Raw genomic sequence first — 119,376 nt, 5'->3', positions numbered from 1 at the left:
CGTTGTAAAACTGCCATTGTCTGCCCAAAGCTCCTTAGACACACGCTCCTTGAATACTGATTGAAAGGCATTCCGCACGGTCACACCTTCTTGTTTTTGAGTGGTATAAGCCACTCATATTTGGAGAAGACATCGATGATGCTCCAGATGAACTTATTTCCCTTGTTTTCCCTGGAAATGGCAATCATATCAACAAGGTCGGTCGCCCAGGTCTCATCCACACCACCCACTACCACACAGCGTTTCTGAAACCTACGTCAAACTATTTGTGCAACTCCTCAGCTGAATCACCGGTCCAGCGAACATTTTTTTTGATACCCAGACCGAATCGAGCTTCGGTACCGATGATGGGTCCGACGATGCTGCGGGTCCATGCGTTCACGAGTAGTAGAGTTGGAAATGGTGTTAAGCGAGGCTATCATTGCTTTGTCACATGTGGGGAAATATGGGAATGGTTTCTACATAAGCGGTAATGGTAACATTTTCTTCTGTTGTTCAGCCCTTATCATAAACTTGTATAATGGCTTGTTTCGAGGCTGAGACATTTTTACATATATGTGGTTAAATTTTCGGGATACGAAGTGTGATTCATTTTTCCGTAATTAGCAAACCCCGAGTATTCTTTTGCGATGTTGCTCCTCATGGTAAAAAATCACATTTTTTGACACAATCAGTTCTTTAAAAATTTGATTTTTTGAACACATTTAATAACTTCATAGTTTTTACACATTTATTCTGTGTTTCCTTACTTTCTTAATTAACAGAAATGGTTCAGCTCAGTCATTTATTTATCATAGATATATGTCAAATATCACTACACAGAGATTTTTGAGTTCCTCATTTCAAGGCGCATTAAGGATACTGTCCCAGATAGAGTTGCGTGAAGCGGTATCCTTATGCTGGGAATAACAGAAAACTCGAAAAATGGGTTTTGACCAAGCCTTTGGGTGCCATCAGGGAGTAGTCGCTTGCTAGGTTTAGTCCCTGGCTCGGTAAAGTTGTGTCCGGGTAGATGCATTTCCATGGGTAATCCGTTGATTACCTTGTTCCTGAACACTGCACCGGTTGTAGCAACAAACTGAGACTTCTTGGCACCGCACACCTTGCAGTTGCCAACTTCCTCCGTCACCCGTTGTTGGTAATTATTTCGCCTGGGTTAACTGTGTCCGTCTTCCTACGACCTTTCACGCAGAAGATCATCGTTATTTTATTTAAATAAATGAACGTCGAAGACATTTCCTACAGTGCCAACGCTCCCAAGGGGAGAAATCACTACCTCCTACCGCAGCGGTCGATCAGATGGGTTGATCTTTTGGAAGTCGGACTGTGGTAAAGCAACGCTATGGAACAATCTACTCCTGAGCGATAGATGGGTCGCCCTGATCGATTACACGTCTTCTGAAAATCGCTTCGCCTGCCTATCTACCAGCTGTTGCAGCAATCGCTGGGAAAAGGCTTCCCTTAGGAAGAAATCCGAGACCTCCTATAGGGTAGGGGTAAGTCACCCTACTCGTTGATCGATGTGGTCAACGCCTTACCACCACCACGACACCCGAGTGGTATCAACACTTTTTTCCTCAAGCAAGGGAGCAATGTACTAGACCCCCTGGGAACTCGACCCCAGTCGCAAGATCCTCATGGTGTTCGACGATTTGATGCTGAGCAAGCAGAACACGTGTGAAGGCTTCTACGTGCGCGGTCGCCACTACAACGTGGATAGTTTCTACCTGTGTCAGAACTACTTTAAACTACCCCGACAGTCTATTCGAGAAAATGAAAACTTTATCTGTCTTTTTCAGCAAGGTGCAAAGAATCTCGACTACATCCGACGCGATCACTGTAACGATTTCACCAAGGAACAGTTTGTCGCTCTGTGTAAGCATTGCTGGTCCTAATCCTATGGAATTGTTACCATCGATCTCACAAGCCCCAAGGCAAATGGAAAATATCGATGCAAATTAGATGAGTTCTATGAAGAATAAGATAAAGAATGGATACGTTCGAAAAAATTCTTCCTGGAATTGGAGAATGAAGAATATCTGAATACAGAGGAACCCCAGCCCTGACCCTGTAAATGCAAGTTCGAGTGGGATCCGGTCGATATGAGAAGTATATGTTGGAAGTGTAGTCATCCATCCGATATATCACGGTGGAGGTGATTTCGACGCATGGAACCCCGGTCGTCAGTATGGGCCTGTGCAGCGTCCCCCACAACCACAATGCCCCGTCAAGACAATGCGTGGCCACCAGTGCACAAAACCATGGCAACGGCGTAAAGACCTATGCATCAAACACTGGAATCTCGCAAAGCAAAACAAGAGGCTGCAACGGTTACAGACGATACCCCTAGCGATTGGGAAAGGCGTCAGAACCTTCCCCAAGGCTCTTGGGATCGTTTCACCTAACGCTATAGGGCGTTCTATCGAACGCTTAGGGACGTTCGCACCAACGCTTAGGGGTGTTTAACAGCGTTCGCTCCTATAAATAAGTGACGTTTATCAAGATTACCGATCCTAAGCAGCGTGAGGCGCTCGCAAAGGAGTTGCCTGAAACTAAGCGGATCATTCAAGCCAGCGAGATGCAACACCACCTTGACACCTTTACAGGGTGTTCAAGCCTGTGGTTGAGGTTCAGCGGGAAGCAGTTTAAAAAATCACCAAAACAATCAAAGATTTACCTCCAGCATTACCCACCCTCCTCCAACGCCCCAGTTTGCCGACCCACTACCCATCGCACCACCTACAGACGCTGTCTTCGGACCTCAAGCACAGCAGTACTTGCAGCTCAGTATGACTCCTGCAGCCGACCACACCTTTGGAATGCGATCTGAAATTGATGGTATCTTCATCGGAAGTTCACCAGTTACTTTTGATGATGATGATATTTTCGTAGAAAGGTGTGAGATACAAAGAAATCCTTGGCCTATGGGAACTCATGTTGAAAAAGAATCCAGAATCATTCGAGCCCGAAGACCTGGACGACTATGCAGAGATCCTGAAAAGTTCCTGTGCCATGTATCAAGGCAATTCGACCCTCTTGAGAACCACGAAGGCGAATAAGAGTTAATAGTGGAAGGAAATCGTATCCCAAATCTACAAGGATAAGTTTGGCAATGGGCTGTAAACCGTGTTTCTTCCTTTCAATTTCAAACAGCTTCTCGATCTCTTGGAACTGTGTGCTGCAGCAAACCGAGCAGGAAACAATGGTGTGCGCAACGAAATTGTGTCGATTATCGATGCTTTGACAAGGGGTAGACATATCAGCATCGAGGAATATAAGGCACTGCATCGTAGCACCCTATAAATAAATGCTGCAAATCAAGAAAGGTTATGCTCGAAAGTACGCCTACGGTGGTGAAGGACTATTTGACACAATCGTCAGTTTGGCTGGACGCATGTTTACTTCGAAAAATTCCTCTGCCACTCAAACCCTAGGAAGTAAGGCCATGAATGATGTGACACCAATGCAGCCTTGAAAGGTGTTGAAAAAGGGGCTTCCAAAGCCGTCGACCATCATGTGGTTGGTAAAGTGACCCGCCCCAGAAAACGTATCAACACTCCTCAACAGCCTAGTGTTCAACGCAAGAAGCCAGAGCAAGTTCGCTTAAACAATCTAAGCTCTGGCTCTGGTATCAAAACCAACCACGACTTCGTCCAACGCTATGAATAAAAACATTATGTCTAACATTCTTACAATCACCGAAGGGTTGACCTTCGACGAAAGTCTCTAGGAGTATCAGGTTCGAGAATACGAACCACAAGCCGGTGCCCAGTTGAACACTACCGGTGCTGAAATCCGAATAACAATCGAAACCTAGAATTTGTTCCTACATCTCGCCGCGAGTTATCTCGTGGTGGAAGATCGACTTCTCAAGAATTATAACACAGCATATGCCGATGGCGATCTTGCGTCGCTCACCCACAATGGTATCATGTATCTATTCCGGTCAGCAGATCGAACATATTAACAACCCTGGCATTGCCACCACTATGCTGGGAATATTAACCTACCCCAACGACTTCTCCAAATCGCAGGGTCTTAACCAACTGTGGTATAAGGATTCTTCCACCGATGATGAGGCTGAGAACACTGGATATGCAGCCAGCCATGGATACATTATCACCAAGCCCACCAACAAAGGATAGTTTTCGTTGCCATCCCCCTAAAACATATTTTTGGATTTGCAGATGATTACAAAACAATAGTGTACGGGTTAAGGCACGAACGCTCATTCAAATGTTTATGCCATTCTGAGAGCAGCTGCCGTCAACAATCCGGCAAAGATCGTCCTAAGTAAACTTTCGTGGTTCGTCCCTCATATCAACCTCTCAGACGAAAATAAGATGCAACTTTACAAAACCTTCCGATATATCAATGTCACCTTCAAAGCTGAACGTTATCCAGCAGTCGATTATAATGCGTTTTTCAGCGAAAATAGGATAGCCAGAGTGTTCAAAGAGGCCTCCGACTTCAGAAAGAAATTCCATAACATGGACAGTCTCCTTAGTAATGGTGATATTAATCCCTCTGATTTCATTGACTTGTACCCCTGGTTTGTGATTGATGTGAGTCATCACTCTGAGCGTCTCAAAGAATCTACAGTTGATATTCCAATCCGAGTAGAATTCGCCCGCATTGTTCCAGCCAACACCGAAGCGTTTGCACTTCAGATAGAATCCTACAGTTTGAATCAGATAGTCAGAAAATGAACGTCGTGTACTAAAAGTAAATGGATAAAATTCACCTACAACTCCTCTTTGCCAGGTATCGAAGAGTGGAAGCAAAAATATGTGACAATGGTCTACCATAAATAAATGGACAACACATTGTTGCAGCAAATTGCTAATAACACCGACCCCAAGCATGGGTTTTCCTTCATCGTCTCTGGAAACGATAGCCCAATCCTTACCCGATTCAATCCCACACTACAACTCGAGGAATCCAATGCCTACGAGATAGCCTTGTTAACCCTGGAAACCTAAAACTCCATTCCCAACATTTACGCAGGTAACAATTTCTTCCGCTACTACACCGACTATGGCGCCAACTGGTATCCCATCGCACTGAGTATAAGTTCCTATGACATCGAAAACTTTAACAATGAGATCCAGCGCCGTAACAAACGCCGTAACTGGTTGCCTTCGGCTGTTATCTGCTCTATGGTCGGGTGGTTGTCGCTTTGACATATTCACCATTTCCTTTCTCAATTTTACAAAACGAAGATCATCATCGATGCCAACCGGGCGATCCTAAGAGCAACGCTGACCCTCGCCAGACACTAGAAGTCTACCATCTGACAATAGCTTTTTTCCCGCAGACGGTCCTGGTATGAAGATCATTCAAACCCCCAGAAATCTAGTATACTTGCGAGTGACCTTGCGAACCTTCAAACGCTTGAAAACGTATCTCACCGATGAAAACGGTAGGCCCATCGATTTCAGGAGTGAACATCTCACCATCCGCTTTCATCTTCATGAAGTATAAATAAATGACTTATCACGAACAAGGTTTGAACTTGACAAAAGGTCAAGCTGATAAACTACTTCGGGCTCCCAAAAAAGGTTGTCCGGTCTCCTTTCGTTTCTCTCACGCAAACCTGCAAGGCAATCACAAAAGGTGGCTCACCACCCGCCAGGTTCAAAAGATCGCCAAGCTTCTACAAAAGGGTACTGGTGGCATGGTCCTAGAGTTGAGTGCGATCCAATTAAGGAAAACATGACGGGTGGCTTCCTCTCCATGCTTGCGGGGCTGGCAATGAGGGCACTCCCCATGTTAGCAAAAACCATTCTACCCGCCTTGGGAGTTGGAGCCTTGAGAGGTCTGGGTTGTGTAGCCGTCAACAAGGCCTTAGGGTCTGGATTGTACCTGAAACGTGGTGGTAGCGTTTGCACAGTGAAACCTAGTAGCAATGGTCTCTACCTTAAACCTTCAAACGCTCCGATCACCTATTGTGATGGACTCTACTTGAAGCGTGGTCAGCAATTCCACGACGGAGCTGGTCTGATCTTAGGTGCTTTAGGCCCTTCAAAAATATTCCCCTCCTCGGTATGCTCCTATAAATAAATGGATGATTTAGATTCTGGATACCGACAGACCAAAGTGGAATGTATGGAAGACCAACTCAACGCGGATATTCATAAGTGTCAACGTACCTTGAAGATCGAAAAACGTCTGGACAAATTTTTATCTGCAGCACAGGGTGCTTGTTCTGTAGGCAGTTTGGTGTTAACCAGCTGCACCATCCGTTCAGCTTTGACCAGTATAGGTGCTCCCATAGGACCCCTTGCTTGCATGAGTGCCAATGGCGTGATGGTACTCACACTGATCTCAAGTCGTATCATGAAAAAGAAGAAAAACACCGCGACATCTTGCGATTATCGCAGTCCACGAAATTTGTGGTCGAACAATGTACAAGTACTGCTTTGGTTGATGATGAACAAATTGTTGATGCGGAGTTTTGGAAGATTATAACCTGCCTCAAGAAGTACTATGATGAGATACATTTAGATCAGCTGCGACAACCTTCCACTACTTTTAGTGAGGACTTTAATGCGCATGCGCCGTAAAAAACGTCACCCATCATTCCATTACACATCACTCCACACATGGTTTCACGATGTGCTCCGGAACAAGCATAAAATAAAACTTTCCAATCCGGCAGAAATGTCGGATCGGAAAATTTTATGTACCCCAACCGTCCCATCATTGTTTTTGGACTTACTTTCTCACATGGTTGCAAGTAAAGTACTCCTGTTTGGTCTATTGCTGACTTCTGAGCCTGTACTTCTCACAAAGGCTCTTTCCAAGTCAACGAGTTTTGAACTTCTGAGTTCCTCAATCTTTTGAACGAAAGCCATACTTGTATTTACCCTAGGATTACATCCTTCTAAGGTGTTTGGGTTTTGTGTAAAAGACATAATTGTATTTACCCTTAGGCTAATTAAAACCCATTGTGTTTGCATTTGATGTTTGGGGTTGGGGTCCCTAGGCAGGATTTGTCCTTAAAATGGCAAGTGCGGCAGAATTCACTATGAATGGACGTCTAACGGATAACAAGAGACATGTAACGGACATGAACGGATTGAAAAATAAGTTATCCGTTAGGCGTCTGACCGACCTATCCGGCAAGGTGTGACCGAGGCTTTAAGAATAAAGAAAAGAGCATTAATCTTTATACGAACTTTGGTTGCAGAGTTGGAGCTAATTTTCTCTTTTCAAATACCGTTAACGCGGGTTATGCCCCTTACAATCTCTACGGTCAAAAAAATGTAAAAAAAAATGCGCCTCAGTCACGTTAACATATTTCACTATTTACTATTTCTGTGAGTTAACCGGTTTTTTTTACATGAAGGAAGAAAAGGGGAAGGTAGGGTCACCTTAACCCAACTTAACCTCAATTAAAAAGTTCCGTAACTTTACCCACCGGGGTCTTTGGGTCCAGGCAACCTTTGGCCGGTGTCTATCATTTGAACTAGTTTTGAAAAAGCTTTGCCGTAGCAAAATTTTATGAAGAAAAAAAAGGGGATGGTAGAGTCACCCTATCCCAACTTTGGACCTCCATCAAAAAAGTTCCGTAACTTTACACACCATGGTCTTTGGGCTCAGGAAATCTTTGACGAGTGTCTATTATTTGTGCCTATTGGGAAAAAAGTTTTGCGGAATGGCAAATTTTACGAAGGAAAGAAAGGGGATGGTACGGTCACCATTCCCCAACTATGAACCTCCATAAAAAAGTTCCGTAACTTTAATTCACAACAAAGTCCCTACGGCAAAGCTTTTGTCAACACTAGGTACACTCGATAGGCAATTGCCTAAGGTTGCCCGGTCTCAAAGGATCAGGAGTGTAAAGTTACGAAACTTATTTTAAGGTCCAAAGTTGGGGTCGGGTGTCCCTACCACCTCCCTTCTTTTATTCACCGCAAAGTCCCTACGGCAAGGCTTTTGTCAACAATAGGTACACTCGATATGCAATTGCCTAAGGTTGCCTTGACTCAAAGGCTCCGGAGGGTAAAGTTACGAAAGTTATTTTAAGGTCCAAAGTTGTTGGGGTCGGGTGACCTTACCACCTCCCTTCTTTAATTCATAGCAAAGTCCTAACGGCAAAGCTTTTGTCAACACTAGGTACACTCGATAGGCAGACGCCAAAAGGCCCAGTAGCGGAATTTTTTTTTAGGTTGAATTTTGTAGTAAGTTTAAAAACGGAGTTGCACACACTACATTTATAAAAACATATAGTTCTCAGTCATTTAACCAAAAGAAATCCCACACGGATCTGTTGGTCCAGGCAACCTTAGGCAAGTGTCTATCATTTGTACTTAGAAAAAGAAAAAGCCTTGCCGTAGGGAATTTTTTATGAATTAAAGAAGGGGGATAGTAGGGTCACCCTACCCCAACTTTGGACCTGAATTAAAAAAGTTACGTAACTTCATCCACCTGAGTCTCCGTATCCAGGCATCCTTAAGCAACTGTTTATCATTTGTATGTTGTGGGTACAAAATCTTTACCGTAGGGAATTGTTTATGAATAAAAGAAGGGGGATAGTAGGGTCACCCTACCCCAACTTTGAACCTTTAAGAAAAATAATTGTAACTTTACCCACCTGGGTCTTTAGGTACATGCAACATTAGAAAATTGCTTATCGTATGTACCTTGTGTGGACAAAAGCTTTGTCGTATGGAATTTTCTATGAATTTAATAAGGGGTATGGTAGGATCACCTTACCCCAACTTTGAAACTCCAAAAAAAAGTTCCCTTACTTTACCCACCTTGGTCTTTTGGATCAGGCAACCTTAGGCAATTGCATATAGATTTATTACGGATTATTGTCAGTTTACATAAGCTTGGATCTAAATAAATTGATGTTTAAATTAACGAAAGTTCTTATGACAAATCGTTTTTAGTTCTATATGTTTTCTATATATGTATATACTCTTACACTGATCACTCTTATCGAAATGTAGTAAATACATTACTACAGTGACTATTTACTTTTAAATAATTAGATGAACTAGGTACATCTTTGACGAAAAGTGCATATAATGGGTTTGAGCTATTATTGATTTCTTTTCAATCGTATATATAAGCTTGAAGATATAATTGTATCACTAGCAATAAACCCATCTTTAATCATAGTGAAAAGAGAAAGGGTTAATTAAAAAGAATTTTAAATGCAGTTTAAAAATAAAAGTTGCATTAAATACACTAATAAATAATTAACTTTGTCTGTGTTAAAATGGAATTGCATTTCATCTCCCTACTGCAGATTATTTGACATCAGATTTATAAGTACGTGCCGTTTTATTGTAGGTCTTCGGTTTAAGGTCATGATCAAATTGGCGCGGTTTTTTTCATTGTTCGCTGGCTTATTATTCACTTGACTTATTGTTCGCTAGCTTGCATCTTATTGTTCGTTAGCTTGAGTCTATACCATTATTTTCTATAAGTATATAATTATAAACTATAATACGTCCAGTAAAAACAATAAATAAGAATTAGAATATTTATTATTCATATCAAGAGCCCTAAGTGATGGGCAACATTTCATGTTCCTTGCGTCGTAACTACAAACCTCTTCCTGTTTCACGATTGTTACCTATTGAATTAGACTATTTACCAGACTTTAGTAATGACTTGAACCACACGACGGGTGGCACATGTGGAGCCGAGTCTGCTAACACTCCCGTATCACTTGCGATCATCCCTAGTTTTTGGTGGAGTTCGTGTTGCTTAGTCTTTATTTTTCTGTGTTGTGCGTTGTGTGCTGATACAAAAAGTATTTGTCTGTTTGTCTTTTTCATTTGTAGCCAGGGCGTTGTCAGTTTTTTTCAATTTATGAGTTTGACTGTCCCTTTGGTATCTTTCATCCTTCTTCTATAATATTATGAGATGCAATTAATGTAATTAAATAATTCCTTCAAAGCCAATAAAAGCATTTGTTAATATAAAGAGGAAATGAATGTTTGTATTATGGAAAATAAAACAAATAGTGTGAGTGCTGCAACCATAGTTCACTATTTTATTAGCTAAACCATATGGCAAGCCGTTGTGCTATTAATTCGTACTTAAAGATATCTCATAAACTTTATAAGATATCTTATATAGTTTATAAGATATCTCATATAGTTTATAAGATATCTTATATAATTGTCTTTATAAGATATCTCATAAACTATATAAGATAACTTATTAACTATATGAGATATCTTATTAACAATATAAAATATCTTATATAAAAATTGTTTATAAGAAATCTCATATACTTTATAAGATATTTTATAAACTTTAGAAGATGTCTTGTAAATTATATAAGATATCTTTTAAATTTTAGGAGATATCTTATATAACATTGAAGATATCTTATATATATATAATATAAGATATCTCATATATTATAGGAGATATCTTATTTAGTTTTAAAGATATCTCATAAACTTTATAAGATTTTTTATATAGTTTATTAGATATCTTATATAACTTATAAGATATCTCATATAATTTATCAGATATCTTATATAATTGTCTTTATAAGATATCTCATAATCTATATAAGATATCTTATAAACTATATGAGAAATCTTATAAACTATAAACGATTTTATAACCTTTATAAGATATCTTATAAATTATAGAAGATTGCTTATATAAAAATTGTTTATGAGATGTCTCATATACTTTATAAGATATCATATAAACTTTAGAAGATATCTTATAAAGTTTATAAGATATCTTATAAAGTGTATACGATATCTTATATCACATTAAAGATATATAATATAATATATGAGATATCTTATAAAAATGAAATTATATTAAGATATCTTATATATTAAAGGAGATATCTTATACATTATATAAGATATCTTATATATTGTAGGAGATATCTTGAAATTCGAATAGATAGTAAAACGGCTTGCCATAAAACCATGATATTAATGTTACGACCGGTCAACAAATTCTTGAAGGAACAGATAAGAGTACCTATAAGGATCTTGTATCTTCCTTCTTCTGGGGGTCTTATGCTATTTCCTGTAGTACCACCATTGCATATATCAAAAAATCTGAAAGAAAATAGTCATGTCGAGATCATTTAGAGTGATTAAACAGTGTATGTGTTAGGGTGAATTATTGAAGTTATGCATTTGCCAACCTTATTTTAAGAGGTTCGTTATACATGAAAGGCAAGCCAGCAATACCTTGTTTTGTTTAAAGGACATATAGAGAAATATGCTAGACCTACGAGTATCAAGCTACATGTACCCAGCAATTATCATCCTTCAATTCTCTTAATATCAAAAAGCTATCCTGCAATTCTCCATCATGCAATTTCGTTATGAAATATACCTGAGCGACATTTTGTATGGTTGTTTTTGACATTTTATTCTAAATAAAAACATAAGTAGAAACCAAACCTTTTCATATCCCATCAACACATTTTCAACTTATGTTGGTAGATTTCTGACACACACACACACACACACACATGTATTAACGATTTTGTTACAAAAAATTAACAATAAAAATGTTTCGGACTAAATTATTCGGATTTTATAAATCCATACACTAGAAGTAAAGCAAAATATATCTTAGTCATAAAGAACTGCCAAAACAATCAGTTCGAACGGTACCCCAAATGCGTATTTCATAGAATTTGACTTGTTATCAATGTTTCGGACGATATTTTACGTCCTTCAAGAATTCATACACCAAAAATGCGAAATCATCCCGTTGTAGTACTTTCCCATAGCTATTCATTAAGAAAGGGGCTATACATGCAAGTCCCGGTTTTAAAGAAAGTCCGATACAAATGCAAAAAAAATAATTTTCCGTTGTCGTTAATTATGTGTTGAAATTAATTCAGACTTCGAATCTTTATTTGTTTCAGGTGAAAAAACTAAACATGAAAAAGCAGCCAATTATTTTATGTCTAAAAACGATAAAATCACATAAGACTCAAACGTTCAAAAAAAAAAATTAGAAACAAATTAATAAATATAATTAGACAGCGGCATTCGACAATCCAGGGCTTGTAATTACAGAAACAATGCCGGAATTGATAATGAAAAAAAAAATATCAAAGTTCGACTATCATTGTTTAAAAAAGATTTAAGTAAGTTGAGCCTCTGTGGTGGCTAGATGGGCATTGATTCTAAAAAAGATATATTTTAGTGGCGAATAGCCTCGATTAACATTTTTCAATGAGCTGGGTCTGAGTTTTAACTTTGCCGTATGGATATACCGATGAGTACCGAATGAATGGAAAATATTGAAAATTCGCTATGAAGTCAACTTTAAACCTCTGTGGTGGCCAGGCGGGCTATGTGGAATAGCATGGGATAATAACTTACAAATGATCAATATGCGGTTCGTGTGAAAAAAAACTGTAAAGGTGGAACTTTGAACATCTGTGGTGGCCAGACGGCACTGGATCCCTGAAAAGATCTTATTTACGGCAAAGTTCCGAATCGTACCTAGTTCATTTCAAAGGTGTTGACCGAGGCTATTCGCCACTTAAATGTTTTTTTTTTCTGAAATCGGGGTCCTTCTGGTCTCGACAGAAGTTATAAGTTGACGTTGGCTTATTTTCAATTCAAATCAAAATTCGGTACTCATCGGCATACATGTATCTCTATGACAGAGTACCGAACGGGACCTAGCTAATTCTAAAGGTGTTGACCGAGTCTAAATGCCACATTAATATTTTTGGGTATTCATTAGTATACGGTAAAAGGATATATATATATATATGTGTCACGATATCACAGTAGCATGGGTTCGAATCCCGGCGAGGGAAGAACCAAAAATTTGCGAAAGCAAATTTACAGATCTAACATTGTTGGGCTGATGTTTAGACGAGTTATATATATATATATATTTATATAATGGTCCGTGTTGGAAGGCCGTACCGGTTGACCTATAATGGTTTACTGTTATGGAGAGTTGTCGCATTGGCACTCATACCACATTATATATAAATGTGTGTTTGTATATTAGGGGGATAAAAGGGGTATAAAGACGTCCTCGAAGCTGACAGTTTTATCAGCTTTCAATGGATTTAGTAGTTTATCACTCTTTTAATGTCTTCTTTTGTATAGGGGTTAGAAATAATAACTTGACAATGGATTTAGTAGTTTACATTAACTTCGTGGTATTATGACTTTAAGAAATGGAACTGGGTATGTGGAAATGGGGGTGGGGGTTCATTGTAATGTCAAGATGTAAACATATATCTCAAGCTTATTTATCCTTATGACAGACTAAACGTTCTATCAAAATGTCTTTATAATACAATAACGACTATAGCTGATATAGCATTACCAATATACACACTATTGTTTTATTAAATGAAAAAAAAAATGGTGAAAAAAGGGGGAGGGAAGTTTCGTCATTTAAGGCGTTCTATGGATTCTTGTAAATGCAACTGTTGGTATGTTACAAGTGTGCAGACTTTATATTTTTTGGTGGAATACCAACCCTATCCATAGCAATGAACAAAACAGAAGAGTTTTCAACATTTTAGAAATTCGTCTGCTAAGCGGAAATACGAGTTGAATATAAAAGGCTCAACAAAAATGATACGGATACGTAAATACGCATATATATATATAAATATATATTTACTAGAACAAACCTGTGATTCGCGGGTCTGTGACTGAATTAAAGAATACAACTATGCGTAAGCCTTATAAGTATTGTCATCTGATAAAGTCATGTCGATTATAAGATACACAGTTTTTTCTGCTTTCAACATCTTTCTGTTTGGACCCGTCGACCTGGAACTGATCAATTATTGGTATTAATAATTTTATTTGGAAAACAAAAGGGCCTGGAAAGGAGTATGTTTTTATCAACAACATTGTCCTTTATGAGTTATAAATAAAGTTGAGTTCTTTGATTCGCTTTTTTACGTCATTTCAACAAATTGAAAATTGTACATGCTGTACTTATACGCCTTATTTTAAGTCCAGATTTTTTATTGTTCGTATTGTCATCTTAGAAAGTCATGCTGATAAAAGTACTACAAGTTATACAAGTACTACAATGGGGAACAGTAGTAGTGTCAACCCTGTGATTACGACCCGTGTATATAGCAAAATCCTAAATACAGCGTTTGGTGGTGCGCCTGTCTGATGCAGAACGTACAGATAAGTTAATAGGTAACAGGTGAATATACTATTGGTATCGGTATCGGATTCGACCCGGAACTTCTTAATTATTGGCAATATTAATTATGTGGAAAACAAAAAAAAGGGTCTGGAGTGGTGTAATTTTTAATCAACAGCATTGTACTATATTAGTAATATATAAAGTTGAATTCTTTGATTCATCGTGTTTACGTGATGACGGCTGAGAAAATGGACCTCGTAATTTTAGTATTATAGATATATATTTAATATACTAGAACATACCCGTGATATTACGGGTCCGTGACTGAGTTAAAGTATATAACTTTGCGCAAGCCTTATTTTAGTATTAGTATTGTCATCTGATAAAGTCATGCCGATTATAAGATACACAGTTTTTTCTCTGCTTTCAAATCTTTTTGTTTGAACCCGTCGAACTGGAAATTATCAATTATTGGTAATATTAATTATTTAGAAAACAAAAGGTCCTAGAATGGAGTACTTTTTAATCAACAGCATTGTCCTATATTAGTTATAAAAAAGTTGAATTCTTTGATTCGCTGTTTTACGTCATGCCCTCTAACAAATTGAAATGTATATAGCATATTAATCCCGAATACACCGTTTGGTGGTGCGCCTGGCAGATGCGGAACGTACAGATAAGGTAATAGGTAACAGGTGAATATACTATTGGTATCGGTATCGGACTCGACCCGGAACTTCTTAATTATTGGCAATATTAATTACGTGGAATTAAACAAAAGGGCCTGCATGGAGTGGTGTTATTTTTAATCTACACCTTTGTACTATATTAGTTATATATAAAGTTGAATTCTGTGATTCGTCGTTTTTACGTGATGACGGCTGACAAATTGGACCTCGTAATTTTAGTATTATAGATATATATAACGTTATGTACAATTATCCCATTATACCAGCCCAATACTATAGTACAGACTAGACTACCCTTTAATAATGAGAAATCTGGAAGCTAAAGTATCCCGATGAACTCATCGGTCGCCAAATATGACCGAAATGGTTAACATAGAATACGATTGAAACTTATTTGTATATAGAAAGACCTTAAAATTAGACATTTTGATTAAGAGTATCTGACGTGCGCTTACATACTAGGAATTTGAAGGACGTCTCATTTTAACAATTGAAGGACTCCTTATTAGCGATATTATTTAGCTATTCAACATATATGTATCCTGGCAGATTTTTTATTTCATTATTTTGGTCTCTAACATCACTGAAGAGATATATAACTGCGGATATGGCTGGTGCGATAAATTGGTACCGCTAATGCTTACCCTTCCTTAAAACCATAAATCATCACAGTTTTTACAGGATTCTTGTTTCTTTTATTTTTTAAAGTTGTAGTTTGAGGACTGTTGTGTGTATTTTTTTTATTTTGACTGTGGCTTTGTTGATTGGTTTCAACCTGTTTTAGTGTTATAACCTCTTTGGGAAATTCCTCCTCTCTCTTATATATGATACCATAATGAGTATATATTAAAATATTAGCGTTCATATGTACATTTATGTGGATACAATGTTAAATCAAAATAAACATAATTAGTAGATGAGTAAAAAAAAATGAAGAAATAGAAAAAGTAATTTAGGAGATATAAACAGGAAAAGTATAGAAGGCAATATATAAGGATATTTGTACGTGTGCGAGGTTGGAATTATTAAGTGTTGTACTTTTTTTACACAACAGACAACATTATAGATAGTGTTATATAGACAACACGTTTATTCATTCTTACTACTAGTTGTAAGTTAGGCTGTCATCCTCAAATGTGTTAGTAATGGTGTACCTTCTGCAATTTGTTGAATACAAAGGATATTCAAAGATTCAGACGAACATCATCGAAACAGCATAATGGTTTGGAAATTGATCAAATCAAATAATATTGAAAATCTAAAAATGTTTACCGCGCTAAATATCATATATGACTATCATACAAATAAGTCAGAAACTCCACTGTTGTTTAGTAGTTTTTTTTCTCTGTACATCATTTGTTTGTCGTTTACAGTTTTGTATAAAATCAATCATGTCATTGGGTGTTCTCCTTTGAATTGTTTTATTATTTTGGCAAATGGTGTCGACGTGTGTTGCATGTGTTTATAGTAAGCTTACACACACAATTTCTTCTTTCCGATTGTGACATATAGTCACAATTTGCATTAATTTTGTAGCTAGTTTTTTAGATAACACTTATTAATCTTTAAATTTCGGAATGTCTACAGCAACTATTTCCAAATGGCGTACACCTTTACTTTAAAAAAAAAAAAAAAAAAAAAAAAAACGTTTGAGGCTATTCAAGTAATGAAGATACTTCGGGAAACACAACAGCATTGACAGTCAAAAAGTTACATACTCGAAAATAGGGGGAGAGTGATTAAAGAGATACTTAGCATTTACTTGATTTTCCTAACGAAATAGATATGTACAATATTTTAAATGTAGAAAGAGCCATTTCCAAGAAAACGTTTTCATTGATTATTTTTTTTAAATCAGGATTGTTTTACCAGGTAAATAATTAAGAAAATTCATGCTATGTAGGAATTTACACATTTTGCACATAAATCAGACCGTTAGTTTTCTCGTTTGAATTGTTTTACATTTGTCATTTCGGGGCTTTTCATAGCTGACTATAAGGTAAGGGTTTTGCTCATTGTTGTTTGCATATATAGAAATTATTAATTGGTCTTATACGGCCGCATCTTCTACTTTATTGTGAAAATGAGAACCGTGATTCTGTATTGTTTGTTTTTGCTTTCGGAAACATATTTTGCTTTTTCACAAACTCAAGCTTCAAAAAAGGGTCGGCAATCAATACTTTTTTTTTTTTAAATATTTGAAGTTATAGAATTTGGCAAAGTATGGAAAACTTTTACACAGACCAATACCTACATCACAGATAACCAGCAGGTCGAAATCCGATGTTGAATAATACAACTTTTTTTTTACTAGATGTGATTTTTTAAGTAACTGCTATATGTGCATGTTTACATAGTTCAGTGTTTCTCAAGCGAACAACTATGGACCGTCAGGAATGCATTTCATGCATTTTTTAACTATACAATATTTTTGGTTCCGCGCTTCCATTTTCAACATATAACTGAGTATCGGTTTACACAAAATCTCCTTTGACATTCATCTGATTATTTTTATGTTTTCGGTTTCAATATTTTTGGTTTCGTTTTTACATTGTTTTAAAAGTATAATCAAAGTACTGAAGTACTGAACCTCGGATGACCGCAAGTTCTTGTGGATGGTCACAAGCACTTGTCTCCGAAAAAAAATCACATTTCTATACCGGAAAACTGAGGTTTATGTACAGAGATATATTTTTTCTGAGACAAGTTCGTGCGTGGATGATGAATAAATGACAAGGAATTCAACTTCACTGCTTTAATATCTATTATATTGTGGTGATACAAATACGTATACTCTGGTTTGTTGTTATATATTATATTAATAATTGTATATATAGCAGTTACATGTATGTATAATTTTCATCCAATTTTATATCATTCTATTCTACGATTCTAATAAAAGTGCAGTACAAGTGCATGGTGGACACTCTTCTATAACAATTCGATTTTTTCAATAGATTGGATTTGAGTAGACATTCATATTTTCCCAAAAAAACTTTCTTGTGATATTCTTCCGCATGCGTTAACACAATTTTTCTGTACGTTTGCATTTTTTAATGCATATGAATATTTGTAACGACATACTATTTTCGTATTATAAATTTCTGTTCTTATGAGTATTCATTGAAGAAGTGAATTTATAACAAGCGATAAGAAATGTTATTTTGCACTCGATGATATCCGCGTATTTATACGATCGGTTACCAGTCAAAACGAAAGTAAAATCTCTATGGCAACAATACATCGGAATGCCCTCACGGTCATCGCGATGTAAAAATTAAAATTCAAGCTATGTTTTGTGGCGTTCTGCGAAGATGAAAAAAAGATATACTTTACACCGCATTGATTGGTTGATTTTTTTTTCTAGAATGAGTTGGGAGTGTCTGTAAATTAATACCTTGAAGCTAGCTGCTACATGTTTGTGTGCCATCCATCATATATGTACTCTCTCACTCTCTCTCTCTTTCGTTCTTTCTCAAGTTATGGTAAAAGAAAAGTTTCAATTTCAATATACTAGTTTCATCACATGCTCATGTACCAGGCAATTCTGTTGGAGATTCGAGAAAATAATCTTTATTCTGCCACACTACTTCTAAATGTAATAACCTTATTTTTCAAACACATATTGCTAGGTAGATGACTAGGAATTGTTCTACTCACAGTAGATAAAAAATCATCGTTAGCTATACTGAAATGTTTATGACATACAAGTATTTCTCTGATAAAACGTTTTGTTAAATGAGTCGATGCGACAAAAAAAATGATTGCACGTTTTACTGAAATGTTCACGACTAAGGTGTACTTTTTCTCATAAATATTTTGTGAGAATTTTCATTCATGTGTATAGCTTCGAATCTTTTAATAGCAACGCTAGGAATTACAGATACTATCTGGCTTAGGAGGATAACTAAGAAGATCTCACTTTTGATCGCATTTTCTTATTCAATGTATCTTGCTTTTATAAAGTGGGAGTGTGGTTATTAGTAAGTTATCTCTTTGTTATACCTCCGGGGCCTTGTCTTTATGAAATATCCGAGTTAAATATTTCGACATCTTATATGCATGAATTAATGCAGATCTGTATTTTAATGCATATTAAACGAGAACTTTATTTTATAGAGATCAGACCATAACATGAAATTATGTTATGCCAAATATGCAAGAAAATTCGTATACAGTTTAACGTTATTACAACGCGAACGTCAAATTACGGTTACGGGGACATTTCATTGGACATCTTAGATCGTTTCGGATTTTCTAACTGTAACTCAAACAAAAGTACATATCATATCATTTTAAAGGAAATTAAATATATTTTCCATTCATATCAGTTAACAGGTGTTAAAAAATCGAGATATAGTAGAATTTCTGAATTATTCTTTGTGTTATTTTGTCCATCGGGACATTTTATTGGACACGGGAAAAATTACGATGTTTTTAAAATAAGACCGCAGTTACTTAATGATGACTTCAGATAGCTTCTTCGGGACATGTATAATATTTCTGATATTATTAAAATCCATTTTCGTCCGTTATATCTTATGAAAGTGAAGACAGAAAAAAAATTACGGGTTGAGCAGCTAATTGGGACATTTTTTCTCTTTTTTATTTAAACTCTTTTGACGATCTTCCTTCTCTTAAAGTTAAAAACGTCTGTTACTTCATTTTAAGTTAAATGTATACAAAACAATTGCAAAATTTTTAACCATTCTACTTACTAATGAATCCGCACTGGGATTTTAAAGACTCACATAAAACAAAATTGTAACAGCGGGACACCCTTAAAATGACGTTATAGGCATCGAAATGAGCAAAGTTTTTCATTAAAAAATAGACAAAGCACAAAATCATCTATGTTATTGATTTCTGTGGTTTATTTCCTTTCGAATGATATGCATAACATGGATATTTATTGTATAGGATAAGAGCTTGAATTTGAATAACCCACCTTCTAACCCATATTTCAAAAGTGACACCAATATCTTGCGCAACGTCTATATAGATCTCGTAGAGAAGAAATAGGCACTTCCTTTGTGCAAGGTATCGAAAGGCGCTATGTTCAAAAATCTGAAACTCGAGCTCAAAATTTGAAAAAAATGGAAAAAAAAACAGGAGGTCGGCCTATTCTAGGGCTACTGGTAAAACAAATGAGGGGTGTCACGGGGTATGACTATATAGGTCTTGAGGAGGAGAATCAGGCGCTTCTTTTGCGCCAGGTGATCAAAGGCGCTATGTTCAAAAATCTGAAACTAGAACTCAAAATTTGAAAAAAAATGGCAAAAACTAGGGGGGTCGGCCTATTCCAGGGCTTCTAGTGAAAAAAATGAGGGGTGTCACGAGGTTTGACTATAAAGGTCTTGAAGAGGAGAAACAGGCACTTCTTTTGCTTCAGGTATGGAAGGGTGCTATGTTCAAAAATATGACACTAGAGCTCAAAATTTGAAAAAATGGCAAAAAAACAAGGGGTCGGTCCATTCTAGGGCTACTAGTGAAAAATAATGAGGAGTGTCACGGGGTATAACTATAAAGGTCTTGGAGAGCAGAAACAGGCGATTTTTTGGCTTCAGGTATCGAATGGCGCTATGTTAAAAAATCTGAAACTAGAGCTCAAAATTTGAAAAAAATGGCAAAAAATAGGGGTCGGCCTATTTTAGGGCTTCTTGTGAAAAATAATGAGGGGTGTCACTGGGTTTGACTATAAAGGTCTTAAAGAGGAGAAACAGCCGATTCTTTTGCTTCAGTTATTGAAGTGTGCAATGTTCAAAAATATGAAACCAGAGCTCAAAATTTGAAAAAAATGGCAAAAAAACAAGGGGTCGGTCCATTCTAGGGCTACTAGTGAAAAATAATGAGGGGTGTCCCGAGTATGACTATAAAGGTCTTGAAGAGCAGAAACAGGCGATTTTTTGGCTTCAGGTATCGAATGGCGCTATGTTAAAAAATCTGAAACTAGAGCTCAAAATTTGAAAAAAAATGGCAAAAAATAGGGGTCGACCTATTCTAGGGCTTCTTGTGAAAAATAATGAGGGGTGTCACTGGGTTTGACTATAAAGGTCTTAAAGAGGAGAAACAGCCGATTCTTTTGCTTCAGTTATTGAAGTGTGCAATGTTCAAAAATATGAAACCAGAGCTCAAAATTTGAAAAAAATGGCAAAAAAACAAGGGGTCGGTCCATTCTAGGGCTACTAGTGAAAAATAATGAGGGGTGTCCCGAGTATGACTATAAAGGTCTTGAAGAGCAGAAACAGGCAATTTTTTTGGCTTCAGGTATCGAATGGCGCTATGTTCAAAAATCTGAAACTAGAGCTCAAGATTTGAAAAAAATGGCAAAAAACAGGAGGTCGGCCTCTTCTAGGGCTACTAGTGAAAAATAATGAGGGGTGTCACGGGGTAAGACTATATAGGTTTTGAAAAGGCGAATCAGGTGCTTCTTTTGCGCAAGGTATCGAAGGGCGCTATGTTCAAAAATCTGAAACTAGAGCTAAAAGTTTGAAAAAAAATGGAAAAAAGGGGGGTCGGCCTATTCCAGGGCTTCTAGAGAAAAATAATGAGGGGTGTCACGGGGTATGACTATATAGGTCTTGTAGAGGAGAAACGGGCACTTCTTTTGCGCAAGGTATCGAAAGGCGCTATGTTCAAAAATCTGAAATTAGAGCTCAAAGTTTGAAAAAAATGGCAAAGAAACAGGAGGTCGGCCTATTCCAGGGCTTCTAGAGAAAAATAATGAGGGGTGTCACAGGGTATGACTATATATGTCTTGTAGAGGAAAAACAGGGGTCGGTCCTTTCTAGGGCTACTAGTGAAAAATAATGTGGGGTGTCATGGGGTATGACTATAAAGGTCTTGAAAAGGAGAAACAGGCGATTTTTTGGCTTCAGGTATCGAAAGGCGCTCTAATCTGAAACTAGAGCTCAAAATTTGAAAAAAATGGCAAAAAGCCAGGGGTCGGCCTATTCTAGGGCTACTAGTGAAAAATAATGAGGGTGTCACGGGGTACAAAATGTATGACAATAAATGTTATAAATTGGTCAGACAATACATGTTCATGTTTTATGAAGATTTAAGCCCTCGGCTTCGCCAAGGGCTTTAATCTTCATAAAACATGACCAAGTATTGTTTAACATATAAGTAAAATACACGTAACTTTTGAAAAGCGTAAAGTACAATAAACTAATAAATTATTAAAACGCAATTAGAACTCGGAATAATAATAAAAAGCTAATATTATAAAAATATACAAAATCCTAAATGTGAACTTTGAACGAACAATTGTCGGGTCATAATAACTTTAATAAGTATCCACAAGGATTTTATAGTGCTACTATATCTTTTTAAAAAGAAATCATAATTTTATAGAAAATATATTGAACGCATTGTGATGTAGGCATGACATGGAGTTTAAAAGTTTAACACCAACAGCCTAAGGCGGAATTAGTTGAGGGGGGGTCTATATCATATCTGGTTGTATATCGGACTATCGGACTATCGGACCGTCGGACTATAGAACTGTCGGAATATTAAATCGTCGGACCATTGAACGGTCGGACTATAGAACTGTCGGAATATTAAATCGTCGGACCATTGAACGGTCGGACTATAGAACTGTCGGACTGTCGAGTGGACCCCATCATGATAGCTGCAACGTTTGGAGATATATGTAGTTAATTGTGTTCATTTTACCGTTTCAGTGGCATTGAACCGCTAAATCAATGACGCAGACCATTTCATCACAACTTTCCAGTTATATAATGTCGTGACTAACATTTTGGTCAGTTACTTTTGATACGGCTTACGGTTTATGTGTTTCAAAAACATTACGACAAATTTATTTGCTGAAGGCAGATAACTCCTATAAAATTTCATCGAATCGCTTCGAATCAAATTAGGCAAATAAAAATAAATCCTGGGGATGTAACGAACAATTAAGAAAAAGAATTTTGTCGATTTCTTTTTTGTTTTTTTTTTTTTTTTTTGTTACGGAGGAGATGCACACATTTGATAAACAGTGAATAAGATTGTTCGGCTTAGAATGGGTGAAAATAAAAAGCGCATAAACTGTATGATACTATATAAGAAATATCTTAGCGACATATTGCGAACCAAAATTTTACGCGAGAACAAAATTTGGCGGAAGAAAAAAAAAATAATAATAATCAGAACAAATACAATAGGTCTTTCCACAGAAAAATTGGAAAGACCTAATTAAAGAAGTAAGTATAAGTAAACTTTGGGTACTACTTTGATATACGAATAATTACATTAGATGTATGTTTCGTTATAATACTGTATTCTGATAGGCTAACTGCACATCACGTGTTATTCCGTAAGCAGTTGCATTGCTCAATACAACTTTTCATTCATGATAACACGTGGTTCAACAATAAAGTGCACAGGTGAATTAAATAAAAAAAAAATATAAAATTCGTGTTTTCATGATCATAGCTAAAAAATGTAATTATAAGTATTGAATGCTTCTTTTTGTAACTTTATAGGGGTGTAAAAGCGTTGACCGTGCGCACATTTTTAGAATGAAGCGCTTCCGCGCTTCATACAAAATGTACTTCGGTCAACGCTTTTACACCCAAATAAATTTACAAAAAGAAACATTCAAATTGATTCAATTCGTAAATGCAACAAAAGATGCCGAAAGTGTGTAAGTTTATGAATTTTCTGTTGCCACATCAACATCCTTCCTATTATCATTACTATTATCATTACCATCATTATTATCATTACCATCATTATTATCATTACATTTACTATTATCATTCCCATTTTGCAAATGTTTAGGTTTGATTGTTGTACTTGGCAATGCTGTTACATGTTTATCTGTATTGTTGACTTTTTGACAGCAAAGATGTCCTATTTTCTTGAAGATATTTCTGAACGCTGGAGAAAGTATTGCATGAAGGATGAAAGTCACAGGAATACTACATATGTATAAGGTATTTAACAACAGTGAAAACATGTTCATTACTTTCGGATTTACTTGTACATAGAAAATAGTACACAACCTTATAGTCATACACGGAAACAAAGTTACTACAAAAAACACAGTTGATACCACTGTAGCTATTCGTAATCTATTCATAGCAATTTCCGACGCCGATATAGGATTACCATGCAGTCTTCTAAAGTTGCTTTGTTCTTTTATCATCAGCGCTGTTTTTGCGGCACACATTGTCATTAATATGAATGGTACGAAAGCAGTAAAAATGGTATCAGATATTGTGACAATGTGAAGCAATACCTGATGAGGATTTTGTTGTTTTTTTAAATTAAAAAAATCTGATCTACGACATATATTTACCAACTCAAATGTGTACTTATCGATGATCGTTACCTTATCGAATGTAATGTCAATCACATAGAAAACTGATATTGCAATAGAACAGGTCGTGGTTATCATTACAAAGACTATAACAGTTTTCTTGTTTAGGAATTTTCTGAATGTGAATGGCTTGTACATGATAATGAATCTTTCAAAAGCCTGAGCGGTTTTCATCCACTGCGAGAACGAAAACAAAAGATTGGGTAAAATTCCCACTGTTATTTCAAATACGTAGCATAATTCGTATTCCACGTAATATTTCGATACTGTAAGAAAATATACGAAGGATGCAGACTGGGTACCAAAGGACATAAGATCAGTAGTTGTGTAAACAACTAAAAAATTACACTTCTTTAGGTAACCTTTCGTATGTAACTGGCGAAATAAGATAATTTGCCATATGACAAAAAGTAATATTAACGGTGGCTGAATGTAAACACTATACATTCGTGTTTGTTCTTTAAATTCTGTCTTTGGTAAAAAGTAGCTTTTTTCAATAAACTTCAGTAAGTCTTTTCCAAACTCTACATTGCTTTGGCGATTTTCCATAGGTGGCTGTTACAGCTTATCTGTAATGGATAAATAAAGTGAGCACACAAAAACAAAGTCGTGTAATAGTAAAAAGTATAAGTTAGTATGAATTTGTGTGTATTATATATATTTTTTTAGTAGATTGATATTGAAATACCATATTACAATGTATAACAAAAAGACTATATGTCCTCAATTTTAAAATTCATTCATAGATTTTATTAAATGTGTTATAATCAAGGATCTCCATTCCTTCACTTTTCATTTGATACTTTTATTACAAAAATATATTCTACATAGTTTGACATTTACACCAATGCGTATGAACTATTTTGTTTAAATACGTACTAGTACGTTTTTTTTGCAACCGCGCTCGATTTGGTGGTGTTACATCTTATAAAATCTATCCGAATTAGTTTTGCAAAGAACTCCGCTCAAGCAAATTTAATCTTTCCAGAAAGGTAAGGAGGGCTTCGCAGTATCATAAATTAACGTTTGCTTTTGTTTTGTTTTGCGATTTATGTAGAAAAAAAAACGACATACAAGACTGTGGTGGCGAACAAACATATTTGTGAACACGAGATCCTCCGCTTACCTTGGGTAGTGGTGTAAATGACATTACATCAGAATAAACTGTAATAATCAGTTTCAAGTGCAAATGACTTATTTCAAAAGATCGGTACGAAAACACCGATATAAGAGTAGTCTTATTATTTTCATTAAATGATTTAACTTTAGGAATTTGAGAAATATAAAATTTTGACATGATTGCATGCCAATGGGATAACTATCCACCAAAAACCAAATGACAGAGATGTAGACAACAACATGTAACCATACAGTTACGCCTTCAACAATGAGCAAATATAAAAAAAGAAGATGTGGTATGATTGCCAATGAGACAACTATCCACAAAAGACCAAAATGACACAGACATTAACAACTATAGGTCACCGTACGGCCTTCACCAATGAGCAAAGCACATACCGCATAGTCAGCTAAAAAAGGCCCCGATAAGACAATGTAAACCAATTCAAACGAGAAAACTAACGGCCTTATTTAGGTAAAAAAAATGAACGAAAAACAAATATGTAACACATAAACAAACGACAACCACTGAATTACAGGCTCCTGACTTGGGACAGGCACATACAAAAAAGCCATTCCAAAAATTAATTATTGAAAAGAAAAAGAAAACAAATACCGAACTCCAAGGAAAACTGAAAACGGAAATTCCCTTATCAAATGTCAAGCTCAAAAGCTCAAACATATCAAACGAATGACAAACAACTGTCATATTCCTGATTTTAGAAAACTAGTAAGGTATTAAAGATTCCTTTTATCTCGCTTATGCATTTTATTATTTCATATTAAGACAATAACTGAAATATAAGTGAACTTAATATGAATTGCTTACTTCTTTTTAAATGGAAATTGTCTTTTAAATCTTGCCAAAATCGTGTTTACATCATTACCTTTCCATGATAACCAAATTATTGATACATTGTATAATATTATATGACTGCAAAATTGCTCTTGGCTAAGAACTTACCTTTTACACTTAACAACAATGTATATAGACTAAGTGATGTCGATAGAATGTATTCTGGTCAAACTACCCTTGATACTTTACAATTTCGTGATAATTCATGAGGATTTAGGTGATCTTAACAAATGAGAGATTAGAAATTCGAAACTGGTTAAAAATATTTGTTACTTTGGTATAAAATGAAAGATAGATAATTTGAAACCGTGAACAAGTGGGTTTTCTTTCTCTCGTTATACTGGTACTAAATAATTAAATCCTAATTGGAAATTGATCTAGTTGATATCATTAACGGTACCATTTTTCCTGCACCAGATGCGCATTTTGACAATAAATGTCTCTTCAGTGATGGTCGGGGACAAAATATTTGAAAATCCAAAGCATGTTAAAAATATGAAAAGCTTATAAACTAAACATTTCAAAAAAGTATAAACAAATTCTGGTAAGGAATCAGAGCTTTGCGCGAGAGACGTATATTCCTAAATTTAATTTAATCTAAAAAGGCAACATCAACGTGTTCATGCCTAAGACGTGTTTCTTAACAACTTTCTTCAGATACCATCTACGCCAAAAGTTTGGGAATCCAGAAATATTGAACGTTTGAAAATACAGGTTGACATTTGTTCGACAAGTTCGTTTAAAATTGTTTATGCTGTCACACTCGTAAGTCTAAATAACGTAAATTAGCAATATATCAAAATACACGATTTGGCAAAATAATTGGCTTTTAATTCTGCGCATACTCTTGCATTAAAAGCTATCTTTCGTATTAAGGTACATTATTGTGTCTTGATCTCGTCTTCTTTTCGATTAGAGAACTGAAATCGCAATGAACGAATAAAATGTTTAGTTCCGACTTTTATTATTTATAAGGTATGATTACTTAATAGTATATATTCTTATTATTCATTCACAAGTTTTTTTCTGTGACATCGATGCAGATGCTTGATTTCACTTATTACATATAAATAAATGGGTTTGGGTACCAGTGATGTTTTATCAAATTAGTTAAGCTCCAACTAAGTTGTATACAGTGTCGGGTTACAATTCACACATATTGTCATGCCAGACTGACAAAAAAAATCAGGAATTCGAAACTGCTAAATAATTAATCTGATTTACAAAATTTCAGATATTAAAGAGTACATCCAATACGGAGAATTTGAGACTGTGAACAAATTAATTTGTTTTATTTTTTAGTTTATATGATTGACATAAGTCTGGTCAGATCAAGTTTGAGAGAAAACAATTGTATAATTATCGCGAAAATTTGTGTCTCAGGAATCAAATTAAATTAAATGTAGACTGGTACCTAGACATTATATGTAAAGTTTGATAATACTACCGACCGTTAATATTTGTGTATTCCGAAGGCGTAATAAATATTCAAGTTTTTTAGCGACTATATAAGTGGCTTAAATCAAAATTGGGATCAATTTAAATCTGTCTTAAAATCTGTATGGCAAACTGTTCAAGAACAAACATGACACCTTTAGAACATTTTCTGACAGACGCAATCCTACAATAGAATAGTTTTTGACGGAAGCAGTCCTACCATAGAATAGTTTCTGACGTAAGCAGTCCTACCATAGAATAGTTTTGGACAGAAGCAGTCCTACCATAGAATAGTTTTGGACAGAAGCAGTTCTACCATAGAATAGTTTTGAATAGTTCTAACCTTGAACAGTTATACCCTAGAACTGATTCTGAGAGTTCTACAATAAAACAGATCCTGATAGTAACATTTCTAGATATTTACGACAGCTCTAGTTTTTAAGGATGTTCGTTACTCTGTTACAAAATAACTGGCAAGCTTTTTAAAAGACTGTTACAAATGAATAGTAAATAAATAACAGAACTTAAAAAGCAGATAAAAATAAAAGGTCCGTGTCCTTCTTTTTGAGATATAATCAATTGAAAATTTGGCTGGGAACAGACTCTCTAGATTTTCCATACGTTTAACATTGGTACCTCTTGAAAAGTTTTGTACAGTTGTATATTAGAATGGATCCGGACAATTCTACCCTAGAAGGTCCGAGACCATAATTGTCGTCCCTTGATTTTCGTCCTTGACTTGATTTTCGTCAAATATAGTCCCTAGTGGTGACAGTGGGTTACTTTCCATTAATTTTAATACCTCTTCCAAATTTATTTCTCCATGTTTAATGCCTTAAATTGCAAGAAGGGAGTGAAATTACATTGTAAAAAAAATGGGTTCAGAATTTTAAAGGAAAGTAGTGATTTGGTCCAGCTGAAAAAAGTTGCAAATTAGCACTTCGGAAGCGGTCAAAAGATTTCAAGACGCCCTAAACATAAAATTGTCCATATTTTGAGTTAGAGCCGATGAAGTTTTCCATAATTTTGATATAATTTGTCCCAAAAGTAGTACAACACATTGTAAAAATTTCATTGAGGAAGCGCAGGTGGGATTTTTTAAATTTTCATTTATCTTCTAAAAGAAATGCACTACGGAATAATTGTGGTCTGGGACCAGAACTAATTCTACTCGTAAACAGATATTGCACTTGCGCTGTGTGATTGTCGAATGCTATGCAAACGGAAAAACTGGCGACGAATTAGAGTACGGGAGACACTCATTATAAAAAGCAGAACATTTCTTAAGATTGAATAAACAAAATCAAGTAAATAAACTTACTTATGGAAAAACTTAACCATTCAAATATATAAAATATACTTATCTTGTTTGTATAGAATCACATTACTTAAGTCTAGGCAAGTGATAAATTTTTTTCATGTTGTTTAATTGTTGTTTACATTGTAAATTTCTAGAATTAAAAACCTTTATTGGTAAAGTAGTCGAAACAAGTTTACTTTATGTAGAAACGTTGTTGATACTTTTGATACGATTGGTGTTCCATATATCATTGTGAGGTTATTATAATAGACTCGAGGGGGTGGGGGGGGGAGGCAATATGTGAATAGGTCGGGAAAACTATCAGAAATATATGATAAGGTCATAACTTCTACATGTTCTACGTCTGTCATCTTTCTTAGTGTTCCCGGCTGTGGTTTTATCAACCAATTTTTCTCTTCTGACACTTTGATATTCCACTCTTACATTACACACCACATGAAACCCAAACAATATGGGAAAATAGATAGAGGAAGATGTGATGTGAGTGCCAATGAGACAACTCTCCATCCAAATAACAATTTAAAACAGGTAAACCATTATAGGTCAATGTACGGCCTTCAACACGGAGCCTTGGCCCACACCGAACAACAAGCTATAAAGGGCCCAAAATTACTAGTGTAAAACCATTCAAACGGGAAAACCAACGGTCTAATCTATATAAAATTAAAAATAAAAACGAAAAAGGTTACATTTTCACCTACGCAATATATGAAAAGATATACATTTTTAAAATCTAATTTATATGAAAAGGATGGGGTAACAGAAACCTAGGGGCACCTCCTATCATTAAGTATTCAACATGTTGAAGTAGCCCTCCCCAATAGAATGGGGTTATGTGTTAAGTATGTTAACTGTATAATATTGTGAAGTTATTTATTCAAAAGGTAATATTATTCATATTATGTGTGTCACAATATTACAAATGATCGCAATATGAATTACATGTCAATATTGTATTTCATTTGACATTTTATTTACAAACCTTTTGCATTTCTAGTTAAATTTGTTCAACTTAATGTTTCAAGTTACCATTCACTTACGAGTACACACATAATTATACACATATAAAAAAGAAGATGTGGTATGATTACCAATGAGACATGCGACTCTCCTCAAGAGACCAAAATAACACAGAAATTAACAGCTATAGGTCACCGTACGGCCTTCAATAATGAGCAAAGCCCATAACGCATAGCTAGTTTAAATGATGATTAATAATTATGACGTCTAGCAAGGCTATTTTATTTTCCTTTGACGCCTTTCTACGACGTCGTCCCAGAAAAAAATTAAAAAAGCCTTGCCAGACGTCATAATTATTTGGACTACTGCATAGTCAGCTATAAAACATGTATACTAGAACACACCCGCAATATCGCGGGTCCGTGACTGATATTAAAGTACCTAGCTACGCCTTATTTAAATTTCGCCTTGATCATCATAAATTTGTTTCCATCTATTGTCCGGACGAAACGTTTCAGGTTTTTTTTCTCATCGTCGTGTTGTTTTTATGCCCCACCTACGATAGTAGAGGGGCATTATGTTTTCTGGTCTGTGCCTCCGTTCGTCCGTCCGGTTAAAGTTTTTGGTCGAGGTAGTTTTTGATGAAGCTGAAGTCCAATCAACTTGAAACTTAATACACATGTTCCCCATGATATGATCTTTCTAATTTTAATGCCAAATTATAGTTTTGATCCCAATTACATGGTCCACTGAACATAGAAAATGATAGTGGGAGTGGGGCATCCGTGTACTATGGACACATTCTTGTTATAAAGGGACGTAACTCCACTACTTAACATATATTAAAATAAAACACTTCCACTAACCCAATACAAAATAGACGGGGTCTCCACGTGTTCGCTTTTAACCAATGCAATTCCTACAAGTAAATAGGAGGTCATATAATAAGATTTCTGTGTAGTGTATATTAACAGGTGTATATCTTTTCATCTGTTTCTTTTGATCAGGGCGTGTGTAGTTTCTCTTCTATTCATGGTTCCAATTTTGTGTATTCTTTCTTTTTTACTGTTTATTTTGGCAAACACGGGTACATGTCATTGAATTCGGATCACGACATTAATTATGATTAATATTACCAAATTGAATGTTATTTCAACTGAGCGGGCGGTGTCACATACCGTAATATTGACATATCTTAACCGGATACGATCCGGACATTATTGTTATGCATTATGATACTCTCCTGTATAGAAGGTTAATAAATATCTTGTTATTGTCAACATGTCTTCCTCCTACTTATTTAACAAGCCATCCGTAGATGGAAGCAATCTTAAAAGTTGCATGAATAATCCAGCTACCTAAATTATCATAATCATGGATGCACTATCAGGATCTCACCCCAAAATGGACTGGGAAGCGACAGACCTAGTGACCGCTTGGAAATCTTTCCAACAACATACAGAATTCTGGTTCGCGGGACCTCTAGCCAAAACTGCTGAAGCACAAATATGTAACTATCTAATGATATGGATTGGCAACAAAGGCAGGGACATATATTCAACCTGGGATCTTTCGGAGGATGATAAAAAGAAACTTGATGTGTACTATCAGAACTTTGAAAAACACGTACGCCCTAATTCGAACAAGATTTAGTCACGATACAAATGTTTAAGCCGTGTACAAAAAGAAATTGACACTTTCGAAGAATTTCTCACAGACCTCAAAATATTGGTAAAAGATTGTGGATATGCGACGCCGGAGGAAATGGTACGTGATGCCATTGTTTTTGGAACTAAAGACCACAAAGTTCGAGAGAAATGTATTAATGAAGGGTCCGAACTCTCGTTAGAAAAGGCTATAAATTTCGCTAGAACTTATGAACTTTCAAACGCTCAACTTAAAACTATGGAAAGCGAAGATAAAACAATTAACATGTTAAACAAACAAGGATCAAGATCATCAGGTAAAAGGTATGGCAAGCAATACACACCACAAAGGGGACCACCTCAAAATAACAAGGGGCAATCACCCAATTTTACAAACAAATGTAAAAACTGTGGAGGTAAACACGAGCGTAGAAAATGTCCTGCATTCGGGAAACAGTGCAACAAATGCCATAAATACAACCACTTTGCGTACGTCTGTCTGTCATCAAACAAATCATCAAAGAAAATGAACACTTTAGACATATGCAGTGAATCTGATGACGATGAACTTTTTGTAGCAACAATTGATAATCAAGAATTAAATACCGACGAATGGACCGAAACAATCAACGTCAACGACGTACCAGTTAACTTTCAGCTAGACACAGGTGCAAAGTGCAACGTACTTTCCCTAAACAAACTGAAAACCATTTGTTCGCATCCTATCATCACTAAACAAGTATCACCACTGTTACGGCCAGAAATCGCCTCTAAATTGTAGCCAACAAAAGACACAAATCAATAGTAAAATTGAACAATATTTATTATACAAAAGTTTACAAGAAATATTACACAAATATTACTGTCAACTTAACTGTCAAAATATGAGTCCAATCTTTTATCTTTATCTGTATCAGGAAATCTTCTAGAAATCCAATCTGAATATTACGTTCACTACTAAGGTCAAAATCCAGTATGATGTTGTTTGTAGAATTAAAGTTTCAATCCAAATTGCTGTGAATACTAAAGTCTATCGATGTCTAAGTCTAAGTCCAATAGTGTCTGTTTAACTTTAGTGTCTGTATATATATAGTTGTCATGGGATATTCTAGAACAGTCTATAATGGAACATTCTAGAAAGTTACAACAGAAGTTTCTAGTAAAATGTAGAAGTTTATATAACGCATCTTTTATTAGGATCATTCTGGAAAGTTCCAATCATTCTGTAATTGTTCCAGTGATTTCTAAACTGCACAGTTCTAAGATTATTCTGTAAACAACTATCAGGCCATACAACACAAATTAGGCCAACATAAATATAATAATTACAATATCATAACACCTCCCCCCTTAAAAGAAGTTTTAGTGTAACAAAAACTTATCATGAATAATATGAACAAAAATACATAGTATATATACAAAGTGTTTTAATAAGCTCTAGATAAAGCATCTGCTATTACATTATCTTTACCCTTAATATGTTTTACAATTACATCATATTCCTGTAACAATAAACTCCACCTAGTCAACCTCTGATTCTTGTTTCTCATTTTATGTATGAAGGTGAGAGGATTATGATCAGTACAAACATGAATAGGATATACAGTGGGATTCAAATTACATCAAAATGTCGAAGTGCTGACAACATTGCAAAACACTCTTTTTCGATAGTTGAATAATTTTTCTGATGTTTATCTAATTTCTTGGGAAAATATGATATAGGTTTCTCAACATTATCATCTGTCTCTTGATATAAAACAGCTCCAATTCCTACATCGCTTGCATCAACGGCAAGTTTAAATTGTTTTTCAAAGTCTGGAGTAATCAGAACTGGACTATTAATTAAAAGTGATTTGCTATTTTAAAAAGCGTTTTGACAATTTTCAGTCCAGATAAATTTAGAATCTTTTCGTAAAAGATGAGTCAATGGTTGAACCACAGTAGCAAAATTTGAACAAAATTTTCTGTAAAATCCAATCATGCCTAAATATCTCATAAGTTGTTTTCTATTTGTAGGAGGAGGAAATTTGGAAATGGTTTTTACTTTAGCCATAATAGGTTTCACTTGACCTTGGCCAACTGTATGCCCTAAATAATCAACAGTGGCCTGACAAAATTCACTTTTACCAAGATTAACAGTCAAATTTGATTGTGACAATCTATCAAAAGTATCATACAAATGTGTTAAATGCTGTTCCCAGCTATCACTAGATACAATTAGATCATCAATATAAGTATAACAACAGTTTAAATCTTTTATAACATTATTGATCATTCTTTGAAATGTAGCTGGTGCACTTTTCATGCCAAACGGCATTACAGTATATTGAAATAAACCATCTGGTGTAACAAAAGCTGATATTTCACGAGCTCTCTGTGTCAGTGGAACTTGCCAATAACCTTTCAACAAATCAAATTTGCTCACAAATTTTGCTTGACTAATGTTGTCAATACAATCGTCTATCCTTGGAATCGGATAGGAATCAGATTTTGAGACTGAATTTACTTTTCTGAAATCAGTCACGAAACGAAAGGTTTTACCTGGTTTTGGCACAAGGAGACAAGGAGAGCTCCATTCACTGTTACTCGGCTCAGTAATATCATTGTCAAGCATATATTTAATTTCTTTTCTCATAACTTCAAGTTTGAGTGGATTGAGCCGGTAAGGATGTTGCTTAATTGGAGAAGCATCTCCTACATCAACATCATGACAAACAGCAGTGGTTTTGTTTGGCACATCTGGAAAAAGATTTTTAAAAGATAATACCAAAGTTTTTACTTCTTCTCTACGATCAAAAGACAGATGTGCAAGTTTTGAGTCTAAAATTGACAAAATTTCTGAATTCTATCCAGCTTGTGTTGTCACTAGAGCGATGGCTAGAAAATAACAAGATGAGGATTTACAAGAAAACCAGTTTGATTACATGGACCTTTCTTCCATAGTTTTAGAACTAAAAGGTGGTTGAATTACATCTGTTTTGTCATGATTGTTCTCCAATTTAACCATGCCTAAAGTGGCAACTGGTTTACTCTCACATTCATTAGTACGCTCAAAATATGGTTTTAACATATTAATATGACACACTCTGTTTTGTTTACGCCGACCTGGAGTTTTTACAATATAATTCAAATTATTGATTTTACTCTCTATTGTATAAGGACCACAATATTTAGCCTGTAAAGGATGTCCAGGGACTGGCAAAAATACAAGTACCCTATCACCAGGCTCAAAAACTCTGTCCCTGGCATCTTTATCATACCATTATTTCATCTTTTTCTGTACATTTTTTAAAGCTTTTCTGAGCAATTTGACAAGCAGTATACAATTTTTCTTTAAATCTAGATACATAGTCTAAAAGATTCAAGTCAGTATGTTCAGTAAGCCACTTTTCCTTAATCAATTTTAACGGTCCCCTTACAGTATGGCCAAATACCAACTCAAAGGGACTAAATCCAAGGGATTCTTGAACAGCCTCTCGGACTGCAAAAAGTAGAAAGTGAACTCCATCATCCCAGTCTCTGTCAAATTGAAGACAAAAAGTTCTAATCATGTTCTTCAATGTTTGAAGAAAACGTTCTAAGGCACCTTGAGATTCTGGATGGTACGCACTTGATCTATACTGAGCAATCCCTAACTGGTACAAGACTTGCAGAAATAACCCTGACATGAAATTTGATCCCTGGTCGGACTGTATAGACTTAGGAAGTCCTACTAATGTGAAAAATTTTATAAGTGCTTTGACAATAGTAGGTGTCTTGATATTTCTTAGAGGAATAGCCTCAGGAAAGCGAGTGGATGTACACATGATTGTCAATAAATACGCATTTCCAGTTTTGGTCTTTGGTAAAGGTCCAACGCAGTCAATTAGAACTCTGCTGAAAGGTTCGTCAAAGGCTGGAATAGGCAGAAGTGGTGCTGGTGGTATTTTCTGGTTAGGCTTACCAACAACCTGGCATATATGACATGATTTGCAGTATTCTGCAACATCATTTCGAAGTCTTGGCCAGTAGAAATGCTGCAAGATCTTAAGGTAAGTCTTCCTTATATCTAAGTGTCCAGCCAAGGGTGTGTCATGGGCAAGACCAATAATTTCTTGCCTATAAACTCTAGGCACCACCACTTGGTATACCACTCTTCATTCCTCTTCTGGGGTAGCATCAGGAGGCCTCCACTTCCTCATTAAATTGCCGTCCTGATGGAAATAGCATTCAGCCACTTTGTCTGCTTCCTCCTGTGGTTGAGCCCTCTTGCAGAGCTGAAGAACTTCAGGGTCTTTATTTTGTTCTTCGAAAAGGTTCTTTCTGTTTAATGAATGGCTGTTTACGTCTGGCCATGGCATAATTACATTCTTGTTAACATTAGGTAGTCTTATTATGGCCTTTTCTGAGCTTCCAGGACCTTCAATGTCGGCTAGGAAAGTGTCAGAAAGGTCCATGTAATCAAACTGGTTTTCTTGTAAATCCTCATCTTGTTGTTTTCTAGCCATCGCTCTAGTGACAACACAAGCTGGATAGAATTCAGCATCCTCTTCAGATGATTTAACATCCACCACCGGTTCACTGGTAACAATTGGTTCTGCAACCACTTTGTTCCTAGCTAGATCATTTCCTAGCAATAATGTAACACCCTCAACAGGGAGGTTAGGACGAACACCCACAATAACTGGTCCAGTTATCAAATCTGACTTCAGATAAATACGATGGAGAGGAACATCTATACAACCTAACTCTACACCTTGTAACAAAACGGAGGCACCAACAGAAGTCTTCTCGGACAAAGGCAACTCACCTTCTAACAATAAAGACTGAGAAGCTCCAGTGTCCCGTAAAATCTTAATAGGCTGAAGAGTGGTATCATCAACAATAGAAACAAACCCATCAGACATAAAGGGTTTATATTCCTCCATGTAATCACAAAAACTGGACTTAAAAGCCTGACTCTCAGGACATTCCAACGTACTGGTAATATAAGGTGTCGTACAAGCACTGGACTTCGGCTTATTATCTCGTTCATTCTTCTTCTGGAGTCTAAAACAATCAGCCATCAGGTGACCATTTGTCTTACAATAGGCACAAATCAGTGACTTCTTCTCAAAAGTATCAAATTTTGGACTAGACATATTATAACTGGACTGACTCTTATTCTGTGCAACAGGCTTACTATCAGTACGCTCAGTGCTTTGATTTTTGTAATTTCCACTTGAAGTATTAACATTTTGACCCTTGAAACTTCTTTTATGTGAAAGAGTATAATTATCTGAAATTACAGCTGCATCATGTATTGTCCCAACAGTTTTGTCGTCTAAATGTGTTTTTAAGTCTAAATGAACACATTGTTTGAACTCTTCTAATAACACCAATTGTCTTAGGTTATCAAAATTGTTATCTGTTTTCTTTGAAGTAAGCCATTTATCAAATAGATCTTCTTTTTCCCGAGCAAATTCCACATAGGTTTGTGAATCAAACTTTTTATAAGATCTAAATTTCTGCCTATATGCTTCTGGTACTAGCTCATAAGCTTTCAAAACTTCCTGTTTTACCGTGTCATAATCGGAACTTTTTTCTGATGGAAGTGCGGAGTATATTTCAGCGGCCTTACCCTCAAAAACACTTTGTAGCATTGTAGTTCAATATGGCTTTGGCCAATTCAAATTATGAGCAATTTTCTCAAACTGTGGAAAATATTTATCGACTGTTTTTTTCACAAAATCAGGGAACCAAACGTATATTTTTCGCTGCATCAAAATATTCTGATTTCGGCTGGACTTTAGTGTTGCTTTCTTCCTTGACCATTTCAATTTTCATTTTCTCCATCTCTAGTCTTTCCTTTATTTCAAGTTCTTTTAACTTCATTTCAAGTTCTTTTAATTTAAATTCACCTTCTTTTTCTTTTTTATCCATTTCCAACCTTTCCTTCATTTCCAGTTCTGCCTGTTTTAATTTAAGTTCATCTTCTTTTCTTTTAATTTGAGTTCATGTTCTAATTCAAGCTGTTTTAATTTAAACACGTCAACAGTTTCGACCTTAAGTTCAAGAGCCTCTTCACCTAAAATTTCTGCGTCAACTAATTTGTCTATAACCAGATTTTTTATAATTTGTTTTCTCATAGATACTTTAAAATCTAATTTCAGATGTTTAGCAAGCAGCACTAATTCCTCTTTCTTTAAATTATCAAACCCCTCCAGGTCTGGCGTTTTCAAAAATTAACCGGCATCAAATGCCATTTTGTAGAATTTTGTTGGCTAGTTATAATAAAAATTACTAAACAAATTTTGAATAAGATATTTTCAGTCTCCCGGACGAGCCCCCAATTTCTGTTACGGCCTGAAATCGCCTTTAAATTGTAGCCGACAAAAGACACAAATCAAATTTAACAATATTTATTATACAAAAGTTTACAAGAAGTATTACACAAATATTACTGTCAACTTAACTGTCAAAATATGAGTCCAATCTTTTATCTTTATCTGTATCAGGAAATCTTCTAGGAATCCAATCTGAATATTACGTTCACTACTAAGGTCAAAATCCAGTATGATGTTGTTTGTAGAATTAAAGTTTCAATCCAAATTGCTGTGAATACTAAAGTCTGTCGATGTCTAAGTCTAAGTCCAATAGTGTCTGTTTAACTTTAGTGTCTGTATATATATAGTTGTCATGGAATATTCTAGAACAGTCTATAATGGAACATCCTAGAAACTTACAACAGACGTTTCTAGTAAAATGTAGAAGTTTATATAACGCATCTTTTATTAGGATCATTCTGGAAAGTTCCAATCATTCTGTAATTGTTCCAGTGATTTCTAAACTGCACAGTTCTAAGATTGTTCTGTAAACAACTATCAGGCTATACAACACAAATTAGGCCAACATAAATAAATATAATAATTACAATACCATAACACCACTCCGTTCATACTCAGGACACATCATTGACACTGTTAGAGTAATTAATCTTAGGTGTAGCTATAAATGCCGAGATCACGCCGTGAAATTTCACATTGTATACCGTAATGTACAATCTGTTATAGGTGCAAAAACATGCGAAGCGATGAAACTCCTAAAGCGCATACATTCAATCACTCGTACAAACAATCCGCAAGAAGCGACAAAACAATTTTTACCAGAAAATATGGAACACCAATATAGAGATTTATTCACAGGCCTAGGATGTCTACCAGGAACACATAAGATACGTATCAACAAAACTGTAGCACCAGTTGTACACGCACCGCGTAAGATACCCATAGCTATCAAAGACAAAGTCAAAGCTGAACCTGATCGTATGGAGGACATTGGTGTAATCTTCAAACAGCAAGAACCTACACAATGGGTCAACTCAATGGTTACTGTCATTAAACCAAACGGCAAAATTAGAATATGCATTGATCCACGTGATTGAACAAGGCAATTTTACGTGAACATTATCCGTTAAAAACCGTAGAAGAAGTTATCTCGCAAATGCCGAACGTTAAAGTCTTTAGTAAACTGGATGCCACCAGTGGATTTTGGCATATTCAACTAGACGAACCTAGCTCAAAGCTAATCACATTTAATACACCATTTGGACGTTATAGATTTGCTCGCTTACCTTTTGGGATAAATTCAGCATCGGAAGTATTCCAGAAAATTGTGTCTGAAATGGTCTCTGACATAGAAGGAGCAGAAGCGATTATCGACGACATTCTTATTTGGGGATCAGACCAAAAAGAACATGATATGCGTCTTAAACAGGTTCTAGACAGAGCGCGAGAATACAACTTGAAACTCAGTGCCGGAAAATGCGAAATCAGCAAACCGGAAGTAACATACGTTGGACACCGTCTAACAAGTGAAGGCGTGAAACCAGACCCAGAAAAAATTCGTGCAGTCAATAAAATGTCAAAACCGGAGTGCGTCAAGGATCTACAAACCTTCATGGGTTTTATTCAGTATCTTGGCAAGTTTATGCCAAACATGTCAACAGTCAGTGCATCGTTAAGAACACTCTTAGAGAAAAACACAGCATGGCACTGGGATGAAAAACTAGCTTTCAGAAGTTGAAAGAAATGGCAACAAATGCACCTCTGCTGCAATACTATAATCCGAACAAACCGCTTACACTCAGTGTTGATGCTAGTTCAAAAGGACTTGGAGCTGTACTGATACAAAATCAGAAACCAGTTGCGTATGCCTCACGTGCTCTTACTCAAACACAACAACGATATCCGCAGATCGAGAAAGAAACTCTTGCAATTGTTTATGGATGTAATAAATTCCATGAGTACGTATATGGTCGCCGAGTTCAAATAGAGACAGACCATAAACCGCTACAATCAATTTTCCTGAAACCGCTTCACCAAACACCGCCTAGATTACAGAGACTTTTAATAGCATTAGAAAAGTATGATCTTAAAGTTGACTATAAACCAGGCAAAGAGATGTATCTAGCAGATCATCTCAGTAGATCGTTCCTAAAAGAAACAAAGGAAGTATTAGTACCTGACTTACACGTGAATGACATTCATTTGATATCATACTTGCCAATACTTCAGAAATGTATGCTAAATTTCAGAAGGAAACTGCAAATGATGAACACCTTCAGGAATTACCAGATGTCATATTTAATGGATGGCCAAATGAAAAAGCTGAACTTATACACTCTTTGAGGCCATATTGGACTTACCGTGATGAACTTTCAGTCATCGATGGACTATTGTACAAGTCAAATAAAACTATTGTACCAAAAGCGCTACAAAATGAAATGTTGGACAAAATACACGAATCACATCTTGGAATCGTAAAGTGCAAAAGCCGTGCACGCGATGTTCTATTCTGTATCGGCATGGGACAAGACATCGAGGACAAAGTTAAAGCATGTGGACTTTGCGCTCAACATCAGTCTATAAATGCAAAGGAACCGATGTATATGCCAGAAATACCTGAAAGACCCTGGTCAAAAGTTGCTACCGACTTATTTGAATACCAAAAACAACATTATCTATTAGTAGTAGACTACTACTCAAAGTGGCCAGAAGTTATGAAGCTAGACAATGAAACTAGCAAAAACACCATTGATTACTTAAAAGGACTAATGTCAAGATTTGCATATATTGACGAATTAGTGTCTGACAATGGTCCTCAGTTTTCTTCATTAGAATTTAAAAAATTTGCTACTGAATATGGATTTAAACATACCACGAGCAGCCCACACTATGCTCAGTCGAATGGACAAGCAGAAAGAAGTGTTCAAACCATCAAGAAGCTAATTATGAAATCGAAGAATCCACACAAAGCTCTATTAGACTATCGAAACACACCTTTGGACATTGATGTTTCGTCAGCACAATTGTTCCTAAATAGGAGATTAAAAACATCACTACCTACTTCATTACCGCTATTGATGCCACAAAACGTCAACAACAGCGAAATTATCAAAAAACTCGAAATTCGCCAAAGGAAAGCTAAAACCAACTATGATAAACATTGTGGACCTGAATTGAAACAGCTTAAACAAGGAGACTCTATTGTAATGTACACAGATGGTAAATTGAAAGCAGGGAAAATAATTCAAAAACACCACACTCCTCGCTCCTATGTAGTACAAACATCAGATGGCAGGCGTTACAGAAGAAACCGTAGGCATATAAGACCAATAGCTTACAATGGAAACACAGTTGATAATGAACATTTCAAGAACAATAACAATTCAACCGTCCGTAAAACTTCAACTGTCTGTAACACGTCACACACATTAGACCGCAGTGAAACCGTTGCGTCCGAGGAAAATGAAAGTATTGAACCATCTAAGTCACCCGTGACAAGATCTGGAAGAACAGTCAATGTGCCAACCAAATTAAATGACTATGTAAAATAATTTGTTGAACTGTCATGTAGATTTTAGAAAGCATTTATCTAGTTTTAGTTAGTTATCAGAAAAGACAATATATATAGACTTTCAAATTAAATTCGAAAAGAGACATTAATCTAGTCAGTATTAATTTCTAGTCAAAATCATTCAGTATTAATTTTAACTGGGTAATACTCAAATTCATTTATTCATTTAATCATTTCATTTTCATTTCATCTTTTAGAAAAAGGGGGATGTCACATACCGTAATATTGACATATCTTAACCAGATACGATCCGGACATTATTGTTATGTATTATGATACTCTCCTGTATAGAAGGTTAATAAATATCTTGTTATTGTCAACATGTCTTCCTCCTACTTATTTAACAGGCGGAGCTTACGTTTTAAGTTGCATGAGGACAGTCCATTTGAAAATGTGTGTGATTACGATGATTGCCGTTATAGTTATTACTGATTTCTAATCACCTATCAGTGACCTCAAAGGAATTTACAAAAGAATGACTAGACAATGCATTGAAGAGTGTATCCTAAAACACCTGTCTATAGATGGACTATGTATTTATCAATGTTATAAAGAACACTTGTATTTGTTGTGACATTTGTCACATGACTAGATATACCGGTTTATGGCATACTCTAGAGTAATGAGTATTTCACGAGCTTATATAAGCGGGAAGAATTGTAACGGTAAATCTGTGTGTAATTATGTGTCATTCGACGCTTGCATTTCGGACAGTTCAGTCTGGTCATTTTCTTCAATATGACCGAACATACAGAAGAAAGTTTACTTCTACAAGACGACTCGTTACCTGATAAAAGCAGTGATGGTGCAAACAGATCATCTTCTGATAGGGACTTACACGACACGTTCTCTCTATTCAAGTTGTACATGGACGGGAAAATGGATAGCCTTGAATCCAAGTTGGTACGTGAGCAAGACGCGATGTCCAAGAAGATAAAAGAGGAAGTCTCTATCAAGTTTAAGCACGAAGGAAACCGAATTCAATTTAAGTTTAACGAAGAAATTGTGAATGATCTCAATAAGTTCTACAAGTCAATACCGTCAACAGAGGCACAGAGTATTCGTGTTGTTCTGGATTTGCTGGATAAAGTTAAAGGCCGTAATAAGCTTATACGGATTGCTGATTCTTCACCGGCAGGATGGTCAACCGTCCGTGAGTATGAGTCCAATGATATTGCTTCTGACAGTGAAGATGAGAAGAAAATTCGCCAGGCGGGGAGTCGAGCTATGCGCACGATGAAAGACAAGACAAAAGGGCGTCCCGCATCGTATTCCAACAAACCCAGATTGCCACCAGCCGAAACCTATGCTAATCCTACCTACAATCAACAGTTTCAGATGCAGCCCTTTCGTAACAGCGTCGCACGGCGTGAACCGTGCCAGTGGAACATGTGCTTCTTTTGTAAGCAGTTCGGGCATTGGAGAAAAATTTGCCCCCTCAAATCTGGATCCGTTGGTGTCGGATCGTCTGGAGTTGCCAATCACAAGTAAATCTGCAGATGCACACAGAAATGTAAATGATAAGTATAATTTTACTGATATAGATTGTTTGAATGTGAATTTAGTTTAAACATATTTTATTTGTTTAAATGCAAATTGGATAAGACACAAGTCAAACAGACTTATGAAGTCTTCTATAACAATATAATACAAAAATATATGTATGAGCATGTATATCTATTTAGTATATATATATAAAAATGGATCAAAAGACGGAAAATTGAAGAAAAAAGAAAATAATAATGATACAGAAAAAAAGATAAATAAATAAATTAATATTTAGAAAACAGAAACATAAAAAAATAAAAAGGACAAAAAAAAAGGGGAAATAATTTTACTTAGATGATGATGTGTGTGTGTGATCATGGTTTGCTAACTAGACAACTTGAAATCTTTCCGAACTTTTAATAAACTCGAAGACATTTTTGAAAATGGTTTGGTTTTGCTCTAGAGAAAGAAGACAACTACCCGAGGTTAGTAGTTCTGTGTTAATTTTACAATCATTTGGAAGCCAGCGCAGACTTTCAAACATTTTATTTCGTATGTCTGAATATAATATACATTTAAAAAAGAAATGATAGGAATCTTCACGATTAACACCACAGCGACAAGAAGGGTCAGAAATAACATTGACCCTATATAGATCATAGTTTAAGGATGATGCAAAACATCGAAGTTGGGTGAGAATTATATTCAATTTTCGATTTCCATTTTCCGATTTGCTTCGGTACAAATATATTACTCTGAGGATAACGATTTTTTAGTTCAGTTTTAAATTGATTAATTGATTCTACATCACGAGTTAAATCATCAAGATTATTCCAAAGACGTATGGTTGATGGAATAAAAGAATCATTAGTTACTGCTAGTCTGCAGAATGGAATAATGATGTCATTTCCATTGCGTAGAGGATAGACCGTCATACTTTGTATTTTTGGGTGAATTAAATTTGATAAATATTCTGGAACATTATTATTTTGAATATTATAAAACATTTGAATTTTTCTTCTCTCTCTTCTTTCAGCTAATGTTTCCCATCCAAGTTCTTCATAAATTACCCTTGAGCTTGTGAATATATGTAACCCCGTAACTATCCTAGCAGCTTGGAGCTGTAATTGCTCCAGTTTATTGACATAACCTACCCCAATATTATCCCAAACCTCACTTGCATACTCAAATAAAGGTCTTATAAAAACTAAATAGAGTTTTTCTAAATTTTTCCTGCTCAATTTATATTTCAATTTCCTTAGCATATTTATATGTTTAGACGTGCTTAAGATAATATTATCAACGTGAGCATTCCATTTAGCATCATTGCTAAATGTAACCCCTAAATGTTTATGAATATTTGTAATAGGTATATTTTTATCATTGAATATAAAGTCCAGTTCTGGGGTTTCAACATTAGAAAATAACATAATTTCTGTTTTATCTGGATTAAAAGACACTAACCATTTTTTGGACCATTCGTTGAGCTTTTCTAGATCATGGTTTATCACGGTTTCTATCTGAAAAGCATCACGATCCGCACAGCTGAACGATTTGTCATCTGCGAAGAGTCTGCACAGAGAAATAAGTCTTTCTGCAATATCATTAATATATATTATAAAAAGTAATGGTCCAAGGACCGACCCTTGGGGAACTCCAGCTGAAATGTGAATATTTGAATGTGAATGAGTCACAGTATGAATTAGATAATTTTTTAACGCAAATTCATTAAATTGAAGAAATTAGTCATAATTTCATGTCATTTACGGGTGTTAAAGGAAGGTGAGCCAAGCATGTAAAATTTTGGGAAAGTATTGGAGCAAATTCCTTTGTTATTGACACAATAAGTAGCGGTTATGTCATTCCATTTATTGACCCGCCGGTAAAAAGTTTCTTAAGAATAACAAATCGGCACTGATGAACGAATCATTTGTCAATCAGACTATTTCTGAGTTTCTACAGGTTGTGTTGTTGAAGTACCATTTCAACCTAATGTTGTCAATCCCATAAGCGTAGCGATTCAAAAATCTTACAAAAAAACGGCTTATTCTTGACTTATCTGTTTTAAATAAATCAATCAAAAAAGAAAAAAAGAAAATTGGAAGATTGGAAGATAGCAGTGCAGTATTTTCAGAGAGATTCGTACATGTATAAATTTGATTTAAGTTCTGGATATTTTCATTTGGACATTTGTTCGCAGCAACAAATCGTAGGTTTCAGATGGAACAATAGATTTTATTGTTTTTTAGTTTTAGTATTTGGTATATGTACGGGCCCATATATATTTACAAAATGTCTGCGACCTATGGTAAAATATTGGCGTGAAAACGGTATAGATGTTGTATTGTACCTTAATGATGGTTTTGGTATGTGTACTGATAAATCTAAGTGTATAGGATATTCAATATTTGTTAAGAAATCTTTAGAAGACACCGGTTTTCTTATAAATGAAGGAAAGTCAATTTTTTCCCCTGTACAGTCATTAGAATGGCTTGGTATTGTTTGGAATGCTAGCGAATTTAGTCTCGTTATCCCAGACAGACGTGTAAATGATTTTTCGTGTATCGCTTTTATCAGTTATTGGAAGATTTCCTAATATAACTGCTAGGACCTTAGCTCAGGTTGTAGGTAAAATTGTTTCCATGGCTCCAGTCATTGGCAATGTAGCTAGAATTATTCAACTCCTTCCATGTCCGTACAAAGACTTATCAGAACTGCATTTTTGGTTAAAAAAACATAAATAGTTTAAGCATTAAGTTGTTGGGTCATTACTCAAAGTCACATGTTGTAATTCACTCTGACGCCAGTGGGAAAGGGGCAGGTGCATATTCAGTGGAACTTGACAAGAAAATTTTTCATGAAACGTGGGATTTTTCTGAAGCTCAAGAAAGTTCGACATTGCGGGAGTTGAAGTCTATAGAGCTAGCCTTGATATCTTTCAAAAATGTTTTTGAAGGCAAAACGCTAAAATGGTACACAGATAATCAGAACTGTGTTAAAATTGTAAAAGCTGGTAGTATGAATGAGAAACTACAAATTTTAGCTTTGTCGATATTTTCGGTCTGTATTCAAAAATGCATTTCCATTGACATTCAATGGATTCCTAGATCACAAAACTCTCAAGCTGATTATATCAGTAGAATGGTTGATTACGAGGACTGGGGTGTATCAAATGAGTGTTTTCAATTTAGGAATGATTTATGGGGTCCTTACACAATAGACAGGTTTGCTAATTCACAGAATGCAAAAGTGTGTAGATACAATTCTCTGTTTTGGAACCCGTGTGCAATAGCTGTAGATGCTTTTACACAAGATTGGTCAAATGAGAATAATTGGTTGGTACCACCTGTTTATTCGGTTATTCGGTGCATCAAACACTTGATTTACTGTAAGGCTAAAGGAACCTTGATTGTTCCTAAATGGAAATCGGCAGCCTATTGGACTAAGATTTTTGATAAAAACTTAGAATACCAGGTACATGTTACAGATGTAATTGAATTTATAGATACAGAAGGTATCTTTGTAAGAGGGTCGAACCCAAGTTCTATATTTGCTCAAGAACAATTCATAACACCAGTTCTGGCGGTTATGTTAGATGCTACTGGATAGCAGTGACACGGTCATATAGAAAATAGTTGACATGGTCACGTGTATTAATGTTTTTACTAATAATATATAGGTGGTGACAAGGTCAAGTATAGAAAAATTATAGTTGACAAGGTCAAATGTATGTGACAAGACTTCTGGTTTAATGTGAAGTATGGTCATGCTAATTTTAAAATATATTTTATGTTTGAGCTTATTAATTTTTATAACGTTAACACATTTTACAGACATTTTCAACGTTGGGATATGGCAATCATTGTCCAGCGATATTCATCCTAGTATGCCTGATTATCTTGTACAGAAGCTTCCAGATTATGTTCTATCGTCGAGGGCGGACAGCACTAGAAAGAAGTTCACATCTGGATTCAACTCATGGTGTAAGTGGTCAAAATTACATTGGATTTCTTCATTACCAGCTTCTAATGTACATATTGCATTATACTTAGTTCATATATCAGAAACATTCAACTCTAAAAAAGATGAGGCTGTATATGCGATTTCTTGGACACACAAGCTGGCCGGTTTTCCGAGCCCTTGCAATTCTGACTTGGTTACTTCTGTTCGTGAAGGGTCATACAGAAAAATTGGGCACAAAATTAACAAAAAGGAACCTATTACAGCAAACATTTTATCAAACATTGTTCATTTATATGGTCAAAATTGTAATAATCTTAAAGATGTACGCATTCCAAGCATGTGCTTATTAAGTAATGCAGGATTTTTACGATTTTCTGAATTAGCTAAGTTGAAAAGATCTAATGTAACCTTTTTTCCTACTCATGTTAAGTTGTTTTTAGAACAGAGCAAAACTGATGTTTACAGGGAAGGTCGTGATGTAGTTATTTCTAAAACTGGAAATAATACTTGTCCAGTGGCTATGTTAGAACATTATATGAAGTTAGCTAAAATGTCAGAAAATTCGGACGAATTTGTATTCAGGCCATTTTAGTTATTGTAGTAAAAGTGATACTTAAAAGTTAAGGAGAAATTCACCATTTTCATACACTAGAGCTAGAGAATTATTGTTGAATGCATTAGTAACCATCGGTTTAGATAAAAAACAGTTTGGTCTTCACAGTTTACGTTCAGGTGGAGCAACCGCTGCAGCAGCAGCAGGAGTTGAAGATCGCCTATTTAAAAAGCATGGGCGATGAAAAAGCGAAAATGCTAAAGATGGTTATATAAAAGAAAGTATAGATAATAGATTGTCAGTATCTAACAAATTGGGTATATAAGACTATTTAAGACTATTTTGTATATATAATTATTGCTGTAATATAACTAGTATCTGTTCCCTTTCTTTGTTTTCATTCGATGCTTAACTGTACTATCCAGGCGAGCTGATATCCCAAATAGTGTTTTGGATTTTTATTTATAAATATTTTATGTTCGTTTGAGTTGATGAACAAGAACATAAATGTATTTATCAATGTTATAAAGAACACGTGTATTTGTTGTGACATTTATCACATGACTAGATATACCGGTCTATGATATACTCTAGAGTAATGAGTATTTCACGAGGTAATAAAAGCGGGAAGAATTGTAACGGTAAATCTGTGTGTAATTATGTGTCATTCGACGCTTGCATTTCGGACAGTTCAGTCTGGTCATTTGACCCCACCCACCCACCCACTTTTATTTTGTCAATATTAAATTGATGTATTCATGCTTATGATTGATGAGGATATTTTTTAAGATAATACATGCTTGTAAAGATTGTTAACAAAGATATTTCTTTTTGTAGATTGTGTATAATTGGACAATGATATGTTGAAGCAGCGGCTACGGGCGTGCAGACAAATATTCATATATTGTAAATAAAATGAATAAACATGCTTAACTGTACTGTCCACGTGAGCTGATATCCCAAATAGTGTTTTGGTTTTTTATTTATAAATATTTTATGTTCGTTTGAGTTGACGAACAAGAACATAAGGTTTATTATGAACGAACTGGATAAACTCCGACCAGTCAAGTTAAATAAATTGAGTTTAATATATATCAAATATAAGTTCGGATATTAGCACGGTTTTTAGATTTAGGATAATAGTATATCGGTGTTTATATCGTGTAAATCTGATATTATGCCCTACGTTTTTAACTCTGAATTCGATTCTGTTACGTTAGATATTTGCAAAACCAAATACCTAATCAATGGCTCACATTACCTCATTTCATTTGGACTGAGATAATTCAAACTCAGGTAATGTTTGCTCCTTTGAATTCGAAAATTACAGTTTTTTAATAACATCATTCTAATTTAACGACATAGTTCCCGTCCGCAAGGTATAAACACATAGCAAATTGAGTTTTATTAGGAATGTTTCTTTTCTAGCCCTCATAATAAGTGTTAGTAATGTTAATAAAGTGAAAACGCTGTTAAATTTCCTGACTACCGATCACTACCAATTCGTACTAAAATGTTTTTATCAAACGTTTGAATCATGTGCATGTTGTTGTCATTCAGTGACCAAAACGGGAGTAAGACACTAATGAGGAAATAAAAAACTACAAAGCAAAGGTTCATTTGTAGATACTACCATTGCCAAAAGTAAAATACAAACCGTCAAACAAAAAATACGTCAATTCATTGCACAAATCACTTATTTATTTATATAGACTAGTTTGAAGCAGTTCTACATATGCTCTAACCAACAACAATTTTGACAATTCTGGCTTAGAATAGATTTTTACTGTACTACACTAAATTATTTTTCTGATTACCAAAATTTGTTTGACTAAAATATGACAAACTGGAAAAATCAAGTTAATTTAATAAATGTCCCTATTCTAACTGACAATCAGAGAACTGATCTAATTAACGGTTTTTTAAGAATTGTCCCACTTGATAACAGACTCTGACAGTTCTACCCTTAAACAAATTTGGATAGTTTTATCCTCGAATGGATCAGGACAGTTCTACCCTAGAACTAATTCTGACAGTTTTACTGGAAAACAGACCTGGAGAATTGTATCCTGGAACGGATTATGACAGTTATACTCTTGATACCGACAGTGTTATAAGGTAGAATTGGTTAGTACATTTTCCCATTCACACATGCGTTGTACTGTTCGTGTAATTGCCAAATTTTAACAAGAGCTGTCATGCTTAGGGTCACTGCATTATCAAATCTAGAAGATCCTAGGTTCACACTACACTTCACAGAAAATCAAATATAGAGAAACATCAACTCCAACCCGACCTCCAAAACAAATTTAACAATAAATCAAAAACCAATTGTTCAAAGAACAATGGAAGGTCTTTCCACAAGTAAAGATCTATTTTATTATCAAAATATTAAAAATCAATTTAAAATGTCAGTTCCTATGGCTTTATAATGTATAAATATGAATTTAAAGCAAAGGTCAAAATCTAGAACGTGCAAATTACCTATGACCTTGACCTCAATTTCAAGGTCATAAACGAAGGATCTCAAATCAAACGACCCTAGGTCTTTATTATGTATGGTTAATGAGTTATATCACTTTACACATAATTTTAAATATAAGATGGACGAAAACTCCTATTTAATGTTTACACACCTTTTCAACCAAAGAGTAACGACATGTCGCAACTAACAATTTAGTGAAAATAAGATGTTGATATGTTATAAGGTTTTGGAAATTAGTAAAATTGAGCCAAAATTAAAATTTAGAATATGACCTTGACCTTTGACCTTGACCTAATTTTAATTTTTTTGGACCAAGGATTTCAAATCAAAATACCCTAGGTCTCTATCACTTATGGTTTACAAGTTAGAAATGCAAATCACTTATATCAAATACATAAGGGGAAATAACTCTCATATGGAGTCTCCGAATAGCTTCGGTCAAAACAAAACTCCTAATCCTGAAGAATGGAAGATGTAACGAACAATTTGGTAAAATAAATTTGTCGTAATTTTTACGGTTGCAAAGGAGTAGTGACCACAAGAAAAGCAGTGTTAGGGGAGATAACTCTTACAATGGAAAGTATTTAGTTACGCGGTTGTCAGTTTAAAAGCGTATTAACTATACGATATCATATTCCAAATATCTAAGCGACATCTTTTGAAACAACAAAATTACGCAAAAAAAAATTAGGTGGAAGAAAAAAAAAATAATAATCAGAACAAAATCAAAAGGTCTTTCCATGGAAAGGTGGAAAGACCTACTAGTAATAAATAAAACAAAAACGAACATTCATGTGTTGAAGGACATTCTTGTGTAAAAATTCTTTACTCTGTATGTTCCCTACATATTTTATATTTTATATACTAGTCAACAAAAGAAACGATACAAGACTTTTTTCAAATTAAAGATAAAGTTTTCCGTTCATTGGACCAATATTGAAGGAAGTAATACTTAATCATTATGGAAATATAAATCCGTTTAAAAAAAAAATATTTTTTTGCTTTTGTGACGTTTTTTCGCGATTTTTTTTTTAACAATTTACATAAAACGACAATTTTAAAAACAGAAGTTCCAACTAATGATGCCAACCTCTCATTTAAAGGTAAAGACAGTGTTTGCCATCAATTTGCTTTTTTAAATCATACAGTTTATTCGTTCATTAGTAAAGCAAAGTTCGGCCCCACGAGAAATCGTTAAAATGTATACATTATCAACTGATTTACCATAGACTGTATGTGTAAAGTGATATTCAAAAATCGGTAACAATCTTAAAACTAATCCGAGAGGTTCCAAATTTACTGTGTATTGTTTTCATATCTAAAGCATTGATTTGAGACGAAAATAAAAAAAAAAATTGCAATTTTTGAGATTTCAAAAAACACTTTTTTTCCCAAAAATTAAAAAAAAACAATATTTCAACCCATTAGTTACAACATGTACATAACTTGATTAGCATATTGAATATTTTAAACAAATTTGAAATTTTATTTAGTATTTAGAAAATTATGTGTCGATTTTTTATTCAACTTTCAAAACTAATTTACACCCTATGATCGTTTACACGGAATTTAGATACTTTCCGAAAAGTTTTTATTTTTCATTATCACATGTGCATACATTGCAAATGAAAGCTTATTTCAAAATAGTGTATATCATTTTGTTTTATATGTAACACTTTTTGATAAATTTTATTTCAAATTCGTGTATCGTTTCTTTTGTTGACTAATATATTATTTTAGTAATTACGACATTTTAAGACGTTTCGACCACTGGTTATTTCTTCTTCTCTATTATTATTCTAACCTGCATATGGTAGACAGTTCAATATTTGTTTTGTATATAGATAAAAGATAAGGAAAAACAAATACGTTCAATAAATATTTGTTCATATATTGCTAAATTGTACATTGCTAGATTTAAAAAAAACTTAATAGTAAAGTTGTCGAAACATATATCCCTTATGTGCTGGGAAACGTTGTAGATAAATTTGATACGATTGGTGTTCCATATATCATTGTGAGGCTATTAATAATGGGGTTATGTGTAATCTATGCTAACTGTATGGTCTATATAATTGTGAAAGGTAATGTTATTTATATTATAATTTGTTTCACACACTATTACAAATGATCGTTGTATGAATTATATGTCAATATTGTGATAAAACATTTTATTTACAAACTATTCGCATTTCTAGTTTAATTTGTTCAAATTGACATTTTACGAGTTCATATATACATGTGTATATGGGTCATTCCACACAGGTGATGACACTTTGGTTAACCTTAAACTTTGTGAGTTTATTTGTTGGATTTTTTTTATCGATCTTTTTTTTTGAATTACTTATGTATTAAAGAAATAAGAATTAAAATATATGAAAATAATGTTATATGTTATTGATATTGAATGTTATTGCATAAAACAATCAATTTTGCAAGCAAAATAGTGGCCTAAAAATGGGACACGACAAGGCAGTTAAGGTTCATCATAACAAATGGACAAATATGGCCGTATTTTCACCTCAAAAACTACACTGTGTACAGACTTACCTGTGCTGTTTTGAAAGTTTTAATGCCTAGCATCCACTAGATATATAAAAGTTAAATGCATTTTGTGTTAAAGAAAGATAAAATCTTTTTTGGTTTTTGCTGGGCATTTTTTTTTCCTTTCTGCAGAAGGTGTAAACATAAACAAACACCTGAATTACTTTGATACTGTCCACCCACTGACTCAGATGAACTCTTAAACTCACCTGTAGTTGTGAAGATACCTCTTGTCCATGTCAATTAAGGACAATCAAAACAGTACAAACCGGTTTTTAAAGGCAGTGCTTTAAGGCCTGACTTTCAAGTCATGAGGTACATCTTTTCATACGCAACGTCAAACAAATCTATATAGGGGGTCTTTTGGCCAGAAATAGATCCGGAAATGTTCAATTTTCTCTTCTCCTTTTTATGGTATGATATGGTTTTTGTTTCTTTCATTTACACTGGGAAATAAAGAAACGATCAGTGTGTGTTGTTCGTTTTAAAAAGAACTTGTTATTAATGTGTATTTTGCATTATAAGCAGTCAACCTGATTACAAACTATCATTATTTGTATTCCGTGTGGAAAGAAGTTGGGTCAATTTCGAGTGTTATCTGACATCTAAAGATTTTTTAATCAGTTCAAACGTTGATATAACAATGAAAGGTCGACTGAACATGATTAATATTGCATTTTCTATAATTCAAAGCGGAATTCGGTTTATGAACGAGAAACCGTAAGCGTTTTCAATTTCGTTAGTTATGTATGTTGTCTACGTATTATCCTGGTTCCCGCTACTACGTTCCCGGCATTAGCTATTTGATATATGTGTTACATTACGATCGGGTACCAGTCAATCTACACGTGTATGTGTATATGACTCTACGTTCTATGTTGATGTTGGGAGAATTTTGATTAAACTCTAAATGCTCATAGAATAAGAAATATAATCTAAACAGAATTTACCTCCTTCTGAATAATTTATTGCAATATAAATATAAAGAGAATTCTGACTTTTGTCAGAAATATTTTGTTCACGTGTGCAAAGGTAATCTTCTTCTTCTCTGGATCTTTACACCCTTTACACATAATCACGTGTGGCGGCCATATTGGTTTGTTTACATAATTGTGAAGAAGCCTCTAGAACTATGAGATAAACATAAATAGTCTTCCGAAAACGTAAACTTTATGCAATACTATTTTATCAATCATGATTATTTTCATAAATTTGAATTTGATTAATTAAAGAAATAAAATTATAACAATTACGATTTCAGATTAGAGATTCTACACAGACATGCTTTGATCTATTTATAGCCAAATTAGTTTACCTGTGTGAAAATGTAAAAATCGATATTAATTTGTTTTATACTAAACAAGTAAAGACAAACTATGGATGGAAGATAATAATTCACATAAATATTTCAGAATATTTGATTTATTAAGTCTCCCAAACAAAGTTTGGAGACTTATTGTTTTTGCTCAGTTCTTATTATTTTTCTTCTTCTTCTTCTTCTTCTTCTTCTTCTTCTTCTTCTTCTTCTTCTTCTTCTTCTTCTTCTTCTTCTTCCGCCACTTTAAAAATGAACTTGTCTGCAGCGTTTCTCAAAAACCGCTTGTCAGATTTACTTTGGGTTTCACAGAATGGTAGACTAATATGTCTAGGTGAGACATCAATCTTTTGTTTGTGCATTGGGTCTATTAAGGGATATTTTACGGGGTAGAAAGGAGGGAGGGGTTTACTATAGAACCCTATGGGATTTTATTTTCTAAACTTTTCAAACGAATATAACTGGAAAACTGTATGTGATAGATACATGCAATCTTCAGAAATGATTAAAGGACAATAAAACAAATCACATGAAATATAGGGGGATTCCCTGGAGGGTCATCCCCACCCCCTTTAATTTGAGAATATGCTTTTATCTTGTAAACAATCCAGATCCGAACCACTTAACCATATATATTCTAGAATGAGACGATAAAACAAATCAAATGAAATCAAAGGGAAGTCCCCGGTGGTCATCCCCACCCTGTTCAATTTGATAATGTGCTATTATCTTGTAAACGGTCCAGATCACCACCCCTAAACCATATATATTCTTGTAGGGGACAATAAAACAAATGAAATGAAATAAAAGGGAGGTCCCTAGGGGTCACCCCACCCCTCTTGTTTGAAAACTTATAAACCGTCAACATCCCCAACCCTTAACCATATATATTCTTGTATGGGACAATATAACTTATCAAATGAAATTAAAGTGAAGTTCCCGGGGGTCACCCCACCCTGTTCAATTTGAGAATGTACTATTATCTTGTAAACGGTTCAGATCCCCACCCCCTAAACCATATACATTCTTGTAGGGGACATTAAAACAATTGAAATGAAATAAAAGGGAAGTCCTCAGGGGGTCACCCCACCCCCTCTTGTTTGGAAACTTGTAAACCGTCAACATCCCCACCCCTAAACCATATATATTCTTGTAGGGGACAAGAAAACAATTGAAATGAAATAAAAGGGAAGTCCCGAGGGGGTCATCCCCATCCCCTCTTGTTTGAAAACTTTGTAAACGGTCAACATCCCCACCCCTTAACCATATATATTCTTGTGCGGGACAATAAAACTAATCAAATGAAATTAAAGGGAAGTTCTTGGGGGTCACCCCACCCCGTTCAATTTGAGAATGTGCTATTATCTTGTAAACAATCCAAATCCCCACCCCTAAACCATATATATTCTTGTAGAGGACAATAAAACAAATGAAATGAAATAAAATAAAAGGGAAGTCCCGAGGGGGTCACCCCACCCCCTCTTGTTAGAAAACTTGTAAACGGTCAAATCACCAACCCTAAATCATATATATTCTTGTATGGGACAATAAAACAAATCAAATGAAATGTAGGTAAAGACCCTTGGGGTCACCACCACCCCTCCTGTTTAAAAACTTGTAAATGGTGGAGATCCCCACCCCTAAGCCATATATATTCTTGTATGGGACAAAAAATCAAATCAAATTAATATGGAACCATATGAATGGCGAGTTATGGGAGCTTTGTTTGGGAGACTTCGTAACAGCATCCTGTTACAATTACTTCTTGTTTTAATAAATATAAGATTTAAAAACTGCAAGTGCAAACAAATTTAATCATAACATAATCAGCTGATAATTTTTTACCAAACATCGTGGTGATGTAACTGATAAAAATCACTCCATCAATCCTCCAGCCCTTTCACATATTAAGCAATAGATCTACTTATTATTGTAGAATATTCAATGAATATACATTCATCGTCTAATTAAATATATCGGGTAATCGGATATTTTTGCTGACATTTTGGGTATCCTATTGGCCGGAGTCTACTGTCATGATTGTACTACCATCAAGATAATAAATAGTATTTTTTTCCACTTATTTATTGACATAATACTTGTTGTAACATATTATATTTCTGTATGCTATTAAATCATTTAAAGGACAATGTACTATTTTTTTCACAAAGACCAACAAACAGGTTGTCCCCTCACTCCCCCCCCCCCCCCCCCATTATGAGTGATGTCCCTTAAATGAGGGACTGTGCCTAAAACAAGGGGTCATTTTAATGTTGAAAAAAAAGAAAGAAAATTTTAAAGATATTTAACTCAAAAGTGTGAAAATTCATTATATTTGGAACAACTTTTCTAAATAAGGGGTCAAATTAATAAAGAAGATTATATCTAAGTTTAGAAACATCACAAAATTCTTTTGACATGTTTAAATTTTTGACCATTTAATACTTAATAGATGCATAGTTCTTGGGGAAACATTTCATCAAATAATATGAATATAAAGGTGCTCATTTTTTACAGTAGGTTGTAATGTTCTTCCTATGAGGGTTACCCCTCATTTGGAATGTTGTTCCCAACCTGTTAAAGGTCCATCTCTGTGCATAATTCAAAATTGAAAATTTGAACAAGCATCTAATATTCTTCCACAAATAAATAAACCCTGGACTCCTAGCTACATGTTCGTCTTTTCTACCGATTTAATTACTAGAATCATGCAAAAAGACTTAAGAAAAAGGCATGTAAGTTTATTATACAAATATGACACTTTTTCTAGACAATCCAGATCGTGCAAAATGCTTAGCTAAAAATTGTAATGTTTAAAATTGTTGTTGTGCACTAAAAAAAACATGGGAACTTTCAAAAGTTGGCGGGTATCTATGTAACAAGTCTTACTATCTTTATGTCCCATTTATGGGCATTATGTTTTCTGGTCTGTCCGTCCGTCCTGCTTCAGGTTAAAGTTTATGGTCGAGCTAGTTTTTATGAAGTTGAAATCCAATCAACTTGAAACTTAGTACACGTGTGTTCCTTATGATATGATCTTTCTAATTTTACTGCCAAATTAAAGATTTTACCTAATTTTCACAGTCCATTGAACATAAAAAATGATTGTACACATGGCAAATCCATATATTTATGACACATTCTTGTTTGAAGAAAAAATAATACATCATAACGATAATGGAACAAAGCAGCCTGTGTTAGTGGTGCTTCTTTTATGGTAATTCAAGTTACCTTTTATTCACCTTCTTCCATATCAGAGCTATCAGCTCTTGGATTTGTACCTGTTAAGAGTCGTATACTAAATTTTATTTTTATATAAATAAATTTGTATTAGATTGGCGTTGCATCATTTTCTTCTATTGTCATAATTGTCTTAATTGCAAATATGGGAAGTGGTTAAAATGCTTATGAGACAGCTATTATAAATGACCACCAGATGTCATTGTTTTCTTAATTAAAAACTCCTCTTTCATTCATACCAGTACATTACTTTGTCATGTTTATACTGAAAAATAATTTTGTTTGGAGTTAGAAAAAATATGGTCATCAAAAGAGTTGACATGTTACTATGTACATTTACCATTATGTTACTTGATGTTCTTGCAATACACACAGTACGGTGACTAGTCAATCTTTGTGAACTACTTTTCATAGGATGGGAGTCATTGAATATGTGTATATAATCAATAATTAGAATAGTCTACTTATGTTAATAAGGAAAAGTTCTTTTATGTCTTAAAAATGCATTTCATGGCAAGGTACAGAAAATATACTGAAACAGTAGACTATGGGTGACTATAGGTGAACTAGGTACAAGAGAACTCTTAATCTTAAATACTACAAACCACCTCTGTATTATGGAAGATAATGATATAACTGGACTAGAAATACACACAACCTGTAATTAACTGCCTTTACAGCGCTTTCGCGCTTTGATTTACCTAAGGGAGCATCTCATAGTTATACCACAACTTAGTTAATTTTCAGACCTTTTGCATGAAGGAAAAAAAAATGCCCATCAAAATCCAAAATAGATTTTATATTTCTGAAACACAAAATGCATCATTTAACTTTATTATATCTAGTGGATGCCAGCCATTTAAACTTTTACAACTTCACAGGTAAGTTTGTACTCAAAGTAATTTTTGGTATGTTAAGTGAAAATGACTAATATTATGTTAATTACTTTATGGTAAAATTCAAAGACAGAGATGCTTCCAATGTGTTTCAGAAAGATTTTGTATGTCTTTTGCAGTCCAGAATTTTTATGCATTTTTTTCTAAAGGCAGTTTCGCTTGTTACAATCTTGTTTAAACACACTGTTGACATATATCATTTATTACTCCAAGTGTTTTTACTTTAACATACTGACATCATGCTTAATAGAAATATTATAATATTATTATACCAAATCATGTTAACTCTTTAACTCATATGAATAATGTGTGTACAGAGACATTTTAACGCCCGGTCCACAGAAGTTTAAACTTGTTTGGTATTTTCGTGTTCACATTGTAACGAATATTATCATGACATATACAATGATTTATTCAGATTGATTTTCAAACTGGAAATATGAAACCTTTTTCATACTTAGAGAAAAAAAATCACCCGTCCCTGAAGAATGATGAATGGTTGGTTCTATGGTCAAATGCAACTTCATAAGTACAACAAATCATTCTTCATAGATCGATTGATTGCTTCTTCCGTAACTCATATGGTTAAATTTGGGCTACTTTGCTAATTTGCATAGCGGCCATTTTTTCCTTATCATGACGAAATCCATAACAATAGGATTATACATGCCCCTTAAATATAAATACAAATATGCCAATGTCCATGTAGAATCAACAATTTGTCCTCATATGGCTTAATTGTACATGTTTTTTGGCTTTTGTCCGAGAACAAATGAACATTGTCTACCTTGAAAACTTTCGACCTTTTCAGTTTAAAAAATCGGAAACGTAACTGTAGTATAATTGCTATATAAAATAACGAAAAATCGTAAAAATGCAAAATTCAAAATAGAAATAAGGATACAAGAAGAGGTTTTTCATGATTTGTTTGCATGTAGGAAAACGACTTGCAGGTTGATGTTTCAGTTTAACATCTTATATCTTATCTGCTTTCTTAAGTTTTCAGCCAAATTAACTTAAAAACATGATGATTCATCCTGCCCTTTTCGTTAATAGTCTTATTTATAGCATTTTCCTTTAGAATATACACATATGCTATGTGTATATATCCGCCAAAAGAAGTTTTCAAAGACATGGTAATTTAATATCTAAGACGAGAAAAGAATGGATTATCCGTAAGTTTGATGTACAGTGAAACCTGCTCAAGAGACACCTGTATTAGGCAATCACCTCTGTCAAGAGACCACTATTTATAAATCCCCTAGTAGTGCATTTCATTTAAATGAACCTGTATTAAAAGACCACCTGTGTTAAAAGACCACTTATTTCCTCTCCCTTAGGTGGACTCTTACTACAGGTTTCACTCAATTTACAACTAGGGGAAGTAATTTAGCCAAAAGGGCCCAGGTCACATGGTGCAAATTATATGCATACAGTACCTAGGATTTAGCCATATGATCCTGTTGGAATTATTCAGGACGAGAAAAAATTTACATTTCATACGGTAGATAGGTTTCAAAGGTAGACCAGACCGTTTGTTTTTTCTCGTTTGAATTGTTTTACATTTTGTTATTTCGTGTCCTTTTATAGCTTACTATTTGGCATGGGTTCTGCACATTGTTGAAGGCCATACGGTGATCTATATTTATTAACTTAAGTTTTTTGTATCTTAGGAGAGTTGTCTTCTTGGCAATCACAACACATCTCATTATATAAACCTTATCGTTGCCATGACTCTCGCCAAATGTAATTAGACTTAAGATACATCGTTGTAATTACTGTAATTATTCATATTTTATAGAATGTTAAAAACTTTTGTTGCGAATGGTGAGTTACCTGGATCCATAACTGTAAAAGAATATCACGGACGTTATTTTCCAGCAAGTATTCCAGATATAGCTTCACAGTGGAAACTCATGCAGTCATTTGAAGCCGATTCCAATGATGTCATTATTTGTTCATATCCGAAATCAGGTATTTCGTTTAACGAGACGATTAAAAGATTTCTTACATGCAAAGGCAGTGTTTCAACAAATCTGTGAATTAACTGTTTTGTATAACCACTTTGATAAGAGGTATTAATTTACATGAAAATCGCAGAAGGCAAACACAATGACGTTTGTTCAGCAGTGCTTTTGTATCAAGTTTCATATCGTAGAGTGTAGACGAGCTACATACATGTATAATCCATATCTGGTACATAGATGTTATGATTGAAAAGATTCCGTCTAGAATATACACGTTGTCCTTGACTTATTTTCACGGTTCATTCGCATATACATGTATAAAAAATGTGGTATTTTTGCTAATGAGACCATAAACACAAAAAGACAAATATTATCCGTTACCTTCAACAGTGCGTTGAAAGCAAAATATTGTAAGTTGTAATAGGTCCCGTCATGAAAGATTTCTTAAACGCAAAAATTTTTTGTACATAAATTAGGCCTTTAGTTTTCTCGTTTGAATTGTTTTACATTTGTCATTTCGGGGCCTTTTAAAGTCATAAGAAACGAGTGACTGGTGAAAAATAATGTTCATCCAATTCTTGAACCAATGCATGTATATATCATAAACTTAGTCCTCTGTGCACGATTTTATCATTGTTTACGCAAATATGTGACCCGCCATGACATTTGGAGGCTTATGGAGGTAGAACGTCATTGTTAGAAAAATTATAAACATGATAAATATCGAGATTCAATGAAATACGTATTTGTGAAGAAGAGATAAACACTTTCCTTGGCTTCTTGTTTGCTGACGCCGAACTATACATCATATATAGTTTTAAAGAAGTCTTACTTCATCGTTGAAGTGAAAAATATTTGAATCTACCATTTTAAATTGATACAAAAAAACAAAATCAAATTTATGCTCTATAGATTTCCTTTCATAAATGAAATCTGAAATATATCCATAACGAATGTACCGTATCCACGATCTCATATAAGATAATATCTACTTATAAACTGTTACGCGTCGCATACTAAGTATAGAGACGTGCATAATAAATCTAAATTAAAAAAAAAGGAATTCTTAAAACTTACTTTGACAAATTTTAAACTAACTTCATTTCAATAAGTTTAAATTACATGTTTTAAAATAGAGCTACAAAAAAAAATGCTCTGCTTTATAAATCTTCTTTCATAAATGGAGTCTGAAATATATCCATAATAAATGCACCGTATCAAATGCATATATGAGAACACCTACTTATAAACTGTTACGCGTCGGATACTATGTTTAGAGACATGCATGATAAATCTAAATTAAAAGACGAATTTAAAAAAAAGAAATTCTTAAAGCTTACTTTGACAAATTTTAAACTAACTTCATTTCAACAATTTTAATTACATGTTCTAAAATAGAGCTAAGAATTGTTTGTATTGTAGTAAATTTAAGTCTTTGAAATTTTATTCAAATAAGTTATTGAACATTACTAAGAGCCAATAAATACAATAATTTTATATTTTATAAATTAGTTCCTTCAATAAATTAAAGCCGTCATAGAACAGTCTCATTTTCATACCGATATTCGAAATGACTCGTTGCATTGCCATTAAAATAAATATGTCATAACAACATGACAGAGAGTTTTGTTTTGGAATATTCAAAATAAATATACAAAAAGCAAATTTTAGACAATGTACTCTCCTAAGCCTGGAAGTGGCTAGTCACATATAGTTAACGGCGTTTTTCTTACAATGACGTTCTACCTCCATAAGCCTGGATATGTCGTGGCTGGTCACATATATCGTATAATCGTCAATTTTTTTTCTATCTGTCTGTTATGATTTAACAAATATGACTACTCATTAAATGCCGTGTTTTGAAGCCGAGGTTTATCGATTGTCACCTTATAGTAAATAATCAACAAAAAGCATGGGTACGTAGCACGTGTTTAACATATACAATCAGGTAATTGTTTATTTTAATGACAGATTCATGCATATTGCTATCATCGGATTTTTACGAAAAGGGTCACGCTTAGGTCACTATGCATACGGAAAATATGTCGGCGGATTGCTTTCTGGCAGCAAGCAATTAAAAATAAGAAAACTTCTTCTTAATGTGGACAAATTAAAAAATTTTCCTCAGAAAAAAGTATATGTACATAAGTTGTATAATGAAAACTATCAATTTAATTTAAAAAAAAACCATATGCATATTTTTTTTTATTTGAGGTTTCAGCTGACTATGCGGTATGGGCTTTGCTCATTGTTGAAGGTCGTACAATGAGCTATAGTTGTTAAATTTCTGTGTCATTTTGTCCTATTTAAAGAGTTGTCCGTCTCATTGGCAATCCGGCGTACCACATCTACTTTTTTTATATGACAAAGGACAAGGTTCACTTATGGCACAATATGGCCTAAATATCAACTTTATCATAAAAACCCCAAAAGGTCACAATTTGATTGCGTAAATGGGTCTATTTCAAAAGACTTAATGCTAAATAAATCAGTTCTTTTCATAAAAGTACATAATATTCTCCAAAGTAGGCCCATTTTGGGACATTTTTGTCAAAATATGGTAAATTTGTTCAATTTTTAGACCTAACAGCTTTAGGAAAACATTGGCCGCCACCTATGATCCAAAATGTTTTGAAGCCAAAAGATTCGAATTTTAATATAGAATTCATCAATATAAAGACTTTTTGGATCGTGGATGGAGGCCAAGGTTAATTATTCCAATAACAATTAAAATTGTGGAAAAATTTGACCAAAATTGACCAAAAATATAAATAATGTATATTTCAGGGGTCATAGCTTTATAAGTTTAAAAGGAAGTTGCCAATAAAATATATTTTTATATTGATAGTATTGTCACAAGTATTTCTATGCAAAATTTGTAATTTATTGGCCCGATTTTAAAAACGTCAAAAATTTAGGGCCAATTTTAACCCTTCGTGAATCTTCTCCTTTGATTTATCTGACCTTGACCTTAATTTGATGATTCAATGGTTAAAATCAAATTGCATTTTGAATAATAGTTTTGTTTCTTACTAGATACTGTAAATTGTATACCAACTAAATTTGGGTATAATACCGTTGTATCTTTTAAGCAGCTTGATATATTGACCACTGTGTATTGATAGAAGATTTCATACAGATAAGTTTGTACAAAGCCCAAAAGTAAATTATACAGAAATAATAGAAACATTTAAGAATGACCGATTCCCACATTATTTAATGAATGGCTATTATTCATTTTGAATTTGTTGAACCATAAAATTAATTTTTGACTCTTCACATTGAATAATCCGCGAAGCGGATTTTGTAAAATGTGAAGAGTCAAAAATTAATTTTATGGGTCAATAAATTCAAAATAAATTTTTGCCATTCATTATAAATAAATTTCTATCAAAATTAAGGCTCAAAGAATTTTTTATATTATTTATATTAACAATAACAACGTACGTACACAAATGTTGGCGTATGAATCGAAACGTCAGAGTGGGCGTGTCGCCATAAAAATTGACAACATTGAAAATATAACTAATACTTTTAAACAATCAGAAGACAGTAAATACACCAAATTTATTTATTTTGTTTTGATACCCTTATGCTCGTTATTTGATATACATGTAGTCTTCGGCATGGATGAAGCGTATTTAAGCAAACACCAATCTGTGAGTAATGATCATGATTTCAGGTTTTCATTGGATATGGGAAGTAGTGACGATGCTATTTAATAACACATCGAATATTTCAAAGGAACTACCAGCGAAATATGTTTTAGAATTTGGCGCTGTTAGTAAAGTGCAACAGTCACCACCACCAAGAGTTCTAGGAAGCCATTTGTATTACGAGGAACTTCCGGTTTCAATCAGACAAAAGAAATGCAGACTAATTAATGTTATAAGAGACCCAAGAGCTGTGGCAGTTTCAAGTTTTCATTTCTTTACAAAAATAAAAGAAGCTAAATTGAAAGGCACCTGGTCTGGTTATCTGAATCTATTTTTAGACGGTAAAGGTAAGATTACATTGTAACATAAATATTCGCTGGTTACAATTTTGATGCACTTCTATAAATATATACTTATCGATTATTTCTTTCGTAGTTTTGAAAGTTCATGCTTTTTAAATCCGCAAATTTACAACTAAGGGACGACATCAAAAGATCGATGTAGGATAAAAAACTTAAATCAAATAGTTTGGGGGTGGGGGGGGGGGTCAACATTGCTGCAAGTTTTGTTAATCTAAAATCAATTTTACATATATCCTTATAGGTAAATCAATTTTTCCCAAATTAAGTTAAGAAGGGGGGTAGGGGGGTCGGCGAAAAAACTATGTGAATTAAGTTTTTTATCCTACATTGAACTTTTGATGTCGTCCCTAACTAGTAATTTAATCGTTAAAAGAATATTGTTAAAAATAATTTACACAACATCATACTTAAGCTACAGAATGAGCAATAATTATTATCACGAAAGTAGATCAACAACTTTTCTCCGAATAGTCTAGTCATTGTATGGCTTATTAAAGGTCAAATAAGATTCATTGATTGATTTATGGTGAACGCCACTTTCAGCACTATTGTTTTATTAGGTGGCGGTCAGTCTTTATTGGTGAAGGAAGCCAGAGAGAACCACCGACCTTTCGTAGGAAAACTGATAATCATAGTCAACAAAGATTGGATTCGATCGCACCTGCTACGTGCGGGCTTCGAAGTCGCAACCTCGGTGTTGACAGGCTATTGTTACAGTGATTTGAATACTCAGATCACTTGGCCATCGCGGTCCTTCAAACAAGCAAGGAAGAATCACATATTGTGTTTGCCAAATACAAAACAAAAAAGGAATTTGCCAAACTTAAAAACAGTGGTTACGTCGTCCTTTTTAGGATACGTTGAGTTTTGCAAAGCAACGTCTCCGTTGTTTCGGAGTCTGGTAATTTGCACTAGATACAATTAAATTGTTTTTTTTTCTTCTTTTAACAGTATTTAGGACATTTGCTACTGACATGTGCCGAAAAGCTATATCATTATCAACAGAGAGATGCATGCATCAGTATTGCACGTGATGATTTTCTTATATCAGTAAAAAATATTAAGCATATTATATTACTAATTCAAATAACTTGTTTGAGATTTAAAGGCCGTTTCCTATATAAATTTGAAAAGATATTGACCTACTGTGATTAGGTGTTTAAAAAGTCAATCAAACAAATATACATTTACAGAATAATATCTTGTTTTATTAACTAATAATACATGTCTACTTTAGTTATGTTCAACGACTGGTTTCATCATGCACAATTATGGGAGAGCGTAAGACAAAGCAATTCTGATAATCCCATACATGTTCTTTACTATGAAGACGCAAAAAAGGTATGTATTAGTATTAATATAACTGGAGTTATGAACCAATGATTATGACATTTTCACATAATAAAGATGAAAAACCCAATCCCGTGTCTTTATGCGTTTGATATACAGTAGTTAGAGCATGTAGAAGTTTCCGTCCTTGTGTCCTAAATTTGTGTCCGACGTGTTTTGTTTTATTTGCTTTTGCACAAAATGGTCTCTGTCACATTAGTAAAATGCAGTACACATTATTAGAGATTTTTAATCGCTTCTTTTACTCAACTCATTTTAATAATTTTAAACTTTTTTATAAATCTTTACCATATATTGGTTCATCAAATTTTTTTTCTCTTTTTTCGAATTATTATTTTGATTTCCCTTATCAAATCATGGACTTTGTAAACAGGGTGTGAACTTTGCTCCCAATACCTCTTCTTTAATCTTTTAAACAAAAAATACATTATTTGAATAATTTTTAACACTGGATTTAGTACGGTCAACGTTCATTGAAATCGTTCATTGAAATCTATTAGAGTGTTGGCAAACATGTATAAACCAAACCAACATTGACAATATACTCAAGAAGACCAGATATAATTAGATAAAATATGATAACAACAGGAAAATAAAAAAGTCCGTTTGAGATAAGAAAAAATTATAAACTTTGGTATAAGAGAAAATGTCTGATGCCACTGCTGGTGGACGTTTCGTCCCCGAGGGTATCACCAGCCCAGTAGTCAGCACTTTGGTGTTGACATGAATATCAATTATATGGTCATTTTTATAAATTTTCTGTTTACAAAACTTTGAATTATTAAAAAATTTAAGGATTTTCTTACCCCCAGGAGTAGATTACCTTAGCCGTAATTGGCACAACTTTTTGGAATTTTGAGTTTTCAATGCTCTTCAACTTCGTATTTGTTTGGCTTTTTAACTGTTTTGATCTGAGCGTCACTGATGAGTCTTATGTAGACGAAACGCGCGTCTGGCGTATAAAATTATAATCCTGGTACCTTTGATAACTATTTACACCACTGGGTCGATGCCACTGCTGGTGGACGTTTCGTCCCCGAGGGTATCACCAGCCCAGTAGTCAGCACTTTGGTGTTGACATGAATATCAATTATATGGTCATTTTTATAAACTTTCTGTTTACAAAACTTTGAATTATTAAAAAATTAAAGGATTTTCTTACCCCCAGGAGTAGATTACCTTAGCCGTAATTGGCACAACTTTTTGGAATTTTGGGTTTTCAATGCTCTTCAACTTCGTATTTGTTTGGCTTTTTAACTGTTTTGATCTGAGCGTCACTGATGAGTCTTATGTAGACGAAACGCGCGTCTGGCGTATTAAATTATAATCCTGGTACCTTTGATAACTATCAAGTCAAATTGTATGTTGATATTAATACATTATAAATGGTTTTTCAAGCGAGAGGATTTATCTCAGCTACAATCTAATCGAAGGGCGACAGGCCTGAGATGAAATGTGGCCGAGAAACATCATCCAGTTTAAAAGACCATTAGTAATCTGTTTACAACTATTTTGACTATAATATCAAGATGTTTACATTGACAACGGCATGTGTGCTCTTATTTTCTGGCGACAATTTCTTTTTCAAGCAAGAAGCATTACATGAAAAATGACATCACAAAACAAGATCAAAGAAAAAATACACAAAATAGCGGTAATTAATATTATATTCATATTTGAGTTTCTGTCAGTAAAAAAATCTTATTGACGGTTACCCGTACAAACTATCTTCGTTTGATCAAATATACCAGGAAGTCGTTATAAGCACTTTGAAAATCCGATACTTAAAAATCAACCAATCCGTATTCTTTATGTCTTCAGAAATAAATAAAAATCCATTAAAAAGCCCAAATTGAAAAAAAAAGCAAAGGTTTAGTTTACGACATATTTATTCTAATTGATTAAATTAAAAAATATATGAGACATTAATGTTTAAAACATGGTCAATCTTTGATTGTACTTTATTTTTTTGTTTTTACTACAGGGCTTTATAGTGTCCACATTATATCTTTCCTATACTTTTCATTTCTATGTAACTTACAGTAACAAAATAAATCTGTCTTGTACATAACCTTTCAGTGGTCAACACTGATCCTATTTAATTTGTGTTTGCAAATGACAACATAAATAAGAAGATGTGGTATGAGTGCCAATGAGACAATTATTCATCCAAGTCACAGTGTGTAAAAAGTAAGCAAATATAGGTCAAAGTACAGCCTTAAACACGAAGCCTTGGCTCACACCAAACTATAGAGAGTCCCAAAATGACTAGTGTAAAACAATTCAAACAGGAAAACCAAGGGATATGCATTGTTTTCCATGAATATATGTGCAATCCGTTTATCTGGATGTCCAATCTCAGACATCTTGTCAGTAGGTGTTCGTCTGCCTCTGTTGTCTATTTCTGAGTAGTTGCAACACATATATACAGGAAACCAGAAAACGCGTAGGGAAATTTCTCTCCTATTTGTTTAACACGACTCTACAGAAGTTTACTTCTTAGCTGAGTTGCTGTAGTATCTGTCATCTAAAATATTAATTGTAATTCAAATAATACAGATTTTTATTTCTCTTGTATTTAAAAAAAGTATTCATGTGTTTCCAACTTTCTTATGATTCAGGCAAAGGTTTGCTTTTGTTGCATTTGCTTTGATCTATTCAGTAAGGAAAAAAGTATCATGGCTGTGTTGATTTCGATGTCCAATACATTTTGTTTTGCAGAATCCATTTTATGAGTTTAAAAGACTCGCTCGATTTCTTCAGCTAGATGTAAAAGAATCTACAATAATGGCCATTGCAGAAAAAACAAAGTTTTCGGAAATGAAAGCACCCAAAGAGGCAGCAATTGGACACAATTTTGGAAACGCATTTGCAGGCAATAAATATCCTTTATATAGAAAAGGTCAGTTTATAACTGTTTGATGTTATGTTTCCCGAGCGCACTTATACTAACAACAGTATGCAGAGTGTAGGAACTCACTTAAACAGAATTTTACGTCAATATTTTGAAAATTTTCAGTTTGTACTGATTTGTTAATTCCGATAAGCATTTAGCATTGTTAGCTCACCTGGCACTTTAGGTCACATCGACATATAGTTGAAAGTTGTAATAGCTTCTGTTTGTTTCGGTCAGATGTGCTCCTTTTCACTATTATGATGGCTGTTAAGTGTGCTGTTTATTTCTTTGATTTTGATGTTTAATTGGACAACTTGTTCTTCTACTTCTTTGTCTTGTGTAATAAAGTTGTCGAGTTTTGTGGTATTTCTCTTTATGGCAATGGTATAAGGAGTAGACTGGCGTTTCTGGTATGGTTACCCTACAGTTATTGATTTTTTGAATTAACTCAATGCATTAATGGTAGTATTGATTGGTGTTGTATATTCCATCGGTGTCCATGTACTGTGCAAAGTTTAATAACTAAGTTAAATGCTATAAATAGAATCGATATTACATTATGTACTGAGGGTTCAAATACAAATGCAGATATATTGAAATATCATTTATTTAAACTTGATAAGATATATGAGTAGATATAAGAAGATGTGGTATGAGTGCCAATGAGACAACTCTCTATCCCAGTCACAATTTATAAAAGTAAACCATTATAGGTCAAAGTACGGTCTTCGACACTGAGCCTTGGCTCACACCGCACAGTAAGCTATTAAGGGCCCAAAAATTACTAGTTTAAAACCATTCAAACGGGAAAACCAACGGTCTAATCTATATAAAAAACGAGAAACGAGAAACACTTATGAACCTCATCATCAAACGACAACTACTGAACATCTGATTCCTGACTTAGGACAGGTGCAAACAATAAGATACATTTTTAATACCGCTTTTTCTGGTGCCATATAAAGGGATATGACTCCTTCAGCAAGATGCATGAACAGAGCAGGAACTGCCGATTCTTCTTGAGACCATCAGTTCATTCCGGTTTTTGATGGGTACTCTGCAGTCTGTGTAGTGTATTTTCGACTTTGTATGTCTGTTAGTCTGTTCATTTGTTCAAGGCACGGATTTTATTAATTACAAATACTACCTCATATTCTGATTGCTGTTTCGATACTTGGATGTAAACTAAACCCCTACCTGCCACAAAAAAGATCTTTCCTTTAGTTTTCTCATAAAAAAAATATTAGAATAAAAGAGAAGAATATACCAATGCGGCAGTTAGAAATTGCGAAGGTAGGACATACAATACTATTGCCATAAAAAAACAGTCAAGTAATAACAAATACTACAATTAGTATAACATGTAACTGCTCAGAACACTTTAAGTTGAACATTATAAACCTCCCCATTAAGATACCCCCAATAAAAAATGTAAAATATAAATGCTGAACTCCAAGGTAAGCTCAAAAAGGGGAAGTCCATAAACACTGACAATATTAAAACGTCATACTACATCAACTAAGAGAACCAATGATGGACAACTATCATACTACATCAACTAAGGGAACCAATGATGGACAACTATCATACTACATCAACTAAGGGAACCAATGATGGACGTAAGACTACATCAACTAAGGGAACCAATGATGGACAATTGTCAGACTACATCAACTAAGGGAACCAATGATGGACAACTATCATACTACATCAACTAAGGGAACCAATGATGGACGTAAGACTACATCAACTAAGGGAACCAATGATGGACAATTGTCAGACTACATCAACTAAGGGAACCAATGATGGACAACTATCATACTACATCAACTTAGGGAACCAATGATGGACAACTATCATACTACATCAACTAAGGGAACCAATGATTGACGTAAGACTACATCAACTAAGGGAACCAATGATGGACAACTATCATACTACATCAACTAAGGGAACCAATGATGGACGTAAGACTACATCAACTAAGGGAACCAATGATGGACAATTGTCAGACTACATCAACTAAGGGAACCAATGATGGACAACTATCATACTACATAAACTAAGGGAACCAATGATGGACAACTATCATACTACATCAACTAAGGGAACCAATGATGGACAACTATCATACTACATCAACTAACGGAACCAATGATGGACGTAAGACTACATCAACTAAGGGAACCAATGATTGACAACTGTCAGACTACATCAACTAATTTTAAGGGAACCAATTTTGGACAACTGTCAGACTACATCAACTAAGGGAACCAATGATGGACAACTGTCAGACTACATCAACTAAGGGAACCAATGATGGACAATTGTCATACTACATCAACTAAGGGAACCAATGATGGACAACTGTCAGACTACATCAACTAAGGGAACCAGTGATGGACAACTGTCAGACTACATCAACTAAGGGAACCAATGATGGACGTAAGACTACATCAACTAAGGGAACCAATGATGAACAATTGTCATACTACATCAACTGAGGGAACCAATGATGGACAACTGTCAGACTACATCAACTAAGGGAACCAATGCTGGACAAATGTCATACTACATCTACGAATTGAACCAATGATGTAAACTAAACCCCTACCTGCCACAAAAAAGATCTTTCCTTTAGTTTTCTCATAAAAAATATTAGAATAAAAGAGAAGAATATACCAATGCGGCAGTTAGAAATTACGAAGGTAGGACATACAATACTCTTGCCAAAAAAAAACAGTCAAGTAATAACAAATACTACAATTAGTATAACATGTAACTGCTCAGAACACTTTAAGTTGAACATTATAAACCTCCCCATTAAGATACCCCTAATAAAAAATGCAAAATATAAATGCTGAACTCCAAGGTAAGCTCAAAGAGGGGAAGTCCATAAACACTGACAATATTAAAACGTCATACTACATCAACTAAGGAAACCAATGATGGACAACTATCATACTACATCAACTAAGGGAACTAATGATGGACAACTATCATACTACATCAACTAAGGGAACCAATGATGGACGTAAGACTACATCAACTAAGGGAACTAATGATGGACGTAAGACTATATCAACTAAGGGAACCAATGATGGACAACTGTCAGACTACATCAACTAAGGGAACCAATGATGGACAATTGTCATACTACGTCAACTAAGGGAACCAATGATGGACAACTGTCATACTACATCAACTAAGGGAACCAATGATGGACGTAAGACTACATCAACTAAGGGAACCAATGATGGACAACTGTCAGACTACATCAACTAAGGGAACCAATGATGGACGTAAGACTACATCAACTAAGGGAACCAATGATGGACAATTGTCATACTACATCAACTAAGGGAACCAATGATGGACGTAAGACTACATCAACTAAGGGAACCAATGATGGACAACTGTCCGACTATATCAACTAAGGGAACCAATGATGGACAATTGTCATCCTACATCAACTAAGGGAACCAATGATGGACGTAAGACTACATCAACTAAGGGAACCAATGATGGACAACTGTCATACTACATCAACTAAGGGAACCAATGATGGACAACTATCATACTACATTAACTAAAGGAACCAATGATGGACGTAAGACTACATCAACTAAGGGAACCAATGATTGACAACTGTCAGACTACATCAACTAAGGGAACCAATGATGGACGTAAGACTACATCAACTCAAGGAACCAATAATGGACAATTGTCATACTACATCAACTAAGGGAACCAATGATGGACGTAAGACTACATCAACTAAGGGAACCAATGATGGACAACTGTCATACTACATCAACTAAGGGAACCAATGATGGACAACTATCATACTACATTAACTAAAGGAACCAATGATGGACGTAAGACTACATCAACTAAGGGAACCAATGATTGACAACTGTCAGACTACATCAACTAAGGGAACCAATGATGGACGTAAGACTACATCAACTCATGGAACCAATGATGGACAATTGTCATACTACATCAACTAAGGGAACCAATGATGGACGTAAGACTACATCAACTAAGGGAACCAATGATGGACAACTGTCCGACTATATCAACTAATGGAACCAATGATGGACAATTGTCATACTACATCAACTAAGGGAACCAATGATGGACGTAAGACTACATCAACTAAGGGAACCAATGATGGACAACTGTCATACTACATCAACTAAGGGAACCAATGATGGACAACTGTCAGACTACATCAACTAAGGGAACCAATGATGGACAACTGTCATACTACATCAACGAAGGGAACCAATGATGGAAAAACAACTGTCAGACTACATCAACTAAGGGAACCAATGATGGACAACTGTCATACTACTGACTTGGAACAGGCATTTTTTCGAAGGAGATGGTGGGTTGAATAAATGAGTGGATTCTGGTGCAAATCAAGTGCAGTTCAAGGTCCAGAAAATATTGTTTTCGTAAATTGTTGTTTATTTCAAATTAAACCAGACAAAACATGTACATTTCATTTAATGTTCATAATTTCACATGTCTGTGTCGTCATGTTCACATCAAAATTTAATTTCCGCAGTAAAATGAACACACTGATAATGTACAATGATATATATTATCACGCACAAAGTGTTGTGGTAGAAACATTGATAAAGGAAACCCACAGTCAAATTTTAGACACCATTTATTTTTGTTTTAACATATATATGTATATGCTATCTTGTTTTATATAGGTCGAGAGGACGATTGGAAATCTTATTTTACATTGCAACAAAATGCTCAATTTGAACAGATTTACAAAGAAAGGATGCAGTACAACAAATTGCAGCTAAAATCTGTCGTAATCCCCGGCAATAACGATACTGGCTGTGTAGAGGATACTCGATATGGATCAAAGTTGTAACAATTTATGTTAATAAATATATTACTTGTTTATGTCTTTCATCATTATCTACACAACTACATTTTAAATAAAATACGTCAAAACTATCCGAGTTATATTTTATTCTATATATGAAGAGTTTTTGCAAAATTTAAAAATGGTTAAAAAAAACTTTTCATATCTAAAACCATACAACTGGCATCAATATAAAAAGATAGAAAGTATAGGTTCCTTTATGAAATAGTCTTTAGTACTAAAAGTTGCTGGCACGCGATTGAATTATAAACTGAACAATTTTGTTTAATTACGTATGATTTATTCTTATCATTTATACATATATTTGTTGTGCCATGTTTGACTATTTTATCACAAATCTTAAAAGTTGATTTACATGAACATAAAGTGATATTTAGTAACGATTTTTTACACATGTTCAGTTGTTAACTATTATGCCTAGTTCGTATTTTTACTGTAAAATCTTATGTGCTTACATTTACTAACTTGATTAATATGTTTAAGTAAATGATTTGTATCATAATAAAAGGTATTGAGATTCTATATAATGATTATCTTTCCTTTTTTATGATGCCTTATAAGCGGATGTGACTCATTTTAACTTAAGGAACTCGGGGGAAATGTTTGTACTTCTGGACCACATCAGTACAACACAGTTTTTGATGGCACCATGTTACTCATTACTAGTGTGAAAATATGTTGTGACTGGTGCATATCTATTTGTCTGTTTCTTTCGGTCAGGGCGTGCGTAGTTTTTCTTCTGTTTTTTTTTTTTGTTTTTTTAATATGAACCAATTTTTTTATATTCGCCTTATTTTAATTTGGCAATGTATTAAACCAAACACATGTACATATCAAAAAACATATCAGCTCTTGCTTACAATACTTCACTTTATTTGGACCGAGATACATAACTCAAAATTGCTCCTTGTAAAAGACGAAGTTTTTCAATAACACACTCCTGGATAAACCGACCGTAAGATCTAAAAGCATAGCAAAGTGTATTTTATTTGGAATGTTTCTTTTCTAGCCCTCAAGCCCTCAAAATTATTGTATTTAATATTATGAAATCTATTAAGTGCAAACACTTTTTCATTTTCTGATTACCAATTCGTACAAAGATGTGAACAACTGCACTTCCCGCACAAAGAGCGAACTTTTCGCAAGTTGTTTTATAAACATATGCATGTTGTTGTTATTCAGTGACCAAAAAGGGAGTAAGACCCCAATCAGGAAATAAAAAAAAAACAAAGATAGACAATACTTTTGACAAAAGAAAAATATAAACCTTCAAGCAGAACAAAAAATTTACGGCACAAATTAGTTGAGGTAGAGAGCATGACACTTGCAAATGCATGTTTTATGTCGTTTCAGGTCCACTAAATAATGTTTTTTTCGTAAAGTTACATACTAGTAATAAATTTAACAGACGATATATGATTATATGTACATTCAAATGTGTTGACCCTTTTGTCAGTTCTAAAAATATTAATGACGTCATGGTGACATCATTGATTACAATGTTGTAATAAAATCAATATACTGTGTTATCCTTTTTTATGAGATGAAACTTACACTGAACAGTGTTCCATTGAAAAGGTACGTAAGGTCAGCAAATACGTAAAAAGCTTATAATGTTGTACATTTAAGTAATCATTATGTTATTTATAGAATATGGTGTTAATAATCAGTCTTTGATTCTTCTATTAATTATAAACAACTTTTAAGACACCGGGCTATTAAGAGCTCGACATTTATTATAGTCTCATTTCTGTATTTTAATACTGGATGTTGCTTTATAAATGTCATTTGTTGCATTTTATTGACTCTTGTTCAATATCAACGAAACATTTTTGTTCTCAGTTAAATGTTAACGTATATTTCTTTTATCTTTTATATCTATATCTAATATTGAAAATAAATCAACTGTCTATCATCGGATTACAATAAAAGCATATCGGTAATTTGTTACATCCCGAAAATCACATAACAAATTCGGATGATCGATAAAGAGGGAGTGACAAATGTATTACAGTTTTGTTTCAATTTATTCCAAACCAATGTTCATATGTCTTTTGAATGAGTTAAGCCATTTCAATTGATATTTTATAGCGTATCTTTCTATGTTGTGTTGTTACACTATTGTTTCAGGTAAACGGTTGGTACCTATTAACACGTTTAAACCCGCTGCATTTGTTTGCACCTGTCCTAAGTCAGGAACCTGATGTTCAGTGGTTGTTGTTTGTTGATGTGGTTAATAAATGTTTTTCATTTCTCGGTGTGTTTACATACTGTCGGTTTTCCTGTTTGAATGGTTTTACATTAGTCATTTTTTGTCCCTTTATAGCTTGCTGTTCGGTGTGAGCCAAGACTCCGTGTTGAAGACCGTACTTTGACCTAAAATGGTTTATTTTTACAAATTGTGACCTAGATGGAGAGGTGTCTCATTGACACTCATACCAAATCTTCTGATATATCAGTATATATTTGCTACTTCAGTTGGGAAATATCTTCTAACGATCCTCATATTGCAAATTCAGATTTAACACATTTGTTTGATTCAATTAATAATACAGTACGAATAATCATGTTAACTTGTGTTAAATATACCCAAGTGAAATGAAGCTTATTTCATTTTTTATTTTAATTACAGTTTTACTTTGTTAAGATGATTTGTATATCAGTGTTGACCAATTAAGTAACAAATGAACAAATATCAAGACATTTTATATTTTATTTTATATTTTCCATACAGAAAAGGACGAATATCCACCTTGCACATTTTCACGACCACTGGTATTTGCCTCCACTTCTCTATCCAAATTTTATCTCCTTTCTTTAATTGAAGAACAACTAAATTTCCACATGACATTCGTACTCCACTGGATCCTCTAGCATCACAAGCCGTGTAGCCTTGGTAACTATTATTTACCTTCAGCCATGGGTAAACAGCATATCCACCATTAGATAAGACATGCCATTTCACTGCGTAGTTACCATCGGAAGGTATCGTTGCTTTACCTTCGTCGGGGTTATACATGCTTCTAACATTAAGTCTAACATTCGTAAACTTATAGATCTGTCCGGCTCCGAAGCTGGTATCTTTGGCAATAAAAGCAGTAAAGGCTGGTTTTGGCTTGCCTGTAAATACAATATACACTCTAAGCTATTGCTCATATTTAAATATAATAACATGTGTGTGGTTTGATTGTCAACTCTCCACAAGAGAACAAATATAGTTCGTTCTTATGTTGTACTGTTATACCACTGTCCCAGGTTAGGGGGAGGGTTGGGATCCCGCTAACATGTTTAACCCCGCCACATTATTTAAGTATGTGCCTGTCCCATGTCAGGAGCCTGTACATCAGTGGTTATCGTTTGTTTATGTGTTACATATTTGTTTTTCGTTAATTTTTTTATATAAATAAGGCCGTTAGTTTTCTCGTTTGAATTGTTTTACATTGTCTTCTCGGGGCCATTTATAGCTCACTATGCGGTATGGGCTTTGTTTATTGTTGAAGGCCGTACGGTGACCTATAGTTGTTAATGTCTGTGTCATTTTGGTCTTTTGTGGACAGTTGTCTCATTGGCAATCATCTGATCATACCACATCTTCTTTTTTATAAATGACACAGAAATTTACAACTTTAGGTACGACCTTCAACAATCAGTAAAACACATATCACAAAGTCAGCTATAACGGCCCCGAAATGATAAATGTAAAACAATTTTAACGAGAACTTACTTGCATTTATTATACTACCGCATACAAATTAAGCGTATATACATATTTAGGTATGCTTAATAGTTGCTCAGAAAATGACGTAAACATTTATTTTGTGTTTGTTATAATTTGAAAATATTAAAAGGTTTCATACATGTGCAGTAAAAATAACGAAATGAAAATAGATGCAATATACCAAAATGTATAACGCGCAACTTCGTAGTAAAATGGTACAGGTTGTGTAAAGGACAGAAATCCTCTTTCTCATTCTAAACAGTGTTTTCATGATACTTTTTTATGAACAAACATGGAGCAACATCAATAGAATACTATATCATAAATCGAAAACAAAATTAGTGCCAAAAATGAAGTATCTGACGGGTTCATGTTCTTTACACTTAACAATGTAAATTTTTTTATTACTGTGCATATCGAATATTTGATGAATAATACCTATGATAACAAACTTACCAGAAATACTGCTAACTTATGTTTGACCCAGTCAGCAGCTTCTCCGTGAAAACAGACACCTGCAAATTAATCAATAAACAGTTACAGTATGTATGACGTATTATTTTTTTTTTTTTTGTATCTCATACGTGAAAAGAATCCGGATAGATAGGCTTATCATATTGAAAAAAAGAACATATATTCATGCATCAATTACAATAGAAAGGAGCTGTTGATCACTTCTTGGAAAATGGTTTTATGAAGTACGTTACAAAGTTACTATTTCAGTCACGCATTTGATTCGACACATATAGAAGCAGTTTGAGTTTAACCTACACGGTATATAATATCAAAAGAATTTGTTGAGAATGAATGTGTTATTTGCCATTACAGTTGCTTTTTTTCCATCAGGAATACTTCTAGAGCGTGTTGAAAAAATTCATGTTGCAAAGAAAAGTAAGTAGACTGGAAGAAATCGTATTGTTTTGTATTTAAATATGTTAAAAATTGAAGGCTTCCTTAAATAATGGAAAATTTCCTGATAACGTACGCATGGTGTTTTCTCGCCTCCTTTGAATACGTATACTAAACCTCCATTCGAATATGCCAATATAGGTTTCAAAACGAGTGAGAATTGCAGATATTAAATATCTATATATACTATTTGAATTTAATAAGAAGAGTTGATATCAAGCGATACCCGAATTTTACGTATTAACCTTTGAAACCCATCAATAACTTTACAGATAGACAATGATCGTAAAGTCACTGTTTAAAATTAGGTTTGTCAGGCTGTTCCACATACTATAAGGAAATACATTTTGTTTCTATTATAGAATACAAGATAAAAACATAAATAAATCTGACTATTAGTAAATGTATGTTTTCTAATTCCCGTACGAAATAAGTAGTAGGATTTCACCTAGACACTAGTAGGAATTAAATAGGAATCTACCTAGAATCAAAGATTCCATATAGAAAGTAGGTGGATATAGAAAATGAACAAAATTCTGACTGAATTTTTTTATATTAATTCCTACTTCCAAAATCCTACTACCTACTAGGTAGAATTTTTAAAATCTGTATGGATTTTTTTCTGTTTTAAAAATCTGATTTGATTATTTCCTTTCCTACTACATGTACCAGATTCCTACCAGAATCAATTTATAGATTCCTATCAGATAATCTTTCTACCTGGAATTTTTTTAGTTATCTTGAACTGGATTCTTGTTTGCTAATGACACACATTTTGCAGTGTTAAATGCGAGCAAGTTCCAGTTCACAAATTCAAAAGTTGGAGGGGAGTAGATGCAAAGTTGTGTTGGAACACATTGATGCTGCAAGTTTGGGTCACACAACTACAATATAGAAATGTAAGAACATATGGCTTATGAAGATTGAAGGTAATTCTTATACATTCAAAATGATTTTTTTATCTGCCTGCCAAAAATATTTAGTAATCAATTAATTCAACAATAAGTGCATACTTTTACTCATTAATTCACTCTAATTTCATCTAGGCATATTTTTGGTTTATCTTTATGTTTATGTATAGCACAATTTCTAGCTTGCATATATTGCAGTTTCCTTATATATTTCAAATGTCCATTTTCTTAAAAATGAATGTGTTCCATGAATTTCCGTTGTTCTTTGTTGTTGAGATTCAAACTTAATGCATTGACCGAGTTGTGTATTTGTGAATATACACTTACATTTTGTATATTTTTAGACTCCTACCCGAAAACAGTTTTTTCTAGGTGGAATTTTGAAAAATTCCTACCAGGTTTTCTAGTAGGTTCCTACTAAAATATTCCTGCTAATTTGCATTTTCCTACAATCAGGTTTTTTTTCTGGATGATATCCCATTTGATAATTTTAAGTATTTTTTTTTTCTTTTGTCGATTTTTTGTCAAACCCCGCCAGACCACATTCTGCATATATGTCTGTCCCAAGTCAGAGACCTGTAATTCATTGGTTGTCGTTTGTTACTGCGTCATAAAGTGTTTTTCCTTCATTATTTTGTACATAATTTGGGCCTTTATGTGGCTGACTATGCGGTATGGGTTTCGTTCATTGTTGAAGGGTGCGCGTTATATTGTATTGTAGTCCTGTATTATTATGTTGTCATTTTAATGTTATATTTAACAATGCCATCAAAGTGCCAGGTTTGGCATGCCACAAAACCAGGTTCAACCCACCATTTTTTTCTTTCAAAATGTCCTGTACCAAGTCAGGAAAATGGCCATTGTTATATCATAGTTCGTTTCTGTGTGTGTAACATTTTTACGTTGTGTTTCCGTTGTGTCGTTTGTTTTGTCCTATATTTGAGTGTACTATAAGACGTGTCACGGTACTTTTCTATCCCAAATTCATGTATATGGTTTTGATGTTATATTGGTTATTCTCATCGGATGTTGTCTAATGCTTAGTCCGTTGCTGTGTGTGTTACATTTTAATGTTGTGTCGTTGTTCTCCTCTAATATTTAATGCGTTTCCCTCAGTTTTAGTTTGTTACCCTGATTTTATTTTTTGTCCATAGATTTATGAGTTTTGAACAGCGGTATACTACTGTTGCCTTTATTTAGCCTACCGTTGTTTACGTCTTTGTCATTTTTACTCTTGTGGGAAGTTGTCTCATTAGCAACATATCAAATCTTCTTATTGTTATATACATCAATACTCGTGCACTATTTGTCTGTGTTAATGGCGGTCAATTCCGCCTCACGTGTAGTCATTTACCACATGGTGACGTTGCTATACAAGCGGTAGAAGAAGACAATTTTGTGACCAATACGACGCAATCTTTTATTTATTATTTTCATATAACAGACACAAAAACAGAATATTTGTTATCCACATATTACTTATTAAAATCGAGGTGAATACATTTGTACGCTATTCATCATATGCATATTACACCGATATTATAACAGAGTCTCTACGATTTTGATAAGTTTTGATACTTGCGTATGTGCTAAAGCTTCATTAAAAAGTCTACTGTTATCAAAAAATACTATTCTGCTTTCACCATTACAGTCCGCAACAAAAGTCTTAAATTTGTCTGGCAGACTTTCAATGTACGTAAAGCGCGACAACCCTTTAGGTTGTAGAAAATCAAACCCTGTAAAGACTATAACCATTTTATCTATTAATTTTCTCAATCTTCTGTATATGAGGTCGATCACTTTCGTCTCTTGATCTAAATTAGTTTTTGATGAAATGATATACAGGTATGCATGAGGTTCCTCTTCGAGTTGTTGGGTTGCTGTGTTGATATTTTTCACAACGTTTACCTTGACATCTTCCCTTGCCAATTCACTGATTCTAAATCCAGGAGTTTCTACGATTTTGATTGATTTCCCACAACGAATTGTTCTATGAAGAATATTTGTTGATATGTTGCTTTTTGTTAAACATTGCGATGGAAATTTAGCTTCTCCTAATATCATATCTCCTGTCGAACTTTTACCACTTTGTTTAGTTCCAAACAGGACCAGGCGGAGCTCGTCGGTATCTACAAGTGAAATCTATCATATTATTCTCATTTACTGAAAGATTTTAAAAGAAAACCAGAAAAAAAATCATTCATCTGTGTATAAACTGTCCATCTTACGTTTTCGTACGGTACATTGTCTCTTTATTAAATAAGGCTCGCAAAGGAAAGATTTGAATATTTGTCGATCTAGGATTGAGTGTGTTCTGAAGTTGCCACATACCTTTTATTTATTTTACCCTGAAATTCATGTGAACCTTTTGTTAACATATAGGATTCAATTTCCCTCCGTTTTCCAATATGACTGGAATCGCGTCTGTTATAATTTCTCTTTTTGATATTTGTCCTGAACATGCATGCAATATTTACAGTAAACTTTTATGTATACATGTTAGGAACCAATTATCAATCTTTTAGATAATTTATAACAAACTGTTTAAAATACGCCTTGTATATATATGTATGTAAAACTATATGATATGATTTGATCTAATTTACTATTAAAAGTTATAACATCACCAGTGTAACATTAAAATGAAATTCTCTTTTTATTTCTATCTTTGTCGAACTGTACCTTCTATTCTATCTGCAACCGAATAACTAATTGCATCTGAAATGTATAGTAGTACTCGCTTTAACGATGAAAGAGGAGTTGCATATTGTACATTTTTTAAATTGTTTTTTTAAATTATATATATTGATTAGACCGTTGGATTTCCCGTTTGAATGGTTTTACACTAGTAATTTTGGGGCCCTTTATATATGAAGCTTAGAAGGCCGTACATTGACCTATAATGGTTTACTTTTATAAATTGTTACTTGGTTGGAGAGTTGTCTCATTGGCACTCATACCACATCTTCCTATATCAATTAATTATTAATCTATGACAATATTAGAATAGTACATGCTAATACAATAATGGATATGACATTGGACAGTGTCTTATTTATTTTAAGAACTCTGTAATTTTCAGTCGTTCTACATGCTATTAGAAAATAATTCTTTTTAATATTTCATGTAAGTTTCATAAACAAAAACAAATCCGTCCCTGATTTACCGATGTACATGTATAACAGAAAGAGTCAAACATTCTATTATCAAATCGATTGTATGTTATAATAGTAACATAAGATGTATGTTTCATTATAATACGTTTTTTGATTGGCTAACAACAATCTCGCGTCATTCTAAAATTAACATTTCATTTCAAAATGAATTGTAAAATGCCTGATGACACCTGTTCCCACACTAATAAAATGCTTAGGTTTAGAAAGGAAAACATGATAGTTATCGTGTATTCATGATCATAGCAAAAAAATGTAATTATAAATATTGAATTATTTTTTAGTAATTTCAGTGGGGTGTAAAAGCGTAGATCGTGCGCACATTTTTTAGAATGTGGCGCTACCGCGCATCATACAATATGTATTTCGGTCAAACATTTTACAATCCCAAAGAATTCACAAAAAAAAGCAGTCAATGCTTAATACAAGATTGGTTATTTTATCGTACAGTAAGTTACAGAATAAATTTTTGATTTCTTTTTTTTTACCAATACAGTTTTACAATGACATCATAATTTGTAATTATTCAATATATTACCTCGTTCGATATACTTGTACTCAGGATTCGTAGCTACAAAAAAAATATTTAAGAAAACGTAAAATGTATCCGCTTTATTACTACATAATCTCATTACATGCATGTTTCATTAGAATCCGTAACAGTTACTTTGATTGGTTGACAATAATCAAAAGTAATTTCAATATAGTGTTTTGTTTTTGTATGAAATACAACAGCTACATGTATGACTGCACACGCTATTCGTGACAATGTTAAAATATGTATTATGTACTATTGCTTTGAAAATGGATATTCATTTTTTCCGGCTTAAAATGGAATTTATATTTAAATCAAAAGATATATAAAGGACACGTATTTATGGTGTTCACAATATAAGATTTTAAAGAAAGTACATATAGAGATTTAGAAAAAAAAATACATCTAACGATCATGTTCTCTATGATAGAGATATTTTTTTCACAAACATACATCAATGTCTATGACGTCTGTACACTAAATCCATTGGATGTTGGATGTGTACGGATTGATAGTTTAGTCTTAGTTGCATGATTTTTTTATTAGTTGTTAGTGGCTTTGAACTAGCTGTCAGATAACTGCGAGTACTCTCAGATCTGTTCTTGGTGTCTTTTTGTGTCGGGATGTATAAGTACCGGGTCGCGTCCACTTGTATTTTTGTCCATCTGATGAGTTAAGCCTTTTTCAACTGATTTTTATAGTTCGTTCTTATGTTGTACTGTTATACCACTGTCCCAGGTTAGGGGGAAGGTTGGGATCCCGCTAACATGTTTAACCCCGCCACAGTATTTATGTATGTGCCTGTCCCAAGTCAGGAGCCTGTAATTTAGTGGTTGTCGTTTTTTTATGTGTAACATATTTGTTTTTCGTTCATTTTTTTTTAACATAAATAAGGCCGTTAGTTTTGTCGTTTGAATTGTTTTACATTGTCTTATCGGAGCCTTTTATAGCTCACTATGCGGTATGGACTTTGCTCATTTTTGAAGGCCGTACGGTGACCTGTAGTTGTTAATGTCTGTGTCATTTTGGTCTTTTGTGGATAGTTGTCTCATTGGCAATCATACCACGTCTTCTTTTTTATATCAAGTTCAATGCATATGGATTCGATCACAGATGTTAAATATTATTAAACTGTTTTTTTTTTTAAATATGAATCATGACTGGATTTTCTAAAGATATACAACCATTATAATCTTAATTCAACTTACCCTTATGTGTTAAATTCGTTCGTTGAGTTTGGAACGCAGGCTTCTTTTCTGTTAATAAATAGAAAATTTAAAAGATATGATCCTTTACAAGGTTTTGTAATAATTTATTATCAAACACAAGAATTCAAAAATTAGCGTTGCTGTCCGAAAAGTTCTGAATGAGTTTGTTGTACAGTAATGTGAAACTCCTAAGTCTGATAAAGATATAAAATTTCTGACATCTAGCAATCCAAAATAAATTCAGACTGAAGCCGGTATCATTTCTCCCTAAGATATGTGTGAATACATAGCCACGCCCGATAGGAATTGTGACGTACAATTCGATTTTTCGTAAAATAACACGTTAACGGAACTGACAAACCTTTTCGAGGAGTCTTCAGTTAAACAATAAGATCCTTTACGAAATAGCCTGCTTTTCTACTGACAGTAAAAATACCATGCTTTATCTCATTCGTCGGCTCTGCAGAATCGACACATCATATGTATTAAAAAATTGTTGTCCTTCTGAATTTGCGTGAAATATTTGCCAGTGGGAGTTATAAATTAATACATACACATAGTGCCATATTGGTACTACGCGGTAGAAGTTCAATAATTAAGCTCTGTAAGATTTTGTGAGCTGTTTTATACAACTAGAGATTACCCATACCGTATAGTTCTCGTCCTGTGCCAGGGAAAAGATCATTTATAATAAATCCATTGTTTAGCTCTTGGAATAACAAAAAAATGATGGGCTCACAAAATAAATATCCGATTACACTTGAAATTTGTCTGTCGCGTATTAGTGTTTATATCTTTGCATTTTGTCCTACATGTACAATTTTGTTAAAGGCCTAAAAGTCATATGAACTTTTACGAATCTATAACATATTATAGACGAATAATACGTCATTCAGTGATTGCACTGTCTCATTAGTTCTGTGGTAGAGTTATCGCCTCGAATTCAAAGTTCGAAACCAGCCTGGTCAAACCAAAAAGTTAAAATGGATATTTCCTGCTTTTCTGCTAAGCACACGGAATTTACGATTAAGGATTGATCGTCTATTTCTTTATTTTTTTGACAGATTTTCGGAATCCTCTGCTTTTATTCATGTATTGCCTTTAAAAAAAAATTGCCCACTAACCCCACTTTTCTTTTCATAATTTTATTACATAAAGTTTAATAAGCCGTATTTCAAAATCTTATAAAATCCTTGTTATTTTTTCGTACTTTTTTAAACAAAAAATGTGCCAATGTTAAATGTAAGAAAAATCTAGAGAGAATTATTTCCCGCCAAACTTTCAACGGCTTATATCTCGAAAGCAAGCACACGGAACCTCCATTTTTTCCTGCTTTTTTTGTTTCTTTATTCATATACTATCATCTCATAACAGTCTTTTAAAAAGCTTGTTATCTTTAAACAGAGTAGCAAACATCCTTAAGAGCAAAGACAGAGTAGGATTAGAGTCAGAATTATGTGTCTTGCGGACTAAATTAGCACGTAACAACTGGCTCATGGTGTTGGTGTAGTACAAAACAGGGTTTAAGTTCATATTACATTTACATGTTCTCGTCCTCAATATGCATATTAATTTGCCGCTGGACGCTCATCTTTCATGGTAGATATTTAACCAAATGTTTTCAATTATCTTGTGAAACGTTTCGAATCGTGGGAAATTGTCTCTACTATACACATCTCTATTGAAATTACTGTGTACTACATTATTTACTAAGTCTATATGACTATTTTATTCATTTCGAAAACAAATTTCCGTTTTCGTTTTATACTACAGTAATATTTGTTCTTTTATTTGGATACTGACCTTTAAGTAAGTCTTCTTTTCTGAAATGTATATAATACCAATACTGCTATTTTAACATAAACCGGTATTGTATTTTCGAACGTTAATTCTACAGTTATGCATACATGTAATATAACGTATAAGATCTTGACAAATATCATTTTTGAGAACTTTTACAAAAACACATAGAAAAAAAAACATTAATTTAGGAAAAAGAAAAATATTGCTCATTGTTGAAGACTGTACTATGAACTAAAATAGTTGTTAGTCTCTTGGTCATTGGAACATACATTTTACATGCATAATTATCTTATTTACAAATATACCACCCATCCTTATTGTGATAACAATATGATGAAATAATTCATAACGTCATACATCGCTGTAATTCAACTACTAGTATCCTAAGCCACGTAAATCGACTATTCAGTTGAACAAGATAATACTAATTAAAGTATTAAATGTAGATGTTTTAACGACATATTAAACATTTATCATAATAAAATTAGAAGATGTGGTAATATTGTCAACGAGACCAAATATTATACATGTAGTGTAGTAAGTACATTTAAGTTTAATATCACTACTGACTTGAGTATACAGGAGCCTGTAATTCAGTGGTTGTCGTTTGTTTATGTGTTACATATTTGTTTTTCGTTCAGTTTTTTTTTTTTTTTTTGTACATGAATAAGGCCGTTAGTTCTCTCGTTAGAATTGTTTTACATTGTCATTTCGGGGCCTTTTATAGCTGACTATGCGGTATGGGCTTTTCCCATTGTTGACGGCCGTACAGTGTCATATAGTTGTTACTTTCTGTGTCATTTTGGTCCCTTTTGGAGAGATGTCTCATTGGCAATCATTACACATCTTCTGTTTTATAGCTTTAAAAAAGAAAACAATTCCAGCTCTGTGACTGTAAGTTACTCCAGTGTGTGTCTGTGCTTCAAAAAGGTTAACTTAGATGGGTTTTTTTTTTTTTATTTCGACTATTAAAGTACACCATGCGTTTTGTGAATACTGATCCTGACAAGAAAACTCATTACATATGACAGTTTTTTTTTTTGTCCGGCAAGGTATTCTTTTCAATTATTTTTATCGTGTGTAAAGGCGTCTTTAAATTGCTATTATTTTTGAAACGGAGTTTACAATACGCACATTGCAATGCTGTCATGTAAACCTGAATAGACATTAAAAAAAACACGACAAAAGCTAATTGATTTAAATAAAAGGATTGGTTGTGTACAAAATTATCATACATAACTTACCTTAAAACTGGATGTTCATACGAAAAACTCATACTTGCAAGTAATTAAACAATACCTCACTTACAGGGCACAAATAAATCATTAGCCTTTTTTAATAAACAACACTGATACAAATAGAGGTTCAAATATACGAATTAAAGCTCCAACAGTTCGTTTATATATTCCATGCGTGACACATGTATTCATTGAAATAAGGGTATTGACATTTGAATTGTTATCAGTATATTTATTAAAGTCTATTTATCTTCCAGTGTATTAAGATCCTATCATCAAATATTTCATAACAATAGCGCAGTTTTGTGAAACATTTTTTAATTACTAAAACAATGTAGATCGAATGCACTAGAGCACACATACAAACGCAAATCGGGGATGTGCAAACAATGTAGTATATTGTCAATTATCTGTGCGGGATGCATAAATACACAGCCACGTTTGGTTGGAAGAGGATTCTAATATATGACGTTCTGCTTTAGCTTTGGGTACAAAGCCATGTTCTAATTTGAATAGAACATGGGCTGCACGTAATTGACGTCACAATTGAAATTGCAACGTCAGATGAATTTTGAACAACGCCAGAGATCAAAATGGACATTTTGTATGGTGTTGCTTGCTAGGAAATTAAATAAAAAACATTCTAAAAGTAAGTTTAAATGTTTTTCTTCTTTTTTTTTATTGATAAACTGTTGATTTTTCTATAACGTTTTTGTTCATCAAATCAAAATGGCGACATTTCGAGCGTCTACTATAGGTCCGCTTCGAAGTACAAAAGTTCAAAATATTCCTATTAGAATCGAAATAATTCTATCATGCCATGCTCTATGCTCATTTTAACATGGGTAGGCATTATATTTGTAAACATTTAATACCTCGCTAACGCTCGGTATTAAGATATTAACACATATAATGCCTACCCATGTTAAAATGAGCATAGAGCATGGCATGAAAGAATTATTTCTTAAACAATAAATCCGATTTCTTCATTTACAGTGAATCCCTGCAGGTTTTTTAAGAATTTTATCAGAACTCTACAATTCTCATATGGTTGTATGTTGAAATAATAAGTTATACCCCTTCCACCTTAACCAATATTTGTGCCGTGGCAGTTTTATGGTCTTTAATCCCCTAACGTCGTATTTTATCGTGCAATTAAACTTTTTTATTTGAGCGTCACTGACAAGTCGTCCTTTGTAGATGAAACACGCTTAGTTGTTCAAAACTATAAACGATGACTTTTTGTTTCGTTTATAATTTTCATTCCTCTTTACTTTTATAAGGGTTAGGAACTTACTTTTATTTAGACTAAGTGTAAACATTCTGTCGAATACCATGAAACCAATCTACGGTATGATTTGAGAGTAATATCTGTCCATTTTAAAATTATTAGAAAACAATATTTGTTATCATTCTTCTCTACTGGTACATTGTAACCTTATGAAACAGAGAATCCCAAACTGCATCCCCTGTCCTATAACTTAAAACAATGTATATAACTAAAGGGTTTTATTATTTATTATTCAACAAAGTTCAATGGTATCATCCACAAATTGTAGTGTTAAAACAAGGCTGATCTGAAAAATACAATAGCAAAACATAAAACCATACGGAAAAGCATATGCCGATTATAAGCTTGTCCATGAGAAAACCATGCAATATGCCAAAAATCGTCCGGAGGCTAGTTTCGAAATATAATGTTATGTGACATGTATCTGGAAGGCTACCATGTAGGGACTTTGTGTACACCATCAAAAGTGCAAATATTTGATTCTATTTTTAGAAATAAGCAATTCTATTTTTAGAACACATCCAAGCATTGGCACAAGCATTTTCTTGTGAAAATATGGCCATCTTTGTAATTGTTTTTTTTGTCATTTTTATAGCAAATGTAGTAATTTTCTTTGACAGAATGCAAGTTAAACATGTTTTCAACTGCATAAAATGGTTTTTACCGTCAAATGTTATGAATTGGCATCATGCCAACTTTTGAAAAATTATTGGTACAGAGAGGTTGATGCTGCTTACTGTTTTCAAAAGTTAATAATTTGCAAGATAACACCTGAATTTTGTTTCTGTTGTGCTTTTTATGTTTCATAAGGTTGATATCTTCAGAATCTGTAAGCTGTTGATTTGAAAATAAGTTTCAATGACATTTTGAGCATGTCAAAAAAATCTAAAATTTTAACGAAAAAAAGACGAATTTCAGGCAGAATATTCTATTTACTTGTAAACAAACTCCTCAATTTTATCTAAAAGTTACTGGTATATAGAATATTATTAAAGACAAAAATTATTAACACAATATTATTTTTTAACATCAAAATTGAGAAATTCAAGGGTTTTAGATAAATTTAATTATCAAAATATTTTTCCTATCTTTATCCAATATTCATATACTATAGTATTCATCAGGACATAACAGTTCTAATTTCAAATATTTATTTGGTAGATATATTTGATTTAATAATTTCAAACTTAATCTTAAATTTCTGTCTGTACAGAAAAATTAAGACAAAACCTTCATGGTGCCCCAATAAAAAATGATTTACCTCCCCTGATTGTACTCTTTAATGTTTACATTGGAGACAAAATGGAACCACATCTTCTGCTGTATTTCATGGACAATCTGTAATTGTGTTATTAATGCATAACTATGCAGTATGAGAAAAAGAATGAAATGAAATGTACATTTGCTTATAAATCTGAATGTGGACAATCATTGCATTATGCTTCAAATGTCCTGTGTATCCCTATAACCAAATGTGACAAACCAACAAGTACCCATTTACGTACAGTCTTGGGTGTAACTCCACGGACTATGAACTACCAGAAGGGCTTTTAATACTGTACAGAAGTGGGATATTTTCAATAGACTGTTCGTCATGTGACATTTACATTTGCCCGAAACACAGGGATGATTTTGGAATATATTGGATGCGTCAAACAAGAAAGTGCCAGTCACCTACACATCCAGACCAGAGTGCTGCAAAACCAAGCAGAGGCATACCAGCATCAGTATGCAAAGAGCTATGGATGACAAAGAGAATATCTCTGCCAGTTGGTTCAGGTACAAATTTCTAGTATGATTTAAAAGTGTGATAACATTTCTTTAGATAAAACTTTGTATGGAAAAGGGGGAGGGGTAGTTACATGTATATATACATGTAAATGCACTTCATGTGAAATACTCAATTTAATAAAATTCTTACAAAACATTAAATGGCATAAAAAAAAGTATTTGGAAGATATTCTGAGAGACAATTTTGTGGGGTGGTGGTGGTAGTTTGGGGGGATGGGGTGGGGGGGGATTGCTACATTTACTATGCATATGTCAACACAGATTGGTACAAGTGTACATGCTAACAGTTAAGCTTGAATTGGTCTGGCAGAAAAAAATCAGTATATATGCATGGCAAAGAAATCAAAATGTGAAGGAACAGTGCTATTATTCATCTTATAGTCATTGTTTAGGCTATCAACACAGATCAACAGAAACTATCACCTCACTGCAGATGTAAGATAGCCCGAACACTGGTTAGAGCAGAATCATTTGAAAACTGACTCACAACAACTGTGAATTGATGAATTAAACCATCAAATAATATTGATAAATTAATCTGCCAAATGAATCAAAATTTTCATGTCATAATTTACTCAACAATCACAAAGAAGTTTACAAAATGTTACGCACATTTAGCATAATTTGACTTCCATAGGGCACTTTAAGATATATTGAATTTCCAAATAAGAGTCTAACTAGAAACATTTACATACATGTAAATACACATTAATTATCAAAATTTTTGCATATGTACATGATCTACAAAGTTTATACATGTGCAAGCTTAAGGTCCCTATATAAAATAATAATACAATGAATTATTTTTAGTCACTGTACATGATCTCTTTTTTCCACTTGCATGATTAAGTAACATTTTTGCTTTGTTATGGTATTAACTGAAAAATAACTTGAGACAAAGTTTGTATTTTATCTTTCAAGCCTACAATTTATATTTGAGTTACTACATGTACTAAATGGAGGGCATCTATTTTAGAATTAAAATTCTAGACCTGATATAAAAACAGTTAACTACAGTTTTTATTAGAATTCTTTGTCTGCACTACCTACTTATATTAGGGTACTATTTATAATATACATACAAACATGCATCATTGTAAAGTACTTCTCTTTCTTTTAGGAATATGTTACAAGGTACATGTTCAAGAATATATATAGAGATGGGGTTTAAATTTAGCATTGTGCATCTCGTGTTTAGATTTTTTTTGTCCGAATTGTTTTTGGGGGTTTCCAGAGGCAAATCATTGACATTGCATTTAGTGCCTGTTATGAAGTATGTTGGTGGTATTTTTTGTGTGTGGATTTCTAGTTATAATGCCTGGTTACATTTTATAGGAAAACAAAGGATATGGGGTACATGTATCCATCACTGACACAAAATTAGTACATGCACAGCCAAAAAACACACAAAACGCAAAGAAATAGCGCTTTTTTCTGTTGCTTTTCATCCCAAAGAGTCCCTAGCACTTGGCTCAATGAGCATAATTCTTTACAAAAATAACAAAAACTTTTTTAAGTTTTCAATTTATATTGTTTGTTTTCATTATTTTCATAATTAATGTTTTAGGAAAATTTAACGACAGTTCAGAAAGACTATTCACAACAGAAACAGGAATTTCAAATGCAGAAGAATCTGATAATTTAGCTTTCACCAGTAAGTGTTTACAGTACTATTCCTTATCATAATAGTAAATTACTGTCAATTCAGAAATTATTGCACTGTTTTTGTTATTACAAAAAAAGGCGACAGGGTTATAAATCACAAGAACTCAAACTCAAATACTTCATTTAGAACAGTTATAAGAGTTGTATTTTAGAAATTATACCACAAGGTTCCATAGCAAAAAAGGAAGATTGGGATTGATTTTCTGGGTTATGGTCCAAATTGTTTAGGAAATAGGGGCTAAAAAGGGGCCAAAAAGTTGAAAAACAATTCTTTTATAATACTTTGAATAAATTGCTTACTTCTTGACCAATGTCAATGGTTTTTATTCTTGAATTCTTGAATATGCTGAATCGAACCATGTATTTAGATTTTTGGCCCTTTATCAAATTGGTCCACATTGAGGTCAAAAGTCTCCAAAATTAAATTTTGTTAGAATTCATCAAAAACTGAATTATTGGGGTTCTTTGATATGCCGAATCCTACTGCGTATTTAGATTTTTAATTTTGGGTCTCGTTTTCAAATTGGTCTACATTATGGTCCAAAGGGTCCAAAATTGAACTTAGTTTGATTTTAACAAAAATTGAATATATGGGGTTCTTTGATATGCTTAAACTATACATGTATCTAAAGTTTTGAAAATGGGCCCAAGTTTCAAGTTGGTCCAAATTGGGGTCCAAAATTTGACTTTGTTAGATTTCAAAGTGTACCAAAATTCTAAAAAAACATTATAATTTGATTTTTTTTTTTTCAGATTCAGAATGTGACTTTCCACTATCATCACAGGACCTCAGACATTTTCCCAGACCACAACCTCTGATTGGGAAGAAGAAAACATGGCTCCAAGAGAGATTTTCAATGCTGCAATGAAAATGCTTTCCAGAAATTTTCCAGCACTAAATTCACAGCTGTGCACAGTTGCCATGGACTAGCCTCTCAAAAGTTCATCCCCATATTATACCAAAATTATTACAGAAGTTATCCAGCTGATTGCACAGTATGTTGCACCAGGTCAAGAAAATAATCTTTTGACGGATGTGTGCAAGAAGTGGATATCATTAAAAGAAGACAAACCTGACACAATGACTGAGGCATTGATTGCATCCTATCAACAGCAGAACAACAGACTAAGTCAAATGCAAGTTTTATCCCTATTTGCAAATAAGCATACAAAGGAAAGATTAATGGAAATGGTATCAGGACTTAGTGTTTTTAAAATTGATGCTGCCGGAAGACATGCGACACTAACATTTCCAGGACAATTAATAAATCCCCCAAAGGTCTACCGGTCCAGATCGAGCATGCCAAGAGTAATGCATTTCATTGAATTTATTTCTTGCCCCACTTACCATCAGGCTGTTGGTTATGGATCCAAGACTTTAAAATTGTCATCTGGATTAGAGATAACTATACCTAAGATTGTAAGAAATGTCATTGCATCTAGACTTGTGAGTTCATACAGTCAATACTGCAATGATGAGGGTTATGAGTGCCTAGGCAGATCCACACTGTTTAATATTGTTAAGGCTTGTGCAGCATCCCAAAAGAAAAACATGCATGGACTTGACAATATCACATCTGAAGGTATGCGTGCAATTGATATTCTGCGAAAAATTGTGTCCAAATTGGAAATGTTTGGTTTATCTTCTGAATGTGTAGTCAAGCTTAAATCATTACTTGATCATGTGAATCAACACCTGAAGTTTGAGATGAAGGGGCATGTGGAAAACAAATCAAAATGTGCAGAACACTGTTCTACATAAAGCCTTAGTGATCCAACATCAAAATGTTTCAGCGACAAATGTGATCATGACTATGACCAATCCTGTGATGACTGCTCAACAATAGGGTTATTAGATACATTTATGTTGGATGCTGTATCATCTGTCAGAAAAGCGATTCCTGCTGACATCCAAGAGGTGATAAACCATGACTTGCAGATACCCACTTTAAACTTAGCAACTTGGAAAGCTCATTGCATTAAAACAGTGCACCAAGAACAGGCACGTGATATCAGATAGACGTGTAGTTGTTAATTAATTATTAACTATTCATAAATTCTTTTCAAAATATTTTGAAACAAAGAGGGTTACTTTTTTTCTGAAAATTGTGTATTTGTTCTATTTAACCTCCATATGATAAGTTATCTCCCTTTTTTATAGGACTGTTCTAAAATCTGTAAATACATTATCACAATAGGTTTGTATTAGAATCTTATCATATCAACCTTTTCATGTTCTATTTATAATTCAGCAATATTTAAAAAAGTACTTTTACAGAAAATAATTTTTTTTTAACAGGCAATAAATGGTGTTTAGCCATCCCCTCCCAAATCATCTTAAAGCAACCAAACTTCATTTTCTAAATACTGTGTGTTTATTATTTCTATTTAGTCTGCTTTTTATTAATTTTCATCTAGATCAAATTTTAATATCTGGTAGAATTATTATTTTGCAAAAAGTGAGTCATTTATTTATTTTTCCTTTGCTCAAATTTGTTGCCAACCAATAACACCATGATTTTTAATTGTCCATACCCACAGAGATATTTTAAAAGAATTATTTAATTTAATGTAGTCTCTTGTATAATCTGAGTAAAACCCCACTTCCAGTGTTCATTTTTGATAAGTCACTGTTTGCTTTATTGAATTTGGAATTTTATCAATTTTTCAGGTTTTAAAAAAAAGGGGGGGATAGTAGATTGGAAATATTTTTTTTAATATTCAAATGCAAAGCAAAACCTGTTATATGGTAGCAAGTAAGACTTGAATTATTGTAAAAAAAGCAAAAAGAAAGAAATAAAAGTGTTATCTTAGTATATACAACCCTATGAACTTTGGCATTTTTTAGAAAATAGGAAATTTGGAAAATTGCTAAATTTACAGAGTTATCTGCCCTTAGGTAACTACAATTTTTTTTATGGCAGATATGGCTATGAAAAGGTCTTTGTATTATCTTTTACAATTGATGCCACTTTTGTTGATGATATGTTTATAAATACATTAAATATTGTTTCAAAATATTCTTATTTTGTGTATTTTCTATTGGTTTTCATCCGACAATTTCCAAATTCCAGGTGGCGCCCCCTACAGCCAAGATATATAAATCAGATCAAAACATTATATTTATTTACAGTAGTTAGGTAAGGTTAACCTACAAACAAGATTTCATAAAGATTTGCAAATATTGATTCCGGACTATTTTGCATGGTTTTCTCATGGACAGGCTCTTAAAGGAATAACAATACATTTTAATTAAATAAAAAAAAAACTACTATTCAATTTGCTCTGTATAATACGAGCAGCGGCGAATAGAAATCGATCTTATGCAAATGAATCTAAATACATCTTTTACACTATTTTGGGTTGATAAAACTCTCTATGGAAAGTCTGGATTTGTTTGAAGATTTTCACAATAAACAAAATTCGTCTTTGATTCCTGTTTGGAATATTCTTAAAACAGAGTATTATACTATTATATATGATCTTGCATTCGTGCACTTACATAAGGTCAAAATATATCCGATACAGCACATAATTATGTTTCTGTACACATGTACGTAATAACCTTAACTTTCAAATTAAAATATTTTTTAGCATGTCTTACATGTAGCATCTTACGTTTGTGTTTGGTGTACATAAATCCGAGCAGCTTCTATCTTATGTTTGCAATGTATAAATACATATAACGCGATCTCAGTTTCTCATGGGTAAATTATAACCATTGGTATACGTAATAAGCTACCATTCATAATATTGCATTTCAACAATGATCAGATGCCTCATTATCAGACGTTCAAATAATGCTTGTTTGCCTAGGGTCATGCCACACCTTCTTTCGAAAGTTAACTTGCGACATATAGTCAGCAGGCTTTGATCTCAGAACAGCTAAGGTTTTAACATGAAATTTTGATTGTACATCCGGGGCTTTCAAGTGATCACATGATCAGTAGTAGGTTAAATTTCGTTACCATGCACTCAATTCAATTAAAGTACTTATTTGCATTGAATCAATCGTATAAGAAAATGGGCTTGTAATTCAATATGGCAATGTTTTAAATTATCTTTGAAAAAATGTTTGGCCAATGAAACCAGTCTTATACTATAGCTATAGAACTTTATGTACAATATATTTGCCTTAATGGCCTTACTTCGAATAAGGGTAGAACAATCCCCCTTCGTGTTACAATTTTTCCCACTACAACATGCTGAACATAAAACTAGATCCCCATGGCCAGCTCTTTTCCCGTGAGATCCTTTGTATATTTTTAAAGTTGCGTCACAAACCTACAATAACACAGTTTACTAAAAATTAAATTAGATTTTTGATATGTTGTCTCTTTCATGCACAACAAATACAGTACATTACCTCCAAATATGAATTATACACAGGTATATGTTTAAAATTAATAAATGGGTTATGATAACATTGTCAAATAAACTAAATAAACAAAACTCAGATATGTAAATACTGGTAGAACATCAAAAACAGCATCTCTTTTTGAAAATTTATGTGGAAACGATGTCGATGAGAAAATAGATAAAACAAAAGGTACAAAATGTAGCACATGCATTGTGGCAAACAAGTAAAAGGTTTAGCTAGCTGTAAAACCAGATTTAATTCCCCATTTTCTACATGAGAAAGAGACTTTTCGTTTTTAATTTTCATCGGAGTTCATTATGTTTGTGATTGTACTTTTGAAACCAGCTACGAAGCCATGTGAACACGTTTGATACAGTATTCCGTACTATATTCAAAGCTCAATGTGTTATTTCACTGCTGATAACAAATGTGTGTCCCCGTAGTCAACTGAAAGTATTTCTAATAACAAATAATTTACAAACAGGCAAATGACAGTACCGAATATAGGTCACTACTTAACACATTTTAACTTAGCCTATCGTTAATCATTTATGGCTAGGAATTCAGACGACTGTAGTCTTCTAAACAACTAAAACGTCTATTGTCCTTGTTTTGTTAAATAAATTTAAGAATAGACTAATGCATGTAAAAAAAGATTTATCAGATAAATCATGAGAAAAACTGTTGATCTTGTCTCTAATTTAAGAAACTTGTGTCTTAGTTCCGTGCATTATTATGAAAGTTTGAAAACTTAATCCTTGATGTAAAGAAAAGTTTGGTCTTCGGTTCTTGACTTTTTTATTAGTTGTTTATGGATCTGGTCTAGCATTCTGTAACGGCGAATATTTTCAGATGTGTACTATGTGTGTCAGTGGTTTATGTGCTTTGTACCGTTCTGATAAGTAAAGCTCTTTTCAATTTATTTTCATGTAGTTTTGACTTGTTGTGCCGTAACACCAATCTCCCAAGTTAGGAAATGGTTGGGCACCATCAAACATGTTTAACTCCGCCACATTATATGGGGACGAAGTCTCCTTTTACAGTAGAAAATTCAATAAAAAAAAAATTTGTCGCGTTTTTGAATTTCCGGATCTGCGCAGAAATCTACTTCCGTTTCAGGTCTTGTTTACACGAGACTTTGAATAAAATGTATGTTTATCAGTCTAAGAAAGGAACTAATACTAATTCATTTAAAAAAAAAATGTTTGTTATTAAAAAACGTTACCTGATGACAGCGTTTCTATGTTTACATTGAATATGACGTCATAACTTAAATAACGTAACAACTAAAATCCCTAACAACAGAACCAAAATCGGAAACGTTACGGTATTTCCGTTTCTCTTTTTAACATTATTGATTTAAAAAAAATAATCATAGACCTCGTCCCTATTTACAGGTAATGCCTGCCTCATTACATATTCCGGTCCCAAGTCGGTAGCTTTTAATCGAATGATTGTCGTTTGTTCCCATTTATCATATTTGTTTTTTGTATATGGTTTTGAAAAAAGTAGAATAACAAAAATACTTTACTCCAACGAAAATTCAAAAAAATATTAATGTTGATAGAAAAAAATTGGATATTAATCAAGGTAAATAATCGATCATTCAAGCGATATTACACCCGTAATGATGCCCAAACATTAGTGGCACTCGATTGCAAGAAAGACACTTCTTTTTAAAAATGTATTTAACGCAAAACGTCCAAAATTAATTGTTTTTGTAAGCAAGGATATCAGTTTTATTCCTTAGCGACAGTTGAAATACTGAAAAAAAATGACTGATTTAATCATGCTAATACTACGTTACTAAATCACTTGGTCAAAGTCTTTATTTTGAAGTGTACGCTACAAAACCCACCGAATGAAATATAATTATTTCTATTAGATCACAATATTTGTTCCTGGCTCGCTCGATCGTGTCGTGTCTTCTTTTGTTTAACTTATATTTATTGATATATCATTTCCCGTACTTACTGTCTTTAATTCGCATCCAAGTTCATATATTACAACTCCACCGGAAAATATCGAATTAACGGTACACACCTGAAAAAATATTTACAACAAATCAAAATTTGATTTTTTTTTAAATCAACCGAAATAAGTATTGATGATCATCTGGCAGACACCAGAAGCAAGTCATTATAATTTATAAAGTGTTTTTATTTTGAATTATTTCTATGCCCTTGTCAGCTTATTTGATTAATGTGTTTACCCTCCTAAATATGATCCTTTAAAGAGCAAACGAAAGGGAAAAATAGATTACGTTTTTTTTTTGCATTTGAAAGTTTTTTTGCACCATGCAATTTTGATTTAAACGCTCGAAATAACATACTAACTGGACTGCATTGAAGAGTTATATGAGTTTCGCGCACCTTAACTATTATTCCAAGTCTTCAATATTTTAGACCTGAGGCTCCCTTACCACTTGCGTAGGACAAACGTTTCATTTTTTTTTTTTTGGGGGGGGGGGGGGTCGGTGAAAAAGGAGGAAAGTGTCAACGTCAAAAAGAAACCACGATAAAATTAAGAAATAATTCATGGGGGCTTGAATATATCGTGATTTTACCACGGGTTGGTCCTTTATGACAAATATTTTACCCTGAGCGATAGCGAGGGGTAAAATATCGGCATAAAGGGACAACCCGTTGTAAAATCACGATATATTCAAGTCCCCATGAATTGTTTCGATTCTAATAGGACAAATACGGCAACTGTTTTGGATCGAAGCGCTCTAGGTGAAGGCATTATTTGCCGTTCCCAGAAATAAACACACTATTGAATTGACGTAAAAGAACGGAACAAACTGAATTTGTAACATGCTTAAACTAGTAACAATAACATATTTAGATAGGTTTGGATGAATTTAAATGAATTTAAATAATTATTTTACGTATTTGTCATATAAGAATACAAAAGTGGCTTATATAACACATTTTAGCTTCGTTTGGTTACGTTCTTTTTTGTTGTGCTATTTTTCGGTTTCAAAACGTGTATCTTTCCCGTAAAATGCTTATATTCTGACGTCATCGTTCTATGACGTCGGGTAGCTCATTCATAAAAAAACCTTTGACGTGGGAGTACGATCGGAACAGCCCAAACAATATATTCATATTTTACCACGGTTGTGTACTCAAAGCGTTTGAAGGACGTCATGTTAGAATGTGTAATAAATCAAAGGGTCGCTAAATAATAGAAGCAGGCAGATTCAAAACAGAGAAACAACATTCGATGAACGATATGTTTACTAAAACAGAAAAGAGTAATGGTACAAGTCAATGTCAATACTGTCAAAATATGTACTGAAATAAATACGGATACGAATTCTGTATATGGTCAGTGATGAATTTTTCGGTGTGTTTAGTATCTTTCGATAAAGCGTGAAAAGTACTCCATATAACAAAGAATTATCTAAACTCAAAAACTCAAAGTCGGCAGATGTCCTTGTAAACGCCAACCAGCCAACGGTGTTGTTTTTGTTTTGTTTTGTTTTTAGAAATGTCACCATATTATCTAGCAACAATATTGACCTACCATCGCGTTCGCGATTATTTGCAATCCCATCATGGCTTGTAACAAGCACTCGCGCATGAATATTCTCGGTGAACTGATAATGTTCGGAAATTGAAAAGTTAATTATATATGTAGGAAATTCGAATCACAATTCAGAAAAGCATTCTCATTTCCAGAGATGGGTCAACCTTGATTTGCCAAATTTAACAATTTAGCTAAAGTTTTGTCACGCTCGGTTTTGAGTATTATTACTTTAATTTTCCCATTGGAAATAGGCCATGTCTTCCTTATTGAGTCATCGAAAAATGTAGTTTTGCTTGTGGCATGCAAATCAGCATTGTTTCATGTTGATCGACCATCGGTTTTCTTGGAACGTATGCTTAATCATACTACTGTACCGTGCCTAAATGACATATAAACGATTTTTTTTATCAACTGGTTGAATATAAGTTACACAAATGAAACAAAGTATTTACCTCATTCGGAGGACAAACTTGATGAACAGAACAAGCACCAGGACTTGACACACGGTCACATACACCGCATGTCTCATACGCGGAAGTTCCTATGTATTGAACAAAATAAGAGACTATGTTATAGCAATTTTGAATTAAGAAACAGCTGAAATGTTTTCATACCAACCCGTACCACGTTAACTGTTCCTGTGGTGCATTAATATTCCAATAAACAAGTTGTTGTTTTAACCAAATTAATATACAAATGTTGAAACATGAACAAAACAATAAATACATCATAATATGAAGAAAACAAAGAAATCCAATATCAAAGTAGAAAGAAATCTAAAAACATCATACATGTACATATGTAAAAACGTATTATTTTGTCTTCTAGAAGTGCCTGTCTCAGAAAGTCATATATATATAATGTGTGTTATTGGTTAACCCGCATGAATTTATTCAGGTGTTACATTTTAGAATATCGTCACAAATTATTGAGAAGCAGAATTCTTACACATGAATTAATTATTGAATGTCTCATATATCTTAAGTAAATGATTATAGCAAATATATTGTTTTGAATGCAAGCGTAAGTATTATGAATCTGCGAATTGTAAACTGCACTTATCTATTATTTCGATTACAGAATGGTGAATAAAATAATAGACAACTTTCGATTTCCGTCAACGAATTTGGTTTAAGTGAACATTCTTCGTGCGTTTAGGGGCGTCGTCACTCCCGTTCTTATGTTGATCGATTGGTTGAAAAAAAAGTAAGGCTACATTGTACGATTTATTTGACAAATTTAATTCTTATAACTGACATTCAACACTGCTATCATTAAAGAATTGTGATTAAGTACTTATTGAACAAATATTATTTCTAGTTTATCTTGCATAATGACGATCACTACGGCGCTTGGCGAACTTTGATAGAGCAGGGATAGATGCAATATCCTGTATCTGGCAAATGATGTAACAAAGTGCAAAATATAGACAAATTTTTCTGGTAATGGATATAACTCGAAAGGAGGCCATTAGAACAATGTGTTATTTGCAGTTTACCGCCAATTTTATACTTGCCCAATTTGCATAGATTTCTGTTACATGGGACACCACTCCTATCAGGCTGTGTGTTACAACACTCGCTACAAGAAATCGATGCCTTCTTTAGTCTCTGTAGCTGTATATCAGCATTTCTCTTCCCAACAGCCCCAGATAAGAGACTACATACCTAACAAAACGAGATCAGAAACAACACTAAAATTGGCTTAATTAAGTATGCGCCATTTGGATATATCTACTCCAATGCCGCAAAGTGCATGTTTTCCTCATTCAAAGTATGTGCCTCTTACTACTTTAAAGTAATTGTATGAACATTAAAATAAACTAATGATATATATCAGGCTTACTATTTTACGCCAGATGTATGTTTTGTCTACAAGAGAAAAGGAGAACAGGTAAAAAAAAATAGGACAATGTTGAAGATATATTTCAAAAGGTTTGCCAAATAAAGGGAAAAGAATATATTCCCGGAGAAGGAAATACATAACATTACCAAATTCAAACTTTTTTAACAGTAGATTTATGATAAAACTACATTTGCTTATTTCAAATATCATATGTATTATTTTGTGCAAGTTTTATATTTCACTAGTATTCATATAGAGATTAATACATGGCCTTTTCCATATCGACCGGGTATCATCGCGAGACCCCCATATCAGCACGAGACGAAGTCGAGGTGATGATTCCCGGGTCGATATGGAAAAGGCCATGTAATAATCGCTTTATCATATACTTCCGACAATTGTTTTATGTATGGCAAATTAACAAATAAAATAACTAAAACAGTCAAAAACTTTATATAAAAGTTAAATTATGAATCCAAAAATACATTATAATTGCCCAACAATAATATCACTACCTTCATATTTATGTATATTACTATTTCTTATAGAGGCATTTTGAAACGTTAAAAATTTGGAAGAGTTTTATGATCATTACAACTCCTTGTTTGTTGTACTATAAAATGATTTATAATTGTCAATGGCATTTGTTAGCAAGTACTTAACTATCCCACAAAAGTTCCCGTAAATTTTGACGTCGTCATAAAAACATCTGACGTCACAATGGAAAAGTAAACAACCGATACCGGAAATACCGGAAGTAGCTTGCACGAGAGGCACTATTATGGGTTTTGTGCACGAGATGCCCCTGATATGGGTTATCAGACCGGATGGGAAATTATGACTTGTGTCGCTCTTTATAATCCTAGTACCTTTGATAACTAAGTACACATATGCAAAAGCTAACATATCAATGCTAAGTATATGATAAAAACTAGTATTAATCTTTATAACAATTTATTTAAGGAATGACTGTAATATTTTTTCTGTCTATGAAAAAATAACATAAAAATTTGGTGCACACTGAATAACACGCGTAGCGGGTTATTTAACAGTGTGCACCACATTTTTTATGTTATTTCGAATAGACAGAAAACATATTACAGTCATTTCTTATAATTTAATTCTAAATTCCATTTTAAACCGTAAAAAACAATGAAAAAACGTTGATGACGTCACGGTCACATGACTAAATTATGTCTATGGGCTAATAACAAAATAACGTTAGCCAATCAGAAGACGCGTTACATCCAAAATTAAATTATTACGAATTATAGCTATAGATAATTAGTTGTCATAATTCTTAAAATACCGTAGACAAATCGGAATAAGCCCAATACCTCGGTATTACTGTACACAGCTGCAAAAAGGATAAGTTTCACTCGCAAAGAAAAGGTGTGAGTGAAAGGGGTCGTGCACAACCAAGATTTGCAAATGCAAAAAAGCTATGATACCATGTGGAAGTAAATGTCACCCAAGCCTACATGCAAGAATGTAATAAGCTTGCAAGAATGTAATAAGCTATGAAAACTAACTATGGTATCAATATTTAATTTTTACGCAGTATTTGAATTAAAAAAATAAAACATTGTCAGTTAACCATCATTGTTTTTTTAGATAAAGTTTTTGTATAATTGAAATTTTTAAAATGTAATTTTAAAAATAATACCTATATGGTCCAAATACTCATATGGCCCGGCCCGTTAATAACCAAACGAGTATAAATATTCATATGGTCCGGAACATATACACAATGTATGTTATATTTGATTATAGAATAATATGACAATCGTAAAGGAAACCTTCACATTGAGTTTTGTTGACGCATGCCTTTCTTAAGTTCATAAAAACAATTTAGTATGAAAAATATGTATTACGTTATCATGTAGTAGTAGAAGCGTTCCTTAGGAATACACGTTCGTGGAAGCGTTCGTAATATCAATTAACCCTCTTGATGCCAAAGCGACATATATGTCGTTTCAGTGTTGATACCAAAGCGACATATACGTCGTTTGGGTGTTTGATGCCAAGGCGACATATATGTCGTTTCAACAATAGTATATATTATAAATCAAAATTTTGCAACCTATACTACACTAAATGATTAAAGCCTTATAACATTATTGACCATAGGTCATCTAAGACCCCATTCACATTAGCATTTTATTTTATCGTTCTAATTTGAATCGATCTAAATAGAACCAGTTAGCGTTCACATTATATTTACTCCAAACGATCTCTATCGGTCTAATCTGAACCACTGCGTTCACACTACAATTAAAAACGCAATCGATCTGACCTAATTAACCGTAAAACTGTAAACACTGTGTATAAATAGAAAATAATTAATAAAATGTATGTGTTAATACACTGATACACATACTTGCAAAAAAATGGAAAAAGTTATTGTTTCTGTTGAATGTCAAGTTCAAATTTTGATACTTGTGTTCTTCCAGTTTTTATTCATTTTAAAGCAAACAAGAGTAGCAAAGGAGTTGCATAATGAAGAAATGCTGCGGTTCATAAAAAGAAAAAAAAAAACCCAGCAAAACAAAAGAAGACAAAGATTTCGTCAATATGTGCTCCGTTTGTTTGCACTTGCCTGTACCCAAAGGTCTGTCCACAGAGGAATATGGGTAAAACCAAGAACTACTGATTTATACCGGGATGTTATGAATTGGACATCAAATGACTGGTATGAAAATATACGTATGTCTCAACAGTCGTTCAATCATATTTGTGATTAGCTCTCTGTGTTTATCGAAAGAAGGACTACGAAATTTCGATCTCCTCATCCAGTTGGAAAACGAGTTATGGTGACACTTTGGCGTCTAGCAACGAATATTGAATTCAGAACATTGGGTCATTTATTTGGGATGGGACGTAGTACAGCCTGTATGATATTTCATGATGTGGTTGATGCAATAAACTCTATTCTTTTTCCCAAGTAATTAAAGTTTCCAACAGGACAAGCCTTGCGGAATACTATCGATGGATTCCGAACAAGATGGGGATTTCCTCAGTGCTGTGGGGCAATCGACGGGACCAATGCACCAATCATCGCACCAAAAGAACATCATGCGGACTATTACAATAGGAAGTGCCATCACCCTGTACTTTTACAAGCTGTCGTAGATTACAACTATCGATTTACTAACATAAATGTTGGACATGCAGGGAAGCATCATGATGCGCATGTTCTTCGTGAATCATCGGTGTTTCTAAAAGCAAGTGCTGGTGAGCAATTACCCAATTTGACTGAAAATTTAGACAATGTTGAAGTTCCACCTTTTATAATTGGAGATCCTGCCTATCCGTTACTAACATGGCTGATGAAAGCGCATCCCGGAAACAATTTATCCAAGGAACAAAAGGTTTTCAACTATCGTTTAAGTAGAGCTAGAATGACCGTCGAATGTGCTTTTGGTAGACTTAAAAGTAGATGGCGTTGTCTCATAAAAAGATTGGACAATGAACTGTACAGTGTGTCGGGGATTGCTAAAGCCTGCTGCACTTTACATAACATTTGTGAATTGCACGGAGACTTTTTTTTAATGAAAATTGGCTTGAAGATATCGACGACAATGTTAATGTGCCAGCAAATCGGAATGACGACAATGCAAATACTGATGCTAAACAAATACGAAAAGCCATAACCAACTGGCTCAAAGATAATTAAAACAATCAGTTATTGAAAGTAGTTGTATTCAAAGCTCACATGTCGTCTATATATTAGTATCAATAAACTTAACGTCAAATATTTGTCATTGATCTAAAATGAACTCGATCAAACATTAATAAATTATTGTAATCATATTTTTTTCAGAAAGACTAATGCACAAATTTTTTTTTATTAACAATTATCATTGGAAAACATCAGTATTACTTTTCTTTTTTAATGAGTTAGATAATTGCCTTCCTATGAACATCAGAATTCCATTTGATTTCTCAAATTCTTTAAAACATCAGATGTCTGATAATTGCCCATGTTTGATGCTTGCATTGGCTGCATTTCAGTGTAATGTTGTTGATTCAGAGGACTTGCATTAATTTGTTGAGGCGGTGGTGGAGCTTGTTCCTTTTCAGTGTAGTGCGGTTGATACTGATGACTCATATTAATAGATGGTGGTGAAGCTTGTTCCTTTTCAATATAGTGTGGTTGATACTGGTGCCTTAAGTTATTAGGCGGATGCGGAGCTTGTTGCATTCTCATTAAATTCATCTGCATTTGCCTAAGGTTTGCCATGAATTGTCGGTCAGCATTCCTGAATCGCTCACCCGTATTTCAGAGGAGTTGATGTTCAAATGTTAGCAAACTTGATGAACAAATTGTGTAAAATTGTCTGTAAAGGGCAATAACTACTTAAGGGGTCAATTAACAATTTTGGTCATTTGACTTTTTTGTAGATCTTACTTTGCTAAACATTATTGCTGTTCACAGTTTATATCTATCTATAATAATATTGGGTTGTTCGATTCGTCTGAAAATTTCAGGTCTGATAGATCTTGACCAATTGAACAATGTTACCCATGTCAGTTTTGCTCCAAAAGCTTTAGTTTTTGAGATATAAGCCAAAACCTGTATTTGACTCCTGTGTTCTATTATGGCGGTTATGTTTGTCGATGGATCAAAACTTCGGATACAATTTATTAACTAGATACCCTAAGGAACGTTTAGGTAAAGTTTGAAGGTATTTGGCCTAGTAGTTTCAGAGGAGAAGATTTTTGAAATAGTTTACGACGAACCAAAGTGATGGCATAAGCTCACATGGGGCTCTTCGGGCCCCGCTGAGGCTAAAAAAGAATCTAAAAAGGATAAAAAAAATATGCACAAGAAAGTTTGTCGGGCTATATTATCACAACATATGGCAGATCTCTTTTTTAAAATTTATTGGCATTACTCCACAGCTGCAGTGATGTTCAAATATAGTAATGGTAATCATTTTGCAAAGAATGCTACTCAGGCCTGTGCAAGGAGTTGTCTCAAATATTTATAGCGAAGAAAGAGTTTTTGCTCCGCGTGGAAATCAGTAAAATGAAGAACAACAATAAAAGCGCTGTTACTTTGCTTTTTGCGATTTTCCCTGTAATTTTTTTTTTCTCAAGGATGGATAGACCATATCTTTTCTTTATAATTATAGTGCTATAGTTCACCTCTGCTTGTTTACATTCCAGAAAACCCTGGTCTGGAGGGTGCTGGAGTTTCAGGTCTTGGTGGTCCAGGGAGTTTCCTGGACACGTCACTCGTGCGACTGTCATCTTCGTCTTCAAGTTCTGTGTCTATATATATAAAGTTTCAATTCATTTTATATGGAATACGAAGTGTGTTCATTCATTAGAAATTAACAATTATAGGTCACCGTACGACCTTCAAAAATGAGCAAAGCACATACCGCATATTCAGCTATATAAACTAACGGACTAATTTAAGAACAAAAATGAACAAAAAACAAATATGAAACACATCAACAAACGATTACCACTGAATATTAGACTATAGTTAGCCCCTTGTTTAATATTGATTTTATCTATATGTTCAGATGCTTATCCAGTATATATATGTAGCTCTATAAGGGTGTCCGGGTATGGGTACCCCCTTTCAATCCGCCTCTGTTGTTTAATGTGGTCTACATGCACAGTGATAAATATTCCATACACAACATATATGTTTATGAAATTACAAACGGGATACAAAGAAAAATTGTTCTTTTTTATTTACAATGTAATAATGTTATCACGGAGGATAAGTGCAAAAATGTATTGACATTTCGAATACGCGTTTAAAAATGCAAAAAAGGCAAACTAAATACACAAACCTGCAATTGCTTCATATGGATCATTATCCCCGTCATTATCACTCTCGTCATCCAGGAAAATTAATGAGTCTGATAGTGCGACAGGATTCACAGAAGGTCGCGTCCCAAATATGGTGTCCATCTTCTCGTAGTACGGGAACGATGTTCTTTTTCCTCCAGACTTTTATTCTGTCTTTTTACTTGGAAGTATTTTGTTTTCAATCTCTTAATCCTCTCTCTACAGTCCTGGGGTTATCGTCTAATGTCTAAAATTCTATCCTTCATATCCGTGCAAATTCTCTGGAAAACTTCCAGATTACGTCTTGGGGTGTTTTCTAATTCATTTTGGACTCTTTCAACTCCCTAAAGTTCAATAAAAAGGACCGTTTTCTTCATGGGTCCATGCTTTAGCCCTTTTATTCTGATCCTCCATTTTGAAAAACACATGTAGTTTTGCCGCTGTACATGCGCATATATTATTTTGTTTTCAATCGTATTAATGTAGATCGATCACATGCATTCACATTTAAAGTTAGATCGGTTCTATTTAGATCGATTCAAACTAAACTACCTCTTTTGGTGTTTCAGTTCAGACCGCTTTATTGACCGCGTTTCCGACATATTCGTCAGACTGTGTGTTGAAAAATGCTTTAGAAAGTTTCGCATACTACGAATGTTTGAATATAAATGTTTATGTGTTTACCCTATCAGTCCAAAACGGGAAATCGGTCACCCATGACAAAATAATGGCCCAAGAGGACTCGGTAATTAATAAAAGAATGTTGAGATTTAGAAAAACACGATATTTAAGCATTGAAATCAACAAAAATCCCCTAAAATTGTCGATAAAATACACACTGCCAATGCCCACATTTTCTTTTCTAAATTGAGTTCCTTTTATCCAAATTGTGTTTGATTGATAAGCGACAAATACTTGACTTTAATTTTATAAAACACAATTCTATATTTATTAGTTTTCGCATTTAACCTACATGTTACATGTATATACTCCTTTTGGTGTTTTAACGTGTTCTTTATTATTGCTAGCTGAGTTCCTGCCATGAAGGAGGAAAGTGTTAATTACATTATTTACAAACATAGGGGAAATATTTTATAAACATTTTAGGACTGAAATCGTGTCATTAAACATTATATGGTGCATTATCAGTCGGCTTCACATAGTTGATAGACGAAATATTTAATTTAAATTTTAACTAAAGCTATTTTAAAACTGAATTAACGATTTATTAATTGCATATCATTTAGTTCAGCGACAAATATTTTATACTTATATTATACAAATAAGGGGATGTGGTTTAACTGCAAATGAGTATGATGAGACAGCAATCAACTAGGTTGAAATGAAGTGAATGTTAGCAATATTGCAGGCAATAGTACGGCCTTTAACAATGAAAACAAAAACACTAGTCGCCTACAGAAGACCCCGAAATGTAAAATGTAAAACAATTCAATTGAGAAAATAAATGGCCTAATTCATAATAATATATTTGGCTTATTCATACTCGTGTACAAGTATAACAAATAAGCTTAATCATTTAATTGAGAGAGAAAAAATGAAAAGTTACTGAATTTTAACCTTTACGGAGATGCAACGGGTTCTGTATTTCAAGGATATAGTATTGCTAGGTTATGAGCAGGGTTTATTCATCTATATTTAGCATTAGCTCAATCAACGTCCATATAGACCCTTTACAGATCCATTTTTTTACATACCAGTTCATGAAATTATTTTGGTATTTTTTGGCCATGTATCTCCCTTGAAATTTTAAAGAGACCAGTCTTTTTTTTCAAGTCTGACTGTTTCGAATTAAACAGAAGCTAATGAGTATTCCATTTATGCTTTGAATGTATTTACTATATTCTCTGTGTATCATATGGTTTTAAACTTAAAACTAATCTTACTATTACTGTTAAACGAATTCTTGTTGCAAGCTTACGGTTTTACATTGATAGTTAAAAGGTTGTAAAATATAAGTTACATACAAACATTTATCATAATTGGAACTTGAAGCAATACCTTAGAAACTAAATAATTGCGAAGTATTTTGCATAATCTTCTTACCGTCTTTGACCGACATCCTGCATTGTAGGCAGTAGATAAGTTGGGTAGAATTGTTTTGTCTAAATAACATTCCTGTAAAAAAAAGTTCACAATCGTCACTGTACTCAGCAACGAATATGACAGTTGCCCTCCTCTCGTTCCACTGGTTAATAGTTTTTTCTCATAATTCTTACAATTTTTATCTTGTGCTTTTTTTTATTATTATTATTGTTTTTCTACTGACAAATCTAATTCTGACATATATATAAGGGATTGATAATAATGTAACAAATAAAGGTATTCAACATCCACAAACAAAGGAATAGGAATGTAATTGGCAAAATGCTATACGCAAATTTATAAAAAATTACCAATACGAAACATTATCTAAACAGTTGCATGAGTGGATGAAAGGCTGAGCAAGAAACACTCATCCGATAGTATTTTATATCCATTCGGTCCCAAGCAGGAAGACAGTATAAAAAAAGAAGATGTGGCATGATTGCCAATAAAACAACTCTCCACAGGAGGCTAAATTACACAAAAATTAACAACTAACGTTCACCGTACGGCCTTGAAAACCCATACCGCAAAGTCAGCTATAAAAGGCCCCGAAATGACAAATATGAAACAATTCACACGAGAAAACTAACGGCCTTATTTGTGTACCAAACAAACATGAACGAAAAACAAATAAACAACTATATACTTAAACAAACCAACACCAAAACAACATAGCCCGTGATTATGTAAAATAAATATTTCCGCATCGACAAATACATTTCATATGTGGAAAGGTAAAACGTTAAAACAATGATCACTTCATTTTCAAAATCAACAAAAAATTATAAAGACGAAAATTTGCGAGAGAATTTTTTAGCAAACATGTTTAAGCGGTTTACCAATGTTTTGTTGCATTTTATATAAATATATTTAAAGATTATAGGTTCGCATCGTAAAATTGTCCTTGTTGATAAAATAAATAATCTTTAAAGCTAAATCACTGGTTTGTGTTACTCAGACTGTGAGTCCTTTTATTCATAGTGTTTTGTAGTCCTTTGTTTGTCCTTTCGTTCTATTTGTTCGTCAATTTTTATTATGACATTATCAGTTTGTCAGTAACTTATGATTTAAAATATCAATGTGGAAGCGTTTTTGCCTCTTATTGTACAAAAGATACATGTATATATATAGAAATAATAGAAATATTAAGATTGCCGTTGATCAGGTATAATAATGAATTACCTTATTACAAACCTACCTCATCTGGCCCTTGACACACTGTATGATGTGTCAAACACTTAGAAATGTCTGATACACTGTGACACGATAGACAGGTCAGACCTGTAATTATATCATATTTACAAGGTCGGATTTAGGTATGAATTAATTTGTTTTTATGATCAGAATTACAGGTGATGTTTTTTTTATATTTTCAAGAATGGACACATTTAAATGCTACATTTGTTTATTTTCAGTGCATATTTTCAATTCAAAGGAACTGTTAAACCATGATTAGCTTATTCAAATTGCAAATTACACTCTTCAAATGGTTTACAGTCGCCAACATTATATGGTTTATCTGAGGTGAAATATTCATTTACTATTGTATAGACCATCCCGTCCATATTTCCTTGTTTGGTTCGTTACAGAATATGACATAAACTAGACTATAGCATGTTGTTTTATTGAAATATTTTTGTAAATAAAGACTAATAGAAAATCTGTAGGATTACATGAATTGACGGAAACTAATCGTTCCTAATATTTTCTTTTGGTCATGAGGTTGGTCGTCATTTTGTCGATATTAAGATATTATAAAGTATTACCATCATTATCAAATCTTGCGTTTTTATAAGGACATATTTAGATATACCCAAATCTATAATTTTTGTTGTTGTATGATTTACCTCAAGACACATCGATCTGTAAATAAGATAACACTTACGGTCGTCGCATAATTGTGCATTGCAAGGTATTCTATTCTTTGGTGCTGTATTGCAGCACTGTGCACAGACTACCGACGTCCTCCGTGACCGGCTTATGTCATCTCTTTTCCCTACGGCATTTCCTAACAAATCACATACCTTAAATAGAATAAATAGTTTTTATTTCACAACCACTGATAAGTTTGGTTTCTATTTTAAAATTTTCACATCTTTTTTTTTTTAATTTGCAACGGTTTGATAATCTCGTTTATTGTGAAAGTGGAAGATTGAAGTGCATTCATCCCCGTTCAAAGAAAACCTAAGACTTAACATTTGGTGTTTTCACTAAGCGTGTCACATTAAGGTAAAAGCAAAGACTGGTTGATTTGAAGGCAGCATAATGTATTTGACTAGTACAAATGTAGTATGTATGCTTGTGATACTTGTAATTGGAAACTAAACACCAATAACATTAGCTAGATACGCGATATAGAGGTTATCAATATATCGAAACGGTATGTCAGAACTATAATTGTCGTCTACTTTCTGTATAACTTAAATGCTGCCTGACTTGTTGATCATCATACATATGTTTTAATTAGAATTTTCTTTGCTTATCAGATTATTCAGATGCAAAACGTAGAAGAATGATCCTGTATACATAACACAACGCATACCACGTCCACTTGTAATTGAATTTTTATCCATCTGATGAGTTCAGCCGTTTTCAACTGATTTTTATAGTTCGTTCATATAATATACTGTTATACCACTGTCACATGATAGGGGAGGTTTGGGATCCTTCTAACATGTTTAACCCCACACATTCTGCATGCATGTGCCTGTCCCAAGTCAGGAACCTGTAATTCAGTGGTTGTCGTTGTTTTATGTGTTACATATATGTTTTTCGTTCATTTTTTGTATATAAATGAGGCCGTTAGTTTTCTCGTTTGAATTATTTTACGTTGTCATTTCGGGGTCTTTTATAGCTGACTATGCGGTATGAGATATGTTCATTGTTGAAGGCCGTTCGGTGGTCTATAGGTGTTTATTTCATTTGGTCTCTTGTGAAGAGTTGTTTAAATGTCAACCATACAAAATCATCTTTTTTTAATATGATACGACATACTTTTGTTTTTATATGGTTAAAGAAGATGTGGTACGAGTGTCAATGAGACAATTGTCTTTCTACATGTAAGTTTTATTAGAGAAAAATGTGTAAGGGTTCTCGCCTATTTCTGCTGTTAATCGCAGGCTCAACAAAAATGAGTACAAAAATAAAAAATAATATTCCATTTGATACTATCTTTTGCATGTTTTGATTGAAATAGGTTTCTTTCCAAGTTTGGTAAGAATCCAGGATAGTTTATGAATCTTATAAATGTTTTAAAATCTTTAACTGTTGTATGTAATGTTATCTTGAAAAAAATAAGTCCCTTTATAAGTTAACTACAAAATTTATTTCTAAATACTATCTTATGACCATAAACAAGCTTCTGTCCAAGTTTGGTAGAAATCCAGGGTAGTTTAATAAAATTTTAAAAAGTTTAACCACAGAGTGAATTTGTGTGGACGTCGTCGCCGCCGCCGACGATGACGACGTCGACGGAATGTTGGATCGCTATGTCTAGCTTTTTAGATAAAGTCGAAAGCTCGACAAAAAACATTATAGATCATGTCTTCTAATGTAATTGTTGTTTAGAAAGGTGATACATAATACAAATTATTCGGATAATACTAACCGCATTTGCATTTTCAACAAACTACTTGTATATGCGTAAATGTAATCTTAAGCACTGATGTTGTTTATCTATCATGTTTATGTTGCAAAAAGTCCCGTGTAGATTATGCTATGTGACATATTACCACATGCATGTACTTCACGTTGTAGTATTGGACAGAATAGTAATTCAAAAATAAAATAAAGTAATGACCGGTATATATTTGCATTTGATGTTATAATCCCTGAATCTAGATTAAAGTCATTTACTTACCGCTTTTGATCTGCAGCCTGCAGTGTAAACAACAGCAGAATTTTGCAACGTTGTTTTGTCAAAGAAGCATTCCTCAAGAATAACAAAGAAAGACATAAAGGCAATTTTTAGAAAATGGACATTTCAACTGCTTAGAAAGTGTTTGACTGGAGTATCACGTGTTGTATGACAAATAAATATTGATCGCAAATACTAGTCATATCAAAAAATATTATACCCGTTACCGAATACTGAACATGTTTGCATTGCAGAAATTTTAATTAAAAAATAAACCTGTCACCTAACGCTTCTAAAGCCTACTACAAATGTAAACATAGCCAAGTCCACTTAGTATGTTTGTTAGTGATATTCCTATTTGTATCCATCTGATAAGATCTGCATTTTTCAGCTGATTCTTATAGTTAGTTAAGTATGCTGTGCTGTTACTCAACTGTCCACGGTCAGAGAGAGATTTGCTCCCGCTAACATGTTAAACCTCGCCAAATTTTGTTTGTACCCATTCCAAGTCAGGAAACTGTTATTAGGGGTTATCGTTTGTTGCTTAGTAACTTTTTGTTTTTTTGCTCATAATTTTGGACATAAATTATGCCGATTTTTTTTTCGTTTGAATTGTATTATCTTTATTTTTTGGGGCATAGGCCTTGTGTAGGTGACTATACGGCATGGGCTTTGCTCATTATTGAAAGCCATCTTCTTGTTTATGTTTAAGACGATAAGATATCCCAAACCAGAGAAAGAAAATGATTTAGAAGTTCATACCGTACGATCGTCAACAATGAGCAAAACCTATACCACACAGTCAGCTATAGAATGCACCGAAATTGCTAATATAAAACGATTCCAACATGAAAAAAATATGCAAATAAAACACCTATGATATTCAGCAGTAAACGGATATTGCTAAATTACAGGCACTCGACTTTGGAAAGACACATGCAAAATTTTGCAGGCTTACATATCCTGTACGTAAGCTGTAAAAGTTGTCTAACAGTTAAACAAAAGAACCAACATTTAAAATCAGTTCAAAATGGACTTGCTCTTTAGATTGCAGCGAAGAAAAAAATAATAAACACGAAGACCGGACGTTGCAGGGTATTTATGTCTTATTTGCTATACATTTAAATGACTACCTCAAGTCCATATCGACATTCTACTTGATGTGTCAAACACCTGGATCTGTCAGATTCGCTATGGCAGGAAAAACATGCTAGACCTAAAATATTCAATTAATGCTAATTTCCTATTTTAGAATTCTTTTTGAATAAGAAGATCTCTTAATGAAAAAAGTGTTAACAATTTAAGCAGTCACGACATCACGTCTATTAAAAATAAAACAAGTATGCTGTCTAATTTTTGTATACATGTATGTAAATATTCACACGAGTGAAATAACATAACGAAAATAACATAGAAACAACTGATTGATATAAATATCAGTTTGAGAAAAACATATCAACTATACGACGTGATAATGTAAGGAAAGAACGAAGAGACAATTCACAGTTTATGGAAACAAAAAAAAAAGTTAAATTTACAGTTTCCTTTAAATCTAATTGTTAGGATACTTATACAGAATAAATAAAAGCGAATAGTATCATACCAGATGCCGTCTTCCATATGATGGACGAAACAGTAACTAAAAGAACTGAAATGATGAAAAAGGCGTAATATGAACATTTGATGACGCCTTTCTAGTTTTTATATCTGACTCAAAACATAATTGGAATAGAAGAATTTGCCAAAGATAACTATTGACATAATATGCTGTAATATGCTGTATTTTTTCTAATCTCTCTTGCCCTTTAAATTCATTTTTTTTTTAATATGTACATGTGTTCAATACTTTTTGATATTGCTTGTGAGTAAAATTCAATCATGCTGCCACAACAAATAAATTCTTAAAAAGCTTAGTTGGGGATCTTGATGCATGTTGCGTTTTGTATACTTTTGTTTGAATATGATTATATGTGTCTCTGTTTCATTTTAAGCTATGGTATTGTAGGTTTATCTTTGAGTTATGAGTTTGAATATCTTTCGCCTCTCATTTAAAAAAAAAGTATTAGATAATGTACACATATAGTTAAGATAATAACATACATGTACATGTAGTGCATGTTTATCGTCGAAGGTAGCACAGGAAAATACATCTGGTAATGTTGACCACTAGTGGATAGTTGTTTCATCTTGGAATCATACCACACCTTCATATGTGTTTATGTAGAAAATATAGATATGAACCTTCCTGTAGATATTTTTATTGGGGAAGAGTGGATTTTTAATGGTCATGCATTTTAAATAAAATGCATCTCCTTTTTTTCTTTAAGAAAACAAAACTTGATCAGAAAAATTAAATCACTTCTTATCGTCTCGTCTTCCTCCTTTAACCATGTGGACCTATGATGGTTTTAGCTATTATCTGTCCTTGTGATCAGTTTGAACTTCATCTGTTTGTTATTATATATTGTTGGTTTTTGAATATTAAAGTTAGGGCATACCTGTTAACAAGCACATTCAGAAACACGATTGGAACGCAAAGAATGTATAAAGTGCTGTTTTCATTTTTAATTCTTTTCTATACAGCATCTTAATAAGGTAAATATCGGTCTTTACTACCCCTTCCATGTGTTTTCCTCCTCCGTGCCCATACAGCATAAGGACTATATCATACTTACTAATATAAGATTGTACCATTTTGTGATACCTAAAACTAAACGAAAATCCATACGTCAAAAAAGATTTCAGTTTGAACGAATTTAGACCTCAATTCCCAACGGTATTAAAAAAATGACTACACAACCCATGTTCTATTAATCTGCTTGCATCAGTTTTAAAAAAAATACTACACTTTCACATTTATGTATCTATACACATGGAAAAAAGTATTGCAACACCAAATTGAAATTCAAATTAAAAACACACCCTTTATTTTTTTTGTGATATAATTTGTTGAAATATAACTAGTTAAACATTATTTGAATCTCACCTGAGTTTAATCAATAAACATCGACTCGATAATTTCTTATCTGCACATGCAGCTACTGTACCCGTAAACAATAAAACAGATGCTTCTGTCCTCATTGTTTTCAACACTTTAAATAACCAAGTTTGTAAAGTTTGGTGATTCACACCATGTAATTGGTCATCCACAACTCTTAATTGCAGCAAGATGGCAGATTATCAGCATAAGAGAAGCAGGTATGTCGCTGTGACAATTGCACTTAATGTTAGTCATCACCATTCCACTATAAGTCGTTTTGGGAATACAAATCAGGCAACAAACGATGTCAAAGACCGAGATCAAAAGACCACCTATAATATCTGCTAGGGAAAATCAAGCATGAAGAAGGTTGGTCAGAAGGAAACCCATTGCAAACAATACAATCTTAAAAAGAGAGTGGTAGCCATACAGGAGCCTTTAAACAAGAACTGTTCGCGATCGACTCATCGCTACTTGTTATCATGCGATAAACTTTTCGGAGACCTTTGCTTACGAACACACACAGTTGTCCGTATCCAATGTAGTGCAGAAAATTGGAAATTAGCATCGTAGAGGAGGATCAATTGTTCACATGGAATTATGTTTTGTCTTCTTTGGCTCGATCGTAGCCCTGATTTGAACCATATTGAGCATACATGGGACATTATTGGGCGTAAAGTGCGCGAAACGACATCACAGTTTAACACGGTATTAAATGAACAATGCCCTTCATCAGAAATGCTTGCTGCTTCCTAAGCAACAAATTAGTCGACTTAAGAGTCGCTTATCTGTTTGAATGGAGGCTGCGCACAAAGTACTAATTATTTTGCGTATAACGATCAACCATGATGTGAACAATCATCTTGAGATTAATTTTGAAATGTCTGACATTGTAAAGTTCGACTACAGTAAAAGTTGTAAAATGCATTTTTTTTGTACAAAAAACACTTCATTTTGTTATCAAAGTTGTGGTTAGATAAAAACTTTTTTTCATACATTTTTTGTTCGTTTTAATGCCAATGTTATCATTAACTATGTTTCAATATTATTTTACAATTATTGTATCATATTCAATCCAAAATAAGAGGCTGATTTTTCAAGTTTTAAAAAAATCAAATACTTTTTGCCATGTGTATATTTATTGTATTGAACATTTTTATCTTTACTGTAGTTCAAAATTCACAATAAAGAAGCTGTACACGCGATAATTATAAAATGAAAATGTCAAATTGAGATTTTAAGAATTAGGATCTTGATTAAGATTTCGGAGTAAATTAACAAAGAAATGCTATTTCATGATACACGGTGCTTGGTGTTCTATTATCTTGTTAAAAAAATGTATGTATTGGAAAAGTTACGAATATTCTTTGAAAAAAGTAAAAGTTCCGCAGAAGAAAAAACGGATACAGAAGTACGGAATATGAATAAAATGTGGATATTCAGCGTTGACATTTAAAGGTTTTTTATCAGTAAAAAAATGGTTCTATCCTATATTTATTCGTGTATCATATTTATGACCGATAGTGCGAGTTTGCTCAAGATAAAAGAAAATAACCTCAACCAATTCTTGACAAAAAAAAAAACGAATATACAAGTTATTTTGATTCCTCTGAGTTATTATATTAAAATTTTTGATAAACTTAGCTAAACTTCTGCTATTGCAATCTTGAAAAAAAACTTAATCCTTTGTTTACTTTTTGCTAGTACACACATAATCATTGAGATATTAACAGGGGCGGATTGAGAACTAAATAAACTAGATTCCGCTAACATGTTTAACCCCGCCACGTTATGTATGTATGTGCCTGTCTCAAGTCACGAGCCTGTAATTTAGTGATTGTCCTTTGTTTATGTGTTACATATTTATTTTTCGTTCATATTTTGTACATAAATAAGGCCGTTTCTTTTCTCGTATGAATTATTTTACATTGTCATTTAGGGGCCTTTTACTGTTGACTATGCAGTATGGACTTTTCTCATTGTTGAAGGCCGTACGGTGACCTATAGTTGCTAGTTTCTATGTGCTTTTGGTCTCTTGTGGAGAGTTGTCTCATTACCAATCATACCACATATTCTTTTTTTCATATTTATAGTCAACTCTGCACAAAATGTATGTTATAATCTGTAAGCCGGACGCGTTTCTTCATTAGTCGTTGTCAAATTGTCTTGTTTATTGTAGGTCGAGGGAGGCTGGTTGGTGGAGGTTGGTTGGTTGGGTAGGCATTCAGGGCTGAGGCTAAATATCTTATTGTTAAGGACTTCAAGTTGAACGCAAGAGGTAGTCTGGTTAGCCGTGTTGTTGGTAGCTTACATTTTCTGATATCGAATTGTTACTACAAAAACGTTGCCACTTGGATATCCATTCCAAAAACTAGTATTATAAATTTGATACCGATCTTTTATTTGATAAAATCTAATAGCGAGTTCATAGACGTTTATTGAAAGTTTGATCAGCGCAAGTAATAATCAATTAATGACAAATGTGCTTTTGAAAAAGAGTTAACCTGAATATACAATTGTACAAGCCAGTGCTAAATAGTCTTCCCTCGTTATAAAGTTAAGACAAAAGTAACAATAATGAGAAGGTTTGGGAAATACTTTACCTTCAATAGGTCTGTCTTATCAGTTATCACATAAACTTCAATTGTAGAAAAGATAAAGATCAAGTGGAATTCATGACAGATAGCTTTATGAAAGATTGGCATGTTTAACTATATGGGTTTATGAACTTTCTTGGCGGGGGTTTCATTATTGTTGGGTGTGACACGTATCTTCCCGCGTACTAATACTTTGTGAACTTGCATCTACAAGAAAAATATACTCAGCAGTTAATCTAATACAAAACTGTGTACATGTCCGGCCTACGCTCATGATATTTGACGATGGAATCAAACATCCATACTTTCATCTATCTCCCTAAAAGGTCTTATAAAAAAGAAGATGTGTTATGATTGCCAATGAGACAACTATCCACAAAAGACCAAAATGACACAGACATTACCAACTATAGGTCACCGTACGGCCTTCAACAATGAGCAAAGCCCATACCGCATAGTCAGCTATAAAAGGCCCCGATAAGACAATGTAAAACAATTCAAATGAGAAAACTAACGGCCTTATTTATGTAAAAACAAAATGAACGAAAAAAAATATGTAACACATAAACAAACGACAACCACTGAATTACAGGCTTGTTATTAATCGGTTGTTGAACAATGTATCATTATTTTGACACCAGCCTCTATTTTCTAGTTGATTCAAATTTACTTTCTACAACCAACGAGCTTGAATATCTAGTTTAATATTGATTAGTTGTACAATTGATCATCATTTTATCACCAGCCTCCTTTCTCTGGGTGATTCAAATTTACTATCTACAACCAATAGGCTTGAAGTTTTATTATACACCTCACCGTACAGACAAATGTATTAAACGAAAGTCCATTTTGAAAGCAATCAACGTTAAAACTATGTACCTGCAAAATATTATATCTTTCATTGAATGAAATCAAAATTTTTCTCTACCCGACTAAATATTGAATGATTTAAATTTGAAAACCAATCATTCTATACAAATTGTAAACAAAAAAATTCTGCATGATCAGATATTAACTATATATTATTGTTTTGTAGTAAGTAGACATTTACTCTCATTTAACCACGATTTCCGATGT

General features: G+C 33.7%; 4 protein-coding genes across 6 annotated transcripts; 2 read left to right on the top strand and 2 right to left on the bottom strand.

Moving 5' to 3' along the window:
* The first annotated feature begins 51,849 nt into the window (after nt 1-51,849).
* On the top strand, nt 51,850-72,956 carry LOC143075964 (sulfotransferase 1B1-like). 2 transcript variants are annotated; one of them, XM_076251573.1, is made up of 6 exons: nt 51,850-51,911; nt 59,624-59,796; nt 63,472-63,792; nt 65,045-65,148; nt 67,879-68,059; nt 72,784-72,956. In XM_076251573.1, the coding sequence occupies exons 2-6, from the start codon at nt 59,625-59,627 to the stop codon at nt 72,951-72,953; spliced, it is 948 nt and encodes a 315-aa protein (XP_076107688.1). In that variant the 5' UTR covers nt 51,850-51,911; nt 59,624; the 3' UTR covers nt 72,954-72,956. The 2 variants fall into 2 exon arrangements, with proteins under 2 accessions (XP_076107688.1, XP_076107689.1); XM_076251574.1 differs by lacking the exon at nt 51,850-51,911 and having other exon boundaries at nt 59,585-59,796.
* A 6,955-nt stretch (nt 72,957-79,911) lies between these two features.
* Nucleotides 79,912-86,857, bottom strand: LOC143075963 (uncharacterized). 2 transcript variants are annotated; one of them, XM_076251571.1, is made up of 6 exons: nt 86,470-86,839; nt 85,226-85,245; nt 83,423-83,470; nt 82,218-82,250; nt 81,189-81,224; nt 79,912-80,635 (listed from the first exon to the last, which is right to left on the bottom strand). In XM_076251571.1, exons 1-6 carry the CDS (start codon nt 86,499-86,501, stop codon nt 80,046-80,048), a joined length of 759 nt encoding a protein of 252 aa, XP_076107686.1. In that variant the 5' UTR covers nt 86,502-86,839; the 3' UTR covers nt 79,912-80,045. The 2 variants fall into 2 exon arrangements, with proteins under 2 accessions (XP_076107686.1, XP_076107687.1); XM_076251572.1 differs by lacking the exon at nt 81,189-81,224 and having other exon boundaries at nt 86,470-86,857.
* Nucleotides 86,858-87,963: 1,106 nt separating this feature from the next.
* LOC143075961 (uncharacterized) lies at nt 87,964-118,378 on the bottom strand. The gene is made up of 13 exons (XM_076251568.1): nt 118,306-118,378; nt 115,398-115,432; nt 114,326-114,370; nt 113,856-113,938; nt 112,726-112,797; nt 110,752-110,890; nt 110,065-110,147; nt 108,825-108,896; nt 100,621-100,771; nt 99,557-99,645; nt 97,545-97,613; nt 95,359-95,494; nt 87,964-88,040 (listed from the first exon to the last, which is right to left on the bottom strand). Exons 2-13 carry the CDS (start codon nt 115,414-115,416, stop codon nt 88,006-88,008), a joined length of 993 nt encoding a protein of 330 aa, XP_076107683.1. The 5' UTR covers nt 115,417-115,432; nt 118,306-118,378; the 3' UTR covers nt 87,964-88,005.
* LOC143075962 (uncharacterized) lies at nt 89,289-92,169 on the top strand. Its single transcript, XM_076251569.1, has 3 exons — nt 89,289-89,533; nt 91,113-91,199; nt 91,964-92,169. The coding sequence occupies exons 1-3, from the start codon at nt 89,401-89,403 to the stop codon at nt 92,077-92,079; spliced, it is 336 nt and encodes a 111-aa protein (XP_076107684.1). The 5' UTR covers nt 89,289-89,400; the 3' UTR covers nt 92,080-92,169.
* Nucleotides 118,379-119,376: the final 998 nt, after the last annotated feature.

This window comes from Mytilus galloprovincialis, chromosome 5 (genome assembly GCF_965363235.1).
Source record: "Mytilus galloprovincialis chromosome 5, xbMytGall1.hap1.1, whole genome shotgun sequence".
In the NCBI taxonomy this organism is placed as follows: Eukaryota; Metazoa; Mollusca; class Bivalvia; order Mytilida; family Mytilidae; genus Mytilus; species Mytilus galloprovincialis.
Note: the sequence above shows the minus strand (reverse complement) of the source record. Positions and strands in the feature narration are given on the sequence as shown.

Bases quoted from the DNA above. Each gene is read 5' to 3' on its own strand.
- LOC143075964 (XM_076251573.1), top strand. From the start codon at position 59,625: ATGTTAAAAACTTTTGTTGCGAATGGTGAGTTACCTGGATCCATAACT. The intron at 63,793-65,044 runs GTAAGATTACAT...TGTCTACTTTAG, and splicing joins TCTATTTTTAGACGGTAAAG to TTATGTTCAACGACTGGTTT. The intron at 65,149-67,878 runs GTATGTATTAGT...TTTGTTTTGCAG, and splicing joins ACTATGAAGACGCAAAAAAG to AATCCATTTTATGAGTTTAA.
- LOC143075963 (XM_076251571.1), bottom strand. From the start codon at position 86,501: ATGAGTTTTTCGTATGAACATCCAGTTTTAAG. The intron at 83,471-85,225 runs GTCAGTATCCAA...ATTTATTAACAG, and splicing joins AAAAGAAGACTTACTTAAAG to AAAAGAAGCCTGCGTTCCAA. The intron at 82,251-83,422 runs GTAAGTTGAATT...TTTTTTTTGTAG, and splicing joins AACGAATTTAACACATAAGG to CTACGAATCCTGAGTACAAG.
- LOC143075962 (XM_076251569.1), top strand. From the start codon at position 89,401: ATGCGTCAAACAAGAAAGTGCCAGTCACCTACACATCCAGACCAGAGT. The intron at 89,534-91,112 runs GTACAAATTTCT...TTAATGTTTTAG, and splicing joins ATCTCTGCCAGTTGGTTCAG to GAAAATTTAACGACAGTTCA. The intron at 91,200-91,963 runs GTAAGTGTTTAC...TTTTTTTTTCAG, and splicing joins TGATAATTTAGCTTTCACCA to ATTCAGAATGTGACTTTCCA.
- LOC143075961 (XM_076251568.1), bottom strand. The intron at 113,939-114,325 runs GTATGATACTAT...TGAATATTTTAG, and splicing joins CATATGGAAGACGGCATCTG to GTCTAGCATGTTTTTCCTGC. The intron at 108,897-110,064 runs GTAGGTTTGTAA...TTTTTTTTACAG, and splicing joins TGTGTCAAGGGCCAGATGAG to GAATGTTATTTAGACAAAAC.